Source organism: Melanaphis sacchari, unplaced genomic scaffold (assembly GCF_002803265.2).
Source record: "Melanaphis sacchari strain LSU unplaced genomic scaffold, SCAv2.0 Contig65_pilon_pilon, whole genome shotgun sequence".
NCBI classification, from domain to species: Eukaryota; Metazoa; Arthropoda; class Insecta; order Hemiptera; family Aphididae; genus Melanaphis; species Melanaphis sacchari.
Genome location: NW_020271469.1, coordinates 1,852,457 through 1,996,635, shown reverse-complemented (window position 1 = coordinate 1,996,635; position 144,179 = coordinate 1,852,457). Strand labels below are relative to the sequence as shown.

The 144,179-nt window shown below is 26.7% G+C and overlaps 5 protein-coding genes and 1 pseudogene across 5 annotated transcripts in view; 1 reads left to right on the top strand and 5 right to left on the bottom strand.

Moving 5' to 3' along the window:
* LOC112600506 (transmembrane and TPR repeat-containing protein CG4341-like) overlaps positions 1-59,111 on the top strand; it is a 267,606-nt gene extending 208,495 nt beyond the window's left edge. The window contains 6 exon segments of the mRNA XM_025347744.1: positions 7,156-7,241; positions 41,213-41,457; positions 45,188-45,328; positions 53,361-53,445; positions 53,577-53,755; positions 58,771-59,111. Of these exon segments, the coding sequence (XP_025203529.1) occupies positions 7,156-7,241; positions 41,213-41,457; positions 45,188-45,328; positions 53,361-53,445; positions 53,577-53,755; positions 58,771-58,941 (907 nt within the window). The 3' untranslated portion in view covers positions 58,942-59,111.
* Positions 59,112-61,345: 2,234 nt separating this feature from the next.
* On the bottom strand, positions 61,346-85,382 carry LOC112600590 (phospholipase A1-like). Its single transcript, XM_025347859.1, has 7 exons — positions 85,021-85,382; positions 77,661-77,814; positions 68,437-68,612; positions 64,216-64,461; positions 63,419-63,598; positions 62,417-62,606; positions 61,346-61,589 (listed from the first exon to the last, which is right to left on the bottom strand). Exons 1-7 carry the CDS (start codon positions 85,100-85,102, stop codon positions 61,409-61,411), a joined length of 1,209 nt encoding a protein of 402 aa, XP_025203644.1. The 5' UTR covers positions 85,103-85,382; the 3' UTR covers positions 61,346-61,408.
* A 4,070-nt stretch (positions 85,383-89,452) lies between these two features.
* LOC112600625 lies at positions 89,453-97,267 on the bottom strand. Its single transcript, XM_025347908.1, has 2 exons — positions 97,085-97,267; positions 89,453-90,035 (listed from the first exon to the last, which is right to left on the bottom strand). Exons 1-2 carry the CDS (start codon positions 97,178-97,180, stop codon positions 89,802-89,804), a joined length of 330 nt encoding a protein of 109 aa, XP_025203693.1. The 5' UTR covers positions 97,181-97,267; the 3' UTR covers positions 89,453-89,801.
* LOC112600624 (nucleolin-like) lies at positions 97,224-111,889 on the bottom strand. Its single transcript, XM_025347907.1, has 3 exons — positions 111,270-111,889; positions 102,190-103,235; positions 97,224-97,467 (listed from the first exon to the last, which is right to left on the bottom strand). Exons 1-3 carry the CDS (start codon positions 111,327-111,329, stop codon positions 97,329-97,331), a joined length of 1,245 nt encoding a protein of 414 aa, XP_025203692.1. The 5' UTR covers positions 111,330-111,889; the 3' UTR covers positions 97,224-97,328.
* Positions 111,890-115,454: 3,565 nt separating this feature from the next.
* Positions 115,455-126,549, bottom strand: LOC112600659 (annotated as a pseudogene).
* A 4,569-nt stretch (positions 126,550-131,118) lies between these two features.
* On the bottom strand, positions 131,119-132,832 carry LOC112600658 (protein PRRC2C-like). The gene is made up of 2 exons (XM_025347948.1): positions 132,779-132,832; positions 131,119-132,210 (listed from the first exon to the last, which is right to left on the bottom strand). Exons 1-2 carry the CDS (start codon positions 132,791-132,793, stop codon positions 131,119-131,121), a joined length of 1,107 nt encoding a protein of 368 aa, XP_025203733.1. The 5' UTR covers positions 132,794-132,832.
* Between the last annotated feature and the right edge of the window lie 11,347 nt (positions 132,833-144,179).

Here is a 144,179-nt window from a genome sequence, read left to right as displayed (position 1 = left end):
TTCTGCTTCAGAGCATAAAATATGTTATATAAAGAAAATGTTGTTTGTAAAAATACATATTTAGGTTATCTAAAACAAATAACCGCATACATTTTATATAACTCAATACTAGTATACTATATTATGTGCATACAAAAAATAATTTTGTAATTGAAAGATCTCTTTTTCATACTAAAGAAATTATTGAAATTGTATCAATGGTCATCAAAATACAAAAAAAAAAAAAAAATTTAATTAAAAAAAAAAACAATATATTTTTATATTTAAAAAAAACAATAGTTACCTTTATCATAATATTATCTAAATTGTTAAACAATAAATGTTTTATCAAAAACAACTACATTCTGAAATAATATTCTGATATCGCATCATTATACGCACGTTAAAAAAATATATTGCATGACATGTTACGTTTAACATAAATAATAGTACACATTAATAAATTATTAAACAACTTGTTTATCTTGCTGAACTTCCGTTACCGTGTGCCTTGCAATTTCTATGTATATATTTTTATCGCAATAAAAATCTAACAAATTTACGTGATTACTTGGTTTAGAAATATTGTAACAAAAGTGTATATTATAAAAAAAAAAATATATATTTATAAATAGTAAATATTAGATAATGCATAATTCGGAAACAGATTTTAATGTTATAAAAAAACCAAAATATCTACTTATTCATATCGAAATATATAAAAAAAAAATATGAAAAAATTGCTTAAGAAAAAAAAATATAAATATAGCTTAGCAAAAAAATATTTATTTAACGCCTATAACATTTTTGAAAAAAATATAAAAATGTATATTCTCTGGAATATGAAAATGTTATGTGTTGGCAACTCTTATTAGTTACAAAATTTGATCTGATAGTTTTTTGGATTTTAGTTCTTGATTTTTATTTGTTTCATATTGTTAATGCATGACTGTTTATTATATGAATTCGTATGTAGATTTTTCTTTGGCTAAATGTTTTATGTTTCCTTGTGCTTCTTTATTAGTGAAATAGAGTTATTTGACAAGGGAATTTATTGAGTTTTTGTACATTTTATATTACGAATAACAAAAAAAAAAAAAAAAAAATGAAGTAACTTAAGTTAAAATCCTGGTCAATGTTTTTAATTCAATTTTTTTTATTTAACTATTTCAATTATTAACAATTGTATATATATATAAATATATATGTATATTTGATTGAACATATTTATGGAATAGAAGAAAGTTATTTGATAGTTGATGAATTATATATTATGTTTGTCAATATTTTTTCTATTACACCTTGTTTTTGTATATAATATTAATACCGTTATAACATTAGTACTATGTTCATAAAAATTAGTATTGTACACTCGTTTTATAGATCCATACATCTGCTCTATAATGTGTGCATATATAATGAAATATACGTGCTCATTAAAAAATACAATAAACCACGGTTTTATATGGAATATGAAAACTGCAAAACAAAAATGTCATTGTCATATTGTTTTTATTATATTTTTTACTGTTATGTGCGCAGACGAAGTTATTGAAATTAAAATCTCGATTTAGTAAACAGAAGGATTTTATTGAGAAAATTTAAAATATTGAATGTTATGAAAAATTAATCGATCGATAATTTATAATTTATATTCCATTTATATAAATGTAAAAATAATAAAAATAAGGTAAACCTGTTACGAAATTATTCTCTTAATATAAATGTCTATGAAAGTACTCGTATTTATAATAAGTTGTCATGTTTTATTTTTAATTTTTAGTCTTAGAACGGAATCAAATGTATTGCAATTATAAAAATTTAACTCTAACAAAATTTCGTTTTGTATCAATAAGATCCACCAGACCTATTATATTATGGTATGTATATATAGACCAACATAAAACGATGCGACAGGAATTGTTGAGGACCAATAATACCTATTAAATTTCGACAATAGGTATTACATATGACGGGAAAGAATAATATTTTTTTTTTTTGTGATGCATTGTGCGTTATATTTTGGTTTATCCGTTAATCATATAAAAGTATTTTATATCCAAGTAGGGATTTATGCCTCACCGAAACATATAGTGTAATAATGCATTATTATTACAGCACAATAAAAGCAACCGCACCATAGGTTTGGAAACTTTTTGTCACCTTTTTTTTTTTTTTTTGCTTTGAAGTAAATGAAATAAATTTACAATTTTTTACGCCTTTTTAATCACCATATCAGCGTCAGGAAAAAAGTTAAACGTTCATCAAGCATCTTACATGATTGACATCCGTAATTCTATGTAATAGGAATATTTTTTTTCTTCCGGATCGTGTGCACGTAATAATATATAAATATTTTTTATAATGCATTACACATTATATTTTTTCTATAAAATAACATCGCCGATGGTTCAGCAACCGAACTATGGTTAAATAAAAATCGTACAATTTAATGGAAAAGTTGTACTCGCCGCCTTGTCATATTTTTCCGTAGTGGCTAGGTGTACTAAACATAAGCTGTCGGAAATCTTAGTGACAGCTTAAATTATATCGGTACCTAACTATTCTTTAGCCATTACAAATATACTTAAATTCATCGGTCCAGTATATATTTCCTGCTATTTTCAACACAAAATAATTAATGTTGATAGGTTCGGGTTGGTATATCGTGCATTCCCTGGAGGTCAGGAGTAAAAAAAATAAAAACGTGAACGAAATATTGCGAAACGGCCACTACTACCAAAGGTTGTCCTGCTGGCCATAATATACGTATAAATACCTTGAAAATAAGAACTATCGTATATATAATTAAAGGCTGGTCATTTCGCCTGTATATATGTATGTATGATAATAATACGTACGCGCACCGTTAACGACCACTAATTTTATGTTTTCGTTGCACTAAACCCGGAGTGACTGTATTTTATGGTGACCGCCTCGACCGCGGCATTGTAATTAAAATTGTCTTTTGTGCGTGTCCCGCACCCTCTCGTCGTCTGTCTCTTTTTCGCACATACAAACACACCCCTAAAACTCTAACAACCCCACGCCCGGCCGGCCAGCAAATTTTATGCACTGCAATGAATACGCATTAAAACGACGGCGGCGACTACTGTCCGCTACCTCGAGCTCACCACGGCTAAGTGACCGAAACACGAGATTATACTATGTCGTGAATATCATGCACACACGCACCCACAGCCCACGTGTGTATAATAGTGTACAATATATGTATATTTCGCTCATAAATCATTTAAACAAACCCGCACACGTATAACATGCTAATTCTGTAGTCATAATAGTTCAGTTTTCCCACCACCGCCGCCTCCATCGCTATGTTTATATAATATAAAGTTACGCGTACACTGCACATTAGTATCATCATCATATGTATGTCAGTGTATTTGCGTCGCCGCACCGTACATCGTATCTTCGTCATAAACAGTTGTGTATATAAGTATACGAATGTACTTTGCGACGGAATGTGCACGTGTGTTTATTTTTCTAGGACAACTACGCCCGACTTCTCGGCATATTTCGTACTGAGTAAAATGTATAGGTATATTAAATATTCTTAGTTAGAATGAAGAGATAAAAATGATAAAATGATTTGATTATTTACAAAAATATATAAACGTATATGCTCTAATGACAAAAATGCCTCAACTTTCTAATTATGCAATTACGTTATACAAAATCAAGCTTAGAATCGATTCGATTTGAGATGCTGACATTTTTAATCCTCAATATAATACATTTGCAGCACCGGATCTAGGGGGGGAGCAATCCGGGGCACGTACCCCGGATACTAGTCATGAAGGAGCGCAAATTTTTAATTATGTAATAAGTAAAAAAAAAAAAAAAGTTATTGATATAGAAGGGCGCCAATTTTATATTTTGCCCCGGGTTAAAAAAAATGTTAGATCCGGCACTGTACATGTGCATTCGTTCAGTATGAATATGCAAATTCATAGAATTCCAGTCTCTAAATCTATAAACAATGATTTAAAAATTAATTATTCTTTTTAACTTTTAAGATCATAATGGCTAATTTATTATAGTTAAAGTTATGAGCGGTGAGTATATTATGATTTACGGGTCTTGGCAATGTATGAGTGGGGGGGGGGGGATCGAATGTCATATAGCGAAGATGGATTACCAATAGAATAATATTATGTGCTATGTATGGTACAATACATGTCAGTACTGTGCATAAATATATTTTACTATAACGTGAAACAGAAAAACTTATAAGTTTGAATACAACGAGAATAAAACCAAAACGATTATGCAGACAAAAAATCAATTAACTGATGTATTCAACATACGTATAATGTATAGCATATTTAGGGTGTATACCACAGCAGATAAAACTCGGGTCTAGAAAAATAAATGAAGTCCGGTGCAAAAAGAACCGTATAGTAGTGCAGTTCATCGTTGTTTAAGACCCAATAACAAAAGTCGATCTGACTGAATACAAACAGTAAACAGCAGAATCACAATCATCGTGTGTATAAAAATATTTATGTCTTTACATTTGGAATTGTAACTAAATTGGTATTAGTTTTTTGAAATCAGTCATTGAATCTCATTTTTAAAATTATCGAACATCGGATGGTATTATGCTATATGTGTAGTATAATACGTCATATTGAATTTGGCGACCCAAAGATTTAATTTATTATTATAGTATTGATTTGATGATATCCGACATTTTATATTTCATTAAATCAATAAACATACAAGAAATAAAATATTTCCTTTTGGGATGATATTATTACATGCAATATAATCTGTTGCTATAGCATTTTATTTTGTTTTTATCATTATTTTTATTTCTTTTAATATTTGTTTTCCAGTAAGCATCAATCGCGTACTTTTTTAATTTTTGTCATCAAGCTTAATTATATATGTGTTCTCTTCCTCCGGAAACTTTAAGCAAATAACCGGAGAAAATATAAGAATATTGATAGATTATTTAATTTAATTTCAAGAATTAATGCATCACATGATTATTATCACTAAAAAACTACGTCACAGCAATCATAAAAAACAAAATAAATACGTTACATTTCTGCATGTATATTATACAGCTAAAAACGTACAAATTTGATATTCTATTATATTGAGAGCATTTGATTACGATCGTTTTTTATACGAAAAGAAAGATGTATTAATTTATCCATTGTACTAACAAAACTAGATACGATAGAAAACTAGAAAATTTTTAAAACTGTTGTAGGGAATCCACAACGATTATCGATATAGATCATACTACTAATTTTACGAATGTCAATTCTTATCTTCCAATTAAATTTTATTTTAAAAGTTGAAATTGAAATTTGTTTATAATATTTTCTAGTATTTTGATTAGATAAGCGTAGTAACTTATTTATTTAATAAGCAAGTGAATCATACGATAAAAATAATGTCATTTTTATTTAAAAGACCATTTGATTTAAAAAATAAAATATGCATATGAAAATAAAAACATTAATTTATGTTTTAACAAAACATTAATGTTCATAATTATAATACTGGGGATTACACCTTTCATGCGTATTCAATTTAATATATTTACACAACTATACTCACTCTCATGCACAATTAAGCCAACTAGCAACTAGAATCTAAATATTTTTGTACATTTCGAATGGTCAACATAAAAAATTCTAAATACCCACTCAAAATATAAACTGGTATATTTATCCCCAAAGTTAGAAAAAATATTTATTTTTTTTTTAAATGTTTAGTTTATATCTATTAGACTTTTTTTAAATAAAAAATAAATTTACAAATAGTTGGGTATTTTAGGTTTAAAATGTAAAATAAATATATATAGTGTGTGGATGAAAGAAAATAAGTTAATTTTTAGCCATTTTTAAATTTTTACACTATTTTGTTTAAAGTAATCTTCTAAGTAGTTTGTATTACCAATATTTAAACGATTATCATATTATTTTGTATAATAAATAAATTGTGTAAAATTAAAGTACAGTCAATAATGAAATTAGTTTTTTTTTCCTATGGAGCTCAAATGATTCATTCTTAGGATTAAAAGATAACTAACCTCATTCTATCACGGGCTCCCCGAATAGTAATATCATGCATTTACACATTACTCTGCCAATATATTTTAAATTTAATATTATTACTACAGTACTCATATCATTGCAAACACACACACACATAAACACACACATTCAGACACAATATTATGGAATATTATATAAATTATTTAAATGTAGCAGTTATCACATAAGGATCAGATGAAATGTTCTTCTATTGAACTCACATACTATTATGTAATATATTAATAAACATACTTATTATAATAATAATAATTTATATGTGAAATCATATAAATATACACATTCGAACGCTGCTGCTACTATAAATACCTTCGATGCTTACGTATTACATGTAAATTACTGTTAAGCGCTTAAATGTATATTTATTTATAGTTTTGAACGCGTTAAGTGCTCAGTACGGATATTATTAAATTTAGATCGAGCCACACAAATTATATACGTTCCATTAAATTTCGTTGCTGTGTCCCACTCTGTGCTTGGACCACTTTTTTCTTTGTCACCCACATCCTATACTACTTCTAACGATCATTTCTTCCCCGTGCGGACATTTTAGGGGAAAAAACTGGCAATAACGATCATTACTATAAAAGGACTCTATATAATCGTACACTAGATTTTAAACCACGCGAGTATGATATCATATATATATTCGTGTGTGTGTGTGTGTGCTCGTCTAGTGTAGTGTAACTAAGCGTGAAATTTCTCTGTAAGCGCATTGCTACACGGTTCTCTCGTCGCAGTCGTTTCCTTCCGTTTTTATTTTCGTTAGTCACGCGTGTGTCTGTCCCGGGCGATATGATTAATAGAACACAATATTCGGCTCTAGCTCCTCGCGCTCGGTCGCGTGTGCCGATGTGTTTTAGCTTTTCCAGCGGCAATTTGTCAACTTGACAGCTAATGCTCTAGTTCATTTCGCCAAAAAGCTGAGATGGTTTACGAATACCCAAATTATATTAAAATAATAATAACAACAACAAAAACAACTACAATGAATCATAAGACTAAATAATTTCATCGCAGTGCGTACCTATACGCGTAGCATATCGATAATAACATTATATTTATTTATGTATGTGTGTTACAGAGGGAATTTGCTACGAGAAAAAGGTGACACTGAAGCAGCCGTGTCAAGTTACAAAAATGCAATAATGTACCGACCCTCGCTAGCAGGTAAATAATTTTTTCGTACATATTATATTATTATCAGATATGTATAGATTATTATTATTATTTTCGTATTTATTCGAGCTTATTTTTTCTTCTTTAAAACTACAATGATCAAATAGTCTAATATTGTATGCTTAGTCATGTCGTCATTATTTAATGTATCATTATTAAAATATAAATAGATTCTCTTAACCAAACATATCGATGAGTCATAATTAATAATTAAATATCTAAAGAATAACTTTTAAAATTCATTCTGGCTATTTTTATAGTTTCAGAAAAAAAAAAGGTTTTTATATAATTAATTTTTACAAACAAACAACGTTTAATTTTTTACAAAAAAGTAAAGTTTTTGAAACCTAATATTATAGTGTTAAATATAATTTAAGAAAAAAATAGTTTATTACAAAAAAATTGACCAAAATAATCAATGTTGTGCGATAAAAAATACATAATTGCATACGTCAAATATTTTCACAAAGTTATATTGAAGGCTTATTAGGAAACTCAAAGTTATAATTATTCTACAAAACAAATATAAAAAATAGGTCATTTTTTTATTATTAGTGGAGTTAAAGTAATAGGTGAATTAAGTTAATGGTTTTTGAGATAAAATAAATAAACTCATTATCTAAATATTTTTAACTTTCAAAGCTTCTGATGTTGTTTCAAATATTCAAATTAAGTTTAAATATTTGATAAATAGAGAAGTTGATAAATGTCTATATATATTGATTAATTACGCATGTAAAAAGTTGGGGATGTATATATATATATATATATATATATATATAATTTTAATCAATATTATATAAAAATTTATATAATAAATACTACTATATACATTATATAATTTGACAAGTTCACTTTTTCTGACATAATATTGAGCAATGAAAAGTGTAAAAGAAGCATTTTTTTTTTTTTTAATTATTATCGTACAGATAAAAAATGAATTGACAATTATTGTACTTGTATGTCTTCATTATAACACTTTGATCAATTTTATAAAGTTTATGATTTGATGTTTTGTTGAACTGTTATTATTGATTGAGAATTTATGAAATTGGTGGATTTCCGTATATAATTATTAAATGTTGACGAAACAATCTACCGTTTTACTATTATGTTACAATTATTAGTTGAATAGTTGCTTCAATGTTTGTAATTTGATTTAAAACTTTGTTAATAAAATCAAGTTTATCACAAATTCTTAAATTACCAATTATTGAAAACTCAATATTTCAAAATACTGATTTTGTGTTTCTTAAATTTTTTCCCAAAAATTATATAATAAGCCTCAAGGATTTGACTTAAACTTAATTATTATTATTTTTTTTTTTTTTTCAGCGTAAAAGAAACATAAATTCTAATAATTTATAACAATTAATGATAATAATCATCTAATCATATATTACAATTACACAAGTTATCATTAATAGTATTAAGATGCAAAAACAATTGCATAATAATGATAAAACGGCGTTTTGGATAGGCATTTTAGCTACAGGCCTGTCATGGTTTGTTTTGACTATAATAATTATAATATTATATTATATTGAGATTAATTTTTATTATATCTAAATATCAATAAAAAATCAGTGATTTTTTGACTCCATTGAGTAAAGATATTTTAAGTTTATCAGTGATATGTTTAAACCGTTTTCATATGAAATATAATTTGAGTTATTTAACAAAAATAATATAATATTTTAACGATTAAAAATTAACAATTTTAGGTTACTGGAAATTTAAAATCCATGTGATATCTGCTTACGTTTTTTAACTGAATACTTTAATAAGAAAATTTTTGTCCACTATGAACTTTATATTTCTTCACATGTTTCAAGTTTCCATGTTGCATAACACATTAATTTGCTGATACCATATAAACTTTGCCAATTATTATATTATCGTTGTTTGTCTACGTTTAAGTAATGTATAATATTTGTACATCTTAAGTCAAAACATTTTGATTCCCTGCTGTGAAATATAAGTCAGTTTTATTTATTTTTGGACACAAGAAAAACAGTTAAAAATTATTCTCGATAATAATCGAGCTTTTTTCATTTTTTTTTTTTTTTTTTTTTTTTTATCGTATTTGCTGCTAATAATCACTAGGTACAAACCAAAACATACTTTAACTTTACATGCTGTGTTATACATTTTGAGTGATTATAAAAATTAATTGTTTTAAGTTGTTTAGATCATATTTGAATGCAACAATATAAAATCTATGAGTCTGTAGACCGTTATGAATCAAAACTACATAAATCTAATTTCCAATTACAAGAAAAAAATGCTATAAATACATGTAGAATAACACTATCTATTTAAACTATAATAATATTATATATAAAATTTATTGATTATGACAAGTTATCGAGGTGATCAATGTATGATTTAAAATAACAGCATCAATACCATAAATTATTCATATAAAAGAAAATGTCTAGGTATTGTAGCTTATATCATGTAAAAATAATATTTTTTTATTAATTACAAGCAGTGGAGATAATAGCAATTGATAATAATAATAATAATTTTAATAACATAAAATGATTATTATTGTTATTTTCGAACTAGACTTACATAGTATACAATTTATCACATCTGTTCAATTATTATTGTACCAGAATTTTGAATTCGTTGAAGACGAATTCACCATTGATAAATATCAACAAAAGTCGGTCATACATTAACGAATTTCAATTAAACGTCAAATCATAATAGTCGTGAATAATAATATAATTATTGTTTATGAAATTAATCGATATTGTGTCTACCGTTATTGTTTAACGAAACATTAGCGTTTGTTAGTAATCACTATTACCAGATTTATTACAATATAATATGATGAAAATATGATATCACTGACAAATCTAAAATGCTAGGATAATATTATGAAGGCATACCTACAGCGATTATCACTTAAATCGATATTTTCTCTGTACAGTTTTGCGAATTTACTATTCTGTACTACAGTCTTCTGTTCCGTCTGCGATGTGAACACGACATGGCGTCGCGTCGTAACAAAATTATATTATTATTAATTTACTGTGGTTCTGACACAAAAATAAAATTATTTATGTGTATATATTTCTGTGTTCGTAAATTACGTTCAATAGCGTTTAATGAACATGCGCGAGCGTTTCAAAATTAAAATTAAAGAAATTATTTTATATCTTTTCAAACGTTGACTTTTTTTTTTATATTTCAAATTCAATATCTGTGACACAAAAGGCATTTAATTGAATCACGGGCATAGAATCACAGCCAGTGTACAAATCTATAATATTATATATGTGCTCATGATAATAATATGTACGTATTCACGTATATATCACAGCTGCAGTTTGTAATTTCCGTGCAAATTTTTTTTTTATCTTTTTAACAGACCCGCTCTGAGTATAATATAAGAGCACAATAGAGGTACGCGTATCATCTGGGGAATAATTTTAGGTACAGTTACTCTCGTATTTTTTGTTTTATTAGTCATCTACAAATCACCTATCTAGTACGATTATTTCTATTATAATTTTTATATTCTACATCTTGCAAACTTATTTGATATAGTTAATCATGGATTATATATATGTCATACATATTTTTTATTCCATCTTCTACGATATATTTTATTTATTATACTAAGTTAACCGTTATATATAGTAACACTGAATACTTCAAAAAAAACTCAAAAGTAAATTGTTTTTGAAATTAAAAATTATTATATTTAATATACCATCTAAAGTTATTAATATATGACTTAATAGTGATGACATAAAAGGTGTAATTTTTATGTTAAACATATCTATACTTATCAAATAAAATATATAAAAAAATATACATGCCACTCTTCAAACCAATTGCAGTACCAAATGTGTCCAAATTTCCTAAACTTCAAATGAAACGATAGAAATAATCGAAACCCATTAAAGAAAAACTGTTCAAGCCAGCGAAAAACAATCACAAGAAAACAAAAAAAAAAAACGCCATTATATGTTAATACAAAATGTATTACACAACTATCATAAAATTCGATCAGATTTCGGGATTTGACCACATCATATTTTATCGTGATACCCGAATAAATAAATATAGATAACGTAAAAAACACAATCAGAGAGAATCGGTGATTTTTTTCTACCTACACTTTACCCTTTTCGTGTCGTTGCAAAAATATAAAAATAATAAAAATGTTTACCAGACAATAACGCATGGATAAAAAAGTGCAGATGCAAATATGTATTGTTATATTTCATAGCATAATATAATAAAACTATAAAACTATAAGAAATACATGTGGAAGACAACTTAGATGAAAACTGTAACCCACGTTAAAAATAAAATCTAATAAAACTGCTCATCAATAGATATTATCGTATTATTAATAGACGCAATGATAACAAATGAGGCAGGTTTTTTTAAAAAAAAAATATATATATTTTTCTTTTAATTAACTTGGAGAATTATAACGATATATTCTAGAAAAATAAACTTATTTTTTTTCGATTATATTATAATATGTACCGTGAACTTAAATCGTGTAAAAAGAGATTTTAAAAAACACATACATTTAATGATAACATGACAGTGATAGTAGAATTTTCATATTCTACAATATACATTAAATTCCGTTCATAGTAAATATGCATATTTTTTACTGGCTTTATCGTTTTCCGCTAAGACAATATTATCGCATGTGTTGCTGTATGACAAACAATAGGTCAACTATATTATAATATGCATAATGCATATACTACAGGATTCCAACAGAAAAGACTTAATGACACGATTTTCACACCAGTATAATTAAATGAGAATATGATAATACATATGCAAGACATTGGACCACACTATAAAATATTATTATAACCACTATTATCAAGTTTCCCTTACATGCGGAAGTATCTCTAGGTATGTTGCTGAAAACAACCTTATTACGTGTATAACTTGTTTGTTTTTGCTCGTTCGCGATACCAGAATAACGTTTTTGATTACAACATGTATTTTTTTATGACAAATTTTCTGTTAGTATCTACCTACAATCTATATGAGCCTTTTGTTTTAAACAAATTCCGTGTTTGAAGCATCAAGATTTTAATAACTAGCATTCTACATCAATCATGAATACTTAACTACCTCTATCAATTCTTCCATTGCCTCAAAGTTTATTCATATGTCGGGTGCTTTTATTGTTTATTTTAATAATACTATTATTTTTATATTATCTGATGCTCTAATAATTCGTAATTGTATATTATGTAGATAAACCGTGTACACGGTACAATGGATTTTAATTTTAATTGGTTTTTCGCCGTTGACCGCTAACTATTTACAAAAAATATTTAGTGCATTCAACTGTCACTCTATTATACTATTATATTTTTTATAAAATATAATTTTTTTTTTTTCTATTCATTTCTGAATTTGATAATAGTAATATTGCAACTGCTGTAGTCGCAGCGTGTTCACCCGTGGAATTTTATTTTAAACTCAAATCAGAAAACCGTTCTCGTGGCTATAAATCCGGTTAAACATAAAACTATACGAGGTCTCCCGAATCGAAACTGAAATCCACATAAGCCTTGAATTGCAACTGTAATTGGATCCTTTGCAGGAAAACTTTACCCATAATCGGAAATATTGTACACCTCTCGGATTCACGTACATGAGGACAAATAGCTGACAAAAGAAATAAACACATAAAAAATAACTTTATTACTGAGTGAGAGAAAAGTTTTGAAAAAATAAATATATATATATATTTAATATATTATATATATATGTGTAGAGAGAATAAGATAGAAAAAAAGTTAAATAGAGATATGGTGGTGAACAACGTTTTCTTAACAATATCTCAGCTCGTAAAAAACATACTCAATAAATACAAATAAATTCGTCAGTGGGAATAAAATAATAGCCACTCAGAAATTCATATCTTTCAAAAGTGTACACACACGATTTTTTTTTAAATTTTAAACAGGCAGTAGTGGCGACTAAAAACAATTACTTTCATTTTAGTGGACAAGCAGGTGTTGTGAAAATATATAATGCAGTTATAAAATGGCGACGAACTCATATATCATGAGAATCGGTTGCTTTACTTGTTAGATGGAAAGGTTGTTATTATATAGGTGTATGTGAAAACTAGAGGTTTATAGGTAAATAAAGTCAAATACGGAGTAGTATAAATAGTTTATGCCTAAGTCCCTGAAACATTGAAGTCTATATTCCACGCCACATGGCATGTTTTTCGTGTTATAACTATAACATACGTATATTTTTAACATTACGGACAGGTGAATTATATATGTATTATGAACATAAGGTAATTTATAAAGGTAATTAGCTTATACTATACAATTTTACTATTGTCGTGTAGTTATTTAAATATTCAAATAAAAGTATTATAACGAAAGAAATATATATATTTTTATGTCAAATTTAAATGGTTGAGAAAATGTTGGGGAGGTGATAATGGAATACGAATTTTAGATTTCTTTTCATAAAAAATGTAGAATTCGGCCACCACTAGAAATAAATATTTTAATATATACTCTTATATAAATTTAAAATCAAATCAGGAACACAATTATTTATATTCAGTAGTACTGTGCCTCTCTTTTCACTACGATATAGAATGCGATGTTGTCTGGCAGCCATTTTACTTGAGTAATTTAATACACCTTTATATTTAACAGCTATGTACATACTTTTATATAATATCTGCTTGATAAAATCGACCATCTCTCTCATTTTTATTTTACATTTTGTAAAATATGAAAAAATTAATTTTTATTGAGTATAATATTTCATGAAAAGTATACTACTATCTTACATCGAGTATTAGTTTTAGACATTAGATCAGACTATACATTTTTGTTATTAAATATTTGTATGTTAATTTTAATTAAAAAAAAAAAAAAAAAAATTATAAAACATTACTTAACATATTATATGTATCACATTTTGTTTATATTTTGTTTTGAACATGTTTTTATCGTAGCTCTTCAATATTTTTTTTTAGTCTCTTCAATGTGTATATCTAAAGTAAACAGTGAAAACTGTGATTGTACAATGTCAAATTGTAGTGTCCATTTAATCAAAATTGTATTGCATTTTTTATCATATTTTTCCGTAAAAAAGTTTTGGTTTCCATTTATCAAAACAAATTATTTCACAAAATAGATATGACATTGTGATTTGGTAAATAAATACGTTTTATTATTTTTATAACAGAAATTATGTCATCGATATTCATTCAATTTTAAACTTTGTTTCTCGTTGTCACCTAACTAATTCGTAGAGTTATCTCGGGAATATATAAGGTAAGCATTAATTAGCATTTAAAATTTTGATTTATAAATAATATGGGGTTTATTTATTTGTATTTTTATGCTTTCCATGCATATTTTATAAATGTAAATCTTAACATAATTATATGTATAATATAGGATATTTACATTTTTTAATAATATTTATAATGTTTGTTGAATTTTTACCTACTAAAGAACATTTTGATATGACGCTTTGTTTTCAAAAAATAAATTCGATTATACTATTTAATGAAGCATTGTTAAAAGAGTTTTTAATTAACAAATACAAAATACATTTGACTAATAAATTGTATATTTGTATTTTAACTTAATTATATATGTGTATAATAAAGTTGATAGATAGATTTCTATTAATTACTAAATTTTCAGATAACTAAAATTTATAGAAAAACCTATTTTGTTAAGTTAAGATAAGTATGAAGTATGTATATTTTATGTTAGACAATTTCATAGTGTAAATAATTATAGTATAAAAATATAAGTTACATATTGTAGGTAAATCATAAATTCAAGTATGTCTAACCTCATTGATAATATCATATAAAAATGCTTGATAAGAGTTTAACATAACAAACTGAAAACCGAATTTTTCGTGAAAAATAAAATAAGCAATATAATATTGTATGCTTGGCCGGTTGCGGTGCTTGAATGATATATTATTATAATAACTATCTGGTTTGGGACGATAAAAACAGATGTCTGATAATCATAACAAGCTTCCGGAATGACACGTACCGTCAGGAACCATCAGTGATAAGAAGTAGGAAAAATGTAAAACAAAATGCAGAAAATAGTCCTATTGCGTTTAAGTTATTATTTATTAATATATTAAATTAGATTTACTGTAATTAAAAATTAAAATATATTTCAAGATATGGATTCTCTGCTGGCCGGGTCGTTAAAATACAACACATTCCAAATATGTTGCGTGGCCATGTCTCGATGTGTTAATAATATATAATAATATTAACCAACATCAAATTACTTTTTCAGTTTTTAATTCATTTGACGAATGTATTTTCGTTATTTTCTCAACTGTTTCGACTGTATATATGATACATATCGTATAACGTCGCTCAATACAAACGACGAGTAAATTTTGAACTGAATCCCAGTAAATTTCAATGTTAACCTTTCAGATGTTTCGAAAAGTATTTGATCTTTTGATTTTACGAAACCACACAACAATACGTTGACGTCACCGACTAATCCATCACTCGCAGAAACTTTACGCTTCGCGAAATCACGCGCAAAGAAAATCAAACTTAACTTAACGGCGCTCGTAAAACGTTGACGATAAAATATCTCATAACTATTGCATCCAACATGCCTTACGATAAAGAAAAAAAAATATGATATTAGGTTATTATTATACTGCAAACATTTTACTCATAACCAACTCTCTTTCGCATAGCTTTTTCCCCTTTTTCTCTATTATAATCTCACTATATTTTATTTTTGGTGAAAGTTATATTACCAATTGTTATCATAATTTTTCGAATAGAACGAAATAAGTGACACAAAAAGTATCACGTGTAGTAATATTTCAGAAATCGGAAATCGAGTCTAGAAGGACTCAACGTCATTATGCACATATCGTACTTATTTTTTTTTTTTACGGAGATGTTCAAAAATGTTCATATGGAAATATTTTTTATTAAACATTTAACGATTTAAATACGTATGCTATTTATTGACTCAGTAGTTCCGCCGTCTGAGCAATAAAAACGTTTCATTTATTTTGGATTACGTACATTACCTTTGTATATAATTATTAATGATAAGCAATACTGAATACGCCATACTAATAAGGTCAACTTGCGATTTAATATGTATTTTAAAATTTCAGAAAATACATTTTCTTAAAATATGTTGTTAAATATTAATTTTAAATTTAAAATATATATATATGGAATGAGAGAACATTTTTAAAATTATGCTTATCAATAAGGATATATTTGCTCTCGTCTATAGTTAACAGTGTTCGATAAACGTTGAAAATACAATTTTTTTTATATAACACATTATAAGCCATCATAAATACTAGCTATTCAATAATGTTCATCATATTCAAAATAAGTCAGTTTTATTATTTTACTAAAACACGATGCGAATTTACGATGTTTATTGCTATAAATGCAATTATCAAAAGCAATAATAATTTCGCAAAACTGAGATTGAACTATTCCGTTTATTTAATGTAGTGGAAAATATCGAATCCAAAACTTTTGCAATTTGTTTTTCTTTTTTTAGCCAAATTTTTACAACGCGTGTGTATAATAAATCCTACGACCAACAACCATTTTTCGTTTTATTTCAAGTTCATCGATTTACAACGGCACTATAAAAATTAAAAGTGTTTAATGAATCGGAAAATATCACAAAATCGTGATAACTTCTAGAAAGTATTTTGTGCTATATGTCGGGATATTTTATGATCGACAACTTTTTGTATATTGTATTTTAAAATCCACAATGTGTATCAAATATAATACAAACCTTTGTAAAAAGTTTTTCAAAGTTGTCCGATATGTTTCGTTTCCAGATGAAGTGTCGTAAAAAAACGAATTTTTTTGCGTCATGTTATACGTTAAACTATAATAGAAATCATTCAATCAAACTGTTATTAGCATCAAACAAAAATATTCTTACAATAAGCGTAGCGTTAATTTTCAGTATTTAAATTAAGATTTAATTGACAAAATAATAAAAAATAAAATATTGATGAATTTTTCAACTTAAAAATTATATATTTCTAAATTTAAGTCGTTTCATCCTATTTACTATAGTAATTGAATTGATAATGTACTTGCATAATACAATAATAAACAATCTATGTCTGCTGACACAAATTTTAACAGTTTACGGCATACGTGTTATTTATATATTACCTATGTAAGATATGAACAAACATAAAGCTTGCTGCAGTATTTATCTATTATAGATCCTGTAGTCTCAAACTACTGCATTTCACTAAATCGAGCAGACTTATATGTTTACTTTTTTTTGGGTACAGTTCTATCATCAAACCATCCATACATAATATATGCAAGTATTAAATTCCATGACGCAATATAATATCGTTTACCAGAACCAGTTTTTTTTTTTTTTTTTTAGAAAATTTTTTATGAAACACCAAGTCAGGAACGAGTCCGGATACTGTTAAATTCTATTTGTGTTTGAAGTTCACACCGCAGTTGAAGACGTGTGTAATTACACATTGGTTTATATCGAGATTTGGTTATATACGTCATGTGTTGTATATTACGTGAGCAAAGTTTAATTCATACATGGATATTGCTGTATAAGTTTGTTTGTAGTTGCTTACCAGTATACCAGAGGATAACTGTATTATAATATCATGTTATGTATGTGTATGTGTGTGTATGTTGAAAGGAATTTCAAATCGAAAATTTGAGTCAATATTATAAAGTAATAACATCATGCATATTATACCTTGCACTACCTGTTCGATGAATATGCGGATATTGTGTGTGGTTTTATTCGTGTATAAATTTATATTCTCCTTCGGATTAGGTTAGGTTACAATAACCATGTACATATAGTTGTATTAATATTATCAAGTTATTAATAGTATTATTTATAAGTGATGTTAATATTATGTAATTGTCTGAATTTGGTTCTAAACAATGTTTTTTTATTGTAGACCTTACTACCCCGAAATAACGATATAAATTTAAGTATTGTTCATTTTTACACCAGATGAAATCATACAATATTTTTATGAGCCTGCAGTTTACAATAATATCTTTATACATATACACATACATAAATTTATAAATAAATAAGGTTAAGTATCAACAAGTTAAAAAGTTAAAGTTACTTTTTAATATTTTGTATGGCGAATTACTTTTCTTTTTTTTTAAAGTAACTTCTAACTAAATGAGTAAAAATGTATTCTGTAAATCATGATATACGTAGTTAATATAATCAAATTTTAATTTACAGTCGCATTAGGTTATTTTTTCATCTTATAAAGAAACCAGTAATATTAAAATATATTTTGTTTTATATATATTTATATATACATAAAATTAGTTTAAATCATAAATATTATATGTATTGTAAATAGGTACTAACATTACAAACTAGGAATCTGTTTAAATGTTGAATACTTTATTTTTGAATATCAATAAAAATAAAAATATGTATAGATAATCACGACACCCTCACTTTTACACATTATTTTCAAATCACTTAACAATAACATAACAACCTTAAGTTTAGAGTTATATGGTAGATAACCAAGCATCAGATGGCAATTCGACATTTAAAAAAAAAAAATGATTCGATATTGCAATAATATCTTAAAAAAATAAAAAGTTCTATTAATAGTTTGTGGATTCAATAATGACTGAAAATTATCACAGGCCGTCAAAGTTTATCGATGCTCTCGAATATTTTAGAAGTCGTATTATAACTATTTACTATATAAACATGGCTGTAGACCGTTATATTATTAGTAGTAATGTTTAATATGTTAGTGAATCATGCGATGTATTTGTTTTATTCTGAAAGAGTTGTTTAGCATTTTTTTTTTTTTTCAAAAACATACGTTTTTGCATTATTATTATTTTTAATAATAGTAAACAATCTCTTGTTAGTATACAATAATAGTGTCTATTATATTACGACATCTTTTTTTTGTTAATTACTCTTCTATTTACTACTTATATAATACATTTTTGTTTTTTTGTTTTGTTTTTGTAAACCTCTATACTTTAATCAAAGTTACTTATTATGCTTTGCATGAATTGTAAACTTAGTTTAAAAAAATGTATCTAAATTTTAATCAAAGTTACTTTAGTTATTAAACATGTAACATAATAATAATAATAATGAAAATAAAACTTTAAACTTAACTTATATTTTCTATAATAATGAGTTGAAAAAATTACTTTCCTTGACCAGTCTTATGCTCTCTTACTATGTGTTATATTATATACCATAACATATAATATGAACATACTGTGGCCTCAAAAATGACTGCATTACCTTATCTATATAATATACTATTTATTTTTCGTTATTTACGCTTCTACTATATAAATGTATATACAAATAATTTTTTGATATTATTATATACTATTTTATTAGTCTAGAGACAGAGTTATTGCGTGGCTGACTAAAGGAAAACTTTACTTTCCATCCATACCATATCGTATAATATTACTTGTTTAAGACAATAATATTAAAACCATTTTGATGTGTTTACGAAAAACAAAACTTTATTAATAACTATCCGCTTATTAAGCGTGTGTATGTTTTATTATTATTATTATAAATACATATGATATACATATACAGATTATTTATAGCTCATTATGTGTAAGTTTTGTTTTCAAATTACTTATAAATATTTGCAGATATACATCATTGATTTTTTTAATAACTCTTTGAATACAATAAATTTGTACATTATTATTAATATCCTGTGATGCGTACTGATAAACGTCATTTTATTGAAATTTTGAATTCTATATAATTTTTATATGTATGAAAAACAGAGTTATTGAATATTGCTTTCAGATAAGTATTAATGACAAATAAGTAAATCTAGCTTTTCTTTATACTGACATAAAACCTTTCATCAAAATCGACAGGTAGAAGTAGTTATTTAAAACTTAGACAAACAATAAAATTTAAAAAAAAAATAATTTTTGTACATATTTTAAAAACAATTTAATCTATTGTAATATAAATAAACATTTTGACTAGACAATTTTATTCTTTAATAGCCATTTTTAATTTAGTATACAAATAATTGTATTTTTTATCTTTTTTATCTAGATTATTATAAAAATTAATTTTTTAATTTATACTTAAAATAAGGAATATTACAATTTAATTTATCTATTATTGGGATTAATTTATATTATACTCGTTTATGACTGCAGAATAGTGGTTCAAAATCAACACAGTATATTATAGCATTCAAAATATTGCCATCTTGATCAAATCTCATAGGTAGAATAGCGATATAATTCTTCAAAATGACTTCAAAGATTATTGAATTATAGAAATTACATTATTCCACCTTATGCAGTCTCACTTGCTTCTATGTCTTAATACATATTTACTTATCAGAGACCACCGATGGTTTTTCAGATACACAAAGCACAAAGCGTATCTAAATAGATAAAAACTGATCACAGTCGTATGGTTAAAATAATAAAACTAACCAATATAATTTCTGTAAGTATATAAAAATGATATTTTTTCGTCCTTAATCGTCGTATAATAATCAAGTTTTGTATTTCATAGCTTACACTTCGCGTTTTATTTTCGCTAGATTATTTTTAAATTTAGAAGTAGTCTATGGAATTCATTGTAATGTGTTGAAATAAAAAACTTTATTCTTTAAGTAATAATATAGCATTCATTCGTTTCCACTACCCAACAGCAACGTAAAATAATTTTTAGCTTGGTAAAATAGATTTATTATTATGTATAGGTAAGTATGCACATTCAATTATAGTTTATGTTACACGATGGGAGAGTTATATTTCATGCGGATAACTACAACGACAGTAAATAATATCGTCGAGTTCGAAGCAACACTCTCTCAGTCGCAGACACTAAGTCGTACAAAATCAACAAGTTGAATCGCGTCGTTGGTTTCAGAAAATTTATCATTTCCTGTATTATTAATATATATATATTTGTGTTCATACTGCTGTCGTCTAATTAAATATTATATGTGCGTGGCAATCTCGACGAAGAACAAACTCTCGTGATTAACCGCCGCCGTCAAGACATCTCCACTCTCGCTTGGTATATATATTATAATTTAACGTCATAACACCCGCAAGAAATCCGCCGCTGTCATTGGACGATTTATATATTATATCCTCTCTGAGGGAAACCTTCACTCGCGGATCTTCGGCTGAACTTCTACTACCCTCTCACCATCATCACCGCCATCGCGCATATGAACCGCCGTTCTGTAGCTTAGTTAGGTATGCTCCTAATGCATACACACATCTCTGAGGAGAGGGAGCGACTGTAGAAAGAGGGGTGATATGTGACGAGATTAATTAGGTCGCACCGAATTCAATTTATAGGACGACAGTGCCTTTAAAACAATTTACCTCTCCACATACGGCGTTCTACTCGACGTGTTATATTGTAGTAGGTATACTATATACGTATACGTGTGTATTACTATTATTATTATTATTATTAATATATATATATTATAATATAACGTGCGACGACGGCGGTATGCGCGTCATCCAACCAAATTGAAAATTACACGGCGCGTTAATACACCGTCAGCTTGTCCCAACCCTTCCGTAGACTACCCCCACATCGTAGTTCGTTATAATAACCCTCTCGTTTTGGACCACCACCTTCCGCTTACGCATTCCTCGTCTACCGGTGACGCGAAATATACTACCCCACCACGAGTGCCGTTATAGACTATATACATCGCGAGTACTAAGTCGAGAAATTTATTAATAATAGTAATAATATTCTAAGCCAGATTAATTAGTGTTTCACCTATATACGTTGAAAGACGCAAAGGCTGTCGCACATGCATACGACTTGAATTATTATTATTTTCAATATTATTATTATCATGATTATTATTATTATTATTATTATTAGTTATTACTATTTCTATTATTATTATTATTATATTATAATGCGTAGTGTAAAATGCGACTTATGAAGAAGACAGCGTAAGTTTGATTCGATCGCTTTACGCATTTGAATTTAAAAATATTATGTATCAATTCGCCTTAAATCGTTTATACATCGCGTGACGTGACATTCTGTTTAGTTAAGCTTATTATTTTCTGAAACGGTGTATTACACTGGACGGATGCCTTTATAACTTTCTATGCTTAAGTCACATGATCTGCTATATGCATATTTATTATGTAAGTTTTTATATTTATTTATTTAAAACATTTTCTCAAAAATACTAACTTATTCTGTACAACAGGAAGTGAACTGATGCATAAAAATATTCGTTTTGACTTTTAAACGTTTTTTTTTTTTTTTTTTTACCAAGTCGTCGTTGGTGTAATAAATGACGTTGAAAATTAAAATTGAAATCTTCACTTAAAATAAGATGGTATAGTGCATTATTATTATTATTATTATTGTTTTTTATAAGTCAAAGATTTTGTAAAATCAATAAATAATGATAAATAAATAAATAATGTATCAGTTACTCCATTACAAAAAAATAACGTAAATAGAATTGGAGATAATTTGTTTAAAAAAAAAAAAAAATTATAATAATATCATTGGCATTACTTAAAGTCATGAATAATTTATAACGCGAATCGTCATTTGTTGCATACTGAGATCTTCTTTCGACGGTTTTCTTTTACCTGTTAAAATTCGCATAGTCAATCTAATTATTGTGCCTAACGATCGACGGACGAAATAATGTTTATTTATTTATTTTTATTTTCTGTTATTAGAATATATAAACATAATATGTATTTTTTAAACTCAAAGAGCTATTAAATTATCTTATTTTTTCTTCGCATTATTAGATATTATACTGTGTCGTGCGTCTCTAATAGCATTTTTATTATTGACAGTTAAATATTTTGAAACGAAAACCTTTTTGTGCATTAAAGAAATGTATACGTCTCCTGAGGGCAGTTAAATGTATGTATATGTATTATATATACGATCATTGAATGACGTCGGTGGCGTTCGAAATTGAAAAATAAAAAAGAAGATTGTGTAGTACTACCAAAAAAAAAAAACATAAATAATAATCGATGAACTGATTTTAACTCAACATTCAGCATCTTTAAAAGTTGTATCATGTGAGAATAATATTTTATTTACAAGCAGGAATGAGCAAAATTCTTTTAAAACTGCATTTATATACTGATTTATAAATACATGTGAAGATATAAATTGATATTTGATAGGTTTATAGAACAATTAAATTTAACATACTATAATTATTAATAAAATTTAAAAAAAATCAATCTAATATATATATAATTATAATTTTAAGTTCTTTAAATAAATTTACGGTTGCCTTTTAAAATGTATTTCTAAATTATATGGTCCAAAACTTTTGTTTCCGAGTATGAATGAATCTATTTGGTGAACATATTTATTCCAGGGTTTATGAATATAAAGTACTATATTGCAACGATTAAAAATAGAAATAATATATATATATATATATATTTATTTAAATACGACTATAAAGGATCTAATTATATTTAAAATACATGGTTTTTCAAATAACTCTTATTCATATATTTTAAATGCATTATTGAGTTTTTGTAGCACATAAATACAATTATAAACCACATTTGTTGTTTTTTTTTTTTGTTTTAGCAAAATAATAATAATGCTAATAATAGTCAATGGTATGTAAATAAATTGCGGTTACTAATTAGAAAAGTCAAGAAAAAATTATTATTTTTCATGAATATTGCAAATAATAAAAGAGGAACAGATTGAAAGTCATTAAACACATAGGGAAATTACCGATAGGCATCTAGTTACACATGATTTATACAGTCTTTCTATACAAACTTAAGTATTTTAATATACACACACACACACATATATATATATATATATATATATATATATATTTAATACTTGAGATAGTTTTGATAATGGCCGGTAAACGACTCAATCATTAGCCAAATATCGTAACAATTTATTGCAACATAAATTTATTACGAATCATCTACACTTGTTCCCCTTAAACACCTAGCTTCTAACTTTAGAATTAACTATATTTGACAATATCAATTATGTGCAATATATATTTGTTCCTGTATATCACTTACAATTATATTTTATACTATTGTACTACTATAACAGAGTATGTTACTACTAAAGTATACGTATGGAATGATTTGGGTACGTTGTACGATTTTATTTGTGAATTTTACACGGTGAAAACGTTTAGATTATTAAAAAACAAAAATTTATGTATCCTAAAAAATGAAATGAAATTCGTATAAACATACAATATGAAGATAAGACTTAGTCTGTGATAAAAATAAAATTTGTTCAGTATATTAGTGGTTCTCAATCTGTTTGATTGAATACATGTCACTCTTATTTACAAGAATACAACACTGCGTCGCGTTAACATCAACAATTTAAACTGCATATGTTAAAAGAAAAATATAATTATTTAAAAAAATACGGTACGCAGAAAAATAATAACCACAATTTTTTTTTTGGTTTTAGTGTTGAATGGACATTGACATTTTGGACTTAAAGAATACATAATATATATTCTATGCAATATACCGTTTAGTGTAAACAATTATTCATATCATTATGTCGTTCTAATGTTGATGGCAATTACATTACAGTAACAACAATAATATGATTTTATTTAAAAAATAATAATAATTATCTTATGTTTTTTATCTTTTCCTGAGGATTTTACCTCTATGTTGAGTCCATATAATTTCAATTGAAAACCATTATCGTATAAATTTATAATTTTTAACTAATGTGTTTTTCTTCCTAACAACCCGACATCAAGACTCTACTTACGATGACGACGTAAATGCGTTAATGTGTCCTTAGAAGGTGATATATTTATAAATTATTTATATAATATATATACGTGATTATATTATAAAGATAGTGCAATATAATATGACATCATAAATTATATACTGATGAACATTGCATATTACCATTTAATAGATATAAAAAAAACTGTTTATAGAAAAAAATAGTACACATGTTACTGTTGTAGTTTTTGTTGTTAAAATTATTGATGTTGCTGTTATGGTTAACAATCCTGGACGTGCTTGTTTAATAAGTGTGATTCCGGCTTAGCTTAAGTATTTTTTATCTGAATAAATTATAAAAATAACATTATGTATTTATAAAATTGATTTTATACACATTTAAAATTCTCAAATAAAGCATATGAATACATTTTATATATTAGTATGATAAATAATAATATTAATTATTTTTTACAGTTTGTACCATTTTCTATGCTTAGATATAATCTTTATTAATATTTGTGAATTTATTCTGATATTATTCCCATCTCTATAAAAAAATATTTCTGTAAACTTTGATTAAATTCACTAATATTAGGAATCCCTTAATGTTAATCGTTAATAATGTAAAGACAAATTAATTTAAAATTGAGAATGATAAAAAAAATATATAAATAAAATCGATATTCTGAAAATAACTAATACCATAGATATCTGAAATAAAAGATCAAAATCAGTCCACTAGACTTGGTCTTTAAGTACGTCGAGTATAATATTACTTTATATATCGTATTTTAATACTATATAATATTATTCACATTACTTTTTAATATTATTATTATTATTCATTAAATGGAGGATAGGTCGTTAAAAATCAATGCATCATAATTAATGTTCTGACTTTTGATTGATAAGATAATTGGATTCCTTTTTATTAGTTTTTTCTTTCAGTTTTAATTTTTTCAACATTTTTATTCACTCGATTTCAAATAATTAATTTTTAAAGTGTATCAAATAATACATTTACTGACGATGTTGATTAATTACAAATTTTAATGTCGATTCGTTTCAACCACCCATTTTCACTCTCATTCATAATTTTGAATATTTTAATTGGAATTCATTAACAAAAAGAAAAAAATGCATTAATAACCTAAGACTTGATACTGACAAATGGTTTTTGTAAGTGTTCTATTATTAAAAAGTCATTAAAGTCAATGTATTTATTTATGTTAACGTGTTTTTGAAAAATTTTAACGGAAAGTAGTTTCAATAAAAATGTGAAATTAAAAATAATATTTTATTCACGTTCAACTATGAAAACTTGGTCGAGTCGGTTATTTGGCTCAAAACTTTATTTTATTTTAATTAGTGGTTGAAAAAAAAAAATAGTAGAAATTGCGCTTCGAATATTTTAAGTGTACAGGTAACGAAATATATTAATATTTTTAATGTATCTATTCACATGTCAACCAAAACAAAAATCTAAAAATAATAGCAAAGTAAGAAAATTGACTATAACAGTACAACGAATGAATTTTAACTTTGTTTATTTTGTGAGTTTGTTGGTTTTTCATCGTACCCACTATGATTATCATCAAGTGCAGTAGCATATATAAGTAAATAGCACGCTATACACAATATCCGCAAAGTTAAGCATATAATAAAAATTGAAAATATACAGCGCAGTGGTAACTACAGTTTAGAATAGATATATAATATAATGTATTTTATTGAAATCGGAAGAAAATTAAAAAACCGATACGATATTAAAAGCGATTATTATTATATAATACTAATTCAGATAAAATATATTGTTCAAAAAACTTTATTAATCATATTTTATCTATAAACGAAAAACAACCAAATTATTTAGCATACGTTTTTCTCCATTGAATTTGAAATTATATATTCAGTTTGAAAAAAAAAAATATGCCTTACAAGAACTGTTCACCAACTTTCATATAATAAGATATTTGGCAGCATTTTTTTTTTTCATAACATATCTGTATAAACTCATTCGGCTAGACACTAATAAAAACACGATGCATAATTGGTTAACAGAAGATGTTCTGCTTAAAGTATGCTCTCCATTGTATTATAAACTGATAGAAAAGAAAATGCATTCTTGACCACCACAGCATAGTTTGACAACTCAAAAAAATTTACTTTAGTAATGCAAATATTTTGATCTTAAAAATACGGTGTCAAGTGAGTTTCAATGCGGTTATCGTGAGATCAGACAAATATTTTTCACGAGTTATTGTGACTTACAAAATACCGCCATCGTCGTCGTGTTTTTCCCAGTGGTAAATTTGAGAGAGGCTAAAGCATAAAGATCAACACTTTTGGAAATTATGACTTTTAGTTTATACACGTATTTAAATTAATTTATAATCATTATTTGTATAATAAATAAATGAACAAATTAGAATTAAATATTATTTTAAGAAATTGACCAAATTAAATATACTTATTGAAAAGAAAGAGATGCTTTGTGAAACAGCCCTCCGCACAATAATTTTTATATTATATACATTGTATACATCCAGCGAAGTTGGCCGTTTTCTCTCTGTCGACTGAACATTGTGCACGTGATTAAAACCTTTTGGCACACAAGTCTTGGCTATGGTCATGAATTAATCAAAACGATTATATTATATACACGCTCGCGTTGTAGGTACTCGTATTATATATGTGTGTACTGTGTAGTATGTGTATTTCAAAATCCGTTTAGGCTGACGGTAGCGGCATTAGGAGTAGTGGTCGTGACCATCGTCGTCTTATACATTATATATGACCGTAGAGTGTTTTGTGCAAAATCATCAATTCAACAGAAGGGTATATATTTAGTGTGCATGGTAATAGCAGTGTTGTAGTTTTCGACCCAAACTTTGGTAACCGTTTACAAAACACGTCCCTAAAATCAGCTGACAACAAGATGTACAATATTATAATACATCGTTTTTACCAAAGAATCGACGAAAACTCCAATTACCTCTTACATGTTAGCATTTTAACACTGAAATACATTGAATTTATCTGTATAATAGTATCTATGATTCAATACGCTGTATGATAATAAATAAAATAACGATACAAGCAATATAGGCTTAAATACGGAAATACGTGCGTTCTTATGAAAACAATTAAATGGATTTCAGGAAGAAATATAATCCGTAAATTTTTGACGTGGTTTCGGAATAATTGATTGAATAAGAGTAAATCAAAGTTTTTGTTTAACTTGTGGTTTATTGGAGTGTAAATACTGGATAGGTATAAACTTGTTTTTGTAAATCTGCTGTGGAGTGACTTTAATACAATTGGCCTAATATTCTACAGTACGTTATTTTTAATAATTTATTTTTTTGTTTATTTCTTCAAGATTATTCATAAAGCTATAAACTTAGACTAAAACTTTTCCATTCGATAAATTTTTAAGTAATTTCAAAACTCAAGTTAAAATATGTTTAAATTTCAAATTTTTTACCATTATAGATGTAAACTTAAGCTAAAATGAATCCAAGTTGATCCATTTAAAGATATACTTAATTGCAAAAAAAATAATTTTGAAAAAAAAAACTATGGTTTAAAAATGTTTTATTATTTTATATTTTTATATGACAACATAGTACTTTATAAATTTCATATCCCAAACCAAAGTACTTTTTGGAGTACTACAAAACATACCCCAAATGAATTTCAAACGAGTAATTAATACGTACTTTAAAAACATTTACCTACATTTTAAGTAATTGACTTATTGTTTCAAATGTATTCATTTATTTTTCAGGTTTGTAGTATTAATAAAAAAATATTCTGCTTCAATATATGAAATTAAAAATGTATGTTGTTTAAAAAAAAATAAAAATTATAACAATAAAAAAATAAATATAAAAGAAATTAACATTTTTTCCAAACAATGAGCGAATAGAAATTTTAATAGATTAATTTGTATATTATAGCAAACATTCAATAATAATACATTTTAACAAATTTTGACTTGAGTCTGATCATTACTTCGAAGTTAAATGTTCTGATAATTAAAAATATTTAAAAGTTTTAAAAATGATAACATTTAAAAATGAAGAAATAAAACATTTTAATGATGTTATTTTGTAATAAAATCAAATCATCTGAAGAAAAAATTTAAAAATTCCAAATAATGAGAGATAATATGTATATTAACATAGCCTAACTCAAATTAATTTAAATTTCATTAAAATAATATCATCTTCAAGACCATCTTGCAGAAATATTTCGCATCGTATTTGACTTTAAACGTGTCGTCAGGGAGAATAAATCTCGTTCAAATATCTATATTACTATATATAACTATGATATCTAACCTGCGAACATGAAGCAAAAAAATAAAAACGGACATTCGTGGTAAAGGATTATTTCCGTTATTTATGGCGACTCACACGCGCCCACAACATGTATATACATCCGACTAACGGTTGCTTAAGCCTCAACCAACACCATTAACAACTCGTATAATAAAAATAATAATAATAATAGTAATGATGATAACGATAAAGAAAGTTAAAGCTGCAGTATTCGTTTTCACTAAAACATTAATGTTACCACAAATTATTTTATCCTTCGTTCAGTTCATAAAGGTTAATGAAAACCACAGTTATTTTTTCTCCTTTTTTTCCCTTATTCATTTTCTCTCTCAAACTTTATCTCTCTCTTTTCATCCTATACCTCAGTCGGAGCAGTAATCGAATTTTAAACTACTCCGGGTACAAAAGTTTTTTTTTTTTTTTTTTAGCGCGAGTTTTTTGATTAAATTCTCACAGTTTTAATAACAATATAAAAAAAAAAAAGAAAAAAGTTGGGCATTTGTTTTTCATCTTTTTTATGATTATTATTATTCTTTTTTTATTGAAACTGTTTCCCGTAATCCAAGTTAGACTTCATTAATAAACCACGCGTCGGGTTACCATCTTCCTCGCGTGCGAATGGGTCGAAGTGAACTACCCTTTTGAAATTTTTCTAAATAATCTTTTAAAGCTTATTATTGACTCTTCGACGACAAAAAAAAAAAAAAAAAAACAACTGTAAAACCAAAAAAAAAAAATAATAATTTAAAACGTTTTAAAACTTAAATGCTAAAATATATATTTTAAAAACAGTGTAATTAATAGATACTGTGCTTATTATGACAATGTGTATAGCAACAATAAACATTTATTAATACGGCTTGAGCATTTAATTTTAAAACTGTTTGAATAATTTAACTAAATTAAATATACATAGGAATAATATAACTGTAAGAATTTTTTTTTATTTTAAAAAGTATGAACATAGTTTCCATTCCATTTTTAATGAACATTTTCATACAAAAACATTTTTTTTTTTTTAATTCCTTTATTCTTCTTTGTTCTTTATCGAAATATATTATTATATTTAAAGCATTTAATATTTTTTAATTGAAACATAATTTTATCAAAAAATTGTTTTAAAACCACATTCATAAGTATATGTATATAGAAGTATAGTAAAATATACTATTTATTGTAGCTCTTAGCTATTTAGTCATCATAGTACATATTTAAATATATTATTTATAAAAAAAAAAAAAATATTGCAAGTACGAGTACATTTATTTTGTATCTTTTAGTGTATTTTCGACTGAATAGTTTCTTAAATCGTCTGGGTAGTTTTTTGTAAATAAATGCATATATATATATATTATATGTGTTCATAATTAAATACAGAATAGGAAAATAGGATTTTTATACTGAAAACCATATTTGTATGTAGGACGCAGACTTAATAAATATCGATTATTTAATTTATCTTAAAATTAAATTTATTCATGATTATAAACATTTAACATTTGGATAAAAGTTGTAAAGTAGTAAAAAGTTATACTTTTAATAACCATAAAGTCACTTTTAAATATTTCATCGAATTTAATTAATTTAAATAATATAATGTTTTAATTAAATATATTTTTTATTTAAATTAAATGTCTGATAGATATTTACGAGTATCTATAAGAATATTTTCAAATAAATATTCTGTTTTTAAATGCCAAAATAATATGCTATTTTTTGAAAAAATTCGAATAATTTTTATGTTAAAAGTCATTTAAAATAAGTATTTCTCATAATAACAACTTATAGTATAAACACAAATTTCAAATTATAAAGGCAACATTTCTAATAAACTGTAAACAATCCGTAAAATGTAAAACTAATTTCAGCGTTTAATTTTAATACTTTTGGAATTATTTTCTTATAATTTGAACATTATTATTATAAAACAAATCATTCTAGAAAATTCCCGAAACCATTTTAGAACTAAATACATACATAAAATAAATTGGTACACAAGAAAAAAAAATAGCACATGTTTATTATTTCAAAAACAGTCGATAGTTTTTTTTATATATAAATAAATAAATATATATATATATATATATATATTAATACATCAACATTAGTTTATTAAAAATTAATATCACTTATTATTTTATTTTATTTTTGTGTACCTAACGCAATATTTTTTTTTATGAGATAACAAAATCATTCCATCTCAATAAGACATTATATTTTTGTATATCCAAGTACCTACAAGAATTAAAGAAATATTATAGGTTAGATATGAATTTGAAACAAACCATTATACAATTCGACGTTGAAGAAGAAACTATTGTTATTTCCTAAAATGATTATGAATAATGACAGTTATTCTGACGGGAAAATAACACGAATGCGACGAACATTTCCCAGAAACAGGGAAATATATTACATCTTAGATTCATGCACCAATTGAAAAACGTAATGCGGAAATATATTATGCTTAAGCGATTTGTCAAAGTAGGTCGGAGCAACGGACACGTGCGAGTGGGGTTCCAAACAACAGCAGATCAACACTGTAACATAAAATTTAATGATGTCTCATTTTTGAAAAAATGCTCTTATAAACACAACAACACTTAATTGGTGTATGATATCTACTATATTATCTATCTGAATAATTTGTTTACCACTTGAACTTAGATATACCGACAGTCTACTATATATAGTAGTAGGATGTCGTTTAGACGCGATCGGTTCGGTGTAAGGTTTATATTATACTTGAAGCATATACATTTTAGATAGTCTTTTTTTTTTTTCTTTTTTTTTTTTTTTAACAAATATTATTAACTTTTAAACATCATAAATACAATTATTAATTTACACATATTGAAATAACCGTAAAAAAAAATGATGTTTAAGAATCAAAAGCCTGAGATTTAACTATACTATGGTGTATAATCAAAATATTCACCTAGACCCTATAAAATATAGAACAAATTTGCAACTATGCTATTATAATTAATAACTAATACCTGTTTTATAAAATTATTTGTCTCAGTAATTATCATATATTTCAAATTATTATTCAATTTTATAAAATAATAAATGATTCGGATTTCTTTTGATTCGCGTGTTTTGTAAAACAAATCGTTCGAGTTACATGGGTCTTGAGTGTTTGATTTTTTTTTAAAGATTTGTAGAGGTGTTACGGGTTTGGGTTAATTCGGGTGAAAAGCTTTGAGCACGGCATCTAAAATAATTTAGTACCAGACTACAAAATATACATATTTAATTTTGAAATTCAAGTGATATATAGTTAATAAAATGTCTTAATCTTGGATTTCTCGTTATATACAAATGATACCAATGAACGAACGTTTGAAAAACATTTAAAAACTTTCAATACCACTGCTATTATTTGAGGCATTCGTCAGAATAATGTATTTTCTTGCAGTTTAAGTGTTATAGCATGTATGTCACCGTTTATCTGATCTAACCCACTTCAACTTGAGCGTGTTTCCGATACAGACCACTCCGATGAAGGACCGTCTATATCGAATTTCTCACGTTTGGGTTGAGTGGACATTGTATATAGATATAAATATATTGATATTGATAGTCTTTCGAGCCCGCCATAAAGGTTTTTTTTTTTTTTTTTTGTAAAGTTTGTCGTTTCATTTGCCAACACTAAGACTGACTTTTTACGACGCCCGATTCCAAATAAAAGCTACTGTACACTTAATATGTCTTAACCTCGTTTAAGCTTTACTTCATATAAAAACGCACACATATCAAACAAACTAAGATTACAATATACATAAAAATATATTGTATGACAAAATATAATATTATCAATTCGTACGATGGTTGAGTATTGTACAATCTAATTTTTGTATAGTAATTATACATAAGACGTATTCACTACTAGGTATGCTTGCTTCCGTTTTTCAATTTAATAATGTGCCGGTTTCTTAAATTGTGATTTTTAAATTAGTTATAAATTTAAAGACCATATTTTTAAATACCTGCTCATTTAGATACAATATAAGTAAATTAAATTCTATATGAAATAGTAAATAGCCGATTGTAGAGTTGTACGGAGCTTAGTAATATGAAATATGTTGATGTCTAAAATGTCTTAAGTAAACTATACCGTTATTTCATTGTGTATATTAGCTATAGCTTATAAGACTGATAGATATAAGACTTATAAGACTTATAGTTAACTGTGTGTGAATAAATTATGATGCAAAAATATAATAACAATAATAATAATACGATTAAACAAACAATTTAAATGCGGCGAAAAAAAGGGATAAAAGAAGAAAATGACAAATTTTAAACTTTTTACGGTTCAAAGAATTTTCCAATAGTGGCCGATTATTTTGAATCATGTTTATTTGTAAAAGTCGTCACGCAAATTATTGTTCGTCCATTTCTTATAACCATGCAATTACTCTGCTCCAATATTAGATAATACGTGGGTCATTGAATCCCGACATAGTAATATCTTGTTATTATTGTTGTTTTGAAGTTTTTGCTGTCATTGTCACCGTCACCATCGACCAACGTTGTAAATAATTTGCAATATTGTTATATTCCAGTTATTCGTTAGAGTAAACAATATAACGCGTTGGATGTTCAGACATGAAGAAAATGTCTGAGAGATGTATAAATATTATGCGCTACAGACTTCATACGTTGAATGTGTATCATAAAGACATCTAAATAGGATATTTGAACAATTTTAAAGTAAGAAGTTATGACAAATAAAATATTATTTAGTAATTTTATCGAGGTGTATGAATTACTGCATATTATTTTTTTAGTTCTTTACAAATATGAGTATTAAAATTAAATTTAATAATAAAAACATTGTTGGGTAAATAAAGTTAACAACCAACAGAAAAGCTATAGTACTTTCATAATATATTATTTTAATTAAATAAGTTTTATTATGCATTGTAACATCAACACCTCTCCATTATAAGTAATTATTATACCAATTATATAATCTCTTTAAAACATACAGTCTAATATATTTCCCACTATACGTAGTGATCGCTGTTGACAATATCAAAAAAGTGCTATCAATTATTAGCTATACTTCAGCATAGTTGTTTTGATTCTATTTTAGCCATTTATAACTCGTAGGTCAAAGGTTCCCAACCTTTTTTGACTCACGGTACCCTTAATTATTTTCTAAAAATCCGGAGGCACCCTATAGTATAGGGTTAGGTTTAGTAGTCTATAGGGCCTATAGACTACTTCAGTTTTATTTCTTAAAAAATATATTTCAAATAATTTCGCGGCATCCTGATTGGGAATCTATGTCGTAGGTGAATGAAAATAGGACTCGTCGACATCGTCCGTTCCGAAGGCATGTCCTTTCACACACACACACACACATACACACACACAAAAAATAGAACGGAAATCGTTTGTTTGTGATCTTCTATACACGATAAAGCGTTTATCTGACTGTATTATTTAAACTAAAATGCGAAAGCTTCATAAAAAAAAAAAACATTCCACACAACACGAATAAAAATATAATAACGCGCGCACGCTGCCGGCGGATGATCGGTCCGAACGCGTCTTATTATTCGTTTGATCTTACGCCGTGATTAAAAAATCCACGTTATATACATATTTCCCTATAGCGTTGCTATTTCTCCATTTGTTTTTCGTCACGAGTTAGATGTTTCGCCACATGCATTTGAATATTATATACAAAACATGACAGAACTCATGAACCGTACACGACACATACTCGCATAATGTATTATTATCGTCGAGTTCTGCAAACACAGCTGCGTAGTAAAATACGATTACATTGCCTTGAGCAAAAAACTCGATTTTTCTCGTTCCGGACGTCTTGTTTTATTGCTACTACGGCATACTACCCGGTCTAACAGAACGTTTTGACAAAGAAAAGTATAAGCACTTATATTACCGTAACGCTACTTTATTATAATACTGTGATATAATCGACATTATTAATTATTAATAATTTTAATATAATGTACACATAAAATAAAAATAAATTTCACACAATAATTTACGTCTAACATTATTTTTTTCAATTTTTAGAAATAAAACACTTAATAGTATTTCCGTTAAACTGTTTTATCATAAAAATGCGATTAACATTAGTAATTAACTATGATAATTTCCATTATAAATAATAAACGTATAAAAATAATTTGATCTCAAAAAACACCGAACGTTAAAATATTAAATCATTATACCTTCAGCCACTAGACTCTTGTGCTTTTGAAACAACCGAGAAAATAATAACATAACCCAGCAGATAGTAGTTAATAAGTACAATACTTAGCAACTTATATTAACTGTTATATAAATTATTTATGACATTAAATTATTGTTATATGTAAATACAAATCAATTATTTCACTAAGCGTTAAATTGAAATAAGCATGTGCACATATTTTAAGCAAAATTTACACATAGGAACTTATATTTTTAACATAAAAAAAAAAAATAAATAAGCTCCATTTTATTAAAATTACTAACTAAATTAAGATTAAGCTTTTATTATAATTACGATATATTTAATAATTAATTATAATAGTTTAAGACAAAATGACGTCTGTATTTTTTTTAAATAGTAATATCTTGAGTAAAATGTCGATTATAAAATAAAATATTAAATCAAAAAATAATGTTGCTAAAAAATACAAGCTATTTATATATTTATTTCAAAAAAAAAAATTAAGTCATCCATTCATTTGCATATAAACGAATAGGTAAGATGATAAAATACTATATCGATTTGTATTTTAAGGTTACTCAACGCGAGTATGGTATCAAGGATGAAGTTTATAAGTATAACATGATTTTAGGTATTATGTTTTGAGTGTTTAATATTATGATAAGCAGGGCTAAATGAGTAAGTGAATAAATTTAACCTATAGATACAAGTTGAATGTTACCTCTAAAATAATGCATCTAAATACGAGATGAAAATATATAAAAATTCTAAGAATTAATACAATTTGATTTTAATTATAAACCATTACTTTTATCATTTGAAGCAAAAATTGATTTGAAAATAAAATATTATTCATACATTTTAAATACGGTAATTAATAATAATAAAAATATACTATTTAATCAAACGTATTAAACCTACACTGTTTAGAATAGTTTGTATTATAATAAATAATGGAATTAAATTTTGCGAAGAACATTTTATAACTACAGTCATAGAAAGGAATTTTTAAGCTTACGCAAAAGAAAATGTATAATATTTAAAGTATCTTACAAATAATATTTATTTAAATATTGTTTTAATCCTAAGTTAAATCTTTTATAAACATCCTAAGATTTTATTTGGTGGACTATGTTTTGATATTGTTTATTGTATTTTATAAATGTTTGAATTCTGTAAAATATATGGTAATTGTGTTTTTATACAATATTCATTGAAATTATAAAATTATCCAAGTACAAACACTAGATACTATAGTTACTTTGAAAAAAAGTAACTATTATAAAAGTTATTAATATCTCAGCCGTGATTCTAAATTTTATTCTTTGCGGTAGGCATTAGGTTTGTAAATACTTTGTCTGAAAAATATTTCAATAAGTCAAAAAAAAAAAATGTGCTTATAAATGTGTTTTATTCATGTCTTGCTCACGTTTTGTTAATATAATATAATATCAAGTGACTTTTCTTTAATATACTACTATTAAGTATTATGGTCAATATTTAACGGTCTCTCACCTTATATTCGACCATCGATACCGGCGTGCACGTGTGAAATACGTTTTTAAACTTCGGTGGGGAGGGGTGAAAATCGCTCTGTGGAAAGCACGCACATACTAATAAGCACTTATGTGTATATATAATATATATATATAAATATATGTTATTGACCCATAATTGCCTCGAAAATTCTTTGCAATTATGATTCATACGTTCATAGTTATTTATTTTTATTTTCTCACTGCCGATATAGACTCGGTGGCGCGGTCGGTTTCTCTTACAAATAAATAAGATTTTTGTCGTATATTTATTTATTTATTTATATGTATCTAGTGTCAAGACAAGCAGATGAAACTAACAAAAGTTATCTGTTTTATACCTTAAATATATATATATATCTATTTTTTCTCTTTCTCTCTAATATATATATACTATTCCTCTATCTAAATAGATACATAGTATATCTTTCTCTCACTTATTATGTGATCTATATTACTAAGAGATCAGTTTTTTCTAGGCTTGGTTGCAAGTGTGCTCTGCTAAAAAATAGGATCTAATGAAAATGGAGAAAAAATTAAGTAAAATTATACGAGACCTGAAGTGTGTAGTTTTATTTCGGAGACATATTTCATGGACTACTACAATGTCCAAGCGATTCAACCCTCGTCTTAAGTATGTAATAAGTACTTTAATGATATTTTGACCATAATAATAGTAGGCCATTTCGTTATACCGGTCATGAACTTTAATTTAATTGCATAAAGATAGGACAGAATGATCTTATACAATCGTGTAATAAGATGGACTGATGATAATTATGTAGTACCATAGTCTTGGCTCTTAAAACATAAAATTAATAATGAAAACAATATATTGTAATAGTTTTTGCTATAACGACATTATTATAACATCGACCGTTGTTATGTTTTAATTAAATTTAAATTTGTCTTTAAGTAAAATAAAATCTTTCTAATAATCCAAAAGTAAGATTTATTTAATATTCTTTCAATAAAGACAAATAATGTGGTAAGTACCTAAACATTTGAAACTCATCCACACCTTTACACAAAAATACAATTATTGAAAAATCATTTGTACACAAATTAGAATGTTCACAATATAATAATACGATTTTTTTTTTTCGTACTTATATCAGTCGTGAAACACTAGGTGGTTTAATTTTTTTTATTGACAAATAAATAAAACTATGTATTTTTTATTTTTATAGCATCCACCACCTCTTTATGTACATCTGTAATAAAAATAACGATGACATATTGTAACTGACTTTTTTAGCTGTGCAAAGACACATATTTATAGATCGTAACTACCATAGAACGTGATTTAAAAGAAAACGAGACAATTCACTCGGTCTAAACAATAACAGACCTCAGCAAATAACCACTTGTCATCATTTTAAATATTTATGGTTGTTTTATATATAGATCGTTATCATAAATATTGTCGATAGCATATGTGTAGTATAAGTTTTATCATCGTCTTTGTATAAATTACTAATTTTTAAAACGTCAAAAAGGTCAACAACAAAAAAATAAATATTTTTGTTCGTAGAGTGGAAGTTGAGTTAATTTAATAGTATCGAAACAACATTTGGTGTACGTTTTATCCTGTATTTTTAATTTAAATTTAAATTTTCTTTTTCTTACATCTTAAACGAACTCTCCGTTTTCATATTCTCGGTCACGGTACTACATCAAAAGTATATAATAATATATATAATGTTTGTCGCTGCAAAGAACAGCATTTAAAAAGTACTAGCGTAACCATATTATGTTGTTATAACAATAATGTATACACGTGTGACTTACTCGTATACATGTATTTTATGTGCGTATAACCTACCACGTCACTCTTAGATCAGTTCCTCTCTCAAGAATTTTTATTTCTGAACGTCCTCTACTTATACAAGAAATCTAAGATAAATGCTAGTAAATGCTACAGCAAAAGTGTTTATGACAACATTTAATCGGATACCTAACCCATTTGATATATTCAGTGTTCATCTCTCTCAATACGAGTCGTGATAATTATTATCTCAACGCTATTTAATATTAATAACTATTGTTACAATTAATACTTTACTGTTCTCCTGAAAATTATTCAATTACAGGCACCTAAATTAATATACCTACAACTTTGGAAATAATTTTACTATCTACGTGATTCGAAAATTCACCGTACATCAAAATTGCATATTGCTCCCCACCATTTATTCAAAATCGAGATTTTTAAAAATTTTAAATATACTTAACGACCATAATAAGTTAAATTATTTAAACTTTATAATTTGCAGCATTATATTGGGTGATGTAAACAGATTTTTATTAAAATGAATATTTAAAAAAGTAAATTACTTAAAATGAACCTTTTTTTATTATTTACATATATGAACGCATTTTTAAATCAAAATCCTAAACTAGTTTCTAAGTTTTCTACCAATAGCTTAATATATCATTAGGAAGTTCAAATATTCAAATAATGAAACAGGTAAAATAAGGATTAATATGTTTGACTAATAGATGGTATATAGTATAATATGTATTTATGAGGTAAAGGTAATTTATTAATTTTCAAATTGTTTATTTAAATATCAAATTAAATAATTTGAGTTTTATTTTTTTTTTTTAATTAGATTTAAGATTAACAAAAAACGCAACAAAAAAATATGAAATTAATTAAAAATCGATGTGACGCAGCCATCCGAAACGATTGAGAGTTTTGTATATTAAAAAAGGTTGTTAACAAAAACAAACCTTTTATAGTTGGCATTATCCTTTAAACCTATAATATAGCGTAATACAATATAATATATTATATACTTGTAGTTTATTATTGCATTCGCAGTTATCTCTCGCTTGTACTTATGTAAATAGAGACGCGTGTCATGTTCCTTTGTTTGTTGAACGCGATGGGTCGAATTTATATCCGATTTACTATTAGGCGACCAAATATTATTTTAAGGTCTCACGAGGATGAGTTTATTCGCCGCGTGTCTGTTTTCCTTGCGTATTATCATCGCCATCACTATTATTATACCTGCAGCGCAATAACCAGTCACGCTAAATAGCATTATAATATATTATTATTATACGATTGGTGGCGATGACGGTGAGAAGAAAATTGACAAACTTCGGTTTACGTCCGTGTATATGACATTCAATTGCATTGGGGAAATTTAATTACAAGCCAATCGCACCTGTAAATGTTTTTTTGAAGAAAAAAAATTATTTTTGACTGTATTATGATCACTGATTAGAACCTTATGAATAAACTTAAATCCTTAAAACTCCTAAAAACTATTAATAACTAAACCCCTTAGACAAATACAACCCAAATGATTTTTTTTCTAGAACACCCGAATTAATCAAAATCTGAATATGTTTTTCTTTATATGTATTAATTATTAAGTAGATGAAAATATGCAATCTTATGATATCTAAAAAATATATTCCTGTGCCAAGGATTTTTGTTCATGATTAATTAAACCACTTATTAATTGATCTTATGCTTTAACCTAAATTCTATATATCTATTATATTTACCTATGTAATAATAATGATTATGAATACCCAAATATTTGTTTACATTTTTTATTCCATTACTTAAAAATTCAAAACTCATAATTTAATAAGAGATTTGGGTGCAAAGTCCTGGTTACGATTATATATTGTTCTAAAATTTTCAATTAAAAAAAAAAAACAGGTTTCTTGTTAAATTTGTATTAAAACTTATAAAAAATAATTTTCAAAATCAGAGACTAATGTGTCCTTTATAACGTCTTCTCATGTTTCAATTCAAAAATATTGATAAGAATATAACAATTTCACAAGGCATTGGGACATATTTTTTTATACTAAAAACGAGTAGGCTCTGACATCTTTAAGCTCACTACACAAGCGTAGGCTAACAAGCATTACACCCATCGTTTTGCTAAAAAAAAAACATATTCGTCTTCCCTTATTTTGTGAACATAGCATTTTCATATACTTTCCGCTCTCTCTCCAGTAATAATTAGACGCCGCTGAAAAATACAAAATATTTTACGTATATTAATATTTTTTCTTTTCCGCAGTGGCATACCTAAACATGGGACAGTTATTGGCTACGATGGGTCGGTGTGAAGAAGCGGAATCTGTGCTGAAGCTTTGCATTTCACTGGATGGTTCTTATTCCAAGGACCCGATGAACCACGAAACCAGTAGGGTGTCAGCACTAGTCACATTGGGCAAACTGCATGCTGACCGGGGCAGGCATTTGGACGCGGTGCAGGCCTACAAGCATGCAGTCACCATTTTACCACCGTACTACAACTCTCGGGTAAGCATTATTGAATATTTATTTTATTAAAACCGTCATTGTGATAATTGGACAATAAAACTATATATAAACAAGCCCGGTGCTACAAAAGTATTGGTGCCTCAAACAAAACAATGTATTTTCGCCTTTTTTTCCAAATGATTAATTACCATTATTTATTAGATACAAAATATTTGTAAAATAAAATAAAATTATAAGGACTCAAATTATATGATAATACTGACAATACTTTAGAAGTGATAAATTTTTTATAATTTTATTGTATTTAATGAATCGAAAAAATTCAAAAATACTTAAATATCATTAAAACGTTTCTTCTATAGGCTATAGCAGGCGTTCTGAATGTAGATCCTAATTCCTTACTTCTAACGCTAATTCCGCATAAAAAAGTACGATACTCAAGTATTATATTACTATGCTAAGACAATGTCTTCTAAGACACTGTGTACATCTTTTACACGTTTATACGTACAAATATTGCTCGTTTCGAACACGATGAGCGTATCAATAGTATAAAATTAGCAACTCCAGACTTCATTATCTGAAAATGTTGACCGTATTAGACAAAGCACTCATCCTGAACAATGTCTTAAAATAAGGTCATATCAAATGTGACAAAAGAAAAACGCGCTTAAAAAAATCACATGATTGCAGTAGTGATCAGGACTTCAGAAAACTACTCGTATATCATGTCGTCATACTTCATGTTTCGGCAACGATAGCTAAATATAATGCGTACGATAAAATAAAAGATACGATATAAAATGAGGACCACGTAAAATGTATCGAGAACAACGACCACGAACAGTCCAGAAGACAACCTTATTGAATATTCCAAGTACGTAAAAATAATATGACAGAAGTGATTGAAAAGAAATGTATGTTATAGTATAATTATAAGTGAACGAGGTAAAAACACTAAAAAATTAACACGTAACTCAGCTAATCTTGGTTTGAATGTTTTGGTGGTTTTTTTATCGCATTATTTATTTATTCAACGTACCTTTTTCGCTTTTCGCCCTTCGTGTTAGCGTTAATAATTAACACAATGTTGTTATAGTCGACGTCGTCATCGTTTTCTGACCCTTTGTTTTCACCCTTGTTCAGTGGTAGGTGTTTTGTATTGTTTTTTGTCGTCCGTTATGATTTCCCGCCATCAAACAGTCTGGTACAACAAAACGCACACTAGGCGTACTCCAGTCGCCTCTATACTCACAATACAATAAATGCGAATCGAGTTTCGTGCACTAATTCATATCTATTATATAACTTTGATCGCTTAACATCTATAAATTAAATGAGTAGTCAGACAACATTTTGATTGTCTTTTTTTTTACTTAAATACGGACAATCGAATAAATATATATTTTGTAAAAAAAAGCAAATGAAAATTACATACACCGATGGTTTTCACCCTCATTGAACAACGCATTTAAACCTCTCAAGTGTTGAAGTGTAATGTGCATGCGTGATATACATACAAAGCTCATGTTATATTAATACGCTTAATCGTATGGCATTTGATTTGGGTCTTAAATTTGATGATATAATATTATCTCAAAATACATGTGTTTTTTTTTTTTTTTTTTTTGTGTAGCATAATAATAATAGTGACACGGCGTCCTGAATAGCCAATTTTTCTAACACAACTTACCATAGTGTCTATTTATGGTATCATGAATTAAATTTTTTGTTTTTTTATTCTTTTGTTTTTGGACAAGAAATAAATTAACCTTTTTTTATTTAGTTAAGAATAGAAGCATAGCATAAATAGGCTTGTATGTATAAAAAAAATTAATACATTTAATAGGATTTAGTTTTGTAATAAACTAATAAGGCACAGCAGCCCCGACTAGGCTTTATCCTATGTCAGAGATTATTTAGTTAAGTTTAAACGTAATAAGCTTGCACTATTATCACAAGTAGATTAAAGCAATAATTTTTTTGGAAATTATAAAAATGATTTTAAAATCGTACAGCTTCCTACGTAGATAAATTCTTTAAAGAAATAATTATTGTATGTTACGCCTAATTAATAATTAAACAGTTGAATATAAACTATGTTTTTGAATTTTATGTAGGTATAGTATGGTTTTTGAAAATCATTTAATGAAATCTATTTACGTCTGACACTTTTTACACGGTTTCACATAATTATAAAGACATTGTAAAATACACTATAAAAGGAATATATATGAAGACATTATAAATTGTTTAATCAATGCATAAATTAGTATTATATAATCAGTGACAAAGACAACCAACAACAAAGTTTTCCGAATTTAAGTCAATCTAAATTCAAAATATAGTTGCGTTAACTTATATCAAACTTCAAAGTCCAAAACACCTAACCATGTCAAAAAGAACAATAGTAATATCATGTACCTAATATATTCTAACTTTACGATGGACCGGACAAAACTTTTCAGAAAATCTCAATAGTTATTAATTTATTAATAATCCTAAGATAGGAACGCAATATTTTAATTGCCAACCAAAACTGATAAAAAGCAAATGTCAATCATTTAGGTAAAATTTAATTAAAATATATTTAAAAGGAGATAAAAAAACATTTTAAATTAAATAAATAATCTTTCGTACAAAATTCTATCAAATATTTGTGATATATTTAATTCATCACGAATATAATATAATCTAGAATGAAATCCACTTTTTTTTTTAGTTATTTATACGATAAAAATTCTAAAATAATTATGTTATGTTGAATATATGTAATTTTAATAGATTTTTAAATAAAATAGTGGAAAATGTAATACTCAAAAAGCCAATATCACCGGTCGATAGGCATACACATTGTTTATTTAATAAATTAATTAAATACCATATAAAGCTCACTGGATGAGTATTTTAATTAATGAATCTTATCAATTGTCGACTATAAACAAAGTTAATATTGAAAATATATATGTATATACTGAATTCACTAATATATTACACCCTGTATAAATTAGACGGTATAGGAGGTCAGTGAAGATAATGTTATTATAGAGGTACATATTTTGGATTATAAAGATAAAGGTGTCTATGTACAACAATTAAATTGGCCACAAACAATTATATTATCGCTGTCATATTGTTTAATATAATATTTTTATATATTATCTCTGCAATACTTTAACGTATCGTGTGCATAACGTAAAAATTTTAGATCAAAAATTAATCATAAAGAACAGTTTTCAAGATCATTTAAAGGTTCTTTAGAGCCAGTCATAGAAATTATGCAATGAATAATATTTTTTTCATTAAATATTTTATTTCATAAATAGTACACAATATACGAAAATTATTTACCAAAATTATTATGTGTATAATGTAATATTATTCAGGATATTGTGAGTTTTTGTTATCAATAACAATCGTCGCATGTCAAGTAAAAATTATTTACCCTAAGGCCTAAATACATCTTGTTGGATTTAATTCCATTAAAAAAAAAAAAAAAATTGAATTAATAATTATAATGAATGTTTGAATTTATAAAAATAAATTTACGAAACAGGTGAATTACACATTTACACATTTTAAATAATATTATTCACCACTTTCAACATCATTATCTTATTTTTTTACTCGTAGGTACAAATATCCCAAGTTTTTTTCACCAATTCCGAAACGAACCATTTTATTGGAGAATCATAAATATTCCTTAGACGATAAATATTCTGTGATAAAATGTCATTTTTATGTGTACGTGTTTTATTTTCGTTTGCAGGTACTGTTCAGTTTATATGGTGATGCGTTGGCGCAACTTAATAGACACAAAGAAGCCGAAATGTGGCACAAGGCGGCACTAGAAGTCGGGCCTGATCATGTTCCGGCACACTTGAGTTATGGGAAATGGCTCGCAAAAAATGTAAGTTAAGGATGGTCACTATATTATTACGCATGAAATGCAGTACCATAATAATAAATAAGTACAGTCCCATCATATAATGTGTGTAATTTTTTTTATCTCAATGACGCAATGATATTATTTAAAATTTAAAACTTTTAATAAGCAATTAGTTTATATTATAATTTTTATAGGATGATAATAATTTGTAAATTTAATTTAATCACCATATTATTTTAAAAATGTGAAATGTGTTGCAAAGTAACAAAAAAAAAACTTGATAAGAATAAATATCAAATGTTAAGAACGTAACGCCGAATCGAACCATAGAAATCGTTTTCAGGTAATTTTATGTCATCATAATATATTATAGTGATATACCAATGATAATGCAAAAATCATAAGTTGCTCTATTAAACAGTCGTATAAAACAATTTTGGTGAGAACGAGGCTGAATGGTATTATAATATTTGACTACTTTCAATAGTAATAATATCAAAACGTAATCTACATGGTTGTATGATGTTTAATATGTGTAATTGTATTTACAGAGGTATACAATTTAATGACAAATGTGTAACGTAGACATGTAGTAATCACATTTGCGATTTTCGTTGATCATAATATAAATATAATATGATTGAATAGTTGCAGTTCGCAGACATACGGCTAGATAAAAAATAATCTTCTGGTCAGTTGTGTAATGTTTTTGTATAAAAAAAAAAAAAAAATGATATTTATAATATAACTATACAATTTGTCATTTTATAAAAAGATAATATTTATTAAATTTTATTGTATTCCTATCTTATTAAACGATTTATAGTGCTTTGGATACTAGTTATTACGTGTAAACTTCTCTCCCACACACACACAAACACACACACACTACGAAGTAATAATATAATACTACAAATGATAACCAATTATCGGTTAAATTATGATGGAGTATAATTCGTATTTTTGTTTATTTTTTTTTTAATGGTTTTCTTAACCGTGATTTGATGAATTACTTTTTTTAAAGTTACTTTTAACTTAATTAGTTGAAATTTGTTCCATTTTATACAGATACTGATCATTTTTTTTTAATTTTGTAATGCTGTCGTGATTTTCTTAATATAAACTCCAATGATTAAAAATATATTTTGTTTTATGCGAATTATTTGTTTAAAAAAAAAAAAAAAAAAAAATGAACTTTACTATTAGTATGTCAGAATACAAAATAATAGACTTATATAGCCTTGTTCTTACCTATACATTATAACGTTTTATCAGAGACTGCTATTTTAGGTACGTATAATTTTTATAATCATTATAATTATTATTTACTGATTTCAATCGTACATTTTTGTGATTTTGAAAAATAAGTTTTTACACAGAAGTTTAAAGTATTTTTCTGTGTAAATAATTTTTTTCTTGTGCGCATTTTTTTCTTTTTAATGACAGTACATAATTGTATTTTCGTGTTTAGAAATAAAACACATTTCTACGCAATACTTCAAAATATACTGCAGCGTTAAACGAATAAAAAAATTTTTCATTTTTTTTTTTTTTTTTTTTTTGTTTGTTTTAACTGAAAGTTTAAAGAAAGTTTAGACGAACAAAGTTATGTCACTCCTATATTTTAAAAACATTTAATTTGTTACTTGTGAACGGTTATATTATAAAATATTGCATTGGTTTATTTTATACATCGCGATGTTAAGAAAATTATTTTGCATCCGAATATGAAATTAAAATCTTTATAAATCATCATTGGCATCCATATTAAATCAATCGATATCACGAACAATTTACCAACGAGATTTGAATGTAATTAGTCTAATAGATCGTCATGTACCTATACAGTAATGTAGTTATAATATATTGCCAACAGTTTGTTGCATCAAAATACGAGTATATTATGCTAAAATCTTATTATTTATAACCACATTGTTACACGAATTTAAAATAAAGATCGTTGTACGCAAGTGCAACCTCGGTGTTGACATTTTTTTTTACATATATGTCCGAACCTCATTACACATACCCCATAAAATATATTATAGGACGTCCGTTTCCGTTGCGTGTATGGGCGTATGCGCACAGTAAATATATTAAAACAAATAAAACGCTGTAGGACAACGATAACACGTCTTGACATTATGCAACGCAGTCGTTTCGTTTACACGTGTATCCTATAATTCATTTGTACACATTACACATAATATATTATTATACGATTCGTAGGTATACATATTATATAAAGTGCATAACCCACTTCTGTCATAAGAACGTTATTGCATTACTACAGGTATCACCGCAACAATACTATTTATGACATATATTACTCGAAGTGATCAATTGTTAAAATACGAGTATGTTTGATGGTTTGTCCTTTTTTTTAGCAAACTCTAGCGGATGTCATCGTGAGAAGATAAAAACTCGTTTTGATCATTTATTATTTTTTACAATAATTGGTTTTTTAAAAATAAATATTTTATCATAAATAATATTATTATAGTTATTATAATTTAGTATATAGGTATATATTGTATAAACATCATTAATATTCTAAATTATTTTATTGAACTTTATAATATTTCATTAGCATTTAAATTATAAACTTAACATTACCATTGGAACGTAATAATACTTATAAAGAAAGTTTAAACATAAATTCAAAATTATGTTTTAAAAATTGCTTGTATTTCAATTGGTTACATAAAAAAAAAAAAAAAAACATAATTATTATAATCGTTATAGGCTATAGCTCATAAGCACAAAATATGACCCAAACGCAACCCAAAAGCACAAAAATAAATATTTTATAAGCGCAAGAAAAATACTTTTTTTAAAAACTATAAGCTCAAATTAATTTTACAAAAATTAAGTGTATTTTATAAGTTAGAGTTAAGTTTATACTTAAATGATTATCAAACTTCATCGTAATTCGTTACGATAAAATACGATACGATAATACTAAACTTTTACTGAACTCGATCGTTGTTGATGTATTTTTGAATTATAAAAATACGTTATATTTAATTAATATGAATAATTTAATTTAATAAATAATAATTTTAAAATGAAACTTACAGTGTAACGGGTACAATATTTATTTTTACCCTTTTATCCCTCTACTAAGGTACAAAAACGCAAAATGAATTTGTGGTTTCCATGTCATTATATTGTGTCACTATTATAATTATTTATATCGAATAACACACAGCTGCCACACTAAATTTGACTAACCGTTTGTGACTTATATTATTGTCGATATAATGATTTTTTTTAATATTTTTATTAATTTCTAAATAATCTAAATCACAGAATGATTGTACGTGTTATTTATCAAAAACGATATTTAAATCTCACTATATTAAGTAATATTTTTTATTACAGAGTGTTTAGTTCTAAGTCATATATAGTAGGTATCATGTTTATTACTGGGAACTATGATATAATTTAGGATATCATTTTGTTTCTTAGGAAATATCTAAAATACATTATTAAGTTGTCAGTTAATTACTATAAAGATTAATAAATTAATTAGTATATACTGGTTTTGTATTGATAAAATAGGTGACGCAAAATAAAGTACAATTCATAGAATGAAAATTAATTTAAATGATGATTAATTATTTATCCCCATTAGATATACCACCTATTTATATTTTGAGAAATTTTGGTATAATTTCTTTAAATTATTACGCGTTGTCGTAAAAATCTAACGAATGATATTAATTTATAAATATAACGAGTAATTGCATAATTTTCTAGTCATTATTGACAATATCTTATAACCCTAATTTTTGCTAACATACACATGTATTACAAATACATTTGTAATATATTATTTACATTAAACTAACCATCAACAATTAAATAGTTTTTTAGCTCAAATAGTTCTTTTAAATTCTATCAGTGTTACATCAGACTCAGTAACTCATTCATAATATTATGATATATTTTTATGAGTCGGATAACGAACCTTAATAGACCGTAAGCCCAGTCACCAAAAATACTTCGCACGTATCAAAACCTGTCGACTGACCTTTGCGTATTGTGTGTATTACCACTCAAGGAAGTAGACCGGATCGCAGAGCAACACTACTAAATGTTATTGTGTAGTAGGAGCATATAATTATATGTATGTAAAATAGAACCATGGGTAATTTAGATTATAAATGGTAACAAAGCTTTTTGGTATGTAGCTTCTAAATTGCTAGTACAGCTAATTTAATACAATTAATACTGTATAAAACAATTATTCACAACAATACATTAAAAAATTCTAAAATACAAATAATCAAAAATAAATGAATAAAAAAAAAAATTAACTTAGTCGTTACAAAAATATTGATATTGCATATAAATACTTATAACTAATAATTAATAAAAATAAATAATAAAAACTATTTATAAATATTGTAAAATATTTTACGGTGCACTGCTAGCCAGCTGTTACGAATACTATATACTATTATATAAAAATAAAAACTCATAATCTATCAACAAAAACTTTCAATATCAAATAATAAAAAAATAAAATTATATAGTATAAATATGATAAATTAAGGTAGCGATTAATACCGATCGACACGTGAAAATAAATAAAAATATAGAAGACGATTCATACACTTCCAATATTTAATAATAAAATAATTAAAACCAAATTATGATGATTCGCGTACACAAAAAATAAAAAATTATAAGATGATTTGCACAAAATCTCAAAACTTAGTTTTTGACTTTTGTGTCTAATTACTTAAAAGTCATACGCACATGCGCATTGAAGAACCAAAACGATACTAACACAAAATTATAATTAACAATGCACCGATAATAATTTATACAAAATACAATTCATGAATACATATAATATTAATATGTGTTGTGTAACATGTGTGTGTGTGAGATTTGGCTGATCGACGACAAACATAGATCGTTATAATACATATATAATTATATAATAATAATAATGCGTAACGCGTACTGTAAAAATCAATGAAGTATAACATTAAAACGGAATAATAGTGTCAATGTTTCAAAATTCTCAATGTATACGTCCTGTAGCGATTAATTTTAGACTGAAATTTGTGTCAAATCGATTTAATAATATTATCAAATCTAATAATGAAGTTTTGTCATCATAGTATGTCGGAGATTTCGATATTATACAGTTATAGAATTTACGTTCGTTAAATTTGATAATATGTGACTGCTGCAAATGTAGTCTATACTCTATTGTAACTGAGAAATTAATGAAAGTTTCTACTGTACAAATATTTTTGTTTATATGTCCATACATATCCAACTATTATTAAAACTTATACAATCATTATATACTATTCATTTTTGCTTTAAAATCGTTCAAATTTTAAGATTTTTACACAATTTAACCCTATAAATTGGCTATACCAAATTTTCAGATTATGATGAAACCAAAGTCAAATTAAATTTTTACTTTTAATTATTTTAAACTCCAGTTATTCGAAATTTAGCTAATAATATTGTTAAGAATTAATGCTCTTGTGATACATAAATGCCAAGACGTGTTACGTATCAAGTTGTAACAATTATAAATATAAATATGTTACATGACACTTATATATGCATATGAACTCTACTTTATGTATGATTAACTGCTGTCTGCTAACCAATACATTAATATTAACACACATATACACACATATATATAATTGTAAGGCCTATGGCCAACACTCACGATGTATTAGGAAGTCAGTTTATACTAGACCATCGACACAGCCATTTATTATATTAAGATTACACCATATGTGAATATTATATTATAATATTGTAACAATTATAGATTAATTGTGACTGTCATTGAGTCCGTGGTTATTTAAATATATTTACGATCCTTAAATTCATCTCTACCCACAGCAACGGTTAAATATATCCATAGGGTCCAACGATTCTCCGTAGTTATCATTTATTTAACTGGTCGTTCCCCCGACCACGTTACAAAGTATAATATTGCACTGCAATAGATATATTCAATACTTATATAATTTAATGCTTATTCTCTGTACCATAGTACTATTACTATAGATATCATTAAGTATTATGATTATTACTATAAATCTAAGTTATACACATCAACTTATGGATATATTATACTGATAATGTAGACTTTAGTATATTATTAAGTTACGAATACACTTAGTTTTTTTGTATTATACCATTATATTTATTAATATCGGCTATGCACACAACTTGTTTATCCACAAGTCAATATAGAATTAAAACCACTACTCCTAATGGCATCTTATATATTTATAAAATGTACATACATACAATTGATAATAAACAATATATATATATATATATATAAATACGCCATAGTATTATATATGTAATGTATACCTGTCTATAATACACCATGTTTATATTCGGACTTTTGTGTTTGGATTTGCAGTTGTCTATACCAAAGTTTGTTTGTCAAATCGTATACCGGCGGGAGTTTATATTTTCATCTCCGAGTGCAAATAGTAATAATAATAATAAAAAAATAAACTAAAAAGGAAATAACAGAAAAAAAAATGTTTTCCTTTTCAACTTACGCTGTGACCTAGTTTTTGATGATGATTAAAAATCTATTGTTCTTTTGTTTGTCTTTCCGGTTTGAGAACTTAGTTGTTTTCAATAGCTGTTTTCAACGCAATGACGATTAAACGTTAAAAAAAAAATCAGTAGATTAAAAAATAAAAAAACTTGATTTGTTAATCTGTCAATGCTCGTGAATTCAACAAACGGAAATAATTCGAACTGTATTCACCAATGCGTTACCATAATTGAAACATCGATTGGATTGTATACCTACAGATACACAGTTATACAATCGTCATCATTTTAAAATAAATAGATTATGTTTGATTCGTTTGATATTGTTTCACACTGATATTTATGCAACAAACTTTCGTTTTTATAAATAAAATCCAAGATTTAAAAAACAAAAATAAAAATACGATAAATAAACATTATTTGATTCACAATATTAAGAAATACGTAACGTCAACCGTGTAGAATCATCGAGTCTTGAAACACATTAAGTTATCCTCTGTATAATGTGTTATGTGGACGTAAGTTTATAAACCTTAAGTTAATTAAATAGTATTTGGGGGATCGTAGGTATCAAAGAATAAAAACTTCCATCATTGAATGTAAAATACATCAAATACTAGTAATAATTTAAGCCAACGAAAATCAATTTGTGAAAAGTTCCTTCGTATAAAATTCAACTACGTGTGCATTAAAATAGTACACAAAAAACATTTTTAGAATAACTAAGCGTATCCGATGTACTTCTTGTTCATTATATTTATCAAGCTACTTTAACTGTTTACATATCTATTACAAAATTAAAATATATATTTTTATTTTATAAGCCCTTTTAAAAAATTAGATTTAAAATTTTGTAAAGAATTTAGAATAAAAATTTAATATTGAAGTGAAAACATTAAAACATCTGCTTCTTTTACATACATCCATTTCTCTAGTTTGCTTATAAAACTTCTCCAAAATACAAATAACAATAATTAACCTACTTAGAGTAGCACATACCATATTCATCGACCGGTACTTTATGTAAAGGGAAAAACCTCCATTTACACCACCTGTGGCGTACAAGTGTACAACTAACAGCCAAACACTTATTAACCAAACGCGTAATATCTAACAAGAACGAGTAGAAACTCTAACCACCTCCAAGTAATTATAAGTCTGGACCTAACTACAATAATTAAGCTATTCAAATATCTCAAACTTTCTAATATATACCATAAAATGTAAAACAATAATATAACTTAGGTACGTATCATATTAGTTTAAAATTTAAATGTAACACTGTATTTTTTTAATCTTCAATCATCAGTATATTTAATAAAAATAAAAATATGGAAAAGATAGTATATAATAAAATATATTTATTTATTTATGTATTATGTATAATTATATCTCAAAAACACTTTGTTTTCTTAACCTTCTAGATTGTTTTTTTTTTATTGCTTTTGTTCACCGTATGATTTACATAACAAATGTATTTCAGAGAACGCGTATTCACGAAGCAGAAAATTGGTTTCTACGGGCAAAAAAATTGGCTCCCGGTGACGCGTCTGTGTACAAACATTTCGGTTGGTATATATTTTATAAAATAAATTTAAAAATAATAACATTGTATCATCTTCTGAAAAGCAATTGAAAAAACAGTTAATAGTACTTAAATATATAAATATTTGTTACCGGTAAATCTCTGTTTTCACAGGAGTTTTTCTACTGGAACAAGAACGGTACTCTGAAGCCGCATCGCAGCTAGTAGAAGCCGTCGCGCTTGAACCCGAAGACTATGACTTGATTGTTACAGCAGCCACTGCACTCAGACAGGCGAGCGTGTCACTCAAGGCTGAGGAAATGTACAGAAAAGCAGCCATACTCAGGCCACAAGTATGATGATCTATAGATAATATTTGTACATTTTAGTCAAATCGATATAAACTGAAAAATCTGAAATGTATCTATTATGAGACGAAGATATAACTGATCTCTTAGAATATTTGTACCTAAATGTTTAAATTAACCACGAGAACTTTAGAGTACACTATTAAAAATGATTAGATTTTTAATATTTATATCTTTTCTGATAAAAAACGAATCTAGTTAAGGCAGCTAAAAAGAAAAATTCTTAATACTTTAAATCGATTTTCTAATTTTATCGTAATTTAAAAATAAATAGCAGTAAATAACTGAAACACTCACTAAATGGAGCTACTTATAGACAGTCTTGATATTTTTTTTGTTCTATAAATTTCGATAAAATTTAATCCAAAATTCCAAATAAATTGTTAAAACTAAAATTTGAAAAAAATAAGCGTGTAAACGTATAATTTTCAAGTTTAAATGTTAAAAAAATTCGTTAATTTTTTTGAAATTAAAATGAATAAAATATTTATAGCTTAGGTTAAATATTTAACACAAGACGCATTTTAACTAGTTCTTTCTAAAACCAAAAATTCTGATAAAAAGTAAACATACATTTTTTATAAGGTATATAAATTATACTTGATATTATTATTACTTTTTTTTTTTTGGTTCTTAAAAAAAGTGACAACAATCATTCATTTTATTTTCTAAAAGAATTTAAATATTATTAATATCATACGTGATAATAATTTTCTTAAATAAAAATATTAACGTATAGCTTAAGTAGGTATAAAAAGTTTTTAAGTTATCAAAAAAAATGGAGTATTAAAAAAATGAATATTTCTCATTATTCGCGCAGTCGAAGGTAATTTTTTATGATTTATCATATAAATATATTTATTCGAGATACTATAATCTGTTCGCTTTATCCTTTACTGCATCGTAATAAGTTAAAATTTAAATCGATTTTTATTATTCACTGATTAAATATCTAACATAATAACTTGGCTGTAATAGCCGTAAACCCATTTAGTGCATTAATGACTAGATTCTATCAATATATATTTATATTTATATTTTACATATAATATTTTAAATATTATTTAATTCTTCTATTGTCATTTTTATTACTTAAAACTAAATGTGACCGGGCTAGGAATGTGGGAATAGTGATCGATCGAAATTTGAAAAAAAGAACTAAAACGTTCTAAAGTGAAACATATTGTTACACTACACTACGTATACACTTAAGAAAGGTACATAATTACATAAAGTACCTACATTAAAATTCAATGTCGTAAATAAGTTTTTTGGTAATACTTTTATAAAACTTGCATATGGATACAGATATAAAATAAAATCAATGTACCGCGTTTCAGATGGAAATTCTATTTATAGAGTTTCATGAGTTCACATTTTTGTGTTGTGTAAGCATATTCTTGGCGTCTGTTTATGTATACGTGATTTGGAACGTAGTTGAAATGAAAATCTGTACGATAAATAAATCATCATGAGGGTTGGTTTGTTTAGTATTATGTAATCACATCTGTGTACAGGACGCTCGCTTATGGAGCATATAATAATATTTTTTTGTATAATATTATGATATAAAAGTTAACGTAATAAAAATTGAAAACGATTCAGTTTATGTGGATGAAAAATAGAATTGAAAGAAATGACTTTTAAATCCCAAAATAATTAACGCAAATCGTCTCCATAAATTTTGGGTCGATAAAATTAACCGAAATTTTAATGGTAAAAATTGATCAAGCGACATCAAATTTTGACACTCATTGTCGCCTTTATTTATTTCTCTATTATTTAAAAAAAATATATTTCCACCATTTTCTGTAAATATTTTTTACGTATATTATAATGCCGTTTAATGATTCCATAGCCATTTGTTCTTATGATTGTCTTGTCATATACCACAAGAGTTTTTTAGAGAACTTTTCCCTATCAATAAAGCTATCCCTTGTACCGTACAATGACAATTGATATTAATATACTTATATCAAAGGTATCTATAGATATCATAGGTGGTTCTCTCCGCTCAATAATTTTAAAAACGTATTGGTTTAAGTAAAGTCACCTATAAAACAGTAAACTATATTGTTATTTATTATCCTATGCTTTATTGATACTTTACTAAAGAGTCAGACATGAACTTACTTGCTATTATCTCGTTTAAGATTTTTAATTATCGACTGCAATCTTTTTTTTGTGAGTAATACTGTGCATGCAAAAAATAGTGAGACAAAGAAATAATTTTCATGTAAATAAAAAAACATATTTAAAATAATATATGTTATTAGAATTATCGCATAAAAGTAATCAACCGTCAAGCATATTGTTCAATTGTAATAAATAAAGTCATAAGTAACATGCTCTAAGTATATAATATTATATTAAATTATCTAAAAATTTGAATAATGCACGTATTTCTTGTAAATAAGCAAATTCCGAGAATAAAAGAAAAATACATAATGGTTGTCTACAATATTTTGTATAATTTAATTTAGTAATATTTTTTTTATTTTATTTTATTCGTCTAATCAACTACATGTCTACATAGTAATTACGTATATAATCGTTAAAAATTTAAGTAACATTTCATCACTGATCCGATCGTGTAATAACACTTATTATATACTAGCACTTTTGGGTTTGTTAAAAAAATGGATAAAAATCATCTACCATTTTATAATGTTTTGCTATAAACTCATTATTTTGTATAGCTATTATTACGATATTATATAACAATAATCGTTTTTAAACCGTTTGGAATTATGTCGTCTATACAATAGTCACGAGGTAACCCCGTCCGCTGAACAGCAGAAGGCAGGGGCGCTCGGCCAGAAGAAGATTATGCGGAAATTTCGATTTCGTCTGCGACGAACGGTTTAATTGAAAACACGCCCCTCTTCGGGTTTAATTTAGACGTTCAAAACCATCATTTTTGCCTGACCTCCTCACTACCTTAATCCTGACTATATATTGCAGACATCGGTGACAACGCGTTTGTTAACCACAACTACCAATCGAGAGGAATACTGCACCACAGCTAGAGAACCGTTGTCACTTAGGATTATAATATAACATTACGATTTGTAAATGTATATATACAGCAGCAGTATACAGGGCGTATATAATGTGTATACTGCACAAAATTATATATTTTGTATATAATCCATTTATATAAAATATAAACCAATGCATGCAATAAAAGGAAAACAATAAATACAAAATCGGTGTCGCGCTTTCGAAATATTTTTACTGAGATAATATTTATTGTTATAACTGGTTGATTTTTCACCATTTTCCAAAATACATTTTTAGATTTTGAACGGAGAAACGACAAATGTATTGATTATATTATAAAGTGTATTTTTTTTTTTGTGTGTCTGAAGAAACTTGTTATAGTTAAAAAGATACTTATATTTTTTACTTAGAGGATAGTTTCGTGTAATTAATTAGATCTAGTTTGAACTTAAGGGGAGATCAAAACCTAAAAATGTCCAGTTCATTTCAAAATAATCAGAAATTAAAAAAATAAATAAATAAGGTTTAATAACGATGGTTTAAATTAACAATTTATTTCAATGATTTATTGACACTCGACATGTACTGTACAGCAAAGCAGTTACCTATACTTAACAGATTTTCTTTAGTTGCTAACGCGAACAATATAAATAACGAAAAATGAAGTCAACTATTGATTATATTAAATGTTTGTTATTAAAATGCATTTTACGTTCAAAAATAGCATCCTTTAAAATGTATTATACATTGTGATATTTGTCGTTTTTCCGGCATAAATTGATCGATTTGAATTATGTATATTGTTACGAATTTACGTAATCGGATCACACCATACATAATATAATATTTTTCCCAAACCGATAAAAATATTTTATTTTTACGGTGTTTGTTTGACATCATCAGCAAACGTAAAACGATAGTATCAAACCGTATACACATTATTTCGGACGATCGTGAGCAATTTGTGAGTTCGAAAAGATACAAACAGCTGATATTTTCGCCCCACAACCTTTCACGTCGTTTAAAGTTATTGCGAAAACAGCATTTTGAATATTGATAAGAATACTGCACGTTGGTGTAATAACGCGACTCTATCTTCGTGAACACATTTCTGTGTGACCGTTATTACAAAACTTTAACACATACGATAAAATAAATATCACATTATTAGAAAAACCGTTTTTTTTTTATTACTTTTATTCCTTGCCATCGCCTTTTAGTTTTGTTTATCCGATTAACTAAAATTTTAATTTAATGGATTCGTATGTTCTACTTATTGTCGTTTCATCCATCAACTATGGTTCAAGCACATTTTAATGTATGCAGTCCATGTGTGGTGCACACACACGCCGTCGAAAAATATTATAAACCATTCTTATATTTTACAATATTATATTTAATCTGTATACATTTTTATTTATTTTAAACTTTTAGATTTAGGTTAATATTAATTTCAAAAAATAATTGATTACAATGGTCTACTTGATAAAATACTCGTAAGACATTTTTAATAAAATTAAACTGAATGAGTTTCATATTGTTCTAAATTAAGCGTTCTATTTATATTTTTAAACCCAGAATCATGCAGTTAAAAAATTATCGCGAGTATGTTTTCGAGTGAATAGAATTTCTATGCTAGCCTAAGCGCTATATAATAATAATATGAAATATAAAGTAAACATTACGACTTTAATCATAAATCTTTTATAAAAAATGGAGTCTCAGTGTTCAGAACCTATAGAAATATTTTGATTATGTTTCTCATAAAATAAATTAAAACCGACGCTTAGCCCTTTTTTTTCTCGTTTTACCAATCACTGTCAATAATATCATCACTTTGTTTAACGATATATGATTCTGACGATTACGTGTATGCCAAAAGCAATAAGTCATAGAAATCTCATCTCCTAACTCCACTCCCACCATACTAATCACCACCACCAATTTAACGAGTGATGCACTATCTCTTAACCACCATTGATCTGTTGTTTTCGCAGGACGCTAGCAGTCACAGCAATTTGGGAGCCATGCTGCATCTGAATGGCAAACATCGCGAGGCTTTATCCAGTTATCAAAATGCGCTAAGGATATCGCCAGACGACCGAACTACGCTAGACAATCTCAACAAGCTGAGAAATGTGTTACGTCGCCGATCCAAAGCGGCGTGATGATAGCCACTACATTGAGAGCAGTGATAATTTTATTGAAATAATATATTGTAATAATATGATGATAACATTGACGATGACGGTGATGAGTGTGTAGTTTTGTATTTAAACATAATTTTCTACATTTTTTTTTTTTATTTTTAGTTTATATATATATTAAAAATATCTAAACCTGTACATAATAAAGTATAAATATAAATGATATAGTTTATATATATTTATTATATACAATATAATTAATGTCTATTATGTATTAAATTAATTATATTATGTAATTATAAAATTGTTTACATAATATTATTCTATAATATTGTGTAGTGTATATACTATTATTATGTTAAATTTTATATTATTTATATAATTTTTGCATCATAATATATTATATTTATACATATTTATGTACAGAGTGGCAAAAATATATGGTCTTCATCAGCATGAAATTCAAATTCAACGGACCACTCTTAATTACGATATGTATAATTGAAACTGTCGATTTTCTAAAATGACTGTGAGTTAAAAATATAGGTTTATATAGGTACAAAATATATTCTTTATAGCATAGTCTCATAAAAAAATTATTTATAATACATGTTTATTGTTTATTGTGTGTGAAAAAACCATGCAACACGACATTCGAGGTTATTGAGCTCAGTAGTACTCATACAAATTCGAATTCGAATTTATTTAAGTTTATACTACAACAAATCATACTGCGATGTATCAGATAACGTAATATTATCTCATTTTTGATTTTATTTACCCTGACTCAATATAGCTTCTAAAAACCTTCCCGAGAAAATTGACAGTTTTCAATATAAGAGAAAAATACTCCACTGAATAAAAATACTATACCTAAACTTGCAGGAGACCGTGTCTTTTTTCAACTTTGTAAGTAAGTAAAACATTTAAATATTGTACAAAACCAATAGAGGTAATATATATTTATTTTTATTTCTGTAACTTTAATAATATTATAATCCAAAATCGTGAATGACGAACTAAACGTGTCGAACCTATAGACTTGCGATAATTTTTTTGGCGATCATCTACCAGAAAATCGATGGGAAACGTAAAGAATATAGGGAATCAGATATTGTCTAAACATTACCATAGTTTTCCAAGTTTACCATCATTACAATACATGCCATTTTTTCAAATATTTTCAAACATTCTTCCCGTTTCTTCTTGAACAGTGTAAACACTGTAATCTTTCTTTTTTTTTTTTTTAAGTATTGTGTTCCGGAAACAATGTTTGCATAACTACTATAGTTATATCCAAATTATTTATTTACGTCTCTCTTCTCAACCTATTATTTAAAAAGTTATTTAATATAAATAAAAACGCGTTATTTTCGACGCCGCGCGTTGTCGCCCAGTCATTCGAACTCGACTTAATATTTTTCTAACGAGTATTTTTGTTTCGTGTACGCTCGTGAGTGTCGCGCTTGAAATGTTTTTCTCTTATCATTACCATTATTATTTTTTACATTTCATGGCTTTGTTTGTCGTAATTGTCGTGCTAAGAGGGAATGTTTATTCGATATTTTTTCGTTAATATTTTTATCATTATTTTTAGTCCTCAGCAAAACAATAGGAAGAGGAATGTACCTATTTTTTGACAGTACGTTTCGTTTATTTTTAACTGTGTATATAATATATTATTATGAACGTAATATAAATTATAGTATTGTAAGCGTACATCTCTCTGTGTGCAATATGTCAAATGATTAATGTTTTTAAGATAGACCTTAACCGACCGACCGACCGACCTACCGTTTTTTTTTTTCACGGCCGTCTCGATTTATTTTTTTAATCCATTTTCGTAACAAAAATGATTTATAGTGTGTATTAATAATATAATTTATTTACTGCGACCGTTGTGCGGTGATATTGTCGCTCGATTGTCGGCCGGGAAACACGTTTTTCGAGATTTTCAGAAATACCAAAAAAAAAAAAAAATCACTGTTTTTGCTTTCTAGACAACGATATTCGTGATAATCAATACGCCACCACAGCGTTATTCGTAAATCGCAACTTCGATAATAAAACATACCTACGCCCAATGTAATAAATTTCTATAACGGGATGTCGGCTTATTAAATTATAAATAATATTATAAAGCTTCATCAACATCCTGACTCAAATTGAAACCACGTATTAAAGCCATAAATAGGTGCATATTATAATATTTATAATAATATATGTAATGCGATTTATTAAATATATAATTTATAGTTATGAGTCTCACAATTACACAAACATAAAAATACTATATATATATATATATTATATAATATACTCGTGTATATACTCGTTTTATATACATGTATTTATGTGATTTATATAATATTTAAAAATAAATATTTGATATTTTGTACATTTCATGAAGACAATAAAATTAATATGTCTTAAGATTTTTTAAGTGTTTCCAAAATGTATTTTTTCCTCCTCTATTCCATGGATGTATTCAGTTGTTATTGTTACTGTAGTCCACGTCTTCGGGCAACTGTATTGTGTGATCGATATAATCGTCGTTCGGCTGTTGATTGCCCATAAACGGCGGGGGACAGCAGTACGGACTACCCCTAACGCTGGTTTTTGAACAGTACGGCGCGTCAGAGTTGGTTACACAGTACACGCCGTTCACCCTGGAATACCAAACTCGTTAAGCATAATATTATTGTGTAAAGAAAAAAAATAGTCCATAATGTGAATTTTCATTGTAGAATGCGTCACTTTTAAAAATAATTAAGTAGTATTATATTCAAATAAAATCGTATTTAAATTAGTAATTACTTTAATTTTTAACGAGAAAAGTAACTTAATAACTTCGAACTTATATTTTAATCCGTGAAAATTTTCAAAAAAAAAAATATCAGTCAAATAATTTACAATAAAAATTAGGGTTCTTATTTTAAAAACAGCAGATTTTTTTTTTCTCTAATACAAAAATCAGATTTTGATAATTGCATTATTGAAGACAAATGGATGATTATGTTTGGTAATTCAACCTGTAGATATTTATATTTCATATTATTATTATAATTTTTTTTTTTTTTACGAATTAAATACTGTTTTTTTTCAAATTTTCGATACTTGAAACAATTCTTAAAAAAAATCTAACGAAATTACGTTATGTTGCTAGTCAATACTATTTATTTTAAAACTCGTATAAACCTTGGAGAAAATTAAAATTTTGGTCACATCTATTACAGTGATTATGATCATTTTTATCAAAATCATAGCATGGTCCCAAGATAGATATAACGCGAAAGTAACACAAAATCAGTATACAAAAATACAATTATTGCTTGTGATGACGTCTTTTAAGTTGGTTTCTATCTATAGCTCTAATTCGAATATCGTTTAAAATTAAACCATGTGAAAAAATATAAGTAAGACAACATAGCTACTTGACACTGTTATACCAATTCTCTAGCCTGAAATTCGTTAAGAAATGAGACAGAATACTTACTCATCGGGTGTATATTGGCCTAGGACAACATACGGTGTTTGGCCAAAAGAGTTGACGATCGAAAAGCTTGAACTTCCTTCACCCCCCTGCAAACATCTCCTGGTACATGGTACCGCTTTACGGGCGGTGTCTGGGTCCAAACTCTCAGCTAGATAACACACGCTTCTCGTGTGACCACACAGTTCAGTATCTGCAACACACCATGAATAAGAACAAAATATTTTATTCGATTGTATAAAATGGTAAAAAAAATTCTCAACACTCGTTGTGGGGTTGCAAAAATTGACTTCTCCTGGCTACAATTTCTATTTAGCCTGTAATCCCACACTTTTTCCTTAAAATTACCAAACTTAATTGAAAGTACTCCAAAGCAAGGGTTGTAATAAATTTTTATACTGAATCATTACACCTTGGTAGAACTCAATCCGTTCGCTATTAAATAGATGGTCGCAGTACTGAGAAACAAAATTAATTCAAGGTCACTAATCTTAGTAAGTTATCAGCTCAAACATTCATATTTTGAAACCCAACATAAATATTAACAAATAATTACATTTTTTACAATAATATCTATAAATACCTTATTATTTTACAAAAAATACAGAATTTTGAATCGGAAACTTTTTCAATAAAGTTTATTATTTACCGATAACCGGGAGCTAGTATAGCTGTGGCCGTTACTTACTCTCAGTCGCATTCCGCGACTGGTAGCAGCCAACGCGCCACGCCAAGCCACATATTTTGTACTGATTCAAATAATTACCATAATATTGATTGTTAGTATTTTTTTTTATTATGATTATTTCTATTATTATTATTATTATTTAAGTAGGCCTGCATAACCAAATTTATTTCAATATAATTTTTACTTTGGCGTGACTAGCCACGATACTGTATGGTAGTAACGCAGCGATCCAGTTTAGCACTGAGTATATCACTATGGTTATTAGCTTAATTCTGAGTTTGAGTTTACTGCAGAGCTATATTCCTATATGTACTTACCGGAAGCGTTCAAACAAAATGGTTGCACGTGTCCTCCGTTCAAACAGAAATCCACATGCCCCATACGCTTCAGATCTCCGTACCTAGACGTGGCGTGTATGATCTGCACGACGTCTGCGTCTCCAGAATCCAATCGGCTGGACGCCCGATTTCGAATTAATGGTTTCGCCGGATCCACGCCTATAAAATGGTGAATATGCAATGAAAATCGAAAACCGAAATTTTATAATAAATTACATACCCAGGTCTAAATTAGGTTGTTTGTGCACTTTGAGTGATCGTAATAACTACAATAGTATTGCATACCCTTAAAAATAAGGTACCTATACAAGTTCATCAGTACAGTCTATTTTTGACCAAATGTTTTGAAAAATTAAAACCAATTCTTTACTAAATTTTGAGTTTTTATCAAATACTAGTTTTTGAAAGTCCTACTATTAAATTCTACGAGTACACTGACGTCTTAGTCTGTTCAACATTTTTTAATACATCATTGTCAAAAGTGAATAATTTAATCCGTTAGGTAAATTTAGATCAAGTTAATATAATAAGTACTTGTATTACGGTACGATATTATAATACATATGTGTATACCTATACCTATAATTAGTCGAATATTTTAATGTATTGACAAATTCCATATTTTCCCCGTTAGATATTTTATTTCTGAAACATTGTTTTTTTTTTGTTTTGCACCTATCCAGATGATCTTTTTCACTTTTATCGTACATATGTATGAAAATATTTAAATATATATATATATATACATGTGTGTGTGTGTGTGTGTGTGTACTTACCTATGATACGGTGCATTCTAAATGGAAGGTAATTGGCCATAATTCCACATAGATGTGCACCAAGACTGTGTCCCACACACGTGAGCTGGTCCACATCCAGGCCGGCGGCTCGCAAATGCGTCAACATAACCGCCATACATCTGGCCACTGGCTTGAGATTGTGAACGGCAGCCGCGTAACACGGGATCAACGATAATTTGCCCCAGTCCACCATAAACACGTTGTACTTTCCGTTTTTTAAGTACGCTATAAATCAGATAAAATATCAATATAAAATATGTATGCATATAATTTCAAGTGACCTAACCTAGATCGTTAGTTTATGTTGAAATGAGGAAAAATATTGAGACTACTCATATTTTGAAATAGAATAATTTTCAAAAAAAATGTAGTCCTTTATCAGTAAAAAATTCAATCACCCATATTTTTGCTTTCGACTTCTTAAAATATTTGATAAAAATGTATAAAAAAGGTAGTTTGTTTTCATTATAAGTTTTGATATGGAGACTTTTGTAGGTCACATACGTTACCGAGTACATTGATATATAAATTAATTTATAGTATAACGTTTATCTTTTCGATGCAATAATGGTTTATAATCATTTCATTATACATTTATTCAAGTGTGAATTATAATTTGTGTTTTGTTAGTATTTACAGTCGTGGTTGCGTTGCATTTATTAGGTACATACCTATATATAGTGTTCAAACTCGAACCCTTCAATAATCCGAACGACAGCTGTATACATAATATTATATTATTGCATTGGTATGAAGGTGTTTTTTTTCCATCCCGATATTGTACCTACCTATGCATAATATAATTTCATTGAGTTTGCATAAAACATTTTAAATCCGTTTATTTTATTATCTCACACGCGCTCAATCAGCATCGAATCGTTTAAATATGGTCGTTATAAAGATAAAAATATATTATTTCACATACTTTTTGTGTACATGATCACTTGCATTTAATCTAAAAATATTACTGTTACCACAATTAATGCGTCTAACGATATCTATATTGTACATCCATTTAAATCGCTATAACCATTACCTACACTTTAATAATTACCTTGGTGTTGACTTAATTCGTTTTGTAGAAAATATGTTTTTTCTAATACTTTCTTCCGATAAAATTTAATGTGATTAAATGTCTGTGAAAAAATATAGATTTTTAAAATTTGAGCTGAGCGATAAATGTATTAATTTTTCAGGTATACTAATTATGTTGTTATGCTATTTTTGTATGTAAGTGTGTCTGAAAACACTTTTTTTTTAGTAATTTTCCTATCATCAACTCCTGTAAAAGTTTCTTGCAGATTAAGTATGTACTTTTAAAAGTCAAAATTGGGAATCCTCTTTTAAAAATAATCGGAAAATTAACTAAAAAAAAACAAACACTTATAAAAATGTTATTAAAATAACTGTTTAATAATATAGAACCTATATTATAGGTTATCAAAAAAAAAAAAATTACTGAGCTTTGCTCACAATCGTTTTTTTTTTTTTTTTTGTGTATTCGCAATGATCTCTCATCAAATTCAAATTTAACACATACTACATCAATTATTACAATATCTTCTTAATGACAAAGTGCACTCGACTCTTACTGTCGTAAATCAGAGTGGTTACCTACTTTCCTATTTTTTTATATTTTTTTATTGCGTAGAAGTATAATTAAGATTCTTATATAGAGCAAATAAGTAGACATCATACATTTTGACAGACACTCTAATAATTATTGTTTTAATATTTGCAAATATTTATAAATGGACATACCAATCTATCAAAATACTTAAGCTTATAAGAGGAAAAAAATCAGCTAAATCTGTTAATAAAAACAATGGTAGAAAATGAAAAATTATAGTTTCAATTTATGTATCTATTTTAAAATTCTTATAAATAGTTTAAGAGCCAATTAAAAAATCACTTTATTTATGCACAGAAATATAAGATTTAAAAATATGAGTCAGACGTTATCTACATAAGAACCGTGCTGATTTGAGCAGAATATAACAGTTTACGGTTGTTTGCCTTTTAAAGTAAATAATATTTACGAATAAACCTATCGAAACCGAAAGTATATTATTATTTACGCGTCTTCCGTTTAATACGGAAATAGCAAAAAGAAAAATATTTAGTGTAACCTATCTTATGCGTATGAAATATTATAAAAAAAGTAACCCGTGTAATAATTCAATGTTCCTACGAAATAGTAAATATTTATTAAAGTTATTATATTATGATTAACGATTTTTGTAAGATTTTCCACAAAGTGTGAACATTATCATACGTTTTAATGTAAAACTTAATTTTCCAACTTGCAAAACTTATTTTTTAGGTAGGTATAGGTATCAAAGTTACTCTATTTGGATTCTTACACTTAAAAAGTTTAAATCACACTACAACTGCAATGCAGTTCACAAAAGCCAGATAATATCCAGAGTAGAATAAGTAAATTAATTCATGAACCTTATTTTTACTACCTCAGAGACCAGTGAAATAAAACGTAATAAAGCAAACGAGGATTCTATCAAAAGTAAACACACTCAAGTAAAAATAATCACATTAAACGCGTTCACCGTAGTATCATTAAAGCTATACTTACAACTTCTCTCAAGACCAAATTGGTTCCCCTTCTAATATTAATGCCTGTTAAACAGATTCCCAGTGCAACTTAAAAGTCAAAACTCTAGAAAGATGAACAAATTGAATTATTTGCTTATAAACCATCTTAAATCCGTGTGACTCATTTTAAAAAGTAACAATGAAATTTAACGATGCGTTGAATATACAGGAAAATTTCCTTTACTCGCTATACACTCATTTCCTATTTATTTCCGTCAAAAAAAAAGGTAAATAATATTTAAAATTCCAACTAAGTGATATTGGTTTTACAATGATGTTTTTTTTATTTATTTGTATTATGTATGTGTATGTGTGTCTGAAAACAAATTTTCTAGTACAGAAAATGTTACAATCATTAATTTTAATTAGAGTTTCCGATACTAAATTGGATCTAGTTTGTAACTTGGTTGGTCGAAAGAAATCTCATTTACTAGAATACGAAAATTTGTTAAAATGTGTATACTACTCAATCATTATTCTATCAATTATTTGATAATTTAATTTCCAATAAGTTAGACTGAATTTTCTTTTCATTTGATGCAACTGATGTGTATGTATCATTAATCTTTTTAAAAAATTTAAAGTTGATACTTACTTAAAAATAATAAAATAAAAAAAGTAAATAAATACCTAATAAATCTTAAATAATAATAAATAGATTTTTATTTTATAAACTAAATGTTTATAAATTGAGTTTTTGTTTAAAAGTAGTCTTACAAATAAATATTGTAACAGAGTGAATATACATCGTGATTTACGGTCGAACCATCATTTCGGTAAAACGCCGACGACGAAGGTGACAGTAAGTTTAGTGAAACGGTCATTCAGCGGACTCAGTTATATAACTATATCTACGTACTAGCATAGGCTGAGGGGAATTACATGAATTATATTCTTGACTTTGTTGGGTCTATTCTCATCACATTTTTCAGTGTCCCATCACTATCGTTGTCGTAGTTTATTTTATCCATCATTGCTGTGTGTACCTTGTAAAACGTTTACGTTATATGTACTACTATACTATACTTCATTAATTACGTTTTCTGCTTGAGTTGAAAATCTATATATTAAATGAAAAATTACAATAGTCTGATCAATATTCTTCATGATTATTTACTCACTAATAATTACTTCAAATCTTAATTATAAAATTTACATTAGATGTATATATATATATCGTCTTGGTATTTAAATTTTAAACAAAAGTACCAAGTATTTAATTTCACAGTACTTGTAATATGAGTATTTAATATCTTAAAATACTTAAAACCTATGTATATTGTACATTTGTACCTATATCGAGTAACCAAGTTAGTGATTCTCAAAGATATTTTATTCTAGGCAGTCTAGGCAATATTGGACATTTTCTCAAATCTCGCGACATATTACGGTATGAATAACATTATGTACAATTAATATACTTATGTTTTCAATAATTATTTGGCAAGCATAAACTAAATTCATAGCACCCCGGTTGAAAATCAATGATCTAGGCACTGATATCGACATACATCTCGAAAAACCTTGCCAAATGTTGCGATTAATTGAAACAAACATTGATTAATGAAACGAAGTTATCACTATACTAACCGTCTCTAAGCACGGCACTGGGCAAGTAATCTTGCGCTGTTCCTCCATATCCGTGCACAATTAACACCGTGTGCAGTGAACGATCCCATCCGCTCGAGTGTAGCCAGGCGGGTGATGTGAATTCAATTTGTTGCTTCTGCATTTTCAAATACCCATCTTCTCCTCCACCAGTGTTCCTAAAATTTTATATATCAATATTTTATCATTATGTAGTGTTTGAAAAATATGTGACTTATATTATCATAATAATGATTATAAGCATTCCATGACTAAACGTTTAATTTTTTTCAATAAACGTATATTCTATATAGTATGTTTTGAAGTTCCATATACTTTAAGTACCCCTATGACAATAAAATCAATTTTAATTATTCTGTTTTAAAATAAATTTATAAAAAAATTTGATTTAATGTTATAATTGTTTTAAAAAAAAAAAAAACATTCTTATAAGTTTATCATTGATTAGTTATTATGAAAGACATTGAATAGTGAACATGTTTCTTAATAATTCAAAAAAACATTTTTGTTCTCTATTATTTATAAATGTACATGTATTATTCACAGTTCACTAGCAGTCGACATAATCAAACATCTAAAGAAAAAAAAAGATCTTCATTTAATTCTACATATTTTTTTTTACATCGATTTCGCAAAGGTTTTACACAATCAAAATAATCAATAATACGTACATTTATTTAAAATTACATTATCGCTTAAAATCGCACAGCAATTAATCATATTTAAACAAAATCAAACAGTCATAAGCAATTCTATTAATTAAATAAAATATATGAAAACTCTAAGATGTAAATGTATTCCAATCTAAGTATTATCTACATACTTAACACGTCTATTTAACCTTATTATAAAATACAAATAGAATTATTTTTACACAACTTTATACAATAGCAATATGTTTAATTTTTATCTGTCAATCAATCAAAAAAAGGTTTTGAACTATCGACCTCCTAAATTTCTCTTTTCAACAATAAAAAAAATAAATACGGTATTGAACGGTCTAAAATGTACGGTTATGAATGTTAAGTGAATGATTCCTACATAGCAACTGGTAAAAATTATAACAAAAAAAAAATAAATGTCTAACGAATTTCCGATAGACAATTAACCAAAAATTATGTTTAATCGGAAAACACATTGGTGTACTGTTTTATTTTTGTAATTTTTAAAATAGTTAATCTTATTAGGTAAATCTGTTTATAGAGATTTATGCGATTTAAAATTAAAAACCAAAATTATTGAAACGGCATCTTTCTAGTCATTTTGAACCACAAACTAAAATAAATAAATAATAATACTTCCATATAAAAATTACTGTTTTCAAAACTTTATTCTGGCTGGTGATTTAAAAACTTACAAAAGATCTAAAAATGAACCTATTGAAGATAAATAGTTATCGTATTGATGTTCAGATCACAAAATTTCGAATAACAACAAAAATTACCGGATTGTGAGATTGATCTTTGATTATAAAATATATAATCTAATAATTATGATATATTATATATTATAGTACATAATTATAGAAGTCAAGGTAGTTACTTAATTACTTTTCAAACAACTTATGTTTTAGTTTTTTCTATAACACGGTTTATTGTATGGGAAAATTAAGTACATTTTCACGAGGAAACAATAAAAATATATTCGAAGTGTCCATCGCATGTTGTCATTAATATGAATGTAATATAGGTATAATATAATAGTATTATATTTATTTGTGTCCATTTAATATTTATTATTGTATGTTATAAAAATATAAAGTATTTTATTAATTTGGTTTTTGAGAAAATTCTAATAAATATAAGCCCAAATTAAACGCTAAAAAAATTTAAAAAATTAAATTAAAAATAAATAAATAATTAATTGAAAAAACAAATATTTTTTCTCTATGCTTTAGTTTAATTAGAGTAATTGGAAATATAATCAATATGACTTTAGCTTCATATCAGACTGGTAGTATAGAAATATTTCGAAAAATTTCAGATCAAATTGTTTAATAAAACAACCACTTTTTGCCACTATTAGAAGTGTTTATAAAATTGCAGTGTAAATAAATGATTTTAATCATATTATACGCCATAACATATAGTTAATTTATCAACATTATTAAAACGTAAGAATGTTAATATGGATTATGAAAAACATCGATAAAGAATAAAATAAAAAATCTACAAAAATACGAGTATTATATTATCCGTTGTTCACCTTAATGATCTATTTTTTTTATTTTACTCCTTTAATGAGATTTTTATAGATTTTATAATCTATTCTGAACTTTTATATTAATTTGGTATTAGTAGCTCATTAAAATTCGATATGATTCTTTCCAGTGCGAATATTGTGAATTTTATTTTTAAAACATTTATTTTGCTTTCATTGCATGAAACTTTTTTTGTTGATTTTATATATTTTTTATTGTAAATCAAATCATTAAAACATTCAGTTAACGAAAAATTAACCATTTAAAACTGTTACAAAACACATAAAAACCGGAATAGGAAGTGGTGGTTCGGCATATAGATTTAAATATGTATGTAACCATGATATATCTTTCTATCATTGTCACATACCTACTCAAAATGTTGAAATAATTTAATTGTATTTTACATTTTCGACGCATCGATCAGCTGTTATTCAATAAACAACTATCTATTAAAACAGATTTTAAATGTGAAGTATTTTCAATTTAACTTCACTATACGACATATGGCAATAAAAACCATTAAAACCGTTCTAAAAGTTTGCAGATAACAATGTTTTTCATTTATTTTATTCAAACGCGAACTAATTTTAAAATGTACTTTTAAAGTTTAATAGTCTTGTTCATAGTATTTTTATTTGATTTTAATCTGCCTTATAAACAAACAGCAGTAACTTTCGATTGCGTACACGAAATATTTCAAACCATCACAACCAACGGAGTGATGAAATATTTTCGTGATTTCGGGCAAACACACTGCGACGTATAAATATCACAACAATATATTATGTCTCCTCGCGAAATTTTGTCCTGCGTCGACAATTTTTAAAAACTGTCTTTGTACGAAAACAACCCATTATACTCATCGTCGTGAATTCGTGTATTGGTATACCCACCACGCCACGTTGACGGTACTCAAGTGAGTATACACGCGTGTTTATGATTTGACCTTTCCAAAAGCGTGGATGACAACACGGTGTACACACATAGACACAGACACGCACACGCATACAAACACTAACATAGAAACTCAAGTACGAACACTATACACACACACACACCGCACAGTTATCGTTAACAAAGGAAACCCGGAGAAAACGGTTTTGAGGAAATTCGGTCCTTATAATATAATATAATATATTATGAGGCTACAACTTACTCTCCTGTTCCATTATGTTTATCGTCGCGTTGTTTAAACTCGATGATACTCAAATGGGCGTGACTGCCTTTTGCCGCCGTTTCGTCTCTCTCTCTCTCGCTCCCTCTCTCTCTCACACACACACACACAGGCACGCAATCGCTGTCTATTTACGTGTAACTCTTCTTTCGTCAATTCCTCTGGTCCCTCTTTATCATCCTCTGCCTCCACGTTTAACAACGCACACCGCCGCGCTGTTTGGTCAAAACTTTGAAACGCGTCGTATTTGCATGCCGCTCACTCGCCACATCCGACCGCTACCAAAGATCCCCTACGCTCGTCCGCTTTTCTGTCCGCAGTTTAGCTACAGCTCTCGCTCCGCACGGAAATATAATGACGTCCTATCTTCCGCCGCGCGTCCACAGCGGTAACGATTAACGATCGCGATAGACATTTTTGTCCCCCCCCCTCGATCACAATGATTACCTCTACGTATAACAAAAATACCACAACACATAAAAAAAAAAAAAAAACTTTGGTTATCGTTGTGTGCAGTTTGCCGTAATATTCAGCAGTGCGCAAACATGAAAATCTTATAAGAACAAGTAGGTATAGGTCCACTGAAACCACGTTTTATTATATACGTGTAATATTATTATTATTACCGCAAACGCGGTATTGAACTTTGATTTAATATATTCATGTTTGTGATTGTATTTTTATCACTTCAACTCGAGATTAATACACAAAAATTAGAACAAATATTTTATTAATTTTATTTTCACACTTTTTAATTTATTTTAATATTATCGTGCACGTTCGTTCAATCAATATTTAATATTTATTCGTAACTCAATACTGCAGTGCATAACCGAAGATGTTGAAATTATTATATTGTTATCGAAAATATTTTTATTTTTTTTTTTTTCAAAAGAATGCATCTCTTCAGGCAAGCTTATTGGGTATCAATTGTCGAATCTGAATTCTATAATATCATTTTCTTAGAAATAGTTTCTGTACGAAACATTGAAAAAATTCTGCAGCGTACACATTTTTTCTTATACATTTTGTATGCAAATTGAATATTGGATTTACCGATAAAGTTTTTATATTCCAATCAAAATCAATGATGTATAATATTAAATATATCTACATGATCTTTGTTCTCATTAGCACAAAATCTCTAGATTATTAATTCATGTAACAAAAATATTATCTAACCACAGTTGATTAGTATTTACAAATTAATATTTTTTTATATATTTATTTAAATTTAATAATTTTAAATAAACTAGTTATAACCATTAACAATATTTAATTAATATCATTTTCAGTTTTTTTGTTATAAATAATGGATATTATTAATATATTAGCAATATATTTCTCTTTAATAAATATTACATTAATTAAATAGTACGTCCTAAATTGCTGAATCATACGAAAAAACAATCATTTTCGAAAACATTTCATACGTCATGAAACACGCGCTATGTAATGCAAGTAAACTTAAGTTACCACATCTGAATAATTGCAGTTATGTATACAGAACAATAATAATGATAATATAAGTTCTATAATTATCATTAATAACCAATAGTTCTCAAGGGGTTTTTGTATCGTATATGGTATTCTAATAGCAGCTATTATTTTACAATAAAACCTAGCAAAAAGGTATATATATGGGTTTCCAGTTACATTGATCTAGAATTGGCAATATTCTTTCTCTTTTTTACAACATTTCATGTCATCTAAATGTGTATTATGACAAATGCTACTGAGATCGTAAGCGTATATTATTTATTTTGGTCCCTAGCTTAACAGTATCGGGCTTCTTTTGATGTTTTATAGTTATAAACGAAAGTTTTTGAAATTGGATTTTAATTCGTAGATGGTGTATACCCTTATTACAGTGAATTTACATAAATTTATCTATAACATTTTTTTCGGAGGGGTGGAAAGGTGAATTTTTTTAAAACATCTTGTAGAAAAGGTTGACGATAACAATTATAATTTACAGACGTAAGTAATTAACAACTGTGTAACTGAGATGTATAGTAATAGTTATCATTTTACGAGTATTTTAAGTGTTGATTTGTCATTAACTAATAGATAAAGAATTCTCGTTATAATTTAAGACACTCATCTTTAAAACAAACATGTTGTTATTAATTAACGAAAAATGATAAATCACAAATAATGACCAATAAAAAAACACAATTCAAAAATTTTAATTATTTTACAAATGTTGAGGACAAAAGACTAAAAGTAAATCTATTGTATTTATGTATGTTTCTAAATGAACGAAATTTAGGTGATAAAAGATACGAGAAATAAGTTAACTAATGAATATTGTACATACCTACCGTTCAAGTGTATAAATCAATTGTGCATTTAATACATATATAATATTGCACCAATAACAAATTTAATACCCGAGAAATTTAAAACATTGTCAGTTAAGTTAACAAAATCAGTTGTCTTTATTTAGATACTCCATATCTAACAAAAATAAATAATAAAAATAAAATTCACTAACAAAACAAAACTATAATATAATAGTATAAAACAGTAACAAAAACTTGATATTGAAGTTATATATTGTTTTAAACTGCGCTATTTAAAAAATTACTTCGTTCTCATTGTATTATTTAACTATTTAATAAGAAAGAAAAATATTTCGTTTAAATACATTATATTTATTTACATTTTTTAATTTACGAGTATTTTTAACCACATATAATTAATAATATTAATTTCTATAGTTTACAAATAAATAAATCAATCTTTCGTATGGTTATGATTCGAACAATTTTCAATTACCATAAATAAACAAGGTTCGCTATTGATAATTTTGAATTTATTATTATTATTAAGATAGCGATCAATATTTCATCAGATGCACTATAAAATGAACTTCAGTTATCAACTGATCAACCCTAATTAGTATAATTATTACCATACATTTTTCCACAAAATTTAATCCTATTTTTTCACTCTCAAAGATCTATATATGTCTTTAACCGTATAGATTACAGTATTAAATCGCAACTATCTTTATACATAAACAAAGCATACGCATGTTTACAAATGATTGGTTTTCAGTTCAATGCTTATAGTTGTAGTTTGACTGCGTTAAAGCATATTCACTACAAGTAGAACTATTTGATTCTAACTTTTTACAATAGTCAATAGAGTTGATAAGACGTATATTTTAATAATTTAACTATTTAGGTATTTTATCTAATCAAATATCGATTAATTACGCGCTATAATCTATTAAAATCTATTATACTCTGACATAAAATAGATTATTTAGGGTTGCCTAGTGAGTGAATAAACTAATAATTCTACCAAATGCACCTCATCATCTACTTTTCATTTGTTTATACATAAGTAATGCACTTAAATTCCCTTACGTTTTACAAATTCATATTTTTATCATTTTTTTTTTTTTTTTTTTTTAATATTTTAATTATTTATCAGCTAATAATTGACTATTTGTATCATTATCTTTAATATATTATTTATTCATTTTAAATATTTTTTATTTTTGTTTACACAAATTTTATCATTTTCAATGTATATGTGTATTAACTAAAATAATATTTACCATCAAATGTCTGAATGTTAAAATATTCATCATAATAGCGTTTTACATCAAAAACATAAAGTGCTTGCTGTAATATAGTTAAAATGAATTATTATGAAATTATATACAACATCACATTAAAAAATGTATAGTCGAGTACTAATAACACGAAATTCACAATATACGCTATAGGACACACAAGTCAAATCTTGAAAAATTGTTTGAGCTCAGCCTATTTTTTAAAGAATATACGCTTTTTCGGTTTTTTCTAGTTTATTCCTCAGCAATCCAATATTTGTCAATTCTTCCTATTAGATTGAAACAAATCTTATGGCTTTCTGTCTCCGTGGCCAGAAATAACGGTTTCGATCGTCGTCATCTTTTTGGGTCAAAAAAATAGGATGGTTATTATATCTAATATTTGCTATCAAGTGTTAGTAATCGCCCGTTTATCGATATGAGGTACTGGTAAGCAAATGTATATGTGTTGTGTATAATAATAAATATTATTTGATTTAATATGCAAAAACTGTCTCAACGCCAAAATCGAAAAATACTACGTATACGCTCTTATTTAATAATTAGGTTATACGCTGCCACTGTTCTTCACTTAAAACATAGACTGAGTGTGTCTAGGAAATTTAAACAACACGCAAATCACAATAAAATGACTTTGTTGGCTTCCTTCCAGGACACTGCATTAGATGATCGCAGTACATTGTTATTCATTTAGTGTACTTTTGTTTTCGAGTTGTTTTTGTATACATTTATAGTACTACCGGCTGTCCGGGTATGTCCAGATCCGAAATTACCGTATAAACTGTATTATTAGAAGAAAAAAAAAATCGCGTTCCGTATAATTATGGATTTTAAATTAAATCGTATCAGATTTATGTGGTTTATACTGAAATGTATGCTTTCAGTCCACATAAGGTAGTAAAAAATTGTCGGTGCAGGCCAAGACAGTATGATATTGTCAAAAACAAAAATTACGTAGTTTTTATAGATACACATTAGGCAGGAACAGTAAAATCAAGTAAATCTTTGTTTATTGATGATTACGAGGTATTAAAAAAAAATATATTAATCATCATGGCTCACAGCACAAATGGTCACACTTATTAAATTCTTATAAATTATATTAAAAATATATATAATTAACCAATCTAATAAATCACATATAATATAATTATATTTAATAATATTATATAAGTAATTTGCTATTTATAGCTGTTGTTTATTCATTTTGTTATGCACAACTTAATAAACTATATTTGTCCCAATTTAAAAATTTGTGTGAGTGTGTGTATGTGTGTGTGTATCATTAGATTATCAATTCAAATGTATAAAAAATTAAAAATATATAAAATGTCGTTAAAAGATGATTATAAAAATAAAAATTTAATTTAACTTTAATAAATTTAATTTATTCCAAATACTTCAATTAAAAATATTAATGAATTCATTAAACTTTAGAAGACCGCATAGTTATTAAACCACCAAGCTAATATTTATAATTTAACCATCGAAATTTTCAAAAAATACAATTACAAATATAATTATAATCATTGAAAAATGTTGGTAGAACTACGTATTTAAAAATTTCAAAATCATAATAAAAACATAAAAGCAGTAAAAAAAAAAAAGAAACACGTTTGTTTAATTTTTCAGATTAATGATCCATAATCATTAAAAAACCACATGCATACGATATAAGATACACCCCAGATGGACATCCCAAAAATCCATACAAAACATTATTGAGCCCGGTGACCCGGAAATAATAACATCTAAAAAAATAATAAATACATATTTAAAATCAAAAACTTAATTTAATATTACCGTATATTAGGAACAAAACATTGGTTAATTGTTGTAGTAGCACCAATTATGCAACTTAAATAATAAGCTACAATATCGTTTTATTGTTGTGGCTTTGAAAACAATGATAATAAATAAATTGTTGATTACGGATACGGTAGTAACCAAAACTTATTTTGTACAAACCAATGACATATTATACTCGAACAATAATTCTAATTAAACAAATATTTTGGTATTATTTCCGTCAGCTATAAACACGCCGCGGCCACCGCGATCATAATATTATTATATATTATCATTTATTATTAAATAAAATTATAATTTATAAAGTATAAACCTACGCTATTATCGTATTGTCACATAAAATTGTATACACTATACTACTATGGACTATTATAGTAGTATAGTATATTGTTAATACTTTTATTATGATGTACAATTTCACTTTCGCATACCTGAGCGTGAAGTAATGAAAAAGTATATCCTCTCCAGGACATGTGTCGTCTGCATCTCGCTTATACACGCAGTCGCGGCCGGTGATATTATTTTGTCTAACGCCCATGTTTAGAGCATTTTGAATCAGTCCTCTACCTCTGCCATTCAGTGAGCCTAAGAAATTAAAAAAAAAAAAATTACAAGAATTTAAACACCATACACTTTATTGAAATAGTTTATACAAACACATACGTAGGTATTTAATAAAAATAATATACATTGCAGATTATCATAACATTTTTAATTTTGATTTATAAATATGAAATAGAATCATTACAAAAGAAAACAGTTTCTATTTTTTTATTTTTTTATAGTTCATAAAATAAAATGTATAATAATACTTAATTTTTTTTTTTTTTAATCCATTTCATAATTTTAGATAATTTATAATAATATATAGATCACAGAACCATCGAATAAATATTATATAAGTATTATATTATGAAATATTCGGGTATCTTAATTTCTTAATAATCCTCATTCTGAAAAACATTTATTTATTATAATATAGATTATCAAAATATCATCGAAGATAAGTAAATTCATTGGTGGATATTTATTTGAAAAACTTATTAAAATTGATTAAAAAATCGTGAATGATATTGATGACCATCTTATATAAAAATGTTATACGAGACAACTATGAATAAATAAACGAACCCAGCGAATCCAGATAGATCATAAAACGCTGAGTTGGTCTTCGACAAAATCCAGATTATCCGGATATTTTCAGATTTCATTCCTGCTTCCATTTCTTAGAACGTATAAGTTTTGTTTTATTCGTGAACAAAAATGAATAATATACATATTCGCTAATATAATAATATTGTGATCATGAATAACATTATATTTTAGACAAAGAGTGTACATAACGTCCATATGGTATAAATAATGATTGTTTAAAAAGAAAATCAAATAATTCTCTCTATTATATTACGTCAAATTCAATTATAAGTACCTACACGACGTATATGTATGTAGGATTATCAAATCATATTATATTGTACCATAATATTATGATGAAACGACTAATAAAACACATATTATATACGTATTGTCATTAGCCGAACAAAGGTAGGTACATAAAACGCTTGCGCATGGAAACAATTTGCGATATTTAGTGGACTGGAAAACACAATAATAACGGCTGTTGCAGACTTCGGTCCCCGCATAGAACCGCACGTCGCATACCACGGTATATAATGTTATATGATTATTGCTGTGTTCTAGGTAAAAGCGAAACCATTAGACCGAGTCATCATTTTAAACCGTTGCCGTAAAAAAAATCCTAAAACTAAAACCGTGATCCGACTGTACATCAAGGGTGTACCTTATAATATACACCCGCAAACAGGAGTTTACCAATTGCGCTTAATATTACTATTTTATATACCAATTGCGCTCGAAACATTTTAAAATACTTAATGAAAACATATTAGTTAGCTATAATTATATAATAAATTAATACACACATCGATTATAATTAGATTTTAAAAGCACCGTTTCATTTTCATCAGTTAATACATTTAAGGACATAATTTAACTGTACACCTCCACTTAATTCCATTTTTTGATTTAATACATTTTAAAAACTTAAAATCATTGAATAGTAACAACTGTTTACCTTTTCACTAAGAGCTTGCTTATAAAAATTCATGTTGTAATGTCAAACAACTCAAACTAATACTAAAAAATAATATATAAGTACCGGCTATATCATCAATTTGTTATCCTATATAGTACAGTATATATATTGTGCAATGAAACAATTAGGCTGATGAATATCCAACGATAATGAAAAATTATTTTCGTCCATCACTCAAATTCATACTTGTATTACTTGTATGATCAAATGTGCGTAATAATAATAATATTTTGTAAAATCCCCGATACTATTATAAAATATATTATAATCAGTCACTTAAACTAGTAATCAATTAATCAATAAACAATTGGTACACGCCCCCACAAACATCTATCATATTAAAATGTATGATTTTGATATAAAATTAACGGACCTTCTTTTTATTCATAATACACTTATGATATAATATTATTTTATAGAAACGTCGATAGTGATTGATGTGTGAATATTCGTTGGATTAATAATATGGCCGCCAAGTATATATGCGCTCATAATACAAGTATTTTGTGAAACCCAAATTTGTATATTGACATTGAAAATACTTATTTATTTTTTTTATTGTTGATTTATATCAAATAAAAACTCATACGTCTACCAGTGTTTTTAGATTTCGTATTATATAGTCACATGATCGTTAACATTTAATAAAATAGTTAAATATATTAAGAAATTTTTTTCAAAATATAAAGCCATGTTTCATAACAACCAATGAAGTTTTCAATTTGTAGATTTAAAAACCTACATTATCATCGGTTAATATGTCAAAATTATTTAAAATTCATAATTATTTATGTCGATTTCATTTTTTTTTCTCTTAAAAATAACCAATAATATATATTTTTTTTAAATGATTTTGTTATTACTATAATATACTATATGCTTTTAATTAATAATATCATTTTTTTTTTCAAATACACAAAATAAATATTTATTTATCACTTAAGTTGTAGTTTTTATATTTTGTTTTTGAAAATGTATGCATATCTTGCAATTTCTCTCGCACACTTTTTATATTTTTTATGCATACCTAAATATGTGCATAATTTACAAATTTCGCATAAATCCAAGCTTTTATATTCAACATTTTTTTTATTGTTATTAACCATTAACCAAATAATGCATTTTTAACGATTTCCAGTTCGCCTGGTTTTTCACAAAGTTAGGTTAGGTGTCTACTATCTATTATACTCGTATTCGATTTAAGCTTTATTTCATCGACGAAATATCGACGGCAGTATAGATACATGTACAACACCACAGTGAATGGTATTATTGCAGTAAATATAAAAATATTATTGACTTTTGACGCTCCTTAAAGTTTTCTCGCCACAAATATGGTTTTAGTTTTGTGTATCTTTTCAGAAGATCTTATATCTTTTCTTTTGTGAACGACGGCGCTTCGAAAACTTGAGCTTAGTTGCCTTCGCGTTTAATACCGTTATATTATATCGAGGAAAAAACTAATAATAATAAATAAAATATATATATAAGCACGACAGCGTTAGCATTGTCCGTATGTTTTGTATATTTTCAATTCGATATAATCTTTTGCGGAAAATGTAATCGGAATTAAAATCTTCCAACGGAACACGTATTGCTGTGCGTGCGTTCATCTCATTGTTTTGATACGATATTATTATACTTGTATAATGTATACGCCTTGTATTATATTGATTTTTTCACAAACTATTCTATTCCTACCATTATCAGACAGCTATTACTATATTTGAGAAATTATTTTTATTTTCTGTTGATTGATTGAAGTTGATTTGATTTTCATATCATCGGTGAATGGTGATGATCACAATAAATTTAATGTAGTGCCGTAATTAACAACTACTTTTAATATTTTTAAATTATTTAACATAATTTGACAAACAATTAAGATTTTTGTTAACTTTTCTAATTTTCTCTTCATTAACAGCACAAATAAACAAATAAAAATAAAAAAATCTACAATAGATAATATGAAGTGAGTAATCTTCTGATAACTCAGAAAATGGTTAACGATAAATATGTAGTCAAATATATAGGCGTTCAAAATGTCAGAAAGTCAAAATGTTTAATAAAACTGAAATATAAACTAACAATAATGTATTCTACGACAATAAAGTATTATTGGGAATTTTTTAGATCCATTTAATCCAATACTTTACTAGTAACATATTACACAATGTGTGTGTATATATATATATATATATATATATATAAGTTCACAATGTTAGTATATCACATGCGTTTTATAGTAATGACTTAATGACATTTGAAAAACTTTTCTCGTTCAAAGCACTCTCGCCAAACTGAATTAAGTCACAATTTACGATAAAACGAATTAATATATTATTTCCTTTGAGTATTAAGTTATACAATAAAGTTAAAATTCTGTATTTCTGTAAACGAGACAATGAGTTAAATGAAAGCAATGAACTCGCTTCCTCGTAGGATATAGTACAACGTTTTATGTTTATTTCAAAATATATATCACATACTTAAGCGATTTCATTTTTTTCAACGTCTAAGATTCTTTTGAAAAATTGTTCTATTTGTTTGTTCATAGCATCATAGAAATGAATAAAATTGAATTTATTTATTTCATCTGATAAAATCTATCATACATTTTATTGCACTTATATTAAATTAACTTTCTCTTAATTCGAGTAGATTACCCGTATATGCAAAATAATGTTACAAATCCGACTATCTGTTAATATATTTTTTAATGCAGCCATGCAGGTAAATTAATATAATGGATATATTGTTTAAATGATGTATACAATTACTAATTTAATTTAATTTCAGCTATCAATAAATTGTATATATTTGTGAGTAACTCTATAATTATATTATGTTTGCAACTTAATAGTACATTCATTCACTAATTGATTTTAATTAGCGTTTACTAAGTGTTTATGTTAGATTTTTTTCTCATAATGATGATGTATTTTAAAAATATTAGTTAATAGAAGTAGAATATTGAGTACATACTTAAACTTCAATTTTTTTTTTTATTTTTTTATGTATAATAGTTGAGTAACGACAATAAAAACATAATTTTATAAATATTACGTGTTTTCTTTAAAGATAGGCTAATAATGTAATTAAATAAATAGTTCATAGTTATTTATTGAATGTATAATAAACTATAATAACAACAATTATCTTACTACCTTAACAGTAAAAAAATTAAATGAGTAGGTAACGAAAACCTTCCAGTCGTTATGTATCATTATTTTAAGTATGTTTAGTCTTTTTAACATATATTAATTTTTGTTATCATATAAATATATACAATAATTTCGAAATATTAAATTATCCAACGACGATTGAAACGAAAAGTAAGCAATTATATAATTAAAGAAAATAATTATATTCCTACGATAAGAAAAAATTTAAAATAAGGTTGCGTGTAGACAAATTATTTACCTCTAAAAAGTAAACCAGTTTGACTAAGTGTTTTTCATTTTATGTTTTATAGAATATACAGTATTATATGATCTTGTACTTGAAATTTTTCCTTCTATATAATATTGAGGACTGTTGAAGATTTTTCACACTGTTTAGGTATGAGGACAAGGCATTTTAAGTTTCAACTTATGAAAACTATTAGTAGACTATAATATGTTTAAAATTTAAATGGCAATAATTTTCAGTAAAAATGATAAGTTGAAAATTACTTAATTTAAAAACTAAAATAATGTTATTGTATAACTCATCGGAAAAATGATAATAATATTTATTAAATTTAATCTGTTATTAAAATAAATAAACTTTTCGTTTTAATTTGACACTATATAATTTAGGCAGACAATAAACACAATGGTTATTGAGATATTATTTGTATTACATAAACTTGTACAAAGAATAATATTCAAACATAATTATTTTTTTACACTATCTAATATTTTATATGAGACATATTTATATAGATATTAATAATAATATGACGATAATTATGAAAGATTCCATATCTCTATCGTACAGTTTTTACAATATTATTTGAAACTTACGTATTTACCATATTTTTTAATAATTTCTATTCTATCATTGATTCTAATTTTACCAGTCTATACCATAGCACGTGTTTTACCCGTACATTTTATTGAAATAAGTTAAGTAGGATCTGGTGAAATATATTTTATTAATGTAATCATATAAAAAACTGGAAAAAAGAAAAATAATATTATTTTTCAAGACAATAATGAATCCCCGCCACAGCTGTTACAAGAATGAAAAACCAAAAAATCAACGATGAAAAACATAAATTTCCACGACCAGTCGTTGACATTAAGACGATCAGTTTTCAAACGTATAACTAATGATTTACGCTTATTTTTTTCACTTCTCATTTTTAAATTGTCATAATTCAAGTTTAAAAATTAAAAGTCTTAAAACTTGAGAGTCCGTAGGCAAAGCACTAAAGTTCCATAACGGTAAATAAAACATTGTCTATCAAAAGACTCGACGTGTATATTTTATAAATGGATGCCACACTGAAATTTCAAAAATGTATCAAAATCACATGAGGTATAAATTATAAGTAATAAACCATTTCATTTGTATTTTTTATTTTGTATTTCAACTATTTATATTAGATCATACGCAAAATACACTATTCTCAATCCTTTTAATATAATATTATGTCAATAATGATAAATTAATTTCGGTAAGATACTTTAACTTTAAATTTTTAATATTTAAATAAACATTGTTATTATATTTTTATTTTCAAATAATAGAACTAAAAAAAAAAATTAAATATATATTTATGTATCTGTACATGTATATTATAATAATACATTTTAATAGTACATTACGTATCTGCTATCAAATACACAATTAACACATTTTCGTATTATACTAGTTATATATTATATTCCATTCAATTTTAGTCTTAGTAATAAATGTAATAACTTAGTAATGGATCATGGTTAGAAAATGTTGTAGAAAGCATACATAATAATATGTTAAACATCCAAAAGTATAATTTTAGATGTTGATTGCCGTTATATATACAGTGAAAATTCTATTAAACTACACTGCTAAATGTTATTAAAAACAGTGAAATACTCACAGTACACTTCTATTATATATATACTTCAAAAGAATCTTTCGACTAGGTAATATTTTTATTATTATTTTTTGTTTCAGTTAAAAATTTTCAACAAAATATGTACAAAAATATTATGGTTATGACATCTTAAACTGATCTCAAAGAAAGCCTATTTCAAATAAAAAACAAATAATTATTTTATAGTTATATTTTATAAACATACATATAGTATAAGTATGTTAAAAACATAAATATTTTTAAATTAAACTTTTATTCATTCTAAATGGAATTATTTTTCGGGTGTATCATAAAAAATCTACAATTTAATCGAGTTTGATTTTGAAAAAATTAAGCTTTTTTGGTTTTTTCTAATTATTTATTGCTATTAATCAAATAAATTTAAAAAATAAATATTTGTTTGATAAATTGTGTTTTTATAATATCAAAAATTATACTTGTTTAACAATAAACTTTCAAATTTCAAGCAATGAAAAAAAAATGATTTAATTTTGGGGTGATATGTTATGTGACGTATAAAACACCATCAATATACATAGGTTTAAGACTATTGTATTTTTATGTAATGCGCATAGAAATATCATTATTTATATTGGTAGGTACTTACCAGATGTAATAGACGCATATAATATGCAAAAGAAGCCAATTTCGTAGACGACAATCGCGCCGGACTCGCCAATCTGTTTCATGACGTTAATACAATAATAAACTTTATATTAAATTTCGTTGAAAAATTACTGGCAATCGTTTCTGATTGGAATTTAACAATGTTTTTGAAGAAAAAATATATTATGAACATCCGTGCTCTTCTTCAGCGACTCGTGCACGCTTATATAACTACTGATATATAAGAGGAATAGCATAAATAACATCAACGACAGAACTATTATGATATCGTAGACGAACGTACGAAAAATAACGATTATATTATCACAAAGTTATTGTTAGAGTAGTGAGCGTAGTATTGAATACGCGAGTGACAGTTGCGGCGGAGGAACCGCATATAAGTAACTGCATATTCCGCGTGCGTGTGGTGGAGGGGAAGGAAACTAGTATTTGATAAATCATTGTATTATTATTATGGCCCACTCCAGCACTCCAGCAATTAATTATTAGAATTTACAAAAACTACCTATGGTGACCTGCGGTAATTTGCAATGTATACCCCACCCCATGCCGTCTCGAAAAAACTTAATAAGTGGTTAGGCCGGTTACACTTGGTTACCCGTCTAGGCACTACTGATTATAAATATTTATAATGGTAATATTAATTTTGTTATGATATTTTTATCGTCTCTATAGTAATTTTATAACTAATAAAAACCTTATGGTCGATTTTTAAAAAAAAAACAAATTTAACAATTTAATAAAGTAATTATTGCAATTATACTTACGCATACGCATTATATTTTCAGTACACTATGAAAACTGTTTATAACTGATGATATTACAACTTAACAAATGATTCATAATGTATCTAATAAACACGTATAAGAAAATTAAGATATTAAAATATTAATTTTAAGGTATATTATATTAAAATATTCAATGCTATCAAAACTGTGTAAAAATATATTTACAGAAAAATATAATAATTTAACTTGTTAAAAAATTAATACAAAGAAATAAATCAATTAAAAGAGATACAAAAATGCGTAAAATTAAAAAAAAATATCTACAACATTAATTATTTTATCATAACGTAATTTTTCGATATTAAATTAAAATCAAAAACGTCCAGTACAATACAATAACATACTCAATAAGAAAGTACATTTAACACCTATAAACAGAAAAAAGAACACCCCGATTTCTTTTTCCCTTTTAACATGCACTAAATGCTAAAGTTTGCAAACTTTTTGCATCCAATTAGCTATCGGTAACAATTGTTGTAAATGAGAAAGTGTAATAAAGAAGGGACGACATCAAAACTTTACCTGCAGTTTCAAAACTCTAAACACGTATCTGTCTATAGTGATGTACTCGTATGTTTTGATTAGGTAAGGGAAAATCTTAGTAGGTGTAAATGTATAGTATTATCATCTACCTTTTATAAATTGATTGTAATCAGCCAAAGTGGGAAGTAAATAATCCAACTAATTTTTATATGTAGGAAATTCTGAAGCTTTATTGAAAATAAATTTATAGATACCGGCTTTAATGATTTTTAATTTAAAAATATAATAAACTATAAAAAAAAAAAAAAAAAACAAGAGCACTTTTTAATGTTTAATATATAATATATTTTATAACCTACATATTTTTTAAGGATCAAACTCTAGTCTCTAAGCTTATTTTTAGTCTCTTTCCCACTTAATAATATATTGGTTTTGTAATTTAATTTAATGATTTAAAAATAAGTATATATGCTTCCTATTTTTTATTAAAATTCTAGCAGCCTGTGCCTTTAAATATAAATAAATAAATAAAAATATTTTTATTAGTTGATTTAAAACTATAGCTGCGTGATTTTGTGACTAATACAAAAATTGATTTTTACATTTTAATACGTATTAAAAACCGTAATAGGTAAATTATATTTGATTATATTTCATCTTTCAAAATTAAAAGTAAACAAAATAAATTAGTTAATTGAAATGAAAAATAAATAAATTTTTAGAGGGTATATTGGGGAATATTTCATCTTAGATACACTTTTTTTAGCTTACCGAAATGACATGATAGTCATAGTATAAGAATAAATTAAATAATTTTTATCTAGACAAATATTCATCTAGATCTAGATACTACTCAACGCTGGTATAAAACACCACACTAGGGGCTTAGGAATCCTGATTACGTAATATCGCCCGCGTTCATGCAAAACGTTACAAATCCAAAATATGTATTTTAAAGATAATGTAAAAACTTTCTAAAACAGGTGAACTTTACAACTTAAATTATTCTTTGTTTACGCGTTTTGTCTAAGTGGAAATATTTAGTGTACCTACCATATTATAATACGAACGATATGGCAGAACTAATAGACACTCGTGTTTTTATTTTTCTTAATATATAATATTACCTATAGGTATCAATTTCAAGAACCGAATTTTTTGGACTTGGAATACTTTACGTGATCGGGGACGACATAGGTTCGCGTGTGCGTGGGTACAGTTATATTTTGTCCGTCGTTACAATAATGATATATACACATTTTTTGTTATTGTTGTTTGCTATTCGACGCTCGTATACACATATAAATCTATATTCCTATTCGGTGTGGACTATTGACACACAAAATGCGTGCTTACCTTCATAACAATATTATAAATGTTATTGTAATACGTGTAGTTTGTACAGTTATCTATGATGCATATATTACATACTGTATAGAATATATGGACGATGAGGAATTTAAAGCACCATGACGACGATTGCAGCTAATGTGTAATAAAATACTATACTTAAATAATACAATATTATACAGGAACAGGGATAGCCTGTTCCACCGAGATACCGGGAGGTTCACGGTGGCCTAGCCTATTAGGATTTGTTGTTGACCTGACAACATTATTTTTTTAAATAATATGGTGGTTTTTAATTTCTTTGTGCTAAAAAAAAATGTACTGATAATAATAAGCTATACCACAATGAAAAAATTCTGATTCGAACACCCGTAGACTGTAATATAATTAGTTATTAGTTTATTATTAATAATAATAACTAGAATAAAATTGTTCATTTAACATGAGTATTTTGGAACGTATAAACACGTTATTATTTATTAATATTGTGTATGTGGGGTTTTATCGATTCCACCAGATATTTTTCTACATTGATTTTGCCGAGTATTTGTTGATGTTGGTTGTATAAAGTATATTTTTAATTAACAGTATAGGCACACCCAATTAACTATAATTTTATTTTATATTTTTTTATAAATAAAAACATTTTAAAAAAAATTCATTGTCGTCCACAACAAAAAAATTAACACAAGTATACGAGTACATACTGAATTATAGAAAAAAAGTAATTAAATACAATGTAAGTTGATTTAGTTTTTAAAATAGTAGTTTGTTGCCAGTTCCAGTTTTACACAAGTTAATCTATCATTTTTTTTTTTTTTTTATTTGAATAATTGTTAAAAGTGTTTGTTACATTATTTTTTTTTTTATTTCATATATTTTTTTTTTTTTGCTTATTTATTATTATAATTTAATAAATGGTTAATTTAAGTGCTTTGAAATTAAATTAAGATAAACAGTTTCGCTACAGTATTGATACTGATTGAAATTCTATTTTTTATTTTTTTTTTTGTAATGTCCTCTTACATAATATAATATAAACTAAGAGGTTATATCATAAATAACTAATTATAAAACAAATTGGTAGTGTTTAAGGGGAGGGGGAGGATAGAGCATAAGTTCAATCCCCCCTAGTAAGGCCAATGTCGTAAATAAAAATATATGGCCTAGGTAATACATTTACCAGTCTGAATTTTTATCCCAGGCCGTCCCTGTACAGAGTGACGACGATATTTTAACCTGATACAGATTAATCATTTTGCGCACTATAATTTTTAAAAAACAATCTAAATTTTTTAATACTTTCTGACTTCTGCAGTGCCTTTGGTTGTATTCTCGTACACAAAATTTTGTTTTTATTTTATATAAACATTTTGACGCAAAATAGTGGGACATTGTTGGCTAAAATTTTGTTGCAGTACATGTACACAAATAATGGCCAGGGATATTCTTGTTCTCCGTGTTATTTGTTCTATCCAAGTTTTATATATTTATCTACAAACAAAACGATCATTGCTTCAACATTAGATACTTACATATTTTTCATATTTTCCAAACAGTTCTTCTCTGTTTATTAAATATTAACTATAGATTTCCATTTATAAAGAACCTAACGATAGCGATGAATAAAGTTATAGTGTAACAAATTGAACCAGGGACAATCTGTTTGATAAAATATACTGTGAACCGATCTGGCTGAACTTACGTTTAACTGGAATAAATTATCGATTTAAATAATTATTTATACATACATCAAATAAACATCTGTATTTATATTATATGGCAATAGTATAATATATTCTTTAATATCCGGTTAAAATTATTGAGTGCATTAAAAACAAACAGAAAAAAAATACATATTACGTTAACAACATTATAAACAGATAGTTTGCGATACAATGACAAGCAGTACACCGCGCACGTACATAATATTATATTAAAATATGAACAATCATATTGATAAATAAAATATTATTGAACGTCACTTTTATCCGCGCGATTTAATTACCATTACCACATTATTATGGGTACAATATATTATAATATTATATCATCACACGCGGTAACATATCGTAAAATCATTGTCGTGAAATATTGTTGAAATACACGTGGTAATGAAGCATAAAAAGTATTATTGTCGTTATTGTTCGATTTGCTTGGTCACGGTAGTGGTGATTGTAGGCCCAGTGGACGACCAACTCTCCTCGAACGATTCCTCAGATGAAAACTGTTGCGACGATGACATGACCGTCTTCTTTTTCACGCCACCGTTGGCCAGTTTCTCCACAGTTTCGGACACCGATTTGGTCGATTCCTCTGACTGTACGCTCTTAGCTTTCTGCTCCAAATGCGAGTTGGCCGTGTCTTTGGTCACCTGTAATATAGAGTAATAACTTCAGAACAAAAAAAAAATCTTCCAAATATCAATATATTAAAAATATTATTTTGACATTATTCTTTTGCTTTACGTTTACTCGAAATAAAGTAAGAAGTTTCTCAAAAAATTAAAGATAACTCAACAATTATTTTTTTTATTTCAAAAGTGAATTGATTCGTTCATATTGAATATTAAAAATAGCTATGGAAAACAAAAGAAATTATAATATTAAGATAGAGATATTTTTCGAGCACTTAAAGTATTTTTTTTTTCTTTTACTGCAAACGCATATTTTATACAGAAATACACTATCGTTCATCATATTTTTGGATAAATTAAACTTAAATATTAACACGATGTGTCAATCATATAAAATTGCATAAATCTTTCAGCAAGTCTTAAGAACTAAATATAAAAAATTAACGAATCAATAATATATGATTTCAAAATACACACACACTATATAGGCTATTCGCTTGAAGTATACTACACATATAATCAGTATAATATAAAAATGTAATAGATTAAATTTATGATTATATTTTTCAAATAATGATAAGTTCAACATCTTCTAAAACTATAATCTTTTGAATATTAAAATTAATATTTCAAAAATTAATTAAAAGAATGTTAGTCTTTTCAAAATTTTCAAATAAAAAGCATTTACTAAATCATCTATTTATGATAAAAAAATGAATGGTTCTTGTTCGAAAAAAATATGTCACCATTATCACTCTTTAAAAAGCATTAAAAATTGTATTTTAAAAATTACGATATTAAATTTATTTAAAATTTCCAAAATTCAGAATTAAAATAAATCTATTATTAGAATATAAAATGGAGGTGAGCATGCTTGAAAAATTACACCATACATAACATTTCTGTCATGGTATATGTAATTAAAACAAATATATATTTTGTTTTTATTTTTCTATAAGATAATGTCTGTAATTTTATTTGTTTGAACTTTATCTTCAGTTAACCAACACGAACTTAAATTTAATGAGTTACAATAGCAAGTAAAAGATAAGTATCTAACCAGACAACCAGTTAACCTATATACAATACTCAAATTATACATTTAAAATTTATAAATGTATTGGCTAATTTATTATAAATCAAAAAGTAAATTTGGTTTTTAAATAAACATTATATACGTATTGTATTAATTTCTAAGCTTAACTTTTAAATTAATAATTAATGTGAAAAAGCAATACATTTTACAACGCTGATTTATTTTATTTAGAGAAAAAAAACTTTGTTTATTTTTTCAATACTCAAATAAACAGTTTATGTTTTTGATCTGAAACTTTGAACTTAAAATCGAAATAAATTGGTGTAGTCATTTATTTAAGAAGTAAAATAATATATTTGTTTTTAAAATGTATAGAAAAATATGAATAATAATTTATTATCGGTGCCCACTTAATAAAAATTAAAAGCAATAAAAATATGACAATAATTGGAAAAAGTAATAGTATAATGTATTTCTATATATTTTTATTAGCCGTAATTAATTGTTCTAAAATTATTTCATAACTTCATATATTATTCACTAAAAAAAAAAAAAAATATTTTCCAAACTCTACATCATTGTAATATGGGGTTCGTTATAATCACACATTTTTTTAAAAAGGTCGTCGTTCAAATCCACACTTTTTTATGCACTAATTCCATATAGATTTTCTAAAATTAAACCCACCAATAGCGTACACTTTTATTTAAAATCACATTATCATTTATAACCGCCATCAATTAATCGTATTAAAAAAAAAAAATCGCAAAATCATAAGCATTGCTATTAATTAAATAAAATATTTGAAAACACTAGGATGCAAATTTATTCTAATCTAAGTATTATTTAATATACATGTTAATTCTATCTTATAATCAAATTATTTTTTAAATACTGTTATTTTTAATTAATATTAAAACTATAAAATTTCATACATTAAATTATTTTTACATTTATTTGTTCAATAACATTAAAATATGTTTGATTTATAACTGTCAATCAAATATGTGTGGTTTTGAATTATCGACCTCCTAAATTTTCCTTTTTAGCAATAAAAAAATAAATATTTATGGTATTGAATAGTCTAATATGTGCGGTTATGAATAATAACTATGTAGTTTTAACGACACTTTTATGACAAAAAATTATATTCATTTTTGATTTGGTGAAGAAAATAAAATTTATTCTGTGTAGTATGTATTACTGTAAGTAATATTAAATTATAATAATTTATATAAATCGTTAAAGATGATTTTTTTTGTAATAATACTTCTAACAACTAAAAAATAAATGTAAAATTGGATCTAGAATTTATTCTATCTATCATTATCATTATATATATATTATCATTTATTCTATAAATGATAATATGTTCATAAATTAAAATAGAACACAAAAACTATTTTCAATCTTTATAATATCTTTATTATTCTCTAAACCTATTGGATCAATTTTAAACTTATTATCGTCAATGAAAAAAGTCAAATAACTTTAAACATTTTTTTCGAAATCCAATTTAGATATATCAAGATTTAATTAAAAATATATAAACAAATAACAGGATAAAAAGATACTTTTCATAAGAAAAAAGTTAAGTTGATAAACAGGAAACTTCTTAGTACTTAAAATAATTTAATAATTTAATCCTTAAATAAATTTGAAAATTCTAAAGTTTAAAGTAAACATTTAGGATAAGGCTAATGGTGAATACCCTATAAATAGTTTTTTATTAATACAATATATAAAGCAAACACTTAAATTTATAAAATACTACTTAATTTTATCCCAAATAATTAAGTTGCACAATATAATTTCATAATGTGATACGGGTAATATATTATAATACCTACTATTATAATCATCTGAAGCATAAAATACATGTCTGATTTACATTTGGTATAAAACTTTGATGTTTTGGTTATCCAGGAAAATATTCAAAGTGAAAGTAATTAAATTAAGTTCTTATTTAATACTATCTAACATGTTTTTGAATGGATATCAAGTCAAGAAAAATAAATTAACAAAATAACCTCTAAGAATAAAAATAATCCCTGTACCTATAAGTGGCTATTTAATATTTATATAATATTTTATATACATAAACGTAATAACGGATAAATTAATAGATATATAGTTATAATTCATAAGACTATACTTTGCAGAGTCTTGTATTCAAAGTACTTAAAAAAATAAATAAAGAAGTTAGTATTGTCATAAGTTATACTCAATATAATTTATGAAGATATAGTAAGTATATTGGTACTCATTTATTTGAAAATATGGCTATTGAATAAACTTAAAAATGTCTAAAATCAGAATTAGAATAAATTCATTATAAAAGGGAAATACAGGTTGATGTTAATCACCCTGTATAAATTCATTTGATCTATTTTATAGTCATTAAATGTGTAGGTACACATATAGCCATACAGGGTTATTTATACCGATGTTGTATGAATAGTGGCGATCAGGTTTACCGAACGCTTGTTTTCCCACGATATTCAACTATATATAATATATATAAGAACGATTACGTACACAACATTTGGGTTTAGTGGCATCTGCGATGACGTTTTATTCGGCATTTTTGTATTACAGTTCTGCGATAAACCCGAAAACGCCATTCTGGCGAAGAGCAGGCGGTGGGTAATAGAAATGTCTCTTTACAGCATACTGCACAAGGTTGGTTTTATTTTAAACTTATACAAAAAGGGTATTAAGTGTCACCATAGGCGATTTTATTTTTTTCAATTGCTTCAACTATATATTTATATATAAATAAGACACTCTGTGCGCGTTGAAATGCTATTAAATTATGTTTATTTACGTATATAGATGTATTATATTTATCGAAATATCATTATTTTTTCCACCTGAAAACACTCAAAAATAGATCAAGTAAATTATGGCTCATATGTAATTACTATTATTATAGATGCAATCAGTTGCAACGAATACTAATTTCGAGTTTTTAACTGATCTCGAAGCACTATTATCACATGTCGTGACCATTTAATAATTTTTCAAAAGGGGAAAAGTTAGAAACAAATTGGCTACTTGTCATTTTGGATCATCGACCATGTGCCTATACCCCAAACCCTGGCGCACCATACAATTTTAGAATCAATTTAAGAACATCTGTAGTATTTAGCAATAATAATAATCAAATAAAACTAAAAAATTACAACACCAATAATAGGTAGAGATTAACTTACACTGAACGTTGTGACCTCTATCGAGTAGTATTGACAATGGTATTGGTGGTATAATATTATAATATATTACGGGATTTCTTTTTTCTACCGGTTTAAAAGTACCTATTAGAATTAGATAAATCGTTAATCACGCACGTGAACAATATTAAAACAAAAAACAATGTTTTATTTTACAAGCGTCATTACATATTTTTTTATAAAAATTAAATTATCGCAATGTCCTACCATATATTATACTGTAGATAAAGAGGTATGCGTGACATCAGCATCCTAATGTAAAAACTGGAATAACATTTTTTTTTTTTTTTTTTTACAGTCGAGCACCAATTGCTACCGCCATTAACAATGTATGGTTGTCCTCTTAGATTATTCCATTTTAATTTAAAAACCTAAGGGCATTTATATTAAGGTCACCACGCGTAAATAAGATGATTTAATATTTCAAGACCTATTCGAACAATTTGTGAATTTGTTTTGTATTTTCATTTTGTAATAAATTCTGATTATATTTTTAAGGAACGACTCCATGCAACGTGTTTACTCTTGTGTATATTATGTATACTGTATAGAAGTATCTCGTAAAACTCGGGAACGAGACAATAAGTTAGTGTATACAAAACAAATCAAAATAATATGCATTTTCGTCGTAAATAAACTTTTGAATGTTATCATAATAATAATTGAGATCACCCGGTTATCTGAAATTACTGTAATTTATTCACACGAATGTAGAAAATAACAAAAGCAATCAAAAATTTGATTTTTTAACAACGATAAAAAGAAAAAGAAGATAATATTATGTTTTATTATACCACGCATTATATTGTATTATTTTCGTCATATATTGAAAATGAATATACATTATACGTATATCATTTCTATTGATTTATATAATAATTGTTCGTTTTATGTTTTCGTATTTGTCTTTGGTTTTTGTGGAACGATAATATACATTTTTATATATATTTTTATTAAATACTTTTGTTTTTGGGACCGAATAAAGCGTGAATACATTTTTACAATACCATAAGCACGTCCATAGATACAATGTTATCTTTCCATATCGTTCTATTTATAACGACAATAATAATAATAATAATTTAATGCATAATTATTATGATGTTAGTAAAGTGGTGGTAATTCCACTAAGTAGGACCTACAACAATAATCAATTATTTTATTTTTAGCGTGAAAATTGTTCAGCAGTGAAAAACGATTACAAAGACGCCCAATTTTCGCATGATACAGACGTGATAACATTTTATTAAAATTATATGACATAGAAATGCTGATTTTTTTCAAAAATCTTTGAAAAGTTATTAAATTTTTGAAAATTTATTTTTTTTCTTTTACTGTAAACGACGCATAATAATATTACTTCACGAGTATAAGTGAATCGAAAAATTAAATTCTTCATTTTGTGGTTTTCGCTTAAAAAGTATTAAAATTGATTAACTTATAATATAGAATATAATATAATTTGTTTTTGTGAAATAAAGGGATTGAGTACTGATATTTGTTGTACTAATAGTTTACGTGTATAATATAGTGAAAACTATTACACACTTTGCGTCAAAAATTACGATCAATATAATATTATAAATTGTATAGAACAGATTTTAATTTAGCGTGAAATTTTCAAGAGATCAATCAAACAACTTTTTTAACTTTTACTCCCTAGTTTCCAAAAAGTTGATTTATAAAAGTTTAAAAATTGTTCAAAACATAGGTACTTATTTTATAAATTATCATTAAAAACAATAACTGAAATAAATTAAAAAAACTATCTTATCAACCTCATGTACACTTCATGTTCAATTCAAATCTGTTTTTATAATATTCATCACTTAACTACATCGTTAACAACAATATATTATATAATACTAATGGACGCAAAATGTCTATTTTTACCGAGCAGACGTGTGAACGACAAAGACAACAGAATATCGGTATAACATATGACGTACTTTCGGTTCCCTAAGTATACAAGGTACATTATCGGAATTCTTTTTTCTTACTATCAAAATTGATTTCCACACATACTGTTTACTTTTAGTTTATTATCGTGCCACAATAGTTAACATGAATTTGAAACTGAAACGTGTAAATAATTCAGAAAATAGATAATTAGTAAATTTATGAATTTTAGATTCGATTAATACAAATAAAAAATTTCGAAATGTAATTCTTAAAATTAAACAATATTAAAATTTTGGTTAATACTGTAGGTCAGTGGTCTCAAACATACGGCCCGCGGGTCGTGAACCCCTTCTATGTGGCCCGCAATAAAAATACATTTTGAACAAAAATATGAAAATAGTGCAGCTCAAAAATAAAAATTATCAAATATTCAAGCTATTTTTAAATTTTAATTATAATTTTATTTTAAGTTAACGATCATTATATTTTTTCAATGATAATTTTGTAGTAATAAAAAGTAAATAAATGGATTTTGTATATATTTTTGTCTCCATTTTGTCTTTAGTTTCTAGTGTATAAGTATAAAAGTGACACTTAAAATTTGGCCCGCGAATTTTTTTTGAAAAAATATATGGCCCGTAGGTTATTTGAGTTTGAGATCACTGCTGTAGGTAAATAACACAATTTAGCTCTTACACTAATTCTTTTCAGCTTTATTACAGTCCCGGGTTCAATTAACACATCATTGTAACTAGATTATTTTATTTCATGTTTAGTTGAAATTGCCTATACAGTATCCCTTAAATTTAATAAATGAATACATGCTTATCTTTACAGAACAGAATCATATTAATAATAATATTGTGCAGTGGACCTCCGTATGCATAATAATTTACCTCTTTGGTGCGTTCAGCCACTGAAGACGTCTCTTCGGTCGCCGTCACTGTTTGTTTTCCGGTATTGGGTTTCTTTTCGACCGTTTGAACTTCCATTATAATGATTAAGTATTATTATTATTTATAGGATAAGATTTTTTTTTTTTTTAATTTAATTTACAATTATAAAAAGAAGAAAAATATGTGTTTTAACTATTTTTATACAATGGCTCGCCGAGACGACTAAACAAAACACGGCGATGGTTCAGTCGTTCTTTTTATAAACACTACGTGCGACTGGCGGCAGTGGTTTTACTTCAACCACTTCTTCGTCGTCCTCGTCGTCTTCGTAATCGATTTCAATGTCGTCGTCAGATAACTCTTCACCGGAATCACTATAATCCCTTAAAAACAAATAAATAAAAACCTAGTATAAAAACGTGTCACGCAATATTTAATTATAATCGTTATTATTTTTAAATAGATACATAACTATACTATGACTTAAATCGATTGATAAACGAGTATGGACAGTGACGACAACATAGTACAATTAATTAATCTAGCAAACAACATTATGTAGTTAAATTTTTATACGGACATAACAATCGGAGATTTTCATAAAAATAATCCTTAAGCAGCAGTTATTGTGCTACAACGAATGTGGTCTGTGACGAGTCTTAACACTCTTAACACAATTGGAAAATAACCCATGAATAAGAAATCCCAAACGATGTTTACAATACGATAGAATAAGTAGTGAAAACTGAAAGTCCCAAAAATTTATGAATTTCAAGAACTCTAACACTGTTTGAATGTTGTGGCAGAGGTACATAAAAAAATATTTTAAAGGATTATGGTATATATTATGTAATATGAATCATGAATAATTTAAATATTTTTATACTATAGAAAATACTATTACAACAGTTAAATGATTGTTATTTGTTATGACTATTTATAATATTATTGCTATCATTATATGATGCTTGGTTTTTCAATATTCATGAACTCAAGTCTTGACCGTGGGTTCCCTTGAATCAACCATTCATATTTTTTTTCAACTCCAACTTAAAACCAGATCGAAGATTGAAAAGATCTAACAAATATGATGGGCAACACATACAAATAACTGTATCATTGGACTGTAGTAATGACTAATAACCATCAAGTATTAACTTAATCTCAAACGTGTACTCAAATATTGATAATCTATGTATTTATTTAAGAGTTCATTTATTTTTAATGTACATATTTAGGTATTACTGGTTATAATTTTATAAGCTGTACTTTAAAATAGTACAAAACTCACAGCAAAAACAAACTGTAAAAAATTATTGCCATCAAGTAGTACCTATTAATACATTTTTTTTTTTTATTTGTTTTTGCGTATTGTTATCTAAAAGTTTTATATCAATAGAAATATTTTGTTTGAAATAAAGTTATTTCGTCACTTTTTATTTTAAATTTTATAAACAATCACCTACCAAATTAATTTCTTGTTAATTCTTGTATTATTAAAATAATTGAATTCAAAACATAAAATACTAAAAATAAAAGAATTTATTTTATTAAGCTCTTTGTCGTGTTTATGTCTTCGTGATCTAGTCCTTTTACATTAAATCGGGTACTGATTATTACAATCAATCGAATTGGCATCACTATATATTCATATCACACTTTTTGTCATAACACATAACTTTTAAAATTTTATTGCGTCAATGAAATTTTTTTTTGAAAATTCAATAATCCAATACAAATTATTAAAATTATGTTAAATGTTATGGAAAACATTCATTGCATTTATTTTTGCTAACTGAATTGCATTGGTATTTATACTTAAAATCCTATAAAATCTTGGAAAATTCAAAATATATTTAATATATAATAATTAAATTTCCAATTATTGATTGTTCAAATTTAAAACACGTACGTACTTAACCTAATCTGAGTGATAGCATACAAAGCTCTTGGCAAATTTTCTGAAATTTAGATATGAGTGGATTGCAGTTATACAGGAATACCTTCCCCACAAATGTTGGTCCATTATACACCGCTCATTAATAATTTAATTAACACCTTATCATTAATATTTTGTCTAAATTTGATTTTTATGCATAAAAATACTCATGCTTAAGAAAATAAAATAAAAAATGTATGTCATCGTTAAAAAAAAGTAAAAAGTCCAAGGCTTGCAATTGAAAAAAAATAATGTGTTATACGTTATTTAAAATTAAAACGTTATACAAATGTTGAATTTATCGTTGTTCAGAATTTAAAAGTTATTAAACTTTTGCGTTTATCGTTATTCAGAATTAAAATTTTTAATACGTTTTAAAAATTATAATTATTAAATAATTGGAAATTAATTATTTCGTTTAATGATATATTATATATATAACATTTTTCGTTATGTTTTGTTTGATGATATATATCATATCTTTTTTGTGTTATTTAATTATTTATGTTTATCGTTTTCCATCCATTATAATTACGTTTACAAATTCCAATCGTTTTTTGTCAAATATAACGTTATTATAACGTTTGCAAGCCTTGGACTAAAAACTTTAAAAAATATTAATTAATTTCAAAAATATGATCTTGTAACGACTTAAATTGATATAAAAAGAAGAACATTTTCAAAAATATTAATAATATTTGAAATCATAAGTAGTGTACATTAAGCTAATCATCTTATATACATGCATGTTTGTTTATACAAAATATTAAATATTTTACATTAAAATATAACCTACATCGTATTTAGCTCATAGTAAAACGTGCGAGTTTTTCGTACTCAACATAGATATTAGGTGTATGTACCTATAGCAATAATACCTACTATATGTATAGTATAAATTTATTGGGTTAGTATAGCTACTATAGACAAATTCAAACGAAGACGACTGCAGCTGCTTTTGACCTCGACATTTATTAGCATGCACATATGCGAAAGCTACGATAAACACAAATAATAAACTGCGTAATAATTTAAAGAAAAATATACATGCAGCGTACGGAAAGGTTATTTTTTTTTTCTCGAATGTTGGGGACCATTAATCAGATAACTTTACTCAAGCGGTTTCACAAAAATATTAAAATAAATAAAATAATATTTTTGTTTTTGTTTTCGTTCTCTGTATAATATTACTCATACATATTATAGGTAATCTAGGCGTATAACTAAATCAATATTATAAACATATTATAAGTATACTTAAAACCAGGGACAAATACACAAAGCATAGGTATACCGTGAACAGTGTAAGCTCTTATTTTGTAATAAAGACAATAATAAGAAACTATAATACCGATATTTTGTTAAATCAATAGATAATTATAATCTTGATACCTATACGGAAAACTTCTAAAAATATATTATTGATTTTTATTATACAAACATTTATAAAAATGTATATGAAGTGAACAAAGTGTGTACAACTGTACTATTAACTGATTCAATGTTTATAATAAAGTATAAGCTTTTCTGTGATGCATATCAATAATTAACATTTGCATAATTGTATTGCGATTTAAATACCTATTTTTTAAAAGTTAGTTTAACTCAGGTAATATCTTAAGATATTGATTAAATTTTTTGAATTTTTTATATTGTACTTGCTTAAATATTAACTTTAAAATTAAGTGTAGTTTTCAAATGCTTTTTTTAAATAAGGGGTTAAAAGTTTTGATGTACAATACAATGTCTATTAAAAAAAAGTATTGAATAATATAGATACTGTTGAATGTAGGTTGAATGAAATTTTAATGTGAACCAAACTCTTTAAAATAATCATATTAATTCGTTAAAAATTATGCATTTGTTGTATTTAATTATAAAATTATAAGTCTTAAATATATTTCTGTATTATAATAAATATTATGAACTTTTTATTTAATAATTTAAAGTTAAATATAAAATAAAATAATATTTTTTTTTATACAAGTAGCTACCAAACAATATTTTAATTATTTTTTTAGTTAAAAATTAAAAAAGAAATTATTGAAAGTTGCTTAGATTTATATTTCCTGGGTTAAAAAATATTACCAACTTCCCTTTGTCTAAAACAAATTATTATGAAATTAAAAAATTAAACTGCGATTGTAATCATTTATTTATAAAATATATGCGTAATTTTAACTGGTTTAGTCACAAAGACAATAGATGAAATAAATCAAGACTTAAATCTAAATACCTAATTGGAATACTTATGCTGTTTATTCAAAAGAATCTGTAGTTTTTGTATTCTACACATTTATTTAAATAGCGTATAGAATACAAACAAAATGTGTTCTTTTCATGATTGCTTATACAAATATACAATATTTAGTTTCAATGTGAACCGTCATTACATTCTTTTGAGTATTTAAGCTATATTATAGCTCAATAATTTAAAAAAATAGTATAATGTCCCAGTATCCCTGTTTATAAATACTCGTCGACTATTTTATAGTTTTATATATCTGCACACAACACACTTAGATAATATGTTTGTTCAGTTCATAGGCTTTAAGCTTTAGTGAAGATCATTAAATTCAAATTAAACAAGACCGTTAAAAACAGAAATAATATGTCGGCGATCGTTCCTTTCAATTATTAATACAACGTATATCTAAATACAACTAAATAAAGCGAGTTATTAGTAACAAAAAAAAAAAAAAAAAAGTTATTCAAATCAATAAAAACAAAATATTTAAATATTTTAAAACTCATCAATTTTCTTCTTTTTTTTTCTAAATTGTTTTACACGAATAAAATTATAAATCTTTCGACATTACTTATATTTATATATATATCTATCTATATCTATATTAAATATTAGGTGTACGTAACAATTAGAATAAAATATATATTATTATAAAATCGACAACTACATTATTATCATGATCATAAAAAAATAAGCTCTCCGCGTACAATACATGTAACACCATATTATATTATATAGAAGAGGCAGCAGTAGCAGCAACAGTAATAATAACAATATTATATACAATGACTACTACTCAAATAAATTTTGTTATTATTATTATTATTATTATTATTATTATTATCGTGCGACGACGACGACAGGTAGAGGCCAAAAGCCTAACTGAAGGCGGTAGAGACAACGGCGACGACGACTTACAGCTGTTGGTCTTGAATGGATTCATGGTCGCGGTGTAGGAGTTGACCGCCGTGCGCCTGTTCGGCTGACAAAAAATCACCTACTGCATCTCCGGCGGTAGCATTACCTGTTGTTGCTCCCGGTGGTTTGACGTTTGTTTCACCTTTTTCCAGAGTCACAAAGTCCACTGCAGGCTCAAGGCCTTTACCCGAAATTTTGTTGTCTTCGTCTTCTTGAAACTTCACGTGTGCCACGGCTTTTCCCGGCGCCGCCGGTTTCAGTGCGTTTTTATCATCACTGTCAAATTTGACTTCTGGCTGACTAGTGTTGTCTTTGACCGAATCCGGAGCGGTAGCTGGGTCACCTTTAATCGTCGTCGATGACGACAACGGTGGAGGGGGTGGCGGCAGCACTGGTTTCACCGCCGTTCCTCTCTCGGCAATTTCGAACTCGGCCTTTGGCTTTGGCGGTGGTACGTCTCTGTCATCCCTCTCCACTATTTCAAACTCCGATGACTTGAACTTGGAATCATCCTTTTCAGGTGCCTCAGGTTTGGTGGACGGAGCTCCTTCCCTCTCACATACCTCGAATTCTGGCTTTAACTTGGCAGGAATCTCTGATTTTTTCGCGTTATCGATATCTATTTTCAGCTTTTCTTTTTCACTAGTTTCTTTCGGGACCTTTGGCGGCTCGGGTTTTTTTATTTCGTCTTTTGGTTTTGGCAGCACATCCGGTACTTTGACCTCTTCAATTTTGTTTGGCAAAACATTGGGTTTAATAGGTTCGTCATTTGTTACATTATTTTCGGGTTTTTTGGATACAATCGCTGCTTTCTTGTCTTCATCCTCTTCAACTTCGTCTTCATCTTCTAGTTCTATTTCCTCTCTTTCTTCATCTTCGTCGTCATCAAAAATCTCTTCGATATCGTCATCTTCTTCGTCTTTATTTTCGATCTTATCTTCATTGCCATCAACCTCGGCAGGTGGAATTACATCAGCCAAAACTTTTGGTTTGTCTGGTTTCTCCTCGGGGTAAGACGGACTGTCTTTGATCGATTCTGTAGAAACCTGAAAATACAAAAAAAGACGTTTATTTTTAATTTGAAATAGTTTTATAATTAAGTAGTGGAAAAAATAAAAAATAATGCAACAGCTGCTGCACCACATGGATGAATAAAACGAATGCCAAAAATTTCAAGTAGGTAAGCATTTATTACAGGCTATAAATTTATAAATTATTCTTAACTTTAAAAACTAACATATGTCTTCATTGGACAAATGCCCGGACTTAAAATTAATGTTTTGTTTTACACTACAATTATTTTTTTTGTTTTTTTTAGGAGGGGGAAGGGGGTGAGGTACCAAAGAGGCAGTTAAATCTTAAGTGCAAATAAAATACTGTATAAATTTAAAAATTTATAGCAAAAATAATATTGTAATTTTTTTTGTTATTTCAGTAAAAGGATATATAATATACAAATGTTTTTTAGAAAGTACCTATATAATAAGCCAAATAAGACAATTCTTATTATTTCCAAAATTAAAAATTAAATATAGAAAAGTTAAGTTTAAGTAGTTTAAACACAACATTTAATTTACTCAATTGTAATTTTTTTTTTTTTTTTTAATAAATAACAGAAAGTTACTTTATTAAATAATATTTAATATTTATAACTACAATTAATTGTAACATATTCATTTGCCATATATACGTTTAACGTTTTTCGCATGATTATTAGACAAATAAACATATCCACCGATTATTGTTTTCATTTTAACTCAATTATTTAATAATTCATCATAAATATTTATTAAATAAAAAAAAAAATAGAGACCAGAAAATTATTATCAATAATTAAATTAAACAAAATAATATGAAATGAATTAGACTTTAACTGAATAAGAAATATAATTGAAATGAAATCTAATCGAACGTTGAAATATAAGCAAAAGACTTTCAAGTATAATTTAAGTTTACATTATAGAAATATATAATATAAATATTAACTAGGTACACAAGAAGATATTATTATGATGTTACGACTTAAATGAGTTAACTTTGAAATTGGTATGACAAATAATATGAAACCAAACGAGATCAATAATTGGATAAAATAAATAATGTAACAACAAAAATAGAACTATTTTATTACATGTTAATCTTGTATCATCATTATAGGAAGTATAGTAAAGTCTCATCGACTACTCAAATGTCAAAGGAGATAAAAACTAATTTTACTTGTATTTTTTGAGTTATGTATAAACTTAAATATAGCTTATATAACATCAAAAAATAAAATTCAATTAGTATAAATAGTATTATGGAGTATACTACGAATAATATAATATTAACTATTTATCGTATATCTACCTATTTAATACTATTCGCGAATTACCTATTATTTGTAATTTCTATGTTCCCTATATAACATTATAACCTATAGGCACTCTACGTGTTACTACTAATACACATATTATACCCACGTCATACATTATGATATAATAATTTATCGTTTCTAATGTATTAATTTCCCTATGCACAACGATGGATGTATCATATTATTATAATTTTATTAAGTCAATCTATCTGATCTTTATATTGACTAAATCTTTTAACAAATTATTTCGGTTATATCGTCGCCGTCGCAGTAAGGACGGAAATTAAAAACCAAAAATAATTTTTTTAAGTAGGCGTGACAGTATCCGCTGAAGCTAGTACACCCCATAATAATAATATGAAAGTGATGAAAAAGTCGAAACTTCCTTTTAAGCCAACACGTGCATCTATGTGTGATATGACCGATCGACTAGGTGGATATAACAAGGTCATGATGTAATATAGCGTGGTCATAAACACAAAAATTGTTTAAGATCTACGTATGAAAAAAAAGAATAAATATTACTTAGTAAAACAAGTTATTTCTCACAGCTACAGAGAGGCGTTTTAAAATAGAACTACGGACTACAAAGTACAAACTAATAGTCTACGTAGGGCGATCTTAATTTACCAAGAATTCTCACTCACGTCTTTTCATTTAATAAAAAAATGTTATTCAAATTCTAATTTTTGAAATTTTTAAAAATATTTGAAGACTATATTTTCAATTATTTGAATTTTTCATACTATTTAAGAAGAGTTCTGTAACGATACAAATTTATTTTTATCAATTGACAATCAACTTGTTTTACTGTAAAATGTTAAGTAAATGATATTTTAGAAATGTCAGTGTATCTGATTCAAATATTAGGCAAGTAATTACTAAGTTATTAAGATGAATATAAATACAACACGATTAGTAAATCACCCAATTAATTTTGTAGTATTATATGGTTCAAGAAAAAAAATGATTAGACTTTCATGCAGATGGATGCGGACTAGGCCAGAAAAATAGGTACTTGTAGGCAACTAACACAACATTTATATTATTCTTTTCTTCTTTTAAATAAACAGTTTTTCATACTTATGGCCACATAGATACCTCACCTAATATTAAAATTTAAAACCGATACCTATTTCATCATGTATATTATTTGGCGACGTCAATGTCGTCAATTATTATATTATAAATCTAATAAAACGTTTTTAAGTTTAATAACTTTTTTTTCTTCAGTAAATTGAGCACTATAATAAGTAGCACATTGTAATAATAAAAAATAACATAATATGGTTTTGTAACATGTCATCCGATAATCTCTAAATGCTTATACGATAAGCTTTAGCGTTGAACGATATGTCATATATATATATATATAAACTGATACAGATACGTGCACTGAATATTAAACAACGTAGAAATAACGACTTTTCTGTAACTTATTCATTCGGCTTCACAATAAGCAAGTATACCTAATCTATAACATCCTAACTTAATATTATAAATATGGAACGAGAATCGATATAAATAATAATTAATATATTATAATATTTTTAATTTGTCGAAACTAATAAAAATAAATAATATATATACAAGTACATAATCTGAAACGTTTGTATAAATTCAATATATGAATAAAAGTAAACCACGTAAATAAATTAAGTAAACGTTTTTAAAACATACATATTTTTAATTGTGACTTCGAACGTGGATAATTATTATTTGTTATCATTGGTGTATACAGTAACAACGGTATATACACGCACGACACGAATCTCAATTGTTCTTGTATATACGTATTATTATTATTATTATACAATCGAACTTAAACAACGTTTCAAATATTATAATTACGAAGCATCTGGCAAAATATTACAAATATAATAAATAAAAAAAAGCTTACCTACTAATTTTTCGAAAAAAATAATTTAATATATAGGTATATTATTGCAATTTTAATTATTACATAGTTAGAATACGGTAAATTAACGAACATATCGTGTTATAAGCACTGTCATGCTGATGATTTTCAGGAGCCGAAAAATGATACGTCGCGTAAACACAATAAACATGACGATCAAGCGGCGTACAATAAATATTATTACTTGGATTTTTCAACGTCTGTGTCGGTCATTGATATTTGTGCGTAGAGAGGTAAGTACGTATATTTAAAAATATCACACCTATATATATACAAATAAAAACAAAAACAGGAGGTATTGACATCGAGGCCAGGCATAAAGTTAATTTAAAAATAACTTTTGCTCAACACGAAATCAGTTAATTTGAATTTAATTAAGTTTTTTAATTATTAGTTTCGTTTATGTAAGGACATTCTTGATAAATGTGTCACTTGGAAGTTGAAAGTCACATTTCAACCCTTTACTAAACAAAATCACAAAATCACCCTTATGAAAAGAAAATTAATTTAATTTAAGTTAAAGTCAATTTTTTCAACATAATTTATTATACATATATATACATTAAACTTAAATGAGATTGAACGAGATAAAATTATTCATCGACTTTCCAAGCCTTGATTTTTAAGCAAGCGCTGCGCATAATATAATATTTATATACACCATAATATATGAGTATATTAAGTACCGCCGTGCTATCGAGTATTACACGCGTGGACGCGCCAGAGATCTGATCGGAACTCAGAATGTCAAAAAATACTACTACAATATAGGTATAATATTTACAATGGCCATGTAATAAATAATTATTATTAGTCATACGGCGTCACACCGAAATAATATTTACGTCTAGATAATAGAAATAAAATAATGATTGTGTCTAGTAATTCAATAGCGTCATTCCTCCACCTCCACACAATAGCCGCCTAAAACGTTTACGTAGGCTACTAATGTTCTGATAACACTATCATCGTTAAACTATAATTTAAGTCCTATACTGGCCATCGTAATGGTAAATGAAAAGATATAAATTGTATTAAATAAAAGTTATTATACTGATGCACAATAGATAATAAGTAGTTACTTGTTATAGTAAGAATAGGTGTATAACAATAATTATTAACAACAGCGTTTGTGGATTCATCAAAATAATAATAACAATATAATAATTATATTGCACCTATACAAATCAATATAATAACGCGAGCAACGAATATCGTACAACCCAACCTAGCAGTGAGAAAAATACCTATACATTCAGTAGTTGAATAAAATTGTAAAAAATGAGCAAGAACTGAAAAAATATCCTTTTGAAAAATTAAGTGAGTTAAATTATTTAAAAAAAAAAAAAAGAAAGAGAAATGATACTCCTGATTAATAAAAAATATATTATATATCCATAATGAATATTAAAATTATTATTTATTTAACAATAACACCCAATATTTTTAACTATAATATTTATTTTTGTTTGATTTCTAATTGATTTTTTTGTTATTCTATACTTAAAAATATTTAATTTTTTTTAAACGATTCATAAGTTATAAAAAAAAATGCACAACTTCACCTTCTATATTTACATACTAACAACAATAACTAAGAAAGTGTTCGATAACGTTATCTGAAATATAATTCACGGAAAATGCTAAAAATCCATTTTTGTTTAAATTTTAAATAAATACAATTTTGATCAACTTAAGTTTTATTTTTTAACTTTGTACCCTATAGAGTGTGTTAAAATTATTAAAACAAATATTTGAATCTGGCGATAATTTAAATCCTTGCCACATAAAAGACATGCATATAATACGGTATTCACTGTGAAAAAGTTGAAAACTTGAAAAATGTCTAAGAACAAATAGTATTCCAATAATCTCCTCTATCTAAATGCTATCTCAATACGTGAATACGTGATTGCCCATCCGAAATATTTTATGGTACCTTGGAGAGTACATACACGCTGTATATATAAAATTATATAAACGTAGGCGTAACGATGTATAGTGTGTCCAAAATGAATATTTTGTTACGAGTACCAAACCCACGACTCAGAGATAATTCTATGCAATGGACAATCGAGAAAATATGAATCACGGTAAAACTATTTTCGATTGTACAGGTGAACGATACGCGGTAACGGCAATGGTTTAAATCTGAAGACAAACATTATAATATTACAAAATGATAACTATTGCAATTTTATAGAAGAACATTTTATAATATAATATTGTTCACATAATATACTATGTATATATAGCAGATACGAAGGTACAAAACAACGGCTGATAATTCGTATTTGACGGCTAGTGAATCGATGGCACGGTACAAACCTTGACAATTTTTTTTTGGGAGAAGTTTCACCAAATTTCAGCTGTCACGTTAACCTGCGTGTGTTTAACTCAAGGACGGCGCAACGACTGTTATAGACTGCACTACACTATAATACGCGTCGGTGTATGCGGTACACCATACATAATATTTAGGGTAATATTATATCTATATTTATACATGATAATAACGTGAGTCACGCTGCTCGTAGATGTTCTTTCGAGTGACTAACGTACGAGAGATCGAAAATATCTCGCGCTATCCATTTCCATACGGATATTTTATGGAGTTAATAACCTAATAATACACAATGCACAATTACGCCTGTCGATTCATGCGCCAAATGCAATGCGTTAGTCACCGCAGAGCTAAGAAATCAGTTATGGCATGTAGCTAGTAGGAAATGAACTTGCACGAACTTTGCGTGCAAACCTATCAAAATTTGCAGAGAAAAACATTAGGAATTTCGCTGTACTGTAGCAACTACGATATATAATATTAGTATTAAACAACTTTTAGGGTCGCATATCTACTCTAAAAATGTTACGTTACAGTACTTAAATAAGTATACACCTCGGTATACACTATACAGGTTGTATAAAAATTATATCGAAAAGATAAGTGTAACGCATGATATTTTCTTTATGAAAATTTTATTATTCATAATTTTACACTATAGAATAACAAAAATAGTCCGTATAGAATCTTTGTGGCGCTTATACAAATTGATACAATTAAAACCTTGAAGTTTTTTTTACACAAAATTCACATTCTCATTCGTTTCAAACTAATATTTATTTTACGATTTTTAAAACTGATTTACATGCGTGATACTTATATACATTTTATTTTTTTTTCTCTTTCAATATTCTAACCATCTATCTGATTAAGTTCATTTTATAATAGCAAAATAAATTTTGATGAAATAAAATTAATTTAAAAACCTGTTTTGATAAAACACTAAAGTTAACTCCAAGATTTTGAACTTAAAAACGATTATTTTTGGCGATAATTCGAAATATCATTCAATCATGAAACGTCTACATGGATATGTTCTTAAGACATTTAAACACATGAATAAAAAATAAAACTTATCGGCTTGAACACAACACTGATTGTATAACACTGCACAGTGCATAATATAGTACCGACGTTTATATATTACAACGATTTGCGTATACCGCCGATTGCATAACAGTTTAAACGGTCTCGTAGTCGTAAAGTAAAAAAGTAATAATATCAAGTACACACAAACTCAGTGCGATGATAAAAAGAATAGTAGAATAATAATTATTTTATACTTGGTGATATTTAATAATAAATAAAGGTAAAAATGTAATGTATATTTGTGCATATTAATTTATTATCACGATTATAAAATTAGATTTAAGACGTATTTTTTTCATATTGTTTTAAAATATGTTAACGATACAAATGCCATTCTACGACAACGATAAATAGAATAATTATAAATGATGGATAGGTAACGATCATAATATTATTATTATTTCGATGATGATGCAGGACGGGGTGAAAAAAAAAACAGTAAAATGTTGTTGCCCCACGTGTGTTGTCGAATTTCACGTTCTATAATAAAAACCGGCGACGGAGCTTTACAACACGAAATAGACACGTCTATAAATAGAGATGATGTCGCAATCAGGCGCGTCATTTGTCTGCGGGCTATGTTTGCTGTATGGTTATATTATGCCGATTATAAGTTACGTATATCATACGCGATATGCCTCACCTCGTGTATAGAAATTATAGTTTTAGAATTTAATTTAATAGTTTTAATTCGACATTATATCATTATTATAATATTTCAAATTACAATACGTCTAAGCATTAGTGCACAGCCGTTGCGGTACGCGAACCTTGAACTAGACCTCGTAAAATAATAACGGTGACGGATTTCGAACGATCGATCAACAGATATAATCGCGTCATATCGTACGTATAAATCGTAATCGGCTGCAAGTCGTTACGCGATAATGTTCCTATAGAGTATAATATATTAATAAATATTGCTACGGTGGAAAAAAAAATAAAATGCAACATAGGACCGTTGTACCTAGACCCGCCTATCCACCTATTATACCTGTATTAATCGTGCTTTTGCTTTATTTGTAAACGAACACATATGGTGCCCACTCCCCGTTCCCCACGCGCAACACACAGCCGGTGGAAATCCGATTCCGACGACGATCAATCGTCCACCGCCGCCGCTATGTACAGCGACAGAACTTAAAACTTTCGACAATCGTTTTATAATTACTGTTCTTAAATTACATAAATGTCAGTAACTTGGAACTAATGCTGCAGGAGACGCTCAGAAATCCATCCACTGACAATATTACTGTCTTACAACATAATAATAAACGACGACCTAACAATGATTTGGAGGAAAGAGGGGGGGGGGGCTACCGTATGATATCAAATTAATAAAAACTAATAGTAATATTACATCGTGTGCTTACCTGTCCGAAGAAGAAGTTCCACACGATCAGCAAGTACCGTTTGAGCACGTCAACGAACATGATTCGCGCGGCGTGTGAACCGGTCTCTGCGAAATCTGGAAATACGGAGCCACAGAGGTACTGGGACGATCACTGTCGCCGTACCGTATGATAATTGATAATAGTAACTTCAGCAATCGGTGTTGCGCGCGCGCGCATTCGCACTCGTCTCTAAATACTTATGGACGTTAACGCGTTTATACCCGGTAACTGGTAAGCAGTAACGGGAGCGTCGGTAAAACGCACTGTACACCGGCTGTAACTACGCGATGCACTGACGGTGTTACGACGGCGGCAGACACGCACTAGACAATGAAATTCCCCTTTGGCGGTCTGACAGACGACGCGACGACAATAATTGATTATTATTATTATTAATTTATTATCTTACGATCGTAACTCTCGTTTTCCCGTCGACGTTTATTATACAATAACGAGAATGATTTGAATTTCGCACTGTATCTAAATGCAATGGGTAATGATAAATTAAACGCATAAAAAAAAAAAAACACCAACAACACGGACGACGCGTAACGCACTGCACCGGCTGCGATAGCAATGCTCTGCGGACGAACAAAAATGCAACAGGGGGGACGGTGACTGCCGCAGCGGCGACGACCGGAATACCGCGAGGCGGGAGACGAGATGAAAAAAAATTTAAGAAACATTCGTTCGGAAGATGACGTCAAAATATCTCTGCTACAGGACTGCTATTAATAAATACACACAGACTTTACATGTGATTGTGTGAATGTAAAATATACGTCTCGACTAACGCCACCACTATATTGTCGTCATTGCAGTAGTACAGTATGGCGCGGAGGTGACAATCGTTTGGGCGTGTATAAATTGATGGATAATTATTCTTTATTGTCCATTGGGAAATCGTAATTTTGTTAAATAAAAGTCCCGTTTGAAACAGCGGTTCGGAAACGCACCATAAAATGATATGTAGTCCGAACTTTAATAATATTACCTACACTGAAGACTGAACTAGGTACACGAAAATACGGAATCCTATTTTTCAGAAACTATTATTTTCTTGAAAAAATATTTCGTTGGAAATTTACATATTATTGAGTTACGGTATACGATTCTGCGCAAATATTTTTTCGATCATATAATATATGAGCTACTAAAATACTATTCCGAAAAATACGACTCCAAAATAATATTTGCAAATGGTTTAAATTCAAAACACATGCGTTTTCGAAACGAAATACGTCTTCGGGTAAAATATTTTTTTAACAAAATGTATTTCCGAAAAAATACAGTTCTAGAATCCAGATAAAAACAGTTCAGAAAAAATGTTTTCCGAACTTTTAAGTTGCAACCAATTATTTTCCGACAAAATATTACCATCCGATCATTCTTTTCTCGAATTGATTTTTTTTTCAACTAGAACTGCATTTGTTGCATACGACATGACATATACCTATAATATCATATTAACATCAAAATATCGCGCCAATATGTCAATTTCTGTATGGTGTTATAACAATATTGGTCGTATTATATTATAACCTGCAGTAGACTTCCTGTAGTCCATGGGGATTTAATTTTTTTTTTCATTTTTTTCCCCTACTCACTTATATGTCTTATAAAAAAATCAATAAATTATACTAATAGAATTTCATAACCACGAAGTTTTTATGAAAAAATCTAAGACAAATCGACAAACTACGACACGCTAACATCGTTTCAGCACCATAATTTTACCAGAAAGTTCTTTGTTATAATTTTAAATTAGATTACGTTTATCTGATTACTTTATTTCGTTTTTTGTATTAACAATTATATTACTGTAATAGCTGGGTATTTAGAATTTATTTCACAAAGATATAACACTATTCGAGCCTATTAGTTCCAAATGATTTTTTCCAGCTAATAAAAAATAAACTAATTTTGTAACCTCGTAAATCTTTACCATAAATTTTATACCTAGTCATAATGTATTATTTTATAATTTATTCCTCAAAAGTCAAAACTATGTTACCTTTATTCGTATTAAAACTTTATAACAAACTTGGAAGTAACGATATTTTTATATTTCTTAAAATATGTTTAATCATATCAAAGAAAATCCATAATTTTAAATAAAAATGCATCTATAATATATTATATTATATATTTACAATGTAAATGCTCTACTGGATACGGTTACCTATACACCGGTTATACCATCCATAATATTAACTCTGTATATGCATAATATAAGAGTGCCAGTGTTTGATCGCCGTCCTTTGAGCAAATATTTGAATTTTCTGAGAAACGACAGACGACTTAATCTATATTATATTGAACCGCAGTCGTTCCCAAAATTCTCAAGAGGACATTCGTGCGTTAGTATAGGTAGGTTTGCCTCTACACCTATATATTAAAGTACCACTACAACTCTGAGATTAATTAACTAAAATTGCTTTTAGCGTAATTAAATAATAATCGATTAAAATAATGTTATTTTATAATATTATGCGCTCATAAAAATTATTAAGAAAAACCGACTTTTAAACATAACAACGATGTTGCGTACTTATAATATAACACATAAATCTCAAAAATATTTTAGCGTCTGAGCTATTTTTTTGCAGATTGTGAACCCTAGTTTTCATCAGGAAGGTTATATTTTTTTACGAGAGTGAAATGGTTTAAGGTGTAAAAAATATATTTTTATGAATTAGATATTAATGAGAATAAGTAGTAAGTGGGTCCCTGGGGTGGCCTCCGCTGCCACTACTAGACCCTTCGCCGTTTCCATCTTGCTACCTGAACCTCTACTACCATTACCACCACCAATGGCCTGCAATCACCGTCGCCACCGCCACCTAACCATCACCCGTATTGCTACTATCGTCTTACCACAAGAGCAGCCACTGTCCTACTACCAGCTGCTATTAACATTATCTTGAATAGGCACAACTGAAGCACCATTACAACCCTTCTACTCATACCTTACCATAAATTCCACCAAGGTCGAGAGTTACAAACCCACCATTTAATATAAGTGATTTGAATACGTAGTTAGATTTTGAATTATCATGCAGTTTTTTTTCTTAAATCAATATCAAAAGATCAAAAAAGGCTTATCTGAACTTGGATCAGAAATTAAAGACAAAGAGCTTTTGAAAAAGATTAGAAAATTCTAAAAACTTATGAAGTGCAATATTTTGAAAAAATAATATAATTCATAGAGTACCTATATCAAACTATTTTTTAAATTAAACTAGTAACTTATCTATGCCTAATTAAAGTTAAGCTTTTCTAAATTCAAATAAATAAATCTAAAAAATACAATTATAATTTATAAGTAGGTACCTAATTTATATAAGTCATCTTCAACCCTAGTAATAACTGCTGATAGGTTTCGTGATGATTCACGTACTCGATAAACATTAGGTATTGAAACCTTAACTGTGATACTAATTTCTAGTGGATGCTCTTGTTTAAAATAGTCATCATTTTTTTATTATTTAGCTTAGCAATCAGCCATATATTAATATTATTACGATTTACTCGAGTAACTATCGTTGATTATCAATAATATTAATATAAAAATTAGATACTGATGTGTGGATAGATAACTGACAGAAAACCGTGTATTATTCTCAAATAAATATATAATTTACAACAACGTCCAACAGGAGTTGGGAATTGACGTGAATAATAAAATAATACTTATGTTTACATCAATAACTATTATGTATCACCACTTACGTAAATTACCGGACATTTACGTAAATTTGTATTGTACAAGGTAGTTTTCGTAATTAGCCGGGTTTTAACGTAAATATCATAATTTTCATCATTGTCCATAACATATATTATATTTGGAAAAACAATTCTTTTGATCTGTTATCTTGTTTGTTTCATTGATTGGTAATGAATTAATTATTGCTATTATTGGAGATGGCAGTAGTGTCAATAAATCATATGAATCAAAATACTTCTTAAAGTTAATAAATTATATTTAGAATTTAAATTAATAGTAAACTGTTTTTTTTACTTTTAAGCCTCTCATTTTAACTCCGGCTGCAGAGGGTCCAGCGTATCCATCAATCATTTGATAATAATAATAAAATACTATTTTTTTTTTTTTTTTATTATTATAATTTATAAAATTATTGTTTTATTTAGTTGTTTACATGTCTAAGGCATAAAACTCTGCGTAAATGGAGACAAAAAGAAATTTTTCGAACCGTAATATTTTTCAACTGCCGAATAGATTGAATATTATGTTAATATAGTGTAAATAATTAAAAAATATACATTCATACTTTTAATAAATTATTCAGTTTCTCCATCCAATTGTTTACTTGTTGTTCAGTTTCGAGTAATTTTATCTGGTTTATAAAACTTTGTATATTCTTCGTTGTATGCTTAGACATTAGTTCTATAAAAGTCCTTTGATTATCTTAACTACTTCTTCAAATTTTAAACATTTTTCAATATAAAATCAGCTTTAAAAGAATCATTGATCGTCATTTTTCTTGTTACAGTTTCAAAAATAGTCCACTTTAAATGTTCAAGTTCCATAAAATTCGATAAAATTCTACACCCCTCTTGAATTTTGGATTCAATTACTAGCATGGTATCTTCTCTATATACCATACTAAAGAAAGAAATAAATATACTTTCTAAAAATTTAAATCTATTATATTTTACTACATTATTGAGAATATGAGCTAAAATATGACCCATTAATGAATAAATACATTTCAAAAAGTCAAGGAAATATTTAAAAAACGCAAAGAAGTAATTATATGTATCTAAACATTTAATTTCTGTACAGGTTGCGATTTCGACGTGTAAAAACTTATGATTTACAAAGTCGATGGTGTTATTACTACAGTTAATGAGTTCTGTCAATGGTTTAGATGCAATATATATTTTGTATATACATTGACACAACTTGACACTATGATAAGAAAAACTGCGACTAAATCTTCATATGTAAGTAACATGAGTGTTTTGATGGGGTTAAAACTTTTTGATGAGGATTATGGAGAGGGAAATGTGGAAGGGTTGTAATGACGCTTTAGTGACGCCTATACAAGATAACGCTAAAAGTTGTCAGTAGTAGAGCGGTGGCAGCTGTTGTGGTAAGATGATGGCATCTATGTCAAAACGGTGGTAGCTTTAATGCAAGGACGGTACTGGAGAGAACAAATGATGGCTGTGATGGATGGTCTGGTAGCGGTGGCAGTGGAGGCCACTCCAGGGACTTACTTACTACTAGAATATAATGAGAAATTAAAAATGTTTATAATTTATATCTACAAGTGGTAAAACATCTTAATCCATTTATGAATATTATAGATCATATTATATTATTGTATTATTTTTTGATAAAAGTTATAAAAATGAAAAATATCTTTATAATGACGATTTGAAAATATTGTAACTATGAATTAACAATTACAAAAATCATGGAAAAAAAATAAAGGATAACTGTGTTTTAATAATCAAGATACCGCGTTAGACACGCAATACGTGAAAACAGTTACCTTAGTAACCTAACGGCTCCCTATTATTTTGAAAAATAAATTTATTTAGTCGAGCAAATTATAAATTACATTTTAATGTTAAATTTATGAAGAATTTAAGGCTTTTTGATTACTTTATGTAGATAATACATTTCGCTATTTCATTACACCACGGTGAGGTGGATATGTAAGAGGTTATAATTGACCACGGAATAATTTATTGATGAAGCGGGCTCTCAATAAATTTCTAGTGAAAATTACAATTTACAATAATATAAGATAAAACACGTTCGTACACGGCCTAATTCGTTTTAATTAATTATACTATTTACACAGTGTTAATAATATTATATACAAATGGTAAATCAAGTTTACGTGCAAAAACTACATTAGACGTTGAATTAAATAGTCGGTCATTAATTCGTACAGTTTATAACAATAACCGATAAGTTTAATTGATTTTAAAATAAAAATGAAAAAAAAAATGATTAACTAAGTTTTATTGTTTCCCTCATATTTATACACAAACTAAAAGTATAATATTATAATTCTCATAATTTATAGCTGATAATATTGACTTTCAAATTGCTATAATTACACATATTAATTTAAACAATAAGTACATTTTGAAAAATACGTCATACTTAAATAATAAAATTATTAGCTCTGTCGTAGAAGGTATGAAAAAATCTAGAAAATCATTATGTTGTACAGTAGGTGTCGAGTGTACCTCAAAATTGAGAAAGTAATTTTAATAAAGGTATGATTTGAATTATTTAAATTCAATAGTAATACTCGTTAATCATTTGCATGAACAAAAAATAATTCTGAGTGTATTATTAAGTCTATTGGCCTATATTTCTATTTATCAAGTATATGTTGTTATATTATAATACATACATATCATCTATATTGCTATAAATAATTGATTTTACTATTATAGTAACAGATACGGTAGAATAAACTAATTTTAGTCGAAAACTTACTAACCATTTAGAACGAAATTAATAGGGCTGTGATCAGTGGCGCACGCATAATTCGTTTATTGGAGGGGGGGGGTACCATTTATATACATATATGTGGATAAAAAATGTTTATAAAATTGTATTCTTCTAATATTGAAGGTACCTAATATAGTAAAATTAAATTTTTAAAAATGTTTATTTTATGGTCTAACAAAGTAACAACACTTTACAACTTAATATTAATTTGTCTTGATGCTTTTGATAATTCATCAAGTACAGCGTTTGTTGAAATTTCAATATCCCGATGAATATTTTTTAATTTGAATAATGAAAAAATCTAAAAATGTAATGAATAATGAAATACGAAAATATTTACAAATATACAAGCCTTTGTTAATTGTAATATTCCATAAAAAAAAATCATTATACATGTTTTACTTATGGAGGAGTTAAACCCCTATCCCCCCCCGTCAGTACGCCACTGGTTGTGGTATACATAATATAAGAAGTTACTTAAAATATATCAAGTATTTTGTAAGTACTATTGTGCATAGTAAAAGAAAATAATAAATATAAAAATTTTAAATTCCTTAAATAATATTTTTAAATAACAAAGCAATTGTTTTTTTTTTAAATCCAATTTCGTCAAAATTCAAACATCAAATACTTGTAAAAATATTTTACATATTATGTTTCTTAAATATTTTTAAATAACTATACTTAATAACAATTTATGAGGAGACATCTATTACATTTCCAAACCTTTTAACCTAATAACATATTCTTAATTAAATTTAAAAAAATCTAAAAATGTTAAATGTCTATTAACAGTACGAAAATTGCCATATTTTAAAATTAATATCATATCTATAAAATGCCAATATGAATATTTAGTAAAAAATACAACATTCTATGAATTATTTAATTTTGAATTATAAAAACGAAAATCAAAATCTATTTTGTTAAGATCTGATTTTGTGTAAAACTCTAATTTTTTTCATACTGGTGATTAAAGAATTTCACTTAAAACTTAAAAAATTAATAAACCAACCACCACCTGTCAACTATTACGATAGATAAAAATTGTTATCTATTTAAATTTACAAGTTTACGTCTAAAGATAATGTACATTTTTACGTCTATTGTAGTTTTATTTTTATTATTTATTTTTATAATCTAAATTTCCTAATCTTCATATTAAATAGGTTTTATATTATGGTTCTCACGTACTAATAATTATCATTTGAAGGTTTTATTAATTGAAACAATTACCTTAAATATAAAAAAAATTTATTCGGTGCCAATTCCAACAATGACAATAATATGCATCTCGATCGCGGGTCTTCGCCGATAAGACATAGAAGGGTCAAGACGGATCCTACTCCCCCGCCTCTGTATAGCGCAAACCGGCTTCCGCAAACAAAGGCATAGTTTTTTAGTCTTCTCCAGCCCATCATTGTCGCCATTTATATTTATTTTTTTGCTCGTAACGCCGTTACGCGTTTTTCGCTGTCGTTCGTTGCCATACTGTTTTTTAGTACATAATAGTTTTTTGTACGATTGCCATCGGTGGCAGATTTTATGTATAATAATTATAATTATTATTATTATTATTATTATTATATCGTAAATTGCGATCATGCGAGTCGATAAAATACGATTGAGATCGTTATTTTTAGTAACACGATTAAAAACGCTCGAGTTTTTTTTTCCAACGTTGCCAAATGTAATCAATCGATAATATGAGCACAATAATCTGTTGACATTTATTGCACTTTTATCGGATTAGCCGGATATTAATAGTAACTTAGATACCAGATACGAGAGAATGATATAATAGTCAATTTTACAGCTCTCATTCAACAATATATTATATAGTTATTAAAGTTCTAATTAAAACTCAAGCAGAAACAATATTGAAAATAGCTACGATACAGAGAAAAACAAATAAATGCCTAAAAAACAAAAGGATATTCATAGTAAATGTATGTGGTATGTGGGAAATTAAAATTCTAATAATTTATTAAAATATTTAGAGTATGTTGGATTACTCTATCCTGCTATAACCGATATACAGGTAATTAAGTTTTCATTACAAAATATTATATTTATTTCATTTTTATGCATATATATATTTCATAATTTTATAAGTTCTGCATATTTTACATTTTTTTATACATATATACACTACACAGGTATTAGATATTTTTATAAATTCTACATATTTTACATTTTTTATTCATATTATAAATTACATATTATTAGGCGCTTATTTGTATACGATTATAAATATAAACTTATGACTTTTTTCAAGAATGTTTTATGTATACTGAATTTTTCAAGGGCCAACTAAATGATATGGCAACGTTACACGTAAATTCATTCTTAATCGTATTGTTTTTTAGGTATTTTTGATCAACGGTAAGTATCGTTTGGCCCAAAAAGTGTAATGTTCTCAATCGTTCGATAGCCGTGCTAGTATCGGGCTCTTGTACAGGTATATCAGTATATGAACGCTATTACGTGTACATCTGGATATACACGGAGATTAGTTGTAAGTTCATATCGGCAGTGGTTCACGCGTGGATGCAATCCGTCTGGACTTCACAAGTGCGTTCGTGAGTGCGATTCAGGCTTCTTTGTCTTAGACCCACGGGTGTTAGCGGGATAACACGGTTTCATCTCTGCATTATTTAATTATTATTTGGTTCGGTCATCGTGTGCGGGATCGCGGGATCCAAACGGGCCAACCAATATTGAGGTTATGGTCATAATTATGTATTATGGACAGCTTTTACAACAGCTTTACTGGTCGACAAGAATACCCGGTAACGCGTATCATATTATTGATACGCGGTTTGTTTTCTTTATATTGTTATTATCATAACATATTTGTTTTGTATACTGTATCTTTTTATATAATATCAATACTTATGTAATTGCCATGATTGGGGCGTTATTAGTATTTTTATAATTATTCAAAGTACCGAATAGTCGGGCGTAATATTATATTATATAGTAGGTGGGCGCCTACATTCCCTACACGTATTATTATTATTATTATTTGTTATTTGTTATTTACTATCGTGAAACAATTTTTAACAATATGTATACTCAAATTGTATCAAATTTATTTTAATTAGCATTAATAGATTGGTATAAGGTTAATAATACACGATATAACAAAATTATTTAAGTAAACATAAACGTGGTTATAGGTAGTATGTTTTATATAAGACCAATTATTTTTCACCGTATATATGTTATGTTAAGTGGTACAAAAAAAAAATACAACATTTCTAATCAAATTAAAAAAGTATTTTATTTTTTTTTCTAATTTTTACTTTTTTAAATAACAATATACATTTTCAATTTCATATTTTGAAGTAGAATATTTGTCAAAATATTTCGATACATAAAAGTTGAAATTCGAACAAGCAGTTTATAGGTTGTGAGTATTTAAAGCTTAGATGAGCAAAATGGATAAGTATAGGGTACATTTAGCATAATGTTGGTCTATTTACCTAAACTTTAAATACTTATAAATTATAACTCATTCTAACTCGTCCAAATTTCGATTTTTATGTATTGAAATACTTCAGGATATTAAATTAAAAATGTATGTTGTCATTTAAAAAAGTAAAAATTATAACTATAAAAAATATTAAAAATATGTTTTTTTTAAATGCTGTTTTTTTTTTTAGAAAAGAAATAAAGAAAAATAATTTTTTTTTAAAATAGTATTCAATAATATTAGGATAATTCTATTAATGCGGTTAAAATACAGTAATATTTTAAATGAAATTTGAACATACCGTGCCGATTTTACATACCTTTATGATAAGGACTAGAAAAATATTCATTTAAATATTTTACTATAATACACAACTAACTGGACATATTTTTAAAAAAAACACGTCTACCGAATATTGGCTAATTATCAATGTTAAACGCATTGTCTATTTTTATAACACCTAAAATTAAATACATTAGAACATTGTTTTCTGTATTACCTATTCTCATCTTTAATAGCAGACTACAATCTAAAAGGACTAGAACTAGAAGTATAAAAATATAAATATTATGGTTCTTTTGTAAATAATGAACTATATTTATACATAGGATTAGGTACTTCTATAAATCGGATTTTAAAATATATCATCTTAACGCAATGAAATTTTAAAATTTATGCAAGTACATTTTGTTTTGAATGCATTTATCACGATATCTTTAAAAAATTTTGAAATCTAGGATTTGTTGTATAAATCCATACTTTCATAGTAAATACTATCTCATATAATCTTCTTATATATTAGTATGTAGAATTGAGCAACATTTATATAACTGAGAAAGTCAAAACTGAAAACGCTATTACAATTTAAAATTAAATAATCCCACAGTTATATAAACTGTAAGTCTGTAACCCACTTTTAATCTTTTATTAGGATTTAGGAATGAGTACAGGGATATACCTTGACATTTTTAATAGATTATATCACAACAGAATTTAGTATAATTTAAGAAACATAATTTCCGGGCATGCAAGTTTTGAGTAGTTTATAAGCAACAAAACGACAGTTTAAACTTGGTCATTTTATATTTTAAATTAAAAATGAGAAATAGTGTTGGCTACTGAAACTAAATATTATTTTTACATTTGAGCATGCAACAAAAAATGAAATTGTTTTTACGCTATACTGAAAACCGAAAATAATATTGATAACTAAACACGTTAACTCCCCCCCCCCCCTCATCGCAAGAATAATGCCACTAGATTTTGTTTAATATAAAAATATATCGTGGCTTGGCGTGGCGCGTTGGCTGCTACCAATCGCGGAATGCGATTGAGAGTAAATAACGGCCACAGCTACTAGCTCCCGGATGGGTGACCACCCGGGATCATAGTGGTTAAAAACCTTGCCACACATACACGTGTTTTCTATCAACCATAACAATCATAAAAAAACAACCTACCGTACCAACCTTACCCCTACTACAGTTCATAACCCCTACAATAACTAATGACCCTAGTCGCCAAAGCTTAAGTTCAATAAACAAAAAAAAAAAGAAGATATATCTTGGAAACAATTAATGTTATAAATAAAATAAAATAAGTACATTTATTATTCTAGTTGGCATTACTAAACTTATTAAGAAGACCTCCTCCCTAACCACATGCATCGTATCTATCTTACACATGCATTACATAACAAATCTATATACTGGACTCTTACCACAGTTTATTTATAGTTAATATTAGAGCAAATTTATGAAATTTATAGAGAAAATATAAACTGTTAGAGCGAAGAGTTTTATTTCATTTTTTTATATTTAAACAAGTTATAAGTACTTATTTTAAACTTTAAATAGATATAACTCGTTTTAAAGTAAACATATGAATAAAAATCTTTTTCAAACACAGTTTATAATTTCTTCTACAAATTCGTTAATATGTAAATTTACTCTAACATTAACTTTAAAAAAACTGTAAAAAAAATCTGCCACGCATTTTGGCATTTGTTATGCAAATATCAGTGTGTCTTTCAAGCTGTTCGATTAAAATGGCTTTATAACTTAAACATTATACATTTTTAATGTAATCGTTCCAATAAAAAAAAAAAAACTTTAATGTGCTGTCTTATATTAATTAGCAAGTGTCAAGTATGAAGTCAAATGTATTAAAATTAAAAACCGTCACTAATATGCGAGCAGTGCATAAAAAAATCACTCGCATATTAGGCATGCTTCCAAATGATATTGTTCGTAATAAAACAAATATAAAGGAAATTCAATTTTATCTATATATTATCATAATATTATTCTTCTGTTTTCGATTTTATTACATTGCAAATATTTTTATGTGATCAATTCAATGTACTAACACATTTAACGTCTCAAATTTAAATATAGGCACTCGTGATTTGTGCTTGCATATTTTATATTCTAGAAAAATCGCCGCACTCAAATTGTTAGTGATAGAGGTGATAGTTGTATCACAGTAAACGTTAGTGAAACTTATGTTTATTGTGATTATAATTAGATACGCTAAGAGCAATAAAATATAATTTGAATAATATGAAATGCGTAGGAATATTATATTTTATTATATATATATATCAATAGGTAATAAAATATACTATATTACTATAGGTTGGTAAAAAGATGAGTCAACAAATGGCATAATTTTTCATACTTAATCGGGAGCCCCTTCAATCTAGATAATTGGATACGTATATCACTATATCACTGTATGTTATCCGCCTAACACTTAAAAATGCTTAACCGTTAGTACAACGTAATATTATGTGTTTCCGATGTAGTGATTTCAAATTTATTTATTTAAATATTTTACCAGGTATTTTGGTGATTTAGTTTTTTATTTTAAATGCTGAGATTTTATTAGTTTATTGCCAATAAAAAAAAAAGTTATTTAAATATTTTCCATAAATATTAATAGTAATAATAAAAACTTTACCCAGTAAACGATCGAAAGAAGAAAAAATGAATACTATTCTATTTATTACGCACATTTTGTACACGTATTTATAAAGAGTACAAAAATATCATAAAAATATATTTACTAAATTAATTTTTTAAACAATTCTGGATGTTCTTTGTGTACTAAAAATACGTAGTAAACGGTTAATGTAAAGCGAGGTACCGAGGTCATAATAAGTTAGATGAAAAGTTAAATTATGCGCAGCCAGTATATAACAATGCGCAAAAGTCAAACATCCGAGTTTTTACTCCTACCTTTATCTGTTTAAAATATTTAATATATATATATATTCGTATGCTTATATTAAAAAATATTTAAACATTTATAGTTTTTATAGTTAATCAAAGTGAGCCATTGCTGTAACTTTCGTTACGTTTCATTCATTTTGATACATGATTACAGCCATTTATACCTATTATATTATTTATATTATAGTTCCATGAATAATTAATTAATCATCTTGGTTTGATGATGTATGATTGTTATTTTTTTTTTAATTCGTTAACGATGAGATGCTTAATGTATACATATATTATAATGCATTGTCTCGAATAAATTATAACTCTAATTGTCTTCCCGGTCAATGACGCACAAATCGTTTTCGCATCAAATGCGAATGAGGAGCGTTCCAAACATCCGTTGTAACAGTAATAATATATAATATAATATCATATTATTATAATGTTATCGTCAAACGAAAACTGACACTCGAGCAGTAGCCCGTTACGGACGGGTAATGTGAGATCATGATTGTCGCCACTCGTCTGGTCAGAATAAGCTCGAATAAGCTCGATCGCATACTCTATACAATAAATGTAATATTATATACAAGACAATTCACAAGCATTCTCATCTCCGTTTTATCCTTTTATTTTGCATTTATTCAAATTCCTATTATTGGAATTATTAAGGATGCATGCAAATCATATTATTTTCAAATACTTAGACTTCTTATACTGTTTAAAGAGTGCTTTGAGAAATTATAAAAACTTATTTTGTTCAAATGAAAACCTTCCATTTTTTAGTACTATAAATAGATTTATCAACATTTTCAAAAATTTTAATCTAATTTTTTCTAACAGTTTATAGAAAAAAAAATATGTTTTAATAAAACAATAGATCAAAATAGCTCTTAAAATACCATAAATATCTAATTATGTATATGAAATTATAATTATTAAAAGTATAAAAAAATAAAACTTAATAACAGCAAAAATAAAGAATAAAGCAAAAGCGAGTGAACTTGGTGTATCAATCTGTATAATATATTGTTAGGTATAATATTAATTTCCGGGAGTAAATAATATTTATAAATGTGAGGATATATGTATGTAGCGGTTGCTCTCAACGTGTCTTCATAATTATTATCACTTTACGGTCTCTACGTGGTATTTCTCAGGACACTAACCGAACTCAACGAGTGAGATACAGTTTCGAAGATGTTTTTCTATTTTGAGTATACCAGCAATAGGCATCCAGGCGCAGCAGAATCCTTCGATTATTGGCAACCGGCTCGAGAGAAAAAGAACCAACAGTAGTGCCAGGAATATAATAAGTAATGCGCGAAGGGTTTTGAAAGATTTTACAAAGAATGTGTGACAAGAAAAAAATACGCTTGTAATTTATAAGTATAAAATATTGTAATATTGCGTCTGAGGTATTGATATGGTTTAATATATAATACTATAGTGCATTAAACGATGTGCAATATGTTTTATTAATAATAATAGTGATTTTCAACTGCACAAATACAATTAAAAAACAATCACAAAAGTATCGTTTTAATAAAAATTGTCAACGCTTATACTTCCCAAATATTACTTCACCTACAACAGTGACCAACTGGCTCATTATAAGTATTAAATAAACATTAATAAGTTGTACAAAATTTATTAGTATTTATACAAACGCACTACAAATTACTACAAAAAAGGAAAATTAAATTTTCAAAATTATGTAACCAAACTCAACATACTTTGTTTATAAACCATCATAGCTTGATATTATTAACTATTATGTATAATAATATAAAAAGTATATCTCATTATAACATACAAAATTCTATTGAATTTAATATTTATTTTTTTATCCCAGTTAATTTAAAAAGTGTTCTACAATTTTTTTTCATCATAATGCAAACTATAATAACTTGCGTAACTAATTCTTTACGAAATCACTTAAAAAAAGTTTTATTTAATTAACTGGTACGTCATAATATGACGGGTAGTTATAATATTATACATCAATTTCATCAAAATTGTCAATAAATTATACCTGGAGTCAGGTCCAACCATATTAAGTATAATATGTATTCAATAGTATTTAATTTATATTAAATGAAACAGTAAATTGAAAATGTCAACATTTCCGTAGCCAACTGCTTTGTATTTTTAGGTTATTATTCAAACACCTTTATCGTGAGAATATTTTATTATTATAATTTATTGAATTGTCGAAAAAAATAATTAGATAGCACATTTTATTAGCAACAAAAAAAAGCAGTGATTTGCGATCGTTTTAGTCTACTACAAACATAATACATATAGGCACAATATATATATATATATAAATATTTGCATGTGTGTATATACGTATATATATATAGCTGTATACTTACGAGTGCACAGATAATACAATATAAGCGCGTGTCCCTGGTTAAGCGACCATATGACTTGTGCGATTCGTGTCGGTTCTGACTAAACGTTTGCCGTTGCGTCGATTCGCTATTAACAAAAAAATTTTTTAGAAAAAATAGTGTACCGAACTTATTTAGATATCGTTATGTGGTGGGGGTGTAGGAACGTAGACGACAAACGGGCATTGGGCCAAAATTGCGGACTGACCTGTTAAAAGAGAGCTTTATTTCCGTCGCATAACTCCGTCGACCATCCATTGTTTGGGAAACTCGAAAAACGCAATAATGCATATATATGTAATATGTATAATGTATAATTATATATATATGTATATTGTATTTCCAAACGTGTTCCGCCGTACCACGTATTTTTTATTGACGTCCATCAACGGGATCGTGTGAACGGTGTCTTTACACCGTGATTTAAAACACTCGCGATGCAACTGGAAATCTCTATTGCACGGATAATTCTTTCATCACCAAACAATGATTTACTTATTTTTTGTTGGAAATAATCTGAAGTCGTTTCGACATATTTTTATATTTTTACTATTTTTAAAGTTAATGTTTTTAGAGTACTTTTTTTACTTTTTATTATGCCAACATACATTTTTTTTTGTTTCATATTCTTGTTATAAAATATTTGATTGCATATAAAAAACGAATAAATGATCCAATAATCAATTGGTTGTAGCCATTTAAGCAATACTGAATATTAACTATTTATTCAAAATGTTAAAAGTTATTTTATTCGATAACTTATAACATATAGGTAATTATAGTTAATAAATGTTAAGTATACAATTTTAAAACAATAATAATTGTGTTATTAAGTTTGTTGCTTCAGATTACAAATATTTTTAACTTAACTCAGTTATGTTATGTAGGTAAACTCGTAATTTAAGTTCATAAAGTAAATAATAATATTATTATTACAAATCAAAAATATTATTTGAATATTTTCATAAAATATTATAAAAATAACTTCAATAAATGCACAGAAACTACCACACAATTTCTTTAAAAAGCATTTATAAAATACAACACCACAGTATCTATATAGCGCGAGAGCGAGATTTAACCCGTGTAGTTAACTATTTGCTAAGCCAGAGAAGAGAGTCAACGCAGCTTACCATAATTTTTAAAAACTTGATTATTAAAATTTAATAAATGGTTCTTGAAATTTATATTTCATTTCTTTGGTATATAATATTTTATTAATTTGGTTTAAAAAAAAAAATATGGTAGTACTAATTTTGCTAATGTTCAATGTTTAAAATAAGAGATTTTTTTTAAAAAAAATTTTTAATTTTTAAATTGGTCGCTCAAATTAATTTATACTTTTTATGTAGCTTGAATCTACCTAAATTAAATTATTTTTTATGATAACAATTCAGCTTGTTAAATAAAAATGGTTAATTTTCTCAACTTCACATTTAATTTTAAATGAGCAATGTGGAGATACTCGTTAGTAGATACAAAAGCTCTTACCTAATGCACTTCTTATATGCACATCGACACTTTAAATACGTAAAATACTATTGGATCAACAATGATATCAAGTTAACAATAGTAAAAAAAATTACCAAGCAAATCACTGCTTAGTTACAAAATAGAATAATTATACCTTATAAAATTGTAAGTTTTATGGAAGGATCGACACTGTTTATGTAAAGACATCATAGTTACATAATATTAAATATAATATATTATACTGACCGAGTTTTATTGTTTTAAAAATCTACCGAGTTATTTTTTATCGGTTATGATGATTCAGCTTACAGACTTACTGATGTTTTGACGTATCTTAAAATATAATGAAGCATCTTGGTGATCATGGTAGTTGAAAAAAACGTCCAAAAAGAAAAAAAATTATTAAGTATTAAGAAAAACGACCTTCAAAATCTACCAAAAAAAAAAACTATACAAAAAATAAAAATTACATCTGTACATCTGTACATCAAGTATATATTATTCTAAATAATATATCTAATTTTTCTTAGAATAATTCAGAACACTTTATATGTTATTTTTTAACACTTTGGTATTATTTCAAAACCGAGTTTGATATTTCCTTTATTTGATTTGATTATTATCATTGTCGATTAATAAAAAGACATATTGTACAAGTATTACTACTTCATATAATTCGTTACACCCTAATCAAAGTTATGGTAATAGGGTAAACATTTCAGATTTAAGAAAAATACCTACCTAATTGTATTAATCTGCATTTACATTATACGTGTATATTATATATGCCATGTGGGGCTGTGAATTTGTAGCAAATGCCAGAACTTTACTATTTTAAAAATATATAGCTGTACATATTCCTTTAAAAATATTTATTTTAAATTCTGAAAGTTATATTTTGAAAAAAAAAATATTTATCTAAATTTTATTGAAAGGAATGGTGAAAAAAGATCTTTTACATTTTATCATAATCTTCGGCCGTGCTTGCCATAGTAATATGAATTTTAACTGGCATCGCTATTTAAATTATTATATATTTGGTAGTTTAACCTACACAATAGTTTGATGTGTGATTTGTTTATTTAATATTGGCGTAGTATGGAGTGTTCCTCTCCACGCAACAAAAAAAAAAAATATAAAAATCATATTGTTATAAATAATTTTACACTACTATTAAACCAATCGTAAAATGATATTGTAATTCACAAATTTAAAATCCTTGGTTTGTTCCATACCTATCTACTACGTTTATTTTGGATTAATAATCATTATTATTTAATATCTGGCTTTCTTTTGATTGATTACTTTAAGAGCTAGTCCAGTTCTACGAAAAAATGTATACTTCATTAATTCAAATTAAAAATAAACAATAATAATTAAAAAGTCACTTAAAATTTATTTAGAAATAAATTACGAGATTAAGGTCAATTATGTATACGTGTACATAATATTATTAATGTTCAAAATTAAAATAATTGGATATCATATACATTTAATATTTTATTTGTTTTAACGCTTGGCTGATAAATCTAAATAAAAATGTATATACACATAAATAGTTAAATAAATGATATGTTTTTTCATAAAATAATATTATTGAGCATCAGTTTTTGGCAACTATGCAAATCGAGGATAAATAAGATCTAATGAGTAATGGCTAAGAAACGTTAAAAGATATCAGTCATTTTAATAAGATGATGTAATATAGATTTTTATAGTTTTCATGCTATATTTTAATCTTAAACTAAAATCCGTTAGTAATAGATAATGCGTCTGATATGCCAAAAAAGTTTGAAAAAAATTAAAATACAACTTAAGTTTAGACACACTAAATTAAATTGTAGTTAATAATACTTAATTTTTTATGACCTAAATGACTAAATAACAAAGTTATTTTTTGTCATTAAAAGCTTATACTCATATTATATATGTGTAAGTTTGAATTGAATTGTAGCTGAGCCATTTAAAATTATAATTTTGCGGTTTTTGATTACAAATTATACATATTAATAAGAAAACTCACTATAATCTGTCTGATACTTCGTGTTGTTAAAATGAATTAATTAACCACAAAATAAGCGATTAAAATTTAAATATCGGTTGAAAGACACACGCCTTCGGTTGAGTTAAATATAATTGTGAAATTTTCTGGATTTAAGACTATTACATACAATAAATTACTATTTTGATTTAAAATTCTATATTTTTTTTTTTTTATGTATATATTTATACAACGTAACCAACAAACCTTAAAAGATTTAAACTCTGAGACAGGATACAATCTTTTAATTTTCACAAACCTAGAAATAAGTGACCTAAAGAATACAAATCATTAAATATTTATTTCAAATATATTACCCTTACTAACGGTCATTAATATACTAAGTATTCCACGGCATAATAATATTTTTTTAAGTAAAAGTATACAGCATTCATTTAATTATATATTCCACTATGCTCATTTTTCACAAATTCTTTTTTTGAAACGTTTAAATTTTACGAACGCCTCGTAACCTGTAAAACAAACCAAGCTTTACTAAGAATGACTTTTTTACCAATATCTATTTTGTTTCCAAATGTGTTTGTCTAATCGCATCATGAACAGTTTAAACGATTCATCAATTTTTCTAAATATTAAAAATGATGCTTTTTCAGAAGTAAATTACATTTAAATATTTTTTTTAATTATTTAATTGACATAATAAAATAACTTTTAATGGCTAGAAATTATACATGTTAAAAGTCAACGAAAAGTCTATTTGTCACATGGTTCGTTGGCGGCTGATACGGAAGAATAATATTGAGGTGCAAAGGCAGCAGATGAGTAGTATTGAGGAGCGATAGCTGCAGCAGACGAGTAGTACTGAGGGGCAATGGTTGCAGCAGACGAGTAATATTGAGGTGCGGTGGACATAGAAGACGAGTAATATTGAGGTGCGGTGGACATAGAAGACGAGTAGTATTGAGGCGCAGCTAAATATTTGGTTGCGGTTGAATAGTATTGAGGAGCGCTGTACGTGTTGATGTAAGATGAGGCGTATGTTCGTGGTATGTAAGAGTACGATGAGGACATGGATGGCAGTGACATGATTCTAGAGGATAATGACTTAGTGATTGGAATAGAGTTTTGGATGGGCGTGGCAATTTTGGATTCGATGAGCGGGGCAGCGGTAGCTAAGGTGGTGTATTGAGAGCGGATCTCTGGCATGGCTCCCAATTTCACGCTGGTCATCGAAGATCCAATGTTCGTGGTTTTAGTTACCGTCTTTACAGCAATCGGAGCGGGTGAAGCGTTTTCCAGATTGGCCTGCCATGCGGTCGAGTCAAAAGTCGTAAGCGCTGGACGGAAAGCTTTCAACAGTGGGCTAGGTGCGATTTTGGTCTCTAACTTCATTGATGCTGTGTCGATGATTCGCGCAGGTTCGACATCAACCGCGGTACGCAGAATAGGTGCAGGGGTGGACACAGAGACAAACTCTGAGGCCGTAGAAATTATCGGCGACGGAGTCATGGACGTGATGTGCGCAGGTTCGATATCAACCGCGGTACGAAGGATAGGTGCCGGGGTAGACACGGAAATAAACTCAGAGATCGGGGAAAGGATTGGTGATGGAGTAACGGACATAATGCGGGCGGGTTCGATATCAACCGCAGTGCGCATGATCGGCGCTGGAGTGGAACCAGTGACCAGGTAACTAGACGTCAACGAGTCGCAGTCTTTGATCATCTCTACTGCGGGCGCGTCTTGCTCGACGGTGCTTAGATCGTTAACGCTGTACCCAAGCTTGTACGATGTCAGACCGGCCGAAGCCAACATCGTGTAACTAGACACCAACACCAAACATACCTAAAATACATACGTACAGGCAATAACATCAAAGACCTACTTAGAAAAATAAATGTAAAATACACTAAGAGATGCAAAAAACGTAGTATCTACTAAAATGTCGCATACCGAAATTGAAATAACTACTGATTATGTACTTTATTAAAAATACAATGGTTACGCTAAAATATTAAATAAGTGAATTTCGGAAGTCTATACTCTTATAAAGAGCCCGGAAGGACCGACGTCCAATAACAAAAAATGTGATTTTTCTCCCCTTTAATATATTATAATATAATATTTTGGGAACTATATGGTTTAAACATGGATTATAATCAGCTCGATAATTTTGATTTTAAACATTGAAAAATGTTTTAAAATTTAAAAGGTAGGTATTGTAAAAATAAATAACATAATTTGAATATTTTTATACCCAAGTAATAAGGTAATGTTAATTTGAAGTCTCTATATGAAACTTTTTATTACTTTGTTCTATGTAATGTGCATTATGCATATATAGCGATATAAAAGCGAAATTAATTAAACGTTGTTTATACCTATGTAATATACGTGAATAATAATTACTTACTTGGATACAATTCATAGCTGATATCTTCTCTCGTCGTCGTGTCTTTTACAAGTGTAAAATGTCTTATATTGTTAGGTATAAATGTATGATACAACTTTTGCTGTTTGAATATTACTATTTTGTTTGTCCGTGGCAAGAGACTAAACATAGAATATGCTTGGAGAGACAATAGCTACCGTTTATATACCTACCGCTAAATAACCACCAAATGATAATGCTTTACGGAAAACTTCGAAAACATGAACACGACCTTGTTACCTTCTTGCAGTCGACGACACCCGACAACGTGAAACTGCAACAACACCGGGTTAGATTGCATCATGGCCAAAAGCGTTTAGTGTTGTTTAGCTTTGCGTTAATTGCTCCAAGCCTCAGGGATATAAGAAACAACGATAATTATTCTTAAACGTTTTTAACGCGACATGCATGCACCCGCTAAAGCATCAGTACAATACAGTATAATATTATATTAATGTATTATATAATTTTATTTTGAAAAACATTTCAGGCGCAATTCATAAACATTTGTTGTGATGGTAAGCGTTCGGTTTAAAAATAAAATATTTCATTTCAATAATAGTACTTTAAGGTGCAAATCTCCGGCATAACAAGTACAAGTAGCTCAAATTATAAAGTAACAAATGAAATTAATAATTTTATGAATTACAATAATTAGAATAAATTATTATGATTATTAATAATCTCTAAATTTATGTACATGTTATTAACAAACAACTAAGAGTTTCATTCTGCTAGTGTGCTAAATATTATATATTAACAAAAACCATACGTATATATATCACGAATAAAATTAAATATAAATTATAATCACGTTTGTATGCTTATACTTTCTGAATTCTGAAAAAATTTAGTTATCAGTAGACACATTCATCAATTTGATAACAAAACTAAATAAGTGATTACTTCTGTTAACCTAACCTTATTTACTACGAAACATAGTAAAAATTTAATGATAATAAAGATAAATAAAATATAGATATATAATAATATGCCTATTTAATTTACATACAATCATATAAATATCATTAAATAATATTTTAGTAAAATTATTTTTTTAAAGTCATCATAAGACGAATTGACACAAAAAGCATAAAAGGATTGGATGAGTACGACTGTACGAGTACATATAAATGTATGGACCTTAACTATTCATATTTATAAGTTCACAAGTTGAATCATTTTATTGCTATTCACTCATTCAATCCGTTTAACGAAAATAAAATAAGCATTTAATTTCTACCATTTCGTCTTTTTTATAAAAGGGACACTTCTTAACAATCCATCTTAATATATTGTACGTAAAAGATACATTAAAACATTTGAAGTTCAAATTACGAGGTATAATATTGTATTATTCAATTATTCCCTAAATTCTAATCATTTTTAAAAATATTGAACCGAAAATAAAGATTTATTATAATATTGAAAAATAGTTTTAATCTAATTTCGTAGGATTAATAAAGACTTGAAAAAAAAAGTTACGACAATAGTATGTAGTTGTAGTATATTGTAATAAATAAAAATTATTATTACAGAACAACGATATTTAAAAACATACAATCTCTATCAATCACGATTTTCTATTTTCTATTACTAGGAACTATTATTCTAAAATAGTGATAAAAATTGATAAAAAAATTTAATCATTAAGTTTATGATTTAATTTATTGTTATAATTGTAATTTAAAAATCGTAATTTATAACTAAATTGTATTATGATGCCATATTTTCATCATATAGTGCCTTTTTGTATGATTAATTAATAAAGATCATTTTGCGTTCAATATTCTACCATAACACGTTATTTCTAGAAATTGTTTATTTTAAACTTATATATTGAGATGTTAAAAATTGATCGTACCTTTCTATCACTATATTTTTTAATTTTTTCATAAAATCATAATATATTATAAAGTTATATGATATATCTGGAAATCTAACCCAATTATAACATAGTAAAATCTTATCTTATTTCTTTGTTTTTTACTAAATTTTAGTATAATTGCTATAGTATGTTATATTTATTTACATGAATTACTTTTATAAAATAATGTTTGAGTAAACAATTTAAGTACTAAACAAAATATATACCGTAAAAAGTGATAAATTTCTTTTTAAGATTATCTCAATACCTTTTTTATTAATGTAAAATAAAAATATCAAATATAATATAATATTATTAGTATAGTATGTATTTTAAAAATAAATTGTAATAATATCAAGTTATTTATTTTTATAGTAACATAATATTAACTTAGTCATAACTCATAAGAACAAGTACAAAAAGGTTTATTAGTAAACATTTGAATAATTAACATAAATATAAGTGTGTAATAAATGAAAACATTGATCAGTGATCATCATCACTTTTGACGCAATTTACTATACCAACAACCATAACACTAGATAGGTATTTTAATAATAATAATATAGCAACCATAAGTAATAAATAAGTTTTTCAAATAAATTCACACGATTAAATTTATTAAATAACTTAATAATAATTATACAAAAGATTAATAATATGCATTTAAGCAGGCATTATAAAACAAATGGAAATAGTACACTATGTAATTTTACTACTCTAATTTTGTTTGCAATATTTATAGTAAAAAACATGTGCATTTTAACGTAATATAGAAAGTGGTTCAAGTTGTAACTATACATATTGAACTAATAATATTCGGATTTATTGCGTTTCGCCGCATTTTTAAATACCGAGAATAAATTTAACATAAGAATCATAAAGTTTTTTTATTATTTTTAAATAGTTCATTTTTCTCTAAAATCACGTTTGAAAATGATATGTCTTGTAACAATAATTATTATCACTCATCTTACGACATTCGATTTCTATTAAATTTTTCAATAATAATCGAACCAAGATATTTTTTGAAAATTATTTTTTTAAATGTCACTCTTTAATAATATTTCATTATTTACCGTTGTTTAACGTGGAACATTCATGATTTCAAAACTAATAACGTTTTTGAAAATATATTTTTTATATAATATCTTGAGTGGTTAAAAACCACAGTTTTGTAGATAAATATTTAACTTTTACTATATTTTATTGTGAAATTTTTTTTCTTCTGATGAGAGCATTCATTTTTAATTTCTTATTCTATAAGTGTATTTTTTTGGAGTACTTTGATATATAAAAACATCAACGAGTGATAATAATTTATAAATACTTAAAGCTAGTTGAGCGGATTTTAATAGTACAAGGGTATTCCGCAAAACGTTGGTCCTCTACTTTACTCATCAAAACTTTAAATACCTATAACTAATATTTTACTTTTTTGAGATATGGTTTTTATAAATAAAAATACTCTAAATATATTCTAAATAGAAATGTGGAATTAAAATTGTATGTACTCATTCAAAAAAGTAAAAACTTAAAAAATAAATATTTTTCTAAAAATGTTTTTAACAATTTAAAGTTATCAAAAAGAAATATTTTCAAAAACGTTTTCTGAAATAATAAATGTCTTACATGGACTTAGGATCGTCACGTAATCCATATACATTATTTCAAATTTTAAAATATAATTTGATAACTTAATCACTTTAAAAAAATGTTTATGAACTACAATTTTTTAGTTTTAAAAGTAAAATTACTTTTACGTAAAATGTATAAAACAGTATTATATTTCTTATTAGATATTATATGTATATAATTATTAATTATTAATATTAGTATTGAGTGTATCTGACATCCTGTTATTGATATTTTTTCCAAAGGTAAAATGTTTTGACTTGGTATTGTTTAGATTAAAAACCTTTAAAGTTACGTAATAAGTAACTATGCATTATATTTATGTTTTGACTATTAAATTACGATTAGGCGTAATATTACCTACCTACTTATGATAATTGTAAATTATGTAAAACGTAAGATAAAAATATTAAAATTTTACTTTGATCAAATCACTACCAAATAGATTAAGAATCTGTTTTTATCATAATAAAATTTAAAATATAGGTAGATATAATATCATATGGCTAAAAGACTATTTTTTAAATTTAAAACATTTGTATTAAATATTATTTGTTATTAAAATTTACACTTTTAGAAAGATTTAAATTCTTTATAATATTGTTGTTTAATACATAACAATTGATGTTTAAAAAATAAAAACAAACTCTTAGTCACGTTGTAAAATATTATTATTCTTTTTTAGCTAAAACTACCAAATCTATGAAATTAACAATAACTTTTAAAATAATTATTATCTACATAAAATTTCTTTACAGATGATTTTTTTTTTTATGAGTTATGCGAAATTATACCTATATATGTACATAGTTTAACTACATTTTTATGAGCACTACTATTATTTTGATTATAATACATACCATATAAAATGTATTTCAATAGTACTTACAATCTATGGGCTTCTACTTCAAAATTGTGTATATAGATTGTAAATTTAACCACTTCATAAATACTCTTAAAACTACTGCCGCCAATAGTTAAATTATTATTATAATTAATTTACTGTATTCATTTTTGGTTAATATCTTGTGATTTTTCGACTTAGAAGTCAAAACGATAATATAATTTATTTATATACTCATTATTTTATAAACATATTATAATAATATGTGAATTACTATTTACTATTTAGTATCTACTACATTATATAATATTAAGTAAAGCTATAAATTTTTAGTGCTTATTAATCATTGCAGGTACAAATAAACTGTACCCTCAATTATAGATTAAGAATAAAATTTGTACATAAATGCTTGTAAAATAGTATATGATTTATTATTACATTGCTTGTATTAATATTTCGATATTTAACCACCATCTCCGATATTTTCCTTTTTTTAATACAGACATTAATTTCTTTGCTCTTCAGAATTTGACAAAGAAATTTAATCCAATAAAAAAACAAAGCGGAGTTACCATCCGATATAAATAAAAGTTTTTTATAATATTTTTTCCAGTCTGACAAAACCAGCGTAACGACATATCACCGATGTAGTGTATATCTTATAAAACTTATCGTGGTATGGTAAAAACTACGTGACGTAGATTTTAATTTTGATTAACCACCAGGCACCAGCAATTAGGTGTTTAGAATTTCGTTCATTATTGACACTGAAAGAAAACTTCAATTTCCGGGCGAACTATAATTCAAACTCGCTCTGAATATTTTATTTAATATCAATACATATAATATAATAACATAGGTAGTACTTATAACATAAAACAATTTTCACAATACCAATTTTTTTTTTTTAATTATATAACACTACATTTCCATGATATCTTGCAAGCTTAGTTTTTAAGTTCACAAGATACTTCTTTCGCCTTAACATAAAAAACACACGAATAACACGTTTCATTTTAAAATTTATTTTTATATTTTACAAAAATGAAATGTATCGATAAAATAAATTTTATGACTTATTTTTATAACTCTAATTATAGTAATTTTGATCGATAGTTTTTTTTTTTTTTTTTATGAAATTTACAATCTGTATTTCATAATACAATAAGTAAAATAGATGATTGACATAATAACACTATGTACGTAAACAGTTGTGATGGAGGGGGCTAGGGTAAGTGGGGGATAGTTTAAATTATGTTAGGTTACGTAACAGATGAGGTGGAAAGTGGAAAGGGGTATGTTAGATTAGATCTATTATATTTTAATTGTATTTATTACTTAATTGACTTACCTATTATATTTAAATTTTTTAATTAAATTATTTTACTTAATTATTTACCATATTTAAATGTGCATATTGCAATAAAAAATTTGGTAAAAAATTCAATTTAATTAGGCACTTTAATGTACATATGGAAGGACGCATTCCATCAGCAATTCCATAGCATGTTTGCATCACAAGGGGGTAAATTAAATGATAAATAGCTGCATAAAATTAATTTATCCCTAGACTCAAATTTAAAAATGCTATATGAACAAGAATCGAATGTTCCTATTTCATTAAATAAAAATGCAAGTCAAGAACCAACCAGCAAATAAAAATGTTCAAAACAGTTGCGATTTTTTTCAATTAAAAAACTTAATTTAAAATTATCGGAAGAACAAAGGTTAAATAAACCAACATTAAACGTTAAAAAACAAATTATAGATGACTTGAACGAAAAAGATGGAACTCCTTACGTCCATATAGATTCACAGTTTGACCATGCATATGGAAAATAAAATATAATAATATGCTAATTATAATTATTACTAATACTTATTATTTTATAATATATACTAAATATAATAGAACAATTTTATATACTAATTAATTATTAATTTATAACAATTTTACAATTATTTTTAAAACAATATTTTAAATTGTTATATATTTTAAACTATTACTATTACAATTTTATTTATAAATTAATTTTTATTATTATTTTGATTTTAATATAATATAACATTTTGTCATGCATAATATTAGGTTATTTGTTAAGAAATTACGATATAATAATTGATAAGAAATTTTCTCGCGGGCTGTCTCTAAACGCTCGTACTGATTTGAACAATTAGGACTTTGTGTGAATTGATAGCTTAGATTCGAGAACGCCCTAAGTAGACGAAGGTGGTTACTAAGAATTTTACGTTTGAACTTTAAATGTGATCCCCAGGTTAATCTTTTTTGTAGTAAGATTTCCAAGTATTTTACCTGATTCGATGTAAGAATCTCGAATCCTTAAAATTAAAGTGAGGGGAGAGGAGATTGTTTTTTTAAAAGTATAAATGGCATATGGAAAGATTTATTAAAATTTTCCACTTGGTTTTCCAGGTGTTTATTAATTTGAGGTGGTTTTGGAGATAGTTTGAAGAAAGAACAGGGTCTGAATTGAAGGAGAGTATAACTGTATCATCTGCATAAGTTGCTATGGTCGTATTTGCAGTTTTTTGAAATATACGATGTATACATATTAAATAAATCGGGTGACAAGTCACTTCCTCGTGGAACACTGACAGAGAGTGAAAAGTAGGAGGATATATATCACCTTATCAATCTGCAAATGTACGGTCAAAGAGGTAAGATTGAATTAAAGATAGTAGGGAGCTGGGAGGAATAATTTTAATTTGTATAGGAGGTCATTATGTCAAACTATCTTTAACTTAATTTAAAAACTTAGTTAACTTTAGTAAACTTGGTACAATGGGGTCGTGGTTTGGCCAACTGTTTAATTTTTTCCGAAGCCTTGTATTTTACATTAACCTAAAACAAGCGTATTTTAAAATTACAATTCGAGTATTTATTATCTACTAAACAGCTATGTGGTTAATGCCTTTTTCTCCTTATTAATATATTTATCACGATTATTTTTTTTATTATTTTTTTTTTTTTTTGTCATAATTTGTTCTTTGTGTTATAATATGTTTATAACAATTTATATTACAGATTATATTATACAGTTTATACAATATGTAAATTTACGCATTAAGTTCAAACAAGTATTCATAATTGATAAATCCGCGTTGGTCGTACACACATGACAATAAAGACAAGAAATAATAGAATTCCATGAGTTCAAATTTTAAGGTAATACGAATTATTTCGATTGAATGACCTTACATTTTGTTTGAAGTATTTCCATAAATAGAAGACATTAAAATATTTAAAACACACATAATTTTATGAAAAATTTATTCTTAAATCTTTTAAAAATTCAATCATTTTACTATATTGCATATTTCCATTCGATGTCACGTATTTTAGTAGATATGAATTCATGTGGGTAACTTTTAAGAGTCCTATAAAATTCAATTCTGAAAGTAATAAAAACTCAATGTCTATCGAACAGTTGAGAACATAACACTTTTTTGACCAAACGATTGAAAACACTTCAAATTAACAAAAACTTACCGTTGACCCAAAAAAAACACGATTAAGAACGAATTTACGTGCAACGTTGCCTTATCATTTATTTAGCTTTTGAAAAATTCAGTATACATAAAATATTCTTGAAAAAAGTCATAAATTTATAATTATAATTGTATACAAATAAAAATTTAAAATAAATATGTATAACAATGAAATAAATATAAAATTTTGTAATGACAACTTCATTATCTATATATCAATTAATCAGTTATAGCGGAATAGCGTAAGCTAACATACTCTAAATATTTTAATAAATTATTATAATTTTAATTTCCCACATACCACATATATTTACTATGAATATTAAATATTTTATTCTTTTGATTTTTAGGCATTTCTTTTTTTTTTTTTTACTCTGTATCGTAGCTATTTTCAATATTGTTTCTGCTTGATTTTCATTTAGAACTTTAATAACCATATAATATATTGCTGGACGAGAGCTGTAAAATTGACTATTTTATTATTCTCTCATATCTGGTATCCAAGTTACTATTAATATCCGGCTAATCCGATAAAAGTTCAATAAATGTCAACAGATTATTGTGCTCATATTATCGATTGATTACATTTGGCAGTGTTGGGAAAAAAAAATCGAGTATTCTCAATCGTATTTTACCGAACTCAATAAGTCAAATTTGATTAGGAAAAATAAGACAATCCAAATCCGGTCTTAAAATTGGTATTCCGATTTAAAAAATAAATATTTATGTACTGATAAGGGTTTAAAAAAATATTTTATCAAATTAGGTTAGGTATATTTTAACGTTCTATATAGCATAAACAAACTCCGAATAAAATGTAAGGTGATTCAGCCGAAAAATTCGTGTTACTTTAATATTTGACAAAAAAACGATTGATATATGTAAACGTAATTATAACGGAAAACGATAAACATAAATAATTACATAACACAAAACAAAACATAAAGATTATTAAACATTCAACGTTTTAATGAATCAGATTGAAAATATAAAGTGATTATCATCAAAAAATATTAATTTGAGAAGTAATGATTTCTTCAATAAAGGTAAAGGTGATATTGTTGGTGAAATTATGTACACTTATGAAAATCATAAGCTTTTTCCAGTAAAAAATCATCGGTGTGGGTACTTACCTACTAAAAATATATAATTATATTTTTTTTTTAAACATATAATTATATTTGTTATATTATGTTCGAGCGTACCTTGCTCGGTGCCTGTTCGACACACGATGCTATCCTCCGCGGTGTAGCCAAATCATTTATCCTCTCAACGTTTATGTGCCGAAAACGACGCCTAATACTCACCGTTTCTTCGCTGAAATTAATTCCAATTTATAATAATATGTTTTCACAAAAGTTATCTTCAAATAAACAATACATCTATAAAAATATCCCATGTTTAACAATCCCCCATATCCTATTACTTTCGAAAAATAAATAATTTCGTGTAATAGTACAATGAGGACATGGATGGCAGTGACATGATTCTAGAGGATAACGACTTAGTGATTGGAATAGAGTTTTGGATGGGCGTGACAATTTTGAATTTAAAAAGTAAATTAAACTATTATACTGAAACTTTTAAATTGTAACAGTCATCATTTTTATTTAATTGTTTAATGGTTGGCTTGAATTTCTTTTGATACTGAAAGCCAAATCAATTTTACTCACAAAATAATGTAAAAATATATTAATATACAATATACATATAAGCATATATAAATATATGGGTTTTGTACTCATGTATATTCATAAAAATCGAATTTGTATTTAGATAACTCTTGTAAACGATTCTTATCCCACGACTTTTTTTTGATATTATTGTTCGTTCTAAATAGTTTATTCATAGAAAAAAAAAAATTATAAAAGTCGCTATATAAAATACATATGCAAACTATTTGTATTTTAAAGGCTATAAATCATGGGATAACACAGTAGCGCCAATTAATTTTTACCTACTTATTAGTTATTACATATATACTGAGGGTAAATATGCATCTTCATAGCAGTTATAGGTAAAGTTACATATTTATTTTATTCTATTTTATTTGCATCATAATAGACATCAAATACGGACAGAGACTTATTAAGAATTACAACAGTATCATAAATATTAAAAAAAAAAAAAATAATAATAATAAAACAAACCAAACTAATTTAACAAATATGGTGGTGGAATGTAGTCACTAGTCAATACTCTATTTGCGTTTAGAAGCGATCTAGGAGGTGACAGTTTTTGTAGACGACGCTCAGGTCACAAATAACAGTTTTCCATGATTAAAATCAACTTTCAATAATATATACAATATACATAGAATTATACCATGCCCGTATGCAGTAATAGGCTGCCTGAGTCGCTTCTAAACGTGAATAGAGTATAGATTAAGCCAAGTAGAGAAGACGTAACATTCTATGGAAACAATCGTAATGGTTGATTGAGCCTATAAAAGATATAATGATCAAATAATTTAAATAAATAATACACTCTTGTATTTTGAAAAGGTTCACGGAAGAGTAGGTCGAGAACATCTAGAGAGTCGCAACAAGAAGTCGAAAGAGAGACCGGCGTCGTTTCGGCGGAAAACTAAAATAGTGAGGTTAATAGTACTCTAATTATGTCAAATTTTTAGTACAAAGAAATCTAAAGATAAAAATCTGTTTTTTTAATTTCTAACCTATATGCAATTGATTAACAGAAATCAATAATGCGAGTATTGGGTACTTAGTAAAGTTATGCTACTTACAATCGTTTTCATTTCTGAAAAGTGTAAACAATTGGCAAAGAACGAATTTAATTTTATGCTTCAATATTGTAGGTACATAGGATTTACAAATAATTTATCGTTTAACAATAAGACAAAGTCGAAAATCTTTTAAAATCTATGTGACCTAGTAAAATAAATCTATAGTTGGGCTTGATACTATGATCCATACATATAACACACTTGATTTGTAATTAAAAATCGTAATAAATTTTATGTTCAAACAAAAAGTTTAGTGCAATCACAATTTATTACTCAGAGAAACGTGGTTTCATTTTGTGGCGTTACAGAGTACCTGCAACAATAAATCCTACGTAGAAAACCGCACATTCACAGTTCACATTAACAATAAATAACTCCAATAATTTTACAATAATGGCGGAAATCCCTTGAAGTAATGACATGATCGCTCAATCATCGCTCAATGCTCATGATACTCTTAGAACCTTTTACCCCCAGGACCTATGCTACAATATTGACACAATTTAATAATGACATCTATAATAACGGCCAATCAATATTGTTACGGAAATGTTACGGAAACGGCCACATAGTGTATTAATATAATAGGTACTTATACACAAATACAATAGTTGAAAAATAAGAATTAACAAAAATATATTATCTTTTATTGCCTCCTCGTCATTAATATAAATCTGGACTTCCGATATCACTAAATAATGACTTAATCTCTATAAAATCTGAAGCCGGATACTAAGGTTTAATCTTTCGTAAGCGTTTAATATAACACCTATCTGTCTTC

Bases quoted from the DNA above. Each gene is read 5' to 3' on its own strand.
- LOC112600590 (XM_025347859.1), bottom strand. From the start codon at position 85,102: ATGAAACAGATTGGCGAGTCCGGCGCGATTGTCGTCTACGAAATTGGC. The intron at 77,815-85,020 runs GTAAGTACCTAC...TTAATTTCTTAG, and splicing joins ATATGCGTCTATTACATCTG to GCTCACTGAATGGCAGAGGT. The intron at 61,590-62,416 runs GTAAGTATTCTG...TTGGTATTCCAG, and splicing joins GGCCAATATACACCCGATGA to GGTGAACGGCGTGTACTGTG.
- LOC112600625 (XM_025347908.1), bottom strand. From the start codon at position 97,180: ATGGAAGTTCAAACGGTCGAAAAGAAACCCAATACCGGAAAACAAACA. The intron at 90,036-97,084 runs GTAAATTATTAT...TCTATATTACAG, and splicing joins TGGCTGAACGCACCAAAGAG to GTGACCAAAGACACGGCCAA.
- LOC112600624 (XM_025347907.1), bottom strand. From the start codon at position 111,329: ATGTTCGTTGACGTGCTCAAACGGTACTTGCTGATCGTGTGGAACTTC. The intron at 103,236-111,269 runs GTAAGCACACGA...TTGTATTTTCAG, and splicing joins GGAACTTCTTCTTCGGACAG to GTTTCTACAGAATCGATCAA. The intron at 97,468-102,189 runs GTAAGTCGTCGT...TTTGTTTTTAAG, and splicing joins TCCATTCAAGACCAACAGCT to GGATTATAGTGATTCCGGTG.